Below are 141,079 nucleotides of genomic sequence, written 5' to 3' on the forward strand. Positions count from 1 at the left end.
GTCAAATCAAATCTCTGTATCTCTGATCTGGAGACATCCATGTCTTCATACCCACAAACATGTCACACCTTCAGAATGTAAAGATCCCCATACATGTATCAAAACATACATACAAAAAGTCTGCTTGGAACAACAATGTGTGTCTGATATGTTTTTTCCATAAAAAAGTATAATTTCCACTTTTTAAAAAAAAGGCATCCCTTTCTTCCACCTCATTACATTTCAAAATTTTACCCCTTAAAATCTGAATTTCAGTGAACACAGAGAAACTTTCACTTTCAACAGATTCATGTGAAAACATACTTTTAGTGTCAAACTGCACATACACAATGCTGCACAGTGAAGCTCAAGCATTCAACTTTAGGAACAAGAAGAAAACTATCGGGGGACTTTAAAGGTACCCTGTGGAGTTTTCTTGTAAATAAACAAAAGTTATGTTTACATTCAGTGTTACTCACCAAAATACATTTGTGTGTGTGTGTGTGTGTGTGTGTGTGTGTGTGTGTGTGTATTCTTGAACTCTAACAAACATGTAGAACACATCTCCTTCCTCATGAAACATTTGAAAAGACAAAGGTGCAGGTAGACCATTTATTTTCTAAACTTAAAATGGGCGGGGCTTACGCAAATGTGTGCGGGGCTTAAACTGAACCGGTTGTTAATTTCAGCATGATTTTGATATATGTTGATCAGAAGTTGCTATATTTAATAGAAATGTCTATCTAAAGAACCCTCGGAATTGAGCTACAAAGCAATGTTTTTGATCCCAAGAGAAACATAACTATTTTTTTTAAATAAAGGTTGCTATATTTATGAGAACAGACACTCACACATTTTACTCTGATGATACTCGTACTCGTAAGAGGAATACTATCTGTACCGGAAACTAGTTTCAGTCAAGAACTCGCTCAACCCTTTTAGGTAGTTAGGTGGATTTTTGTTAACATTCGACAGAGTCTAGCCAGCTGCATCTAGTCACGCTAAGCTTTATTTCAAAATATCTTTTTCTTCCTCGAACCTTTCCTATAAGTCTATCCAAAAACACATTTCTTAAAATGGCTGTTTGTTTTAGAATCTTATATTTGGGCCAATATGGCACGAGGCAGAGATGCAAAGTATTTGCTCAAATTAGCATTTAGTATGAAGGTGACTCTGACTCACCTGCCAGGATGCCAGAAACAAGGTTTCACTCTGTGTTTGTGTGTGTTACGTCACCAGTGAGTGAAGGAAAAGGCGAGGCAAGGTGGGCAGCTCATCTAACATGCACAGGTGATGCAAGCCCAGGTAAACATTTACTCTTTGTTGTGTGTGTGTGTGTGTGTGTGTGTGTGTGTGTGTGTGTGTTTGTGTGTGAGAAGGTGATCTCCATAGCAGAAATACCTATTTAAACATGCCAAAAACATTCATAAACACCCGTGCATTCATCCATTTGACAAAATACGTTAATAAGGGTGTGGTGAGCTTTGATAGTTTCGGTGGCACTGAGGTGGGCCTGTGAGCTTTTGTGGGTGACCATGGAAACAGAGTAAACACACAGGCAGATGGTTGGTCAGTGATAATTCACTTAGAGCTCAAATAAAGGACATGCTGGAATTTCCTGGGTGTGGTAGCCTAACGTTTCTTTCCTTCACCTTTACAAGGGAGCAGGTCAGTTGCCAAGGGTAGTACTTTTTTCTGTTTCGGCGAAGTGACACATCTTGACAAGCATATAGTTTTTAGTCATCCATCAACTATTGGCCTACTGGATGGATTGCTGTGACATATTCTACAGACATTCATGATTCATAGAGGATGAATCCTATGGACCCCTGACCTTTCCCCCAACACCACCCTGATGTTCAAATTTGGAATTTTGAATTAAATACATCGACAACTATTGGCTGGATTCCCATCATGTTCTCCTAAGGATGAACCGTAATAACCTTTTCTCTGCCTCATTAATTCAAAATTTCAATTTGTAGTTTATTGCCAAATACTATTGAGGAAATGTTAGCATGGTTGTAGAGTCTCAGTTCTGCGTTTATTATTTAATATTGTAAGTTGTAATAAGCAAAAATCACACCCACTTCTGTTGAGAAGTATGAATACATATGAATTTTTCTTCATTTTTGAGGCAGGCGTTAGGTAGAAAGTAATTAAACATGTTTGACAAGAACTGGAACTATATAGTCCCATTTAATCCTAATATAATCCTATAACCCCGCCTTTTTTAGTGATTAAGGAATGTAAGTTGCTTTACTGATTACTTTATTTTCTCTAAAAAGAGATAATATTATGCAGTGCAATGTGGTACCTAGGGGTCGGGACCCCCACAAAGGGTCACAGGATAAACTTGAAAGCTCGCAAGATGGTCAAGTGGATATGAAAGCATAAAAATCATATTTCTGCTTCACAAACTCATGTTTAAACCTCAGACTTTCCTCAAATCTTCGCTTTTTTTTTAAACTTGTGAATTACTTAACAATTTTACCTCTTAAAACATCTAAAAATAATCCCTCACCAGTCATAATGAATGCAGCCAGTGATGTGGGGTTGCAGTAAAGATTTCTTTGTCTTGGTTTGGACCAAATTCAGTTTGCAGTTTGATAGGTATCTTTTTCACTTGCCTAAACAAACCTACAGTGCAAACACTGGTGTTCAAACACGTGTGCCTTAATTATGTTGAGCCAATTCCCCCAAATGTATCTCTGCAGGTTATTTGCTTCACCCAGACCTTAACATTTTCTCTAGGAAGTGATGGTACAGCATCATGCAGGCCAGTGTTTCCCAACCTGGCGTCACGAAATACACCTCAGGCGTCATAAGATGATAAGGAAGTGGCCACTAGCCAAAAGGATGTGATGATGTGAGCTACAGTAAAAGAAACATTTATTTCCTTTTGTTTTATTCTTATCTTATCCTGATATTGTCTTTCCTGTTTCCTGATTAAGTCATTGCTTTTCGACATGACAGTGAGCTCAATGAGACAAACTATTTTGCATTGATTCCCCTTTAACCTATGTAAATCCACTCAAAAAGACTTGTGTGTCGGGTGAAGGATATAAATTGTCTTCAGGAGGTCAGAGAAGTACTGATACAACCTGTATGTGTGTTTCTCTCCATGATGCATGGATGCTCATCATAAACATCTGTACAGTCTGAAGCTAAAGTAAACATTAGTTTCTTCAATCTAGAACCTGAGTGAAGGATTTCTTCCACACTACGTTTCTGTACTAGTCTTACTGTATGTTTGATGTTACATGTTATGTGTATCATTTTCATTGAATTATTGGACCCCAGGAAGAGCAGATATTCATGCTGTCACAATATCCAATGTAGATCAAAACATTAAACATAGTATTTTATCTATGTCTTATTAACAGAACTTTTTTATTAAAGCCATTTTAAATGTACTTTTAGCTGAGGGGAATCTCCTTTCTGTAAATTTCTGCACCAGAAGCAGAGAGCACCATCTAGTGATGTAGTATGAGAACTGAGTGTCAGTGCCACATTACATAAAGTCCCAGGTCATAAAGACTGGGTGTATACAGTAGATGTAATTAATAGGCTAAGCTGACTTCCGTGCAACACGATAAACCCACAAGAATTTAAAGTGGGGAGTAAATATTGCAGAGAGACAAAAGGGCTCTATCAGCTCACAGGAATGAAGGTGAACAACAGTATTTAAGATAAGGGAGACAAAGGAACTGATGAATAATCCTTCCAAGGGTCAAAGCAAACATTTCCTTTTACTGGAAGTGGACATGTTTGATGTGATTCACTGTTCTAGTCTCCTTCCATTTCTGATTAAAGGCACATATGCAGCATTGCGACATTTTTGCACGTTTCCTGTATGGGGTCTCAAGATACGCCGTGTGAATTTAGCGTTTGTGCTGTGGTTTCAGTAAGTCTCAGTAGGCTACATGATTTGTTTCTCTTTGTGGTTCAGAACTTGGTGTTCTCTGTGTTGATATTACTGTCACAGGCTCACCCATGCAGCATTTTAACATCATCACCAGATGACTTATTGAGGAGGAAGAAAGGAAACACGACAAAATGATGCAACATCAAAGCTTTTTAATTTGAACACTGATCTCACACAACCTGAAACCAGAGAATGGGAACACAAATCTGTGAGGAGCTACTGTTATGAGAATGCACTAGGAGAGACATAGTACAAATAGAAAGAAATAAATATTTATGCCTTAAAGGCAGTATAAAATGTCATTGGCCAATGTCAATTTGAACAGTTGATGCCGGATGTGGTAAATCTGCATGGTTGGCGGGGTGAATAATGTCTCTTTGGTGTTTTGCTTTTATCTGAAAAGAGATAGCTCTTTGGTGTACAGCTTAAAAAAAGATCACGTTTACTGCAGCAGACGAAGTCATCTATAACAACCAGAAGTACTCGTAGCCGTGGGAATACTTCTGACTCAGCAGGTAAGTAAAAACAGAAAATATGATTTGATTTAAAAAATACATTCACATATTTGCAGATGGAATAAAAGCACAAAAACTGAGTTGCTAGTTTTGCTCCTTGGCTTTATACTTTGGTTCGGTTGATACTGTAGTTAATAAGATGGATAGCCCCAACAAATGACTGCGGCTTACATTAGAGCAGTTCAACATCCAAATCCATTTCTTATACTCCTTCGCCATCCAAACAATACAGTATATTTAATTAGGATGAAATAAATGTGAAGCATAACAAAAGTACTTAGATAGACGTGGTTAGAAAAAAGCTTAAGGATTCATAGTAATTAACAGGGAGAGCTCATTATATTTCACTTCTTCATAGTCTTTTTAATCCAGAGGACTTGTTTTTCTGAGAGAAAAGAGTACACACCAGGCTTTTTAATGATACCACACCTCACTCCAAATGAAGTGACTCCGACCAGCGCTCCATTGCACAACAGCGGCCCTCCTGAATCCCCCTAGAGTGAGAATAAATACATGACATGATTTTTGGGCGCATAAATAGCAGTGTAGGTGGTGATAGGTGATAACAGGCTGTTTACTGCCTGCATAAAGTGCACTTACCTGACAGGTGTCGGCCCTGTCATTACCGTTCGAACCAGCGCATATCATGCTGCTAGTGATAACAGGCTTCAGGCCGTAATATTCAGGGGAGTTGCACTTCATTCTGTCGATCACAGTCACATTGACAGACATCAGGACGTCTGACATTTTCTTCACATTGTTTTTTGTTGTCCCCCATCCAGCCACCAGACAGTTGGTGCCAGCTGCTGGTTCTTTGACGGTGTTTCCCAATTTGAGACATTTCACCGTCTTGGTTTGCTTCACCGGTTTGTCAAGCTGAAATTTAGGGGAAAAATCCTTATTTTTTATGCTGATGAAAATGTGAACTTTCTTATCTAGCGTCTGTCTTGGGCAATGATTCTACCCATAAAATCTCAGTAGTATCAAATTATCTGTATAACAAAGGGGGGTTATGGAGGTTTTAATTTGTGTGGTAATGCACTTATTTGACTAAATCTCAAAGCAAAGTTAAAAATCAGCTGAATATACACACTCGAGACAAAGCCCATTGTGGGCCTTAGAAGAGAGATATGCCCGACTTTGGATTGGTAAATATTTGATTTGGATTCAATTTGGTTTGCAGTTTACATGGTATCTTTATCTCCCGCCTAAAAAAAAGCAAATAATGAGTTCAAATAAATAGCTACAAAAATGTTTCCAGAACCACTTTCTGCTGCATCTTTGCTTAATGTAGGTTGTAAGTCACTACTTGGCACCTTACCTTGAGCAACATGAGGTCGTTGACATTATCAGTTGCATCATAGCAGGGATGAGGAAAGGTCTTCACCTTTCGGACCTGTATCATATTTTTTTCCGTCTTACTGATGGAGTGCACCCCCAGAAACACCTTATTAATGCTGCAAGAACAGGAAACACTGTGTTTAACAAAGTTCACTAAAGGTCAACATGCTAGGAGTGCACAAATTTATAAAACTATTACTTTATACAGTTGCTTTATTATATGAGCATTATCACATATGATTTATAGCCTATAATATGGTCAGAATATGGCTTTTATTGAGACTTAGAGAAACATGTACAGCTTTTTCCCCCTAGTGTCAATACATATTGAGATTTCAGTGGTAGTTGACAAATGCTGAATGGAGAGTTTGCCACCTAACAGGGCTGATATGACTGTGTGGTAGTTGTTTGACTCTCATGGGTTGTTTGACTCTCATGGGTGTGGACTGAAACCTGTATATGTTTATCTTCACTGAGTTGAATCTATTCAGGAAATATTTTCATCTATCAATCTGCTTTTGTATCCAGTATTAGGGGAATCTGTCCCTGACAGCTCTGCAGTCTTTGACCTGAAGTACATTTTCTCTTCGATGTCTGCCTCCTTACATTTCTTCTTTGTGGCGTGTGCAACAAACAAGGGTCGGCTAATTCAAATAAGTATTACTGTGTCTATAAAAGCAGCAACGGGACCACAGTGCAGACATGAACAGGTTTAGAAAGTCACATACAGTACACCAGTGCTCATACTTTCTTTTTCTTGTTTTAGCATTGAACTAAAATATGCATACTGTAGTTGATCTTGACTGACATAACATTTTCTAGATCATGAAGTGCATTTCTCTTTTCATGCACTTTTTCTCATTCGACTCTTTTGTGCAAATGGAAAATGCAAGTTAAAGATTGCTCAAGAGGATATCTTGTCTCAAGCCCTGTAACTTTTGTGGTTTCTTGAAGTGAGTGATGACAACCACCTGCTTTTTCTTCTCTGTCAAAAGTCTGTCCATCATATGCTTCAAATGTCATTCTGTCTGAATAAATGTCACTAGCATTGGAGCACTGTTTTTCCTTTACTAATCAGAATCTATAGATGCATCCCTCTACAATACCCCAATGCCCCCCAAGGAGCTGCTGTATGGCATATGTCAGTTGCTGACCTCAAAACATAAATAAATCTGTTTAAAAGTCAAAGTAGTCTCAGCAATGTATCTCTTACGTGCCTGTGTCCCTGATTAGGTTAGTGAGAACTAAGATTTTTACTTTAAAGAGCAAATATTAAATTCAAAATGATATCAGAGCAAAGTATGTGGACTTGTAAGATTATAAGATTTTAAATGACCAGTACACAATATCTTTTATGTAGAAAATTAATATTAGCTTTAGTGTATATTTTGAGATCTGACCATTTTAGGAATGTGTGTTGGCCTATCTTGTTCTTACCCAGCACAGTGGGCAGCAGTCAGGACCCATTTTGGATCGATGAGTATCCCTCCACAGGCTGGTGATTTATTGTTATACAGCAGAGCCATGAAAGGCAGTGAGTGGGGGTCCACTTCCCTCCCACCAATAATCTCGGCGCTATGACCTAAAACAGAACACATTCAGTTCATTAATTTAACAACAAATTAGATTATTTTTTGTAATTACAGCGCAGCTGGTGTATCACTCTGCACCGGCTGTGCTGTAATATTTAAATACATCATTACTTTGCATTCTGCATGTTTACATGAAATTATTGTAGAAATACTCACTTGACTGGACAATGAGGAGGACCACACAATAGATAGAAACGACGGAATCCCTCAGGCAGAACATTTCTTCTTGTTTCTTTCTTTGATGTGATGGTGAATGCACTGAAACCCACCTCGATGCACACTCTTGCCTTTATGTGTTAAGCTCAAAGGATGTGGTTTGACCATGGAAATGCATGAGTCAGCAAAGTGGACGCAAGTATGACATGAGAATTGGTGCGCTAACGCTATATAGGACCCTGTGGTAACAGTTTTTTGCATTTACCAGTAATCATTACCATTTTATTCACAGGCTGTGTGGTGGCGGCTTTTTCTACGTGAAGCTGTTCACATCATCGGGGGCAAATATTAGTATAGGTGGGCCAAGTATGGAACAGCTGCAGCTCGAGGCTGTAGTCAGCCTTTTTAGCTACAGTTATGAGTGTTTCTCATAACGTCATGTCATGAATCACTGGAAAACCTGAGAAAGTGAAACATATTGGCTGATGTGCATGACATCAGGCTGGTGGAGGTGAATGATAAAGAAATTAAAAGGGTTCAATAAAGCAAGGGTTAACTGCTGGAAGATTGTTATGTTACGTTAAAGCAATAGTTCAGCATTCTGGGAAATAGGTTTATTTCCTTTTATAGTTGACAGATGATAAAATTACCACTCTCACATCTGTCCATTAAATACTGTTTAAGCCTACAGCCTACAGCTGGTTAGCTTAGCTTAGCACAAACACTAGAAACAGCTAGCCTGGCTCTGTCCAAAGGTAACAATTTCTACCAGCAACTCTAAAGCTCCCTAATTAACATGTTGTATGCATATATATATACAAAAGGACAAAAAACAAACAAACAAACAAACAATTCAGTTCAGTTTCAGTTCAGTTTTATTTGTATAGTACCAATTCATAACAAAAGTTATCTCAGGACATTTTTCAAATAGAACTTTAAAAAAAAAAAAAGAAACGTAAGAGTGTGAAATATAAATAATAATATATATATAAATAAATATAAATACTTTTGGATTAGCTGTGGCTTAATGATATGACTAATACTACCAGACCTATCTGCCATATATAGTTTCATTGAAATCATGTTTTAGTCAAGGCTTTAGCTAACTCTGGGCCTTTTCACATTTGCTGCCTGTGTTCCCTTTGACATTAACTAACTAATGTGAGGTTCATATATGTAAAATAAATAAAGTCTAAAACAAGTTGTAGTACTTAATACTGTGACATTTCTTGGCGGGTGCAAACTCTGCCACCTCCAGTTCAATGATGAAACTACATTTAGAGAACATGTTTCTAGTTACCTTCTTTGAATATACAGTACATCTTAATATTAAGCCTCACATAAGGAACACAGCTTGTAGTAAACCTTATATGTCAACGCTACATTCATCCATAATAATGATAATGAGTGACGGTTTGTCACTAGCATTATTTCAGAAATGAGAAAAGAAGAAAGTGACGCAGGTTGACGGCAAGCTTTGGTAGGGAAATGGATGGATAAAATGATCAAATATGACACAGAAATGCCCACAAATTTGAAATAACTGCTTGAAAAAACATGGTGGCCATCACAGGCTGTGTAACAAAACATGCTCATCATAACTTGATGAGCATGGCTCCAAAATATATTGAGAAAATCATCATCATGTTGACTTATTCTCTTATTTTAAGGTGTTTCAAACTAATCCACCAGCAAGAAAGCACCCAAAAATATCCAAATTTTGATTTACCAGCTTTCAGCAGGATCATTGAGCAACAAATTAGCCCTCAAACGCTAAAAGGCTTTTACTGTGAAGCAGCTGCCAGAAGTGGCATTGGTTTTCTGCTCCTAAAAAGGAAGGCGAACCAACAAGGCTCTACTTTTGAAGAACAGGGATGTTAAAAGTAAAACAAAATCTAAACAACAGCAACTTGTAACGGACTTTGCTACAAAACCACTGTAATATAAAAATAACAACTCCTCCTGTCGTGTGCCCATGTCTTTGACTATTTGAGTTGATGACGTGACACCATCATGCTTTGGCTCTGCTTGTAGCATGCAGTACAGGTCAGCTCTGGAGACATCAGCAGGGTTAGAGCATATTATGCTGTGCCAGTAGAAATACCGTGATGGGTTATGCAAAATGGAGGAGAGAGGAGCAGTGAAGCAAATGATCTAAAAGGACATAGGGGTCAATCTTAAGTTCTCATCACATCACAGTTGACCATCTCATCAGTTTCTCAAACATTTGTTTTCAATAAACTGACTGATCATTTGTGTCAAAAAAATTATCCCCATTTTGCCTGTTTAGGAACTTGTCTCTTACTATTCCATATGTTCAACTTGTTCAGGATATTTCATGTTTATATCATGAACAAATGCCATCATGCTCAAGGTAAAAGAATTAAATTGCCTTTCCCTGTCATTTGGACCCCAATCTCAGCCATTTTTCTTAATCTGAATCTTAACCGAATCCTCTGTTTTTCTGTGGGATCAGGTAAACAATTGTGTCCTCAGTTGGGAGCTCCACTGATGACTGAGAGATATCATGATCTGACTCCTTGACTTCATCTGGAGAGGGAAAACAAATGGCACATGAAGCACACGTGAAGGATACATATTTGACATGCTTGAATGTTTTGAGGTGTGTTTTAGTATATTAATTTTTCTTACCCAAGGACAGAGACTTGCATTTTCTCAGGATATGGTAAATAATCCAGAGTGAAGGAACCAAAGGCATGAGCTTGAGCGACTTCAAGATTATAATGATGACTTTGTACTGAGCACCAGAGTCCACTAAGGAAGAGAAAGGACAAATATGCATCACACACAAATACAAGACCATTGATTTTTTAAATCACACAAGTTCGAAGAGTAGAAGAACATGATCATTTAGGTAGAGCTGCCTGCAGCTAATGGTTATTGTCTTTATCAATTTATCCATTTATTATTTTATGAATTCATTGTGTTTGACAAATTACATAAAACAAAGAATTGATTATTTGAATTGTTGTTGATAATATTGCATACATCATATATGAAACCCAATGCATGACAAAGCAGACTGCTTCCACACAAAATTAACACCATGTAAATTACATTTAAATCCTTCCTACCTGTTTTGACTTTGAAAGCTGTAGAGTTACTTTTAAGGGTCATGTTTCCACCAGTTACACTGTCAGGTCGAACAACAAAAGTGGAAATCTCTATAAAGTACTCTGTGGCTGAAGTTAAGTCGGAGATGCTGATGTTCATGAAGGCAGAGCCATCAGGGTAGGGGCAGAAGAGTGTATCACATGTGTTGGTGCATGTCGTCACGTTGTAGCTGTGTGGTGTCATCTGCATAAATGCAGAGACGTTCCAGCTGAGAACCACATGATCAGAGCCCACTGAGTCCACTGTCACTGGCTGCGGAGCAACTGGACCTGTGAGGGAGTTTGACAATGAAGAAGTTAGAGAAAAGTTTTAGGTCACTCTACACCTTTGCCACTGGCCCACTTGGTTGGGGTTGGGTCCGAGGTTAGGTTGGTATTGTCAGGCATCTCAGATATAACTGGTTGAGGTTAGGGTATGGCTGGTTGAAGATTTAGTACTGCCAGAAATGAATGGTTAACACTATGTAAGGGAATGAATGTATGTGCCAGCATCCATGTATTTAATGCATGTTTCTGTGTGTATGAACATGTACAGGCTGTAAAAACAAATCTGCCCATGGGACAATAAAGTCAAAGTAAAATTTTTCTATTACATTAATGTCACACAGAAGTTACCATATTTACTAGTCTCTAAATTGTACAACCAAGAAGCATTATTACTCACCCTGACAGAGAAACATGTGTGCCTCATCACAGTAGCGAGCCAGTAGCTTGTTCTCTTTCTTCAACATGGCCTCCAAACTTGCACAGTGGCCTTCATAGTTTCTCCTGTACCAGTGATCATAGCTCAGCTCCTCCCCGTTCACCCACTTCCAGCCACTAAAGGTGGTCAGACGCTGCAGGCCAAGCCAAAAGCTGACTTTGTTTGCAGCAGTGGCATTGAGGAAAGTAAAGTATTGTTCTTCTGTGCTCAGGACAGCAAGGTTGACATAGTGCCTCTGACAGAACTCCTGGGCTTTGAACCAGGACATCGGTCCCTGGACCAGGAGGTCATATGAGATGATCTGGCCCATCGCTAAGTCATGGCACACCACTGAGTCAGGAGATAACAGAGAGAAAAATAGAGTAGTTATTAACAGCTTCCATACACTCTTTTAATATGGATTATCTGCCAACAATCCAATGTTTGTTTTTGTTTATATTTTTCAGCTGCACAGCATACCCGTATACGATAATGTCTAATGAAAATACAGTAAAATTAGAGCAACAGAAACCCCCCAAAATTTCACTAATTATGTTTTCAGGGAGCCCATGTCTTATTAAGAGGAGCCAAGCTCCCCCTGGCTCATCTGTAGTTCGCACTATGAGTATAATATCTGTGCAGAGGAGTCTCAGTGCTCTGCTGTGACTGGAAGCTTTGGGCAGGTGTCAAAAAGGTGGCATTGTATTTTCCTTTATTTAAAAGGTCCCTTTTATGCCAGATCTTCTGAAAACAGCAATAATCTGTAACATATAGTTTTAGTAGTAATAGTAATTTAAGAATAAAAAAAAATTATAAAAAAGTTAAAATTATCTAAATTAGTTGCACTCTCCATTCCATTTTACAGGATTCCTCTAAATAAAATATATAATATATATGAATATAATGACAAAGGACAACAATCTTATAACTAACAAGCTTGACCTAAGTTAAACAATTTTTAGCAACAATTACCCAGGATAGCCAGTCGCTGCAGAATCTGTGTCTCACAGGCAAACATGCAGAAGAATCCGTGATTTTGTTTATGATATATTTATTCGTTCCTTTTCCATCTAACATCTGGCAATCTGCTGTTTTCCAGTTTCTTTCAAGATGCGTAACCTGCTCATTTCTTCCCCTTGTCTGCCTAAAACTCCCTCTGCTTGGAAGCTTTTTAAAGTCGGCTCACACTGAGGGGTGTTGCAAGAGGAAGAGAAAATGGGAGTGGCCATGTTGACTCTCACCTGCTCATTTTAAACAGGAATTTCCGACATTTAAAGAAATGTGTCAATTCACTTACTTTACGCCTGAAAAACTCATCTGCTTGGGTATCACTACCACCTTTGAAAAAATGAATCTTTATTTTATGATTATTGTGTTGAACAGAAAACAACTGATTGTGCAGTATGTGTCTGAACATGTTGAACAACGTAACTGGGCCCCAGGAGGAAGGTGTTGAGCTTTTATAAGGTGCTAAAAATGCTGATATGTAGCTCCGCCCTGAAGTCTATTTTAAGAGCTAGCAGTCTGGATCATGTTACTTTGACTGTACTTCAAGGCTTGGTGGAATTTTAATCTGATAATGAGTTACTGGCGGTGTATGGGTGACCTGGGCAGGTTAAGATGTATGCTTGAAAACTGGTTTGGATTTGAAAGAGAACTGCACAAGAACTAATGAGTGTTATGATCGTGTACCTCTCATTGCAGGTAAATTCTAATTACGATTCTCTCAATCAATCATTGGGCTACTGGGAGGCAGTAGCTCAGTGTGTAGGGACTTGGCTTGGGAAACGGAGGGTTGCCGGTTCAGACCAAAATATGGAGTGTGGACTGGTAGCTGGAGAGGTGCCAGTCCAAGAAACTGCTCATGGGCGCCTCTAACGTGGCGAGCCCGTCACTCCACTATCTCTCTCCCTGTTGCATGTCCACAAGTGTGAACTGTGTGTGTGTAAGAATATAAAAAAAAAGAGTGAAAAGAAGAATTTCCCCAATAGAGGATCAATAAAGTATCTATCTATCTATCTATCTATCTATCTATCTATCTATCTATCTATCTATCTATCTATCTATCTATCTATCTACAGTGTTATCAGTCCAATGTTATATCAGATCAGCTTGCTTGGAACCTTGACCAAGGTGATACAAAAAGCGAGCCAAGCAAGGCTGTACTATGGTGCTTTGAGCTAATTGCTAACTTGCTAATTTGGCCTGATTGTGCTGAAGGAAAAGTCAGAGGCTCACCAAAGCTGTTACAGTTCATCCCGAGGGGGCATGAATGTCTATTTCAAATTTTATGGCAGTCCAGAGACATTTCACTCAAAATCCCAAATGTCAACCTCATGGTGACATTAGAGAAAAAAGTCATCACCATGGTCATTTGAATTTATGTTATGGGGACCATGAATGTACAAAACTGTAAACAGTAGTCAATCCAATAGTTTAATAATTTTATTGTGAACCAAAGCAAACCAAAACCTAGTGTAGTTGTGTCATTTGCAGGGTTCAATCCTGTTTAGTTTAAAATTCACAATTATGAGTTTATTGTTTTAGTTTGGCCCATTGTAGATTTTATATCACATATTAAAGTGTTGCAGGGTTGAATGTGCAAAGTCCCTGACTTGCCAATCAAATGCCCCCATTAGAGACACAGTACTGCAAAGAGAAACGGGTAGCTTACACTAACTAGTTAGCAGTAGAAATGGCTGAGCTTGGAAATACAATTTTTAAATGTAGTTCCAAAAATCACAATATAATATGCCAGCAAGATCAGAAAGGACCTACCAGCTACATACATTTAGTTTTTTTTCTTTTTGGAAAATCAAGTTCATGTCATGACCACTGAATAAAATCATCAGTCTGTATCTATATGAAGAGACTTGTGGTGTAATGTGAGGAACAGACATTGGTGGTGACAAAGTCTAACCTCACATCTCAAACCATCTCCTCACACCTCTGTGTCTGTGCACACTTCCCCCATAAGATATAGCACAGGGGTTATTGGGTTTTTTTCTAGAGCAGTCCTCACCACAGGTGCTTGGTGTTCTTTAAAGTGTTGTCTGGTCATATCCTTGCAAAGTGAGACATGCATCCTTTAACACATGTCTTTGTCACGTAGACTTTACTCTGCTTTGTACTGATGTACAGTATAACTTTAGCGTGAGAAATATAGTCAAATAGACTTAACTGTTCAACATGCCCCATATAACATGTTTATTGAGTTACATATCCCATGAGGTTACATTTAAGGTGTAGGTAAAAAAGAAAGTATAACACACATGAACAAATATAAGGAAATGAATCCCATGTAATTTAACAGTGAGCTTCTTTGTATCAATTCCTTTTGGAATATTTTCTCAAATCTGACTAATAATAATAATGATAATAATAATAATGATAGTAATACATTTATTTTATATAGTGCTTTATAGTGCACTTTATATTGTAACAAAAGACAATAGCATAAACAGCAATGGCAACATCTATAAACAGGAAAAGCAAAGGATTTATAGGAACAGGCACCAAAAACTTTCAATTGCTGACTGTCCAAAAAGGCTGCTTAAATACAGGTTAAAGTCAAGAGAAGATCAAGATTTTGCTGTACTGGTATCACAGCTTTAGCACAGTCATCCAATTAGTATTCATGAAATGGCTTTACACATTACAGTTCAATAGAACCATTCAGTTGTGGTTCATGAAGTTAGGGTGATAATAAATAACTGTGGTAAGCTAGCTTGACATTGTGGTTAGTTCAGGAAATGGGCATCCTCTACAACTTGGCATATCCAAGAAAATGAGCTACTTGTATGTGAACATTTACACAGGTCTGGCCAGATATCAACAACATTTACCGTCCATGTTTGGTGGTGTTGATAATTATATGTCCCAGATGTGAAAGCGCTGGTCCGCTCCAGCAGAGAAGATCTGAGTACTGTCAGAGTTTAAGGCCACATGCAGGACTCGCTGAGAATGACCTGAAAAAACAACAACAAGGTTGAACTTTGACATTTAAACAGCTTCTTTCCTATATTAAACAGAGCTGTCTAAATGTTTACTTTCACCACTATAACGGAGTAACAAAGAAGCACTAACTCTGACAAAGAATTCATATGTTGTCATCTTTAATGGGTTTGGTTTCACTTGCATGTCCCAATTACATTCCATTGAACACGTAATAAATTCAATGCAATGCAAAAAAGTCTAAAAGATTCTAGCGCCATTTTTCTTCTGATGTGAAAAACGTTCTCATAACGTCATACGCCCCTCACTCTGTACTGGTTATTGCAAAAGAGCCCCCCTTCCCAAACAGGAAACAGCCAAGATGAGCACAATGTCAGACTGAATAGTGAAGTGAATGAAAATGAAAACTCATTCAGATTTTCTGGCAAAAAATCACCACCAGAGTAACTGCAATTTGTAAGTAAATGAATAACACAATTGCTGAACATTTAGAAAGTCATGAATGTATTTTCAATTATCTTCTGGATTTGCCCCTGACAAGTCACAATACCTCAGGAAATTGTGACGTCTCATATCAAACGCAGTGACTTTTGATGTGTTTAATTCATAGTTTCGCATTTACTTGAAGCCTGGGACATGAATGAATCAGCACAAAATGACTATTAAATATCAGAGTGATAGATGACAAAACTGCAGCAGTGGTCCAACTGTCACACTGATGCTGCTAGATTCCCATTACTTCAGCATGTACATCATTGTTGAGGGCTGTAGTTGTATTTCTAACCTGTGAACTGGTAGGTTGGACTGAGGGAAGGAAACTCCCCGGTCCAGCAGGTGATGTGGTGCTGAGGAAGGCCGTGACCTGTAACCAGATATCTCTTCTTTTCAGCCCATTGTAGAGAACAGATCTGCAAATGGAGTCATTAGCAATAATCTATCTGATATTTGTACACTATGAAAACACCTCCGCTATAATGTGAATCTTAAGCACCTGTGAATTTGTGTTGGCAGAAGTCACACAAGTCCCTGAATCTGTGTCCCAGATTCTCAGCTCACCATCTTTCCATCCCCCTCCGGTAGCGATCATCTTTCTCTGCCATGGACACCATCCCATTGCCTAAACGCACAAACTCAATCAATACACCAGCATATGCACAATGGTCAGCAGATTGTCTGGTTGTTTAAGCAGAACACCCAATGAATAGCTGCAGGATCAACTAGCAGTATTTTTAACTCCTGTATATTAATAGCTAAACCCTCAAACATAACACCAATAACTACTAACAAACTAGTTCAGTTCACACAAGCCACGGTTAGTCATCAATAAGTCAGAAAACAGAGCTGCTTGCAATATAAGATTGTAGCTGTGTCGATCCTGTGAGTAATGCAGGTGTTCTTTTACAAGCAAGTAAGACACTACAGTACCAACCACCAGCTCATGTTTTTAGTGGTGGGGCTGTACGGATGGCAATGTGGATCGGTAGGTCAAATTTGGTATATACATTCATATTCCCTTCAGGATAAATTGTAATCCCCTGACTTTTCATCAAGCCCTACCCTTCAATTTGTCTCATGCCCAAATACCTGCAAATGTCACCATGCAAACATGCTGATTAAGATGGCAAACATTACCTGCTGAATATTAAATTAAAATCATGAAGCATACACTGACCTTAACAGTGCTGGGCTGTTTCATTGTAGTGATTGGCTGATGTAACCTTGTGAGCCCTGTGATGTCACCATCCCAGATACACAGAAGGCCTTCTGTGGAGCCACTTGCCAGCCAGTCGCCTCCTGGCGACCACTGAAGGCTGCAGATCCCATCCTTCTGGATGGCTGCACCTACCAGAGGTGTTGGAGCCCGAGGGTCAATGTGATGGATACGTCCAAGAACAGAGCCGCTGTAAGATTGTGGAAACTGTCATTCCCCTGAATAACTGCTGCACACCTCATATAGATACTAACCATTTTATAGCAGCTACATATTCTTTTGTTAAAAGCATTAAACCAGTATAGATTTTAATGTGAAACCAATTGGTTTTCTGTGTCATTCCTGATTTAATGAAGTTATAGAGTTAAGAAGTAAGTAAGAAAGGAAGTAGCTTTACTCATACAGGATCTTTCAAGAGAAGAACACCACAAAGTGCTTAACGGAAGAAATAAAGCAACTTACATAAATACAGATTAAACTAGATTATAATACCCATTCAGAGCTCTATAAGTGATAACAAGAACCTTGGAATGGGTTCTTGTAAATGATCCAGGGATAGTTAAGTCAGAATGAGATAAAAGCATAAGAAAAGTCTTTCCTACCTTCATCATGGGTCATTTTTAGTATATTGACACATACCTGCTGAGTAACTGCTGTTTCCATGAAAGAGCTCTTACCACAGACAGGTGTGATGGCAGACATTTCACACTCTGCTGGTGTTCAACATCCCACAACTGAAAAGTCAAAGAGAGAGAATCACCACAAACTGTCGTCCTGCTGATTCAACTAGGTTAGGTTACACTTCCACTTTCACAGGCCCCCCGTACCACCCTTTATATGAATCAGTTTCCACCCTCTAGTCACTTGTTTATTTTAGGCTCCCAATCATTTACCTGTATCTCCCCTCGCCTGGTCCCAATGCAGAGAGATCTGCCATCTCTGCTCCAGCACAGACACGAGATAGACTGACGGTCTGATTGTCGTCCTGGGTCCAAAGATCCCACCAGAGCGTGAGTTTCTGAATTCCAAAGGTAAACAGAAGAGCCCAGTGCTAATGCAATCATACCATTACAACTGCAGTCGAGAAGATTAGTGTCTGTGGGAAAGAGATGGAGAAGAGAGAAGGACTACTACTATTGTCAGGTGCCTGACAAAGTATTAACAGGATGAGTCTAAACTGACAGCATTTCATTGACTAAGTGTTTCACCCCCGACGTTAAGAGGATATATTTGTTGCTGGTTTGCTATGCCACATATAATTATTAATGAAAAGGATTATGTAATAATAATAATAATAATAATAATGAGTGCTTGAGTACTGAATCATTATCTGCTATAACAATGTTATAAATGCCGTTGAATAAGCAAAACCCCCTGTCTGGGCTACTGTAGAAACATGGTGGCCTACATGGAAGGTGACTGTAAATAGAAACAGCTCATTCTAAGGTAATGGAAACATAGCAATTCCTATTTTCAGGAGATTATTATATGAAAACCTATGAATATTCTACTCATACATTTATGCCAGTATATCCTCATAAATGTTTTACACACTGGACCTTTAATGAAGTCTCTCCTGACTGAAATGTATTAATCTTGGCTGAAAATAGTCCCTTGATAAACACACAATTTCCTGTATGGGATTTGTTGACCATAAAAAAACACCAGCTTTGTCATTCAAACACAGGAACAGAAACAGAACACAGGCTCAAAGGTTTTATTCTGTGAGAATAATGGAGGATCAGTATCTTAGCTTACAGTAGTCGTTCAGCAGTGACGGTGCAGCCAACTCCATCGCTGACTTTCCCTGCAGACTCAGAGAAGCTTTGTCCAGAACAGTGAATGGCTGCAACTCATGTCTTCTCTCATCAGAACCTGCATTGGAAACATATTAAATATAAAGCCACAGTGACACAAAACACTTTCACTGATGGTAACTCACATGAAATCACTCTGCTGTGTCAGTTTTTCTCATAACCCCTGACTGAGGGCTGAGGCCAGTAGAGACTTTAGAGACACACACATTAAAGCCCATTTTGGTTACAGAGACTTGACAATGATTTCTATCAAACGTTCCTATCTTGCTGTTCAAATGTCTTGTTCTTTGCATTTAATTTGTCTAGGCATCCATAAACCTTACAAGATGGACATCTAATGACCTCCGCTGGAGATAATGTAGACAATCATATCAGCAAACATACACATAAACATAAACCTCCCGCAGTCCTCAGACAGTTTCGGTTGCTGCAGTTCTGCAGATTGTTCCTGGTATGACATCATGCAGTGTTGGTCTACATATCATTCAGGTAATCAATCATTTCTCTTTGTGTGTGTGTGTGTGTGTGTGTGTGTGTGTGTGTGTGTGTGTGTGTGTGTGTGTGCGTGCGTGCGTGCGTGTGTGTGTGACATTTGTGCCGTACCAGCCTGTTGAGCATTTGCATGTTCTTGAGCTGCCACTCTCCACACCCATCCCTGTAAAACAAATGATTCTTTTTAGATTTTGTATTTTATATCATGTTTATACTCATTTCATCAGAGGTTGGCATTAGCAATGACTGTGCGCAGTTTTTCTGAAAGAGTAAGACCATGTTAGGCCATTTTTAACCTTAAGAAAACAGATCTTTGTTGTGTTTCTCATTTTCTGTCAACATTATTATTGATATGATCACATAACACATGATAAAAATCTTACAAAAGTGCCAAAGCTACAAGTTCCTTAAACAAACCTGTTCTGCTGCATTTTCTGTAAAGCGGGGTGTGTTCAGTGGAGTGACATCGCCACGGTGGGACACCTGTCCAGCCAACGCTGTCTCTGATTGGGACAAAATAATATCATAGAATACATTACATTTACGCTGTGCCACTTCCTTGCCTGTAATCTCTGTGCAATTTAACACGTCTTTCAAGACAATATATTTAATACATATTATTTTAGTAAATTATCTCTGCAATATTCCATCACACATAACTGTATATATAAAAGTTGTATATAGTGTACATATAATAATTATTTTCTGTTCCTATTAGAACTTGTGTTTTACTATTTTATTTTTATTTTATGTGTATTTTCTTATCTGTATCTTGTGCTGTATCTTGAGCTGCTGTAACAAGCAAATTTCCCCAGTGTGGGATCAATGAAGTCTGTCTTGTCTTATCTTATTACATCACAAAATGGTGCTGCAATGGATCTACTGTGTCCACAAGGTGAGACAGCTGGACAATTGTTTAGTAATGTGTAATAATTATTTGTATTATAACACAAAACAAATATAAACAACTCCTACATTGGTTATTTTGGTTATTTTTAGTTAATTTAGTTTTAATTCTGGTGGTGATTTATCAACCTGTGTTCATTTATTCCCATAAAAATGTATTTAGATTTTTAGCAATCAGCCCTCGATTATGGCAGTGTAAGAGTTATGACCAGGATATATATTGGAGGCAGCGTATTTTACAGTTCAACCATAAAGTTACTCTGCAACACCACCCGCTTAGCAATGCAACACTGGTAACCTCACCACTGGTAAGGTTCCCATAGTGGTGTTCAAAGTTAACAGTGCTGCAGGGTGCACAATGTACTGACACACAAATAACCTAAACACTTTTTTGGCACATTATTGCATTTTTCAACCATAAAAATGATGTAATGCAGTTAAACATCAGTCTAGATCTCTCACAAAAGATTGGTACTTAACTACTACTAGTTTAAGTATTACTTTATGCCACATAAAAATGTGATGGTGAAAAACTAAACAATCTGTGTCTTCATACAGTACGACTGTGGCAAAGAACCAAAACATATTTCGAATTGATTCAAATGTGTTTTTTTATGGTGTTTGCATGCAAGTCTGAATTAAAAACATGTTTCCTTTTCTTCCCTGTACTTCTCAAAGTAGCAATGTAATTTAAATTGACCACACAATTAAGCAGAAGTACTTAGATCAAAAGTATCAAAAGTAAAAGTAGGCGTCTTGTTTTGCAGAAAACTGTAACTGATACATTATTTTATGACATATTATTATATGACATTGTTAGATTGTTAATACTGCTGTTGTAGCTGCTGGAGGTGGAGCGACTTTTGTTTGCAGTCACTATAGGCCTACTGTTAGTTTAATGCAGTGGTTTATGTAAACTTTATTGCAAGCTATTTATCTTTAAGTTTGCACATGTACAGTTTAGTTTAGTTATATATATATATTGCATACTGTGTATATATTTTTCATATTCACATTCCCCTGCTGGTGTGTCTAATTTGAATTTCTCCTACGGGGATCAATAAAGGTACATCTTATCTCATCTTATCTTATCTGGTTCCAAATCTAGAGGTTGGGTCCCCCCAAAGGATCATAAGATACAACTGCAAGGTGTTGAGATTACTAATGAGAGAAAAAAAGCTATATTGGATAGTTTGACCTCTTTGGGCCTTGAAGTTATTGAAATAAAACCATGTAAGAGGTCTCTAACAACTCATATATGATATTTGTAAGGGCTCACAAGATAAAAAGGTTGAGAATATCTGGTTTAATCTTAAACAATGTGTTGTCATTTATATGATTAATATTACATTATACATTATTACAAGCATACTCTATAATCTAACATTTTAATCTGAAAGTAACTAGTAAAATAAAGTAATATGGAAGTAGTGTATTATCAGTACCACAGACAGGTACTTTCTTCTATGATATGGTGTGTTGTTTAAATAATACCTTGAAGGTTTCCCTGTCGGACCCTGTGCCCTGGTTCATGGTGTCTCGGTGGGGAGTCCAGCTCCAGTCTCTGGCAGACTGTATCAAACTCAAAGCTGGGCTCACACTGCCGCCCAGTGGCCAGCGGGGTGCTCGCAGCAGGACCCTCACTGCTGCTCCTCTGGATGATCCGCCTCCGCCACCGCTTATAAGACACGTGTTGGACGTCGTTTTGTCCCTGAGAGAATAAAAACAGCAAAGAATTTAAACACAAACTCCAATAGTCTCAAAATGCTGACAACTGTCCACATAAATCCAGTAGTGCCAAGGAAACGACATAAAGACCACAACTTTCGGGCAAAACCTTCAAAGTAAAAGCATTGTAAATGCCTTTTTCCTCACATATTTCCCCTCCAGTTCCAGTTCAAATGGGCTGATAAGCATACTGTACATTGCATGTTAGTACCATGACACTTTTAAACAGTGCAATTAGATTTCATATGCTAATATTAAAACCAGTAGCTAATATGTTGCTATAGTTACTAAGATGCTATTAAGCAGTGGTAGAATGTAACTAAGTAGATACTATTTGAGTATTTACCTTTTATGCAACTTTTTCTATTCCACTACATTAAATACAAAACTAATAAATTATGATATATTATTTATATGTACTGTATGTTACTTTATAATGGACCATTGTGCATAATGAGTACTTTTACTTTAGTAGTTGGGTACAAAATTAATTAAAATTTGAAATGTCTTCGTATTTTGAAGGAACAGTCGTGTAGCTTCCGGTATTGTCGTAGTGATGTCTAACTTCACTCAGTTCCTCTCATCGATCCGCCCCCAGACTTTTGGCAGGAGCCCCCAGTTCTCCGACCGAGGCTCGTTCTTGCCCCTCCAAGATGGAGGCCTTAGGGGGCTACCCTACCAAGTCCTCCAACCCCAAAGCGAAGAAGTTAACGGTCCTGCTGAGCATGACAGTCGGTGTGGGCTGTTTGTTCCTGCTGCAGACACAGCTGGTGAAGCCCAGAAAACCAGAGGATTTTTATTCCTTCGAGGTCAAAGACGCGAAGGGGAGGACGGTCTCTCTGGAGAAGTACCGAGGAAAAGTAAGTCCACATCATCACCAGTAGTTTCAGTGTGAGAAGAAATCTGTGCAAACTTTGTCTAAGTAATCCAGAGTCAGTTGAAGGTCGGTTTCATTACATTAAACTTATTTCTTATAGCGTTTCTTATTGCATGGTTATACCCTGTTTTTCCTCCCCTGTGCAGGCGTCTTTGGTTGTAAACGTGGCGAGTCACAGCGAGCAGACGGAGGCGAACTACATGTTTCTGCAGGAGCTCCACCGGGAGCTGGGCACCTCTCACTTCAACGTCCTGGCCTTCCCCTGCGGCCAGTTCGGGGACACAGAGACCGGGACCAGCCGGGACATCGAGGCTTTCGCAAAGTCCACATACGGCGTCACCTTCCCCTTCTTCAGCAGGATCAAAATAATGGGCTCAGAGGCGGACCCTGCCTTCAAATTCCTCACAGGTTGGCAGAAAGACATGAGACCACATCTGTCTGCTGCGCCATATTTTAGAAATAGACACGACTGCACTGAATATTTGAAGGGACAGTATGCCATCACTATGATTAAAGTCTATATTCACATTATAGCTTGATACATTAGCTTCAAATGATGACTTTATGGCAGCTGTCTGCCAGGACCTGCACCTTTACTACAGGGCTGCAACTAAATGTTATTTGTATGATAAAGTAATCTGTCCAAATAAAAATCTGTTATTATTTTAGCCTATAAATCACTGATTACTTGCTTACTTAGCCTGATCCAGGGTCAGTAGTATTCAGTTTATACTGGAAAACATTTGTTAAGCTTGAACCAGCAGATTTCTTTTATATTTGACTTTTAAAATACAACTAAAAGACTTTAATGAACACTGGCTCTACAGAAAGGACACTGCCATGTCCCATACAACATATCACACAAATGACATAATTATGCTCTCGATTTGTCCCCATATTACACTAACTGGAACAGCCATTCCCATCTGGTTTTTAAATGAACTGTTTCCTAGTGGCTGGGAAATGCACTAAATCTTAATATATATTGATATATTATATATATTTGATCCATATCACCCACTTTTATTAGAGATTAGCAAAAAGTCATCAGCTGCTTTTAGGTTCAGGTTTGATTTTATTTGATTAATCAGTCAGTTTGACATAAGCAAAGAACAATAATCAGCATTAGTGGAAGAAGTATTCAGATCCAATACTCTACTATAAGAAATAGTCCTGCATTCAATCCTTACCTAAGTGACAGTGTATATAATATCAGCAAAATGTGCTTAAAGTATCCAAAGTAAAAACACATGCTCAGCAAATGTCAAGTAAAAAGTACTGAGATGTTTGGAGTAGAAGTATAAAGTTGCATATTGGAAATACTCAAGTGTAACTAAACACCTACATTCTGCTTTTTCTCCCCCTCCCAAAATACTTGAGTAAATGTACTTAGTTACAATCCACCACTCATAATCAGTATTTACAAGCTGATTCATGATAATCTCTGGCAACATGCAGAACGTCATCAGAGTTTCTTGCTAAACGTCGGTTATATTCGGTACCCTTAATGAGTGTCTGGTCATGTGTTGTGTTTCAGATTCTGTGAAGAAAATCCCAAAGTGGAACTTCTGGAAGTTTCTGGTGAATCCTGAGGGGAAAGTGGTCCGGTTCTGGCGGACGGACGAGCCCATGGAGAGTGTTCGTCAGGAGGCCACGGCGCTGGTGCGAGAAATCATCCTCAAGAAACGGGTGGAGCTATGATGGAGCCTGTCGATAGATGCCGGTGGACACGTCCGTGTTACGCCGGTGTTTCCTGTGCTTTGACAGCAGAGGAATGACTGGACTCTGAACTGTCGCAAGCGAGTGTGGTTGGGTGATGTCTCTCGCTCCAGAAACACGTAGGGTGAAAAGATCCACTAGTTTGGGCCACAAAGGCAATGGAAGTCACATTGGAGGCTAGTCAGATTGTATGTGCATTTGTGAGAGTATGTGTTTGTCTGTATGTGTGGGGACCATCCTGTGATTGATACTGACAGTCATAAGGAACATAATGACCACTGCTGCAGCTGAAGGATTGTTTAGCCATTGAAGTGTTGGATTTTTACAAATGTTCAGTTTTTTGGCTTAGTCTGTGCTTTGTACCATCTATTTCTAATGTTTACATTAAAGTCTATTTCTTACGGTGAAGCATATCAATTTGGCCCATTTTGACTGATTTGAATCTTGAATATTTTGAAAACATCCATTCAAGAATAAAATGATTTCATAATTATCTGATTTAGTTAATGAGCTCAGGATCTTTTGTGCAGGTTTTTCACGTTTTGATGGTCCAATGTGTAACATTTAGGAGGATCTGTTAGCAGAAATGGAATATAATAGTCATAGGTATGTTTTCATTAGTGTATAATCCGTGTTTTTGTTACCTTAGAATGAGCTGTTTTATCTACAGAAGAGTGGGTCCTCTTCTACAGACACTGTCATGTTTCTACAGTAGCCCAGAACAGACAAATGAAACACTGGCTCTAGATTGGGCCTTGTGCGTTTTTTTTTTTTTTTTGTGAGTTCTTTCTACTACTCCCGTGTAAGGCTGTGCTGTAATCAAATGGTTGCAACCTACAACTTCACCGCTAGATACCACTAAATCCTACGCGCTGGTCCTTTGTTTAAAAATGAAACCACATCCACATCTTAAATGAAGACTCATAATGTTGATGCCAACTTGCAAGTAATGAAACACAAATGCATATTGGTTAATAGTCTGATGAATGGCCGCAGAAAAACAGCTTCTTTCATCCAAAGTGCAACTGCAGCTCTGAAGCTTAACCTACTGTTTGTAACACATGTTCATTTCAGAAGTCCTCTGGGGCTGCTGATTTAAATGGACAGTTGGAGGGCAGCAGCAGGTAAGCTGGCACACACAGAATCAACCAGCTAACAAGACACTGCCTACCAGCCAACCACGATAAGAGCGGAAAAACAGTTTGTCATACAAAGGCAATATTATCTCTCCAAATAGACCTTTTTCACAGTAACCTTCTCGACTTGAAATAGTAGGGTAAACACAGGTGTTACTAATGATATTTAAGGTTCTGTTGCATTCAGTTCAAACACGGTGCTGTAAACGTGTATGTTGGCTGACTGGAAAGGTTCTATATAGAAAAATCTTCATTAGTGTCATTGGTAACGTGTTTACCCTAATATTTCATGTCAAAATGGCTGCAGCGAAAAAGGTCTGTTGTTCTATTGTAGATCAGACAAGCTGCCAAATTGCTGCATCTATTTCAAAACAAACTTAATTTCTAAACATCTCAATCTTCAAAAATCATCCTGTAGGACGCTCAAATGTAGAGTTTGAGTTAAATGTAACTGTTAAGGTAGCAGAGCAGTGTGAGCTGGCAAAAGAAAACGTCAGCTAACATTACACTGCCTCCCAACCAGTCACAACTCATAGGCCAACTATATGCAAATGCATGGATTTGACTATGTTGAACTGATGCTGAATGTTTGTCATTGAGCTAATGTAGAATTTAAGGTTTTTTTTTGGTTCATTCTCCTCCCAGCTTTATTCAACGGTTCACTTTTTATTCTACAGGTGAGTGACGTGCATGTGGCACTGTCTGCAGGATGTTTGAGGTCAGTTGGTAGCAGCAGTGAGGAGTGCAGCTGACAGCTGTCAATCAGATAACACAGTCTGCAGCAGTACACTGCCACACTGTCACCACCGGCTGCAGGAGACGGAGGGGAGGATGCAGCTGGCAAAAAAAAAACTTAAAGTGTTGATTGTTTTTGATCCAGATTTCCTCTCTTACCTTGAAGAGACAGCGTCTTCTCCTCCCTACGTAATCTCTCAGCATTGTCCTCATATTGTCTGGTTATGAAAACAAAAACACTCATTATCTCATTATCATCAAAAACAACTTTCTCATAGGCTTAACTACAAAATAATAATGAAATCTGCATTTTCACTTAATTATTCAGAGAGTTTGTGGTTATTTTATTAATGTAATGAGTAGCAGCAAATTGGTGTTATTTAATGAACATTTAACAGTAAAACAAACCTGTTTGAGACAGACGTGTTGAAGTGGTTGCCTAGTACAGCAGCAGCAGCAGCAGCAACAGCTCTTAAGTGATACTAAGGAAATACCTATTAGGCTATTTAAAAAATAAATATTGTATAGATTACTTACTCAGTCATTTGAATCTCCACGTTTCAGACGGACCTTCAGTTTCCATTACATGTGTAAAACCTCATCCGCTTCCCTCTGAGACCGCTTTAGGACCCGGTCCTGCCCGGTGCACCTGTTGTCTGCTCTCCTGGACGGACTCCGCTCCTAAATACTGTCCCCGGGCGGACGGCGGAGCGGGAAGCACCGTCCTCTGAGTTGCGATTGGTGGATAGTTTTTTATTAAGTAGGCCCACTCCTGTTCAAGGATTCCCTCCGCGTACTGGTCTCTACTGGAAACAAATAGACACAGTTAAAACACACACACACACACACACACACAAAAAGAGCAACGCGGTAATGTTGTAAAGGTTGAGGCGGCTACATGTAATCAGTTAATAACCCAGTCGAGGACATACTTTTATTCCTTTCACAGGTTTTATTATTAAACCATCAGACTCAGCCCACCATGGCCTTTATCGGTTGGCTGAAGAAAATATAATCTATAAATACTAAGGATGATGATTATCAGGAAAGGCAATCAGGGTAGTCTATATCATACAGCACGTTTCAACACAAGGGATTTAAACCAAAGAGTCATGTTTAAGAACACTTAAAAGGAAATAAATGTAAATATTATTTACTGCACAAAAGAGACAACAACAACAATAACAATAGTAAATATATTTGTTGTTTGTACTACCATAGTAACCGTATATTGTTGTCACATTATGATAGATATGATTAACAAAATGTAGCAATTTGTAGCAGTTTGTAGTTTTACAGTTTATAGGCTAGGCTAAATATTTTGTATTTTATTTTAGTTGTTAATGGAAATATTTTAATTAACAACTGAAGATAAAAATAAGATAAATATTTGAGCTTATGCAAAAATATTTTATTCTATTTTATTTTAGTCATAAAGTAAAATATTACTTAGCAACTAAAATACGATAATATAGCATAATCTACATTTTTTTTTTTTACAACTTTCACAGTAAAGAAAATCAGCAAACACAGCAACATCAACAAAATACAGTTATTTTAAAATGAATAAATCCTATTTAATAAACATTTTGGAGAAACTGCTCCCATCATTCAACGACTCTCTCCAACCATCGCCTCGTTTTGCGGGAAGAGGCCGTGTGTCCGCGGGCCACACCGTTTAATGACGAACTGCTCTGGCGCTAAGTGGGCTGAACGGCGCGAGCAGCGCACGCTCTCGCCACCTGCCACTTCCATATGCGCTCACACCCCGAGCGCGAGCCCGGAACTGGGAGACAGGTGCGTGCTCTCAACGGCACGCAGCATCCCGCCGCGTGCTGACGGAGCAGCTCCATTACAGCTCGTGCAGCAGGAAGCCTGTAGCCCCCAGATTCATAAAGTAAACCCCGTTTATCCACATATCAACAGAGGTCAATACACTGCAGTCTGAGCGGCCACATATATATATATATATATATATATATATATATATATATATATATATATATAATATATATATTATATGTAGATCAGTTATTAACGGTACGGTCTTATCCCTGCATTCACAGTAACAACAACATCGTTTGCTCATGAATACTGCTGTAGGTAATTAAGTTCTGTACGGTAGCCTATTAGGTCATTAAACGTATGTAGGCTATGTTTCATTATTGTGTGTCTGTACGTGTTAATGATCATATTAGCCTATCATTTTATTACTTAATAGTATGTTTTAAGATGCGTAAGAAAAAGTGATATTTCCCAGGAAGCACCTCTGTAATATTCCCCACCGCCTACATCAGCATCCATCCACAGGAATAAGAAATGACTTTATTTCACCAGCCTCTTTCCCGCGGGACTGGGTCTGGTTCGCAGCCTCCCTCCAGGGTTTGGCTTTAGTCACCTTAGAAACTCATTGTGTCTGTGTTTCCCTTTCCCCTCCCGCATTGTCCCCCGCTGTTTGGCGGTAGCTTAACCGGTCAAATGTGTCACAACCAGCTTAAACAAAGCTTGGCCCTGCGTGCCTGCTCTCCACAGCACTGCTGGTCAATGACAAACGGATTTGTTTGCAGTAAAAGTGGTGTCGAGCTAAGCTGACGTGAAGGTCTGCGCTGTTGTATGAGGGGCTGAGGGCTGACAACAAGCGTCCTCTTTTAATTTACGTTGGCAGCTGGAATTTAAATGGTTAACGGTGATCAAACTGGTCAGGGTTAGTCAGGGACCTCCATGTCTAAATGCTGCACAGACATTATGTTTATCCTGTTTTTCCATGATAAAATAGGCCTGTATGATTATTTGATATAAGCAGTGGTGGATATTGACTTAAGTAGTTTTAAGTAGTAGTTTACTTGAGCAGCCCTGTTTCCATTTAATGCAACTTTATACCTTTACTCCACTACATCTCAGAGACAAATGCACTTTCTATGCCACTACATTAGCCAACATTAGACAGTTTCTGACTCCTTAATTAATTGTCCCTTTATGAGTTGAGCAAATTCTACAGCTATTTAAAAACCCTCTTAGATTATTTGTAAAAGTTGAAATCAGGATTGTTTTTCTGAGCTCATAAAAAGTTGATTTTGTTTTTTAGAGTGTCGTTGTTCTACAGGACAGTGACGCAACAAACATAGATGATCTTATATAATTAGAATATGATGCACTGCTGTAGATTAAACTACACAACTGTATAAAAGGTAGTTCAAATATACATCAATAATAGCAAAATGCAACATACACATTAATATTAATCCAAAAGCATCATATAGTAAAATACTGACGAGGACCATTTTACTGCAGAATGGGCTTTTTATTTTTAATAATATATTTTTTTTTTAAGTAAATTTGGCTTATTTTCTTTTTTCACACATCAGGATACACACAGCTCTGCTCTTGGATGTATGACAGCATTGATATAAAATATCACAGCACCATTTCGCTTGTAGAGGCATATAATACATTGTAAGTCTTTTATTTAGGTACCATCACAAAAAATTAAATATTCTTAATTTTGTTGTAAATATGTAAGATGCAACTTAAATTCATTATCCAGATTCCCTGTCAATTGTTTATTAGTGTAATTGTTTACACACACATACCTAACTTCCCTCAGGGATGTAGTTTTTCCACAAGATGAAATGTCAGGCCTGTGTTAATCAGACATCCATCTCACTATCAGCTTCTTCTTATCTTCACTTGTGTTGTCAAAGTCAGCAGCGGTACTGTAAACTGTCTCCAGCTCGTGGGCTGCATTGCTGCCTTCACTGCTCTAAAGTAAACAGGCCCAGGTTTGGGAAGTTTAAACAGGTGTCAGACCTGAGATTTGACATTGTCCCCCTGACCGGTCTACCTCACACAAACCTACTTTTTTTTTTTTAACAGGTCAAGCCCTCAACAGTGAGGTTAGAGGAAGATCACATCACAGATACCCTGAGGTCAGGAGGTCACATCCTCTAAAGATAAGTTCATCTCTTATTCTTTTCATTCTCTAAAAACAGTCAACACTTTATATTGCATCCAGCACATTTGTTCCTACGGTGTAGCGGAAGAATAAATGTTTTTAAATAACTGTATTATTCTTACAGTGTAAGTAAAAGCTTTAAAATTATCGTTTCTAGATTCCTCATTAACATTAAAAAATGTTATGCTATGTTTGATCCACCTACATCGTTACGTTAGTATTGATACATACTGTATTATTATGTTACTTAATTAGGTTAGCGTCTCCTCCTCAGATGACATTGGAGCCCATGTAGTAGCATATTGTAACTGTGAAATCCATTTACCATAACTACGTTATAGCTTCTGCAGAATATTTGTTGTTTTTAAAAACCATTTCCCCCAAACTTCAGTTTTATTGTTCCCCATAGTCTTATTTTCTTCCACTGCACCTACATTTAAGTACCAGTAAGAACCTGTAAGTATCTGATTCATCATCAAAATTACCCTGTAAGTGATCAGTTAGCACTTTATAATAAGTGCTATCGAATTTGGGGGAAGAATTTGATAGTTATGATGTCAGAAGAATGTTTATACTGCTTGAGTGTTACTAGCATGGTTTATGATAGTGGTTCTCAACCTTTTGGTGTCAGGAACCCCCAAATTGATAAATATCAGGCCATAGACCCCTATTTGATAAAATGGAGTGGCAGGGATCCCAGTCTGATAAGACTGAATCATTTCTGTCTATAGTGTAGGTTGGCAGATTAACAGCATCATTCAAGACTAATTCTTACACATTCTCCCATTGGTCTTTGGAACTTCTAACTGGTCATTGAAAAACTTTAATTTTAACGGGTCCTTTAATTTAATTAAAGGACCCCTGGGGGGCCCCCGAACCACTGGTGTGGAAGACCAATAAATCATGAAAAATCAAAAAGAAGGATATAAACAAGGATGTTGGCTGCAATGCATCATGACCGAATGCCCTTCTTCAGACCACACAGTCACTCAGACAGAGACAAAAGGGAAGGAAGTCCCTGCTTCTTAAAGGTCACTGGGTCACATTTGTTTCACTGCTCAAACAAGAAAAGTTCACGTTGAAAACAGTTTCTTTCCATTTGTTTTCATATCACCTCTTTTACAAACAACTCAGCTTTATAAAACATAACTTTTATTTCCAAACTTGTAGAGTCATTTCTATTTCCCAACACAGAACATAATGCGAGATGTATAAATAAACATGACATTGCCCCATTGTTTGGCTAGATCATTACATTTTGAGATGTGTAAACAGAAACACAATGAAAACAAAAGCTTAGGCAGTATTATTTCCTTGGTCAGGCACCACCTCTGACTGATTAGCTTACAAGCTACCTGAGGAAGACATCATTTAATCATTCACAGATATCACTATAGATTATTAGTTAAGCATTAACAGTCCCTGCCCACCCACATTTCCTTCCAGTCTTGAGTAGACGTATGGCACTTTTCAAATCACTGATCAGAAGCACAAATTACTTGAATTTTACATCTGTTAACCCTGATTTCAACTGTGGTCGGGAACCCAGCGAAAGCGGTACCCTCCTTGCTGAGTCCTTGAGGTGAAGGCGCGTCCATGAGGAAACACCTGAGTCCTTATTGTGCAGTGTTCTCGAACAGAGGTTCTGAAAGATGAGACGCTTTCTTCAGGCTCGGCTCCATCCACACTGCAGTCTTTGGAAATAGTCTGTAGGCCTGAGAATGAGCCGTACATGCGAATAGTCTCTGATTCCTGCTGGGGTCTTGTTCCAGTAGCAGCGCTGCCGTGCAGCACAGCATTGCAGCGTGTGCTGATGTCCCTCAGCATGTCCTCCACTGAGTCAGAAGACTCGGTTTCATATCCTTCATCCAGTCGCTGCCGCTTACAAGGACTCAGTGAAGTATTATCACCGCAAGGCATCACCGGCTCTCTTACATGTGGGTCCCTGACTGTCATGAGTTTCTAAAACAAAAAAGTAGAAGAGCAGATCCAACAGAAATAAAGATTAGACATAATTCATGACAATACAGGCATGAGAGGTCATATTGTATCCAGGATGAATGTGTGTGTACGTATTCAGTCATGTACTCACTTCAAGTACCGAGGCCAGGTGCTTTGCACGGCTGGCCAGCTGCCTGAGGTGAAGGTTTCTCTCCTGAAGGGAGCCGATCTCTTCCTGTTTCCTGAATAGAGTCTCATGGAGCTGCAGACACACAGAGACAAAGATGGTCAGTCATGCTGACAGAGGACACGATGCTCAGTCCTTTCCATTACCTGGGCATAACCAATTCATGTACATCTTTGTGTGTGGATAGTGTAGTCCCATGGCAATTCTACTTTTAGTGATGTTTTTTGGCATAAGAATTGCATGCTAATTCACACACTCTCCAGTATACACCTTTTCAAATCAGACTGGGTTGAATAAAATAAAAGATGTTTTCCTGAGAACCATTTTGGGGGGCTATAACTGAGCCAGTAAATTACCAAAGGTCCCCATTAATGTATCTGGTAGTTTTTGTTTAACTCTAATATATCAAAAATAGTACTATTTAGACAAATCACATCACAATCTACATATAAATATTTCCTTATCATGTGCACCACAGCCATCAAGTCCAGATAAAAGAGACCAGACTTTCACACTGTACACTGGTCATAATTCTCCACAATAGGGATTTACCTGATTGTTGACTTCCAAGGAATCTCCCAACGCAGCACCTTGGCACTGGGAAATGCCCCTCCACAGAGCTCTGTCTTGGGCAGATGGGTTGCCTGCTTCTGTGGATGAGTGAACCAGGCTGTCCTCTGAAGAAAAGTACCGCTGAGGGGTGAGGGGAGGTATGATACATCCCTGAAATGGCACCAGTTCAGCTGGAGACAGACTGCTCTCCAGTGTGGCAGGAGAATCTGCCAGAGGACACAAACATGGAGGGGTTTAATCAATGTGTCTTAGTTTTGAGGACTTCCTCAATGATAAAAGAGATGATAATAATGATTATCAGTATTAAAGTAGCAGCCAAAAGATGTAAATGTTGCATGAGTAGAAGAGTTTAGTTTGCTTTACTCACCTGCCATGAAATCCAGCGCATAATCTCCAAAATCTTGGTCATCTGCATCAGATTCATTCACCTGTGGGAAGGTAAAATCGACTATTAAAACACACATATATGTAATTAAAAACTCAGTAAACAAAGAAACCATAACAGTCCCACACCTGAAAATCCCACCACGACCAGGCAGAGTAATGTGGCTTTATGGCAGAACATGTCTCGGTGGTCATTTCAGTGAGTGTGGCGTCGCGTAAGTGTTTTGGGCACACAGTGAGCTTGTGCCAAAAAGAGGCTGCTTGTGGACAAAACTCGTGAGGTCCAGCCAATTAGCTCTAGACTGCGTGTCACGAGCAAACAACAATCTCATTCGTGGAGAATTCCAGCACATCGTGTCAAACATTAACAGCCTGGGAGTAATGAGGATCTGCCACCATCCTATGTCTCTTTGGAAGAGTTGGAAATGCGCGGATTTGAATGGGAAAATTCAGGTGTCACAAAAAAACATGAGATGTCTTAATAAGTTAATGAGTTTTGTTTTCTCCTCACCTGAGAGCCGAGGGAGTCGCTTTCCCGTCTCACCACAGACGCACAGTCATCCAAATCATCCCATGCAATTGTTGAAAAAGCTGTGAGACAAAAAAAGTGTGTCTGCATGATTCAACCCTCGATATTTATTTATTTACACATGCTGTCACGTTGAGATAGCGCATGAAGCTCAGTCATAATACTCGCATACCTTGTTCAATGATGCAGGGAAGCCCCACGTACACAGTGAGTGGACTGCTGCTTCTTGGCACCAACACTTTATCCTGCAGGTAGAAAGTCTGTTAACCCAACTAAACAGAGCTGTGCTGTGTGCATTAATGTAAAGAGAAAGATTTCAAACCTTTTTGCTTACTGCAGCTCTCCTCTCCTCTTGGCCCATTTGGTTGGGGCAGATAGCACCAAACACCTTTCTGTCTCTGTGCATCTTCATCCGCTCGGCTCTGGCTGCAGGACTGAAGGATCATGGTTTGATTTAGAGCTCATATAAACGAAATTCTCCCGGTTTGTGTCTCTCCGTGCCGCGGCCTCATAGTTTTAGCCCAATCAAATGCACTTATTTGGTCTCCAGGGAGGGACAGCGTCCTCGGAGATTAAACTGGTGTAGACTAACGGTTTTTCTGGTCTGAAGTGTAAAGTGGTACCGCGCGTAGCGGCGCCATTACAGCAGGTGCTCTCTGCGTTAGACCTGCCCTCCCTCCGCCTGCGGCCAAATATTCCCTGCGCCATGCCAGAAGGCATGTAAACTCCTTCCAACCTGTCTGTTTTATAAAACTAAAGACCTCAGCTTTTGTCTTCACAGTCTTCATCAAACAGACCAGCTCGTTATTGGCACAGTCGGGAATTTGTACAGAGGGTTCTCTAATTATCAACAATTCTTTGTTTAATATGGCTATATCATTCAGTGCGTAATTTATATCCAACTGTGCGTAAAATATCTATTCAAATTAGGTCAAGACTTGTCTCATTTACAGCGATGTGGAAAAGGAAAGGGGCAATTACAGCAGACAGCTCAGTAAACACTTGTGACAAATGCCTCCATTAGTAAACAAACAAGAGTAAGCCTGGTTGGCCCTTAACGCTGAATGCACCTGTGTGGTCGACACCGTGTCAGCAGGTCGAGATGCCACGCGTAATGGATTACCAGAGAAAGCTGATTGTTGACCAGGCTGAGTTGGCACAGTTCCTGTTTCAAATTGTGACGCAAAGAGATGTGGGTAAACCGACCTGCATGGCAAATAGCTACAATAGTTCATAAGCCTCAGAAAGAATTTATATTATGAGAAAGGTCTTTATTTCTTCTATTATCCCTAAAGAGGGCCTGTAACCTCATATTTTGATTTATGTCAGACTGAAAGGATGGGCTCTTGTGTCAACTTGTCAGCAATATAACAGAGCAATCATTTATTTATGAGTTTAATAAAAAAAAGTCCAAACACTGCAATGCAGGCTTATGCCCAGACTACAAACCCCTGCTATGCTCATTAAATCCAGATACAGCTGCCAACAGAGACAACTTTTAAGTGTAGGTGATGCATTTTGAGGTCAAATTTAATTAATTCTTATTTATGTCATACAGTGTCCATTATATCTGGACAGATTTGTGTGCCTTTAATCAAACAGGTGGGGAGTTTAAATCATGGCTTCACATTGTATTATCCATTCAGAGACCAACACAAATTCATTTTACTGATTATTTATTTCATATTACAAAAGTTATTACAGTACATTTTTCAGGTCCTTCATTGAAGAGGTTGCAACAGTAACAGAACTCATAAACCTGCAGCAAGTCAGTGCAAATACAGTAAATATAATGACTTTGATTTTGAATGAATTAAAATAAACAGAATATATTAATATATTTTACTGATAAACAATAACCGACTGTCAATAAATATAAAACAACTATGCTATGTGTAAAACATTCAATAGCTGCAATCAGCTGGTTGTATGAGGTATACATGAGGTTTAGATTAGATCGATAGATCTGCATAAACACCAAACATCACTTAACCCCAAAAATATAACCCCCATGATTGAGGGGGAATTTGGCATTTTGCTAACATCTGAGTGGTGACAACACTTTCATTCACATAGCAGACATCGCTTGCAATGTCTCCTGGTTTAATGACACCAGCAGCTTCAGGTTGTCTTTGCATTCCTGGGCCAGACTGTGGTTGAAGCTCCCTGGACTCACAGACAGGAAGTGGCCCTTGAGAGAGGACAGAGAGTCTCCCTCAGAAAGCTCAGGGCTCTCGGGTGGTTGGGCAGAAGCTGGTTGGGTACATAGTTCATCCACAAAACTGCCCGTCCTTTTCTCTGACTGGACTGTTGCATGCTCTACAAGCCCCTGTTCAGTTTTCAGTAGCTCACTGGCCAGCGTCAGTGCACAGCTTGCAGTCAGAGATGGTGGGTATTTGTTGAAAGCATAGTCCGCTAGACTCAACTCGCACACCTTTCGTGCAAGGTTGCTGCACCGCCTTGGTCTTTTTGAGTCTGGAATCATTCTTGCAAACCTATCGCCACCTGCGTTCTCAGACACATGTTGGGCAGCCTCGATGGAGTTAGTGTAATAGTCCAGGAAGAAGGCCAGGGTGGGTGCAGCGAGGCGGAAGTTGAGCCGGAGGAGGATGAGACACTCCAGGTTGCAGAGCTGCTCCTTATTGAAAGCATCACAGCAGAACGACAAGAGGTGGCTGATCCGCGGGGAGCACACTTCCACCTTGGCGGACAGAGAAAAAGGGAGTAAGTTATATTGCTTGAGTGAGTTATATTCAGTTCCTCAAGCATTTACCACGCTCAAAAAGACGCACCTGTTTACTGGCTAGAAGCAGTGCAGTGACACCCAGTAGCTGGAAGCAGTCAGCAGCCACCGGCGTGGACGCCAGAAACCTGTCCATGATGTTCACTGCCAGGCAGCAGCACTCAAAGGACAGACGGAAATGTTTGTGTACAGGGATGAGCCAGCTGACGAGTGTACACCGGGCCTCTGCAGTCAACTGCAAGTAAAACACAAAATCCAGTTGTATAAGCAGCAGACTGAAAGCAACACCTATTATTTAATAGAAGACAAAAAGGAGGATTTTACTGACAGTGGCTTGAAGATAGAATGTGTTTTTGTCCTTAAGTGCATAAAACAGTGCATTTGAAATATTGGGTCTAACACCAAAAGGCAATGTTAATAACTCAGAAGTATAACCCATTATGTTAGATGACAAAATCATATTTTTGGATTACATGCTGTTCTCTTATAAAATGGAAAAGTAGGCAAATCTTTGGTAAACAATTATGGCAGATAAATTACTTGTGGTTGGCGTGCCAAGCTTTTGCAGGGATGAAACTGCGCCTCCTTCTCCCTCTGGATCTTGTATCCCATATCGCCGTACTGGAGGTACCAGGTGGACAGCTGTCCTGCAGGAGGCTCGTCTGAACGTAGCGGGGACACATCTATCCGAGCCGGGGACGAAATCGGGGAGGAACCCAAGTCTTCCTCGAAACCGGAGTCACTCAACTTGGACATGAGTGTCTGCTTTCTGTGCCGGACAGTCTGCCGCTGGTGGACCGGTGTGAGCGCGTCTGTTGGAGGAGACGCGCCGGTCGTCCGTCTCCGTTTGTACACAGTCTCGGAGTGACATCCACCGCTCACAAAGGACACCATCTCCGGTACCCTGCGCGCACATCGGCCACCAGTCCACTGGCTGTGTGTTACTGGGGCCAGGTCCACACGGCGGCGGTCTCCTGGATGCGGGCGAGGGGAGTTCCGTCTGGTGACGTCAGTTTTCCCGGGGTCTTCCCCGCTCCTGCAGCGCACCTTTCTCCCGTCGCCCCGGCAACCGAGGCTTAACAATCACTTGTTCCATGTAGAGTTAATTATCCTAAACCTTGAACCATATGTTATACCTTTAGCTGTCTGGACGCCTATTTCATGAGACAAATTATTAGATCTATCCTTACAAAAAGAATGTAAAAAAAATATATGTTTTAAGCCTAATGTTGAAACATTAATGTCACTAGCTTACATTCACAGATGTATACATGCATCATAAGTAAATAAATTGTTTTCACTTTAGATTTATATACATTAAATATGAAACAACTGAAAATGATGATGATGTGATGAATTAAAATGTATTAGAATGCAGGTTATATATAGAACTATAGGAAAATCTGTGTTTTATTGTTATTATTGTGCAAAACTAAGGAACATCTCAAAAACAGTAACACACTGACAATAAAGAGTGGAGATTGGAGCTTATCCAGATTGCTCCAACTTTAGCTTCAAGGAGTTTCCCTCAACTGACATGTCAACTACACGCAGTTAATTACAATATAAAAATATTTCATAACGTTTAAATGATAGTGTTTATTATTAAAGACTGTTGTTCATCGCGGTGGGCGGGACTTTAACGCTGACGACTACAAAACACACAGCCTGTACGTCACCTTTCAAACTCCAGTACGAGACAAGCGATCATGCCTAGTCAGACCTGAGCAGGCTTCAAGTATGCCCTCTGTGCACAAGGTAACTACTTGACTTTAATATTATTCATGGATACTTATCGCTGACGTCTTTACTGGTGGCTGTCTTCACTGTAGCTGCAGGTTGAACCGCTGAACAAAAAGCTGTGAGACACAACAGCAACGCTAGCTGTTGCTAGCTGGGTAGCTAGCTGTTATGTGTCCTAGCTAGTAGGCTAAATAGCCGCAGCTAACAGTAACGTTAGCTGGGATACAGTTATGTGGCAAGTTAGCTAACGTTATGTTTGGTGAGTAACTCTAACTTGTTGCCGGTGTGGCAGCTGCATGCTTAGTGAAGTTATGCGCCGTTAACTCGAGAACGAGGAAGAAGTAACGTTAAAGGCAAACCAGGCTGCAGAAGCTAGTAAGCTAACGTTAGCGTATGCTAACACCATGCCATAACAAGCTGCTGGAGTTAGCTAACGTTAGGTCAGTTGGCTAACGGTGCAGTTAGCCAGGTAACTTGAGTCGTTGCTAACCCTGTGTTACATTTGTTCCTGCACAGTTTACCTAACGGCGATGTTACATTAGTGATAGGTGTGGTAACACGAGAGGCATCAACGTTAGCGTTAGGTTTTCCACAGGGGTCATATTTTCATTTTAGAGCTGTCAACATTTCACAGCCAATAAATGTCTGTTAACGGTTAACAGGAGTTGGTAGAAGTCACGATATGATATAGGACTAAAATTACATAATGTACCATTAGCTAACTGTTCTCTGTTGTCTGGTACTTGATTAAACAGGAATTTAAATTAAATTGCGAATGTCTCTTGTTTGTTTTTTAGCTGCAAAGTTCTGCAACATTGGAGGTCTGAATTACATGATAAGTTGTGAAAGCTGTGAGCAGTTGCAGCCAATTAAAGTTTCTGCACAGGCAACTAAAATGGCATGATGCTGTTACAAAGACAGGACATCTGTCAAAGTCAAAAGTTTGGCAGGAGATCCTGCTGGCATACAGTTTGATGTTTTTTGATTACATAAGGAGTATTTCCATATTAACTGAACATGTTGTCCTGCAGTTTTAGCATAAGTGAACCATGGAAAACTCTGGCAGGCCTTACCGGGCTAGACAAGGTGGCTGGGAGAGGGGAGCAACATCAGACAAGCCAGAAAGCTGGAGGATCCAGGACCAGGGTCGAGGACAGAACTTCAGATCTGAGGGAGGTCAGCAGGGCAAGAACCAGGGTGGGCCCTACAGAGCCAGTCCCAAAAAGGGAGGACTGGGGCCCATGAGCTACTCCCCCGGGGGATTTAGAGGTGGTCACAGCCCCTCGCAGAAGGATGACCTGCGGTGGTTCTCGGGTCCTGAGAACTGTGGTGGGAGTCGGGATGATAACTGGAGAGAGCGCTCGCAGCAGCACTGGAGGAGGAGTTCCCAGGGAGAAGGTCCAAAGGAGGACAGGGAGCAGGGGAGGAGAGAGCCCACTGATGGCAGCGCTCATGCATCAGGTGAGTCTGGTGAGTAAGGTAGCGGTCTCAATTAGCATTCCACTCTGACTCTGATCATAATGATGTAATGTATATTAAAATCTAGCTTGAGTCTAACTGTAAGAACGGTCTGTACTTTATACACATTACCAATTAACAGGATCTCCACAAAAGCCTAGTTAACATATCTTTGACGCATTTCTGCTTTCCGAAGGGAGAAGACGGAGAAACAGGAACAAGAAGAAAACCTTTGCTGAAGAGAACAGGGGCCTTGAAGAATCAACACTCTCAGCCAAAGACCTCCACAGCCTACGGCAGGCAGAGAGGCGTCTTAACAGAGAGGAGATCTACTCTCTGAAGAAGGTACATTTGATTCGTCAATTAATTAGTTATTATTGTTTCAGTCATTTTTTTTAATGTAAAAATTAGCTTGGCTCAGGATTCTCAAATGTGATAAGTTGCTGCTTACATTATAGTAAACTTCTTGTTTGGTCAGACAAAAAAAAAAGACATTTAATGATCAATGATGAGTTGGGCATTTGTCACTGTTTTTGTGTTGTTTCATAGACCAAATGATTAATCGACTAAACAGCCGTCTGATGTCTGTACTTTCCTCCTTTTTGTAAATTGGTTCAGAGGTCCCACAGCAACCCTGCTGCACTTTACACCTGCACTCTGTGTGATCTTCTCCTGGAATCTCTGTCTGACGCTTACAGGCATATCAGAGACAAACGACACAAGAAGAAGGCCAGGGTGAGAAATGATCTTATTATGCAAATAACCATTTACACAATTACACTAAATACTGCAGTATTTTTATGGTGAAGTAAGTTTCTGCATTTAAAAAAAAAAAAAGAGCTTGAATACCTGTTTGCTTGTGTGTTTGTGTTCGTAGGAGAGGCAAGAGCAGGTGATGCTGACTGAGATTCTGCCTCCTGGTCCAGAGCAGATCAGTGCAGTGAGTGCTGCACTAGAGGCTGTTGTCCGGGATCATGGGATGAATGACGAGGATGTTGAGAGGAGACAAAGTGTTGTCTCCATCATGCAAGACCTACTTCTGTCCGTCCTTCCTGGTAAGTCACTTGAGGGGGCGAAATAATAGTTTGGTGACAGCGACATGACCTCAATTCATCCAGCTTATTGTTTTGTAGTGGACAGGCTGTTGTCTCTTATGCTTTGTCTGTGAGTTATGTTTTAATGTGAACATCATTATTCCCTCTCTCTTTCTCTCATCTGTAGAGATCAGGCTCAGGCTCTATGGATCGTCTTGCACTAAGTTTGGATTTAAGGATTCTGATGTTAACATTGACATTCAGTATCCACCTCACGTGAGTAGGCCAGTGTGAGTTCGATGGTGTGAATGTTTTTGTGGGTTTTTTAGTCTTTATTTGGGGTTTTCCCACTTTTACAAAAACACTCAAACACCTCCTTTAGAAAAAATATAATACATAAAAAGATATGCAAGTTATAATGTTACAAGGTGTAAGTTAGAAGACTTTGATCATAGCATAACATATTGGAGGTTTAGGATAACTTATATTGGTGTTAGATATTCAGAATGATATAAAATATTTCTGTTAATACTTTGTATTCATTATTAGATTTAAAGGTCATTTTTTTGTGGATGTTTGTTGGACACACTACATTCATATGTATGTCCTTTTTTATATTGTATTTATGTTGTATGAAGGCTCTGAAATGGAATGTATTCACAGATGCATCAGCCAGACGTCTTGTTGTTGGTCAAGGAGAGCCTCTCTGTGAGCCGTGAGTCACCTCTTATTTAGTAAACTGCAAGATTTTTTTCCTTGTTAAATTCCACCACAGTCATGTGCTAGACTGTCACTGAAGTTTTAAATTTAACATGTCTTTTTATGTCCTCAGCTCTCTTCTTTGACCTGGAAGCTGATTTTCATGCTAGGGTGCCCGTGGTCATCTGCAAAGAGAAACATAGGTGGGTATCTCTGACATTTACTGGATTATTTTATTATTATACTAGAATGGCTTATCTTGCACTCGTACAGAAAAAATAGCTCACATCACGGTTACATTACAGTAAACCACTAATGAAAACTGATTTTCTTTTTTTGTCTACAGTGGCCTCGTCTGCAAAGTCAGTGCAGGAAATGAAAATGCGTTCCAGACCACCTCCTATCTTTCTGCTCTATCCAGCCAGGAACCTCTCCTCCTCCCACTGGTTTTGGGCCTCAGACGATGGGCCCAGGTAGGTTTCCAGCTGAGACCTTGACCTGTAACTCATATTAGCTAGGCAACTAGTAAAAGGGACTCAGTATGTCTATATTTTTTTCTTTAACGTGTTGTTCCTGCTTCCGACTTAGATCTGCGTGATTGACCGTGCAGAGGAAGGTGGACTGCCACCGTATGTCTTCGCCCTCATGGTTATCTACTTCTTACAGCAGCGCAAAGAGTCCGTCTTGCCTACCTACCTGAAACAAGAGGTGTGTGTTTCTTGTCATCCTGAGCCTGTAATAAAACATTCAGTATTAATTTCAGTGTTTGTCAAACTAATCTAATCATCTGATTGTCTTTTAGATTAAGGTGTTTTCACTCAGCAGGCTGTCAGACTTCAATCTCACACATGTTGAGGATGAATATGTACACTGGGCTTACACCCCTTCCTCCAAAGAATCATTACAGCCACCAGAGGGCTCCTGTATTAAAGGAAAGGTAATCATGAACACTCTAATGTAGTTTGTTTTTATCAGAATAGTGTAGTGGTTCCTCATTTTTGGCAGTTTGATTGCTTTCTGTGATGAATGTTCTTCTAGATCAGTGTGTGGTTTAGTAGAGGAGCTAAGGATTGCCTAATATCTATCCCAGTGGTTCTCAAACTGTGGCATAGAGCCACTGCAGGGGGGTGTGGATGACCAGGGGAAAACTATGGAGTGAAAAAAACAGTTTGCTCATGCTATTTCGCTGACCTTTTTTTTTTTTTAAATTAGTTGCTTCCCCCATCATTGGTAATGTTTAACAAATTGTGTTTTAGAGGGGCATGACCTTTTTTTTTTTTTTTTTTTCACTAGTAAAGGTTGGGAACCATTGCACTATCCCCACAACTACTCTGTACTGTGTTTTCTTGCAGGTTCCACTGGTGTTTCAGAGCCCTCACCTACCTGTGGAAGTCGGGCTTCTCTGGGTGGAAATGCTCCGCTTCTACTCGCTGGAGTTCAACATGGCTGACAATGTGATCAGTGTGCGGACCACTACTGTCCTCTCCCGGGAGATGAAAGACTGGCCAAAGAAACGCATCGCTGTGGAAGGTCAGTCAATGTTCAGCTTGAAACAAACATGCAACAACAAAATGAAAGGCCACTTTTGCACTTCCATGCTCAGTTTAATTCTATCCCAGCCAATAAAGGACATGTTAATATTGTTTTTATTTGAACTTGGTTAAGTGGTACTGAAAAGTTCCAAATGTAAGATTAAGGCTACTACACTGAGAGCCTGTACCTAGATTTGTTTGTATACGTCTACTGGCTTTTTCAATTGAACATATCATTTCAGTTGAGTACATAAAGAGACTGATTTCTCTTCCATTGTTCCAGACCCGTTTGCTGTAAAGAGAAATGTGGCCCGCACACTGAACAGCCAGCAAATGTACGAGTACATCCTGCATTGCCTCAAAACCACATACAAGTACTTTGCACTGCCACTCAACACGCCAGCTGCTAGTCACAAGACACAGGCACAGCATGGATCCATCAAAGGGGCAAACGCGAAGGATGTGAATGAGGAGATTCTATCAGGTTTCAGCCACCTCGGCGTTCAGTCACAACATGCAAATCAACCTAAATCTGTAGAAAACGGCCCTGAAGACTCTGATTGCATTATTGAGGAAGAGGAGGAAGTTGAGGAATACAGTGACTCCGATGAAGAGCGAGAGAAGGAAAAAGCGGACTTAGGCAAGAGCAGTCTCTCTGAGGATGAGGAGGATGAGGATGTAGATATTGATGAGGACACGCATAACAGACACCACTTGGATAGCTTCACCACAGAGGATGAGGAGATTTTCCCAGTGGATGAGATCTCAGGGGAGGAGCTTTTGTCTGATGAGGAGGGTCCAGATTTGGACACACCTGGTTCAATGGATGAGGAGGAGGTAGAATTAGCACCTGTGAGTTTTTCACCTCCCCATTTAGAGGATACAATTAAAGATAAGAGTCCAGAAAATAAAACCCCAAAACTGAAGAAAGTGTCTTATGAGTTCAACAGACAAGCTTTCACCAGAGGGAAGGTAAGCATAGCCTCATGTAAGGATTTAAAAATTAAGTCAACATTTTAAAGTTATGTGGTAATCATTTGGGTTGTAGGTGACTGGAAGTCGTTAAGTTAAACTCTTTTCAATCTCTTAGTCACACATGGTCGTGTGCAGCTTGTGCAAGCGTGACGGTCATCTGAAGAAGGATTGTCCAGAAGATTTCAAGAAAGTCCAGTTGGATCCTTTGCCCACATTAACACCAGAGTTTCTCAATGTCCTTAACAAAGTTTGTGAGCAGTGCTACAGTGAGTATTATATGGTTGCATAAGTATTTTGGGTCAGAGGCGATTACGTTAATGGCAATGAAATGTGCTAACAAGTAAAATGGCAGTGTAAGTTGATTGTTAGTGCTGCAAATTCGTTTCAGCCAACCTTGTTAATTGCTCGTTTCAACTTAATTGATGGCATCTTCTCATGACTAGTTGTGCATTTGTGAAATCCAATCAATCAAGCATAAACGACTCCCTCAAATGTCTATATAGGGCTCAGGAAGAAAATCAGCCGTCCACCCGTCAAAAATCAGCAGAGGAAAACAAAACAAATGTGGCAGTGCCTGAAAATGTGATCATATTATTACAGCTGTCAGTAGCTCAGTTGCTTTTGTGCCTGGTCAAATTACTTGAAAGCTTCTTTTTTTTTTTTTTTTTTACTCGCATACACTTTGCGCCAGCACTGTACTGTGTGCATCCACACAGAATAAGTAGTAGTTTTGAATCCTTTTATTTATATGTGCACACATTTTTACCAGTGACATCCTGTCAGTCAGCCTCATGTTGTCCACTGTTGTGGTGAAAGAGGAAAATATACATGCATATTATTAGAGTTTGGTGAAATCATTGAAATTAGATGTACGACTGTGGTCAGGTGTGATGATGGGTCTGTTTCCTTTTCAGCGGACTTCGCCCCAGATGAACTGGAAGTCGGTGTAAGAGAGCACATCCTTCAAGACCTGGAGACCTTTGTCAAACGACAGTTTGCTGGTGAAGTTAACCCCCCCCCCCCTTCACTGTTTAGCATCTTTTAGTTTTTCAAACTTAGATTAGCATTATGATTCATTTTATTGACTTCCCCAATAACCACCACAATGTTAGAATGATGTTTTACCTTTATGATGACATTGACAAAGCCTGCTTGTTGGTGAACAGGAGCTCGGCTACAACTATTTGGATCATCCAAAAATGGCTTTGGCTTCAGGCAGAGTGACCTAGACATCTGTATGGTGCTGGATGGGCAGGACACCATAGATGTAAGTCAGAAACTCTCAATAGTTTAGTTTATTGATTGATGGAAACACAAAAGATTTTATTTGTTGGTCTTTAGTGCAATCATTCGGGAGTAATTTAAATTCTGAGGCCACGGTAGTTGATGGTAATGGTGCTTTGTTGGAGTGATTCTTTGTAATCTCTAATCCATAAAATATAATTCGGTTCATTAATTTCTTCCACAGGATGTTGACTGCATCACTATAATTGAAAGTCTGGCGAGACTGTTGAAGAAACACCCAGGTCAGTAAGAAGTTGAGGCAGTTTTATTTATGTAGCCCAAGATCCCAAATATAGTTAAAATAACTTCTCATCTATGCAGCTTACAAAACCCTCTACCCTTAGACCCTCATCTTAGGAAGCTGATGGTGAACAAAGAATTTGGCATTCATATACTTAGAGTGGCTCACTGGAGGGTCTTAATGTTTATTTAGATAGATAACTTTATTAATCCCACAATGGGGAAATTCACTTGTCACAGCAACATTTGAGTGAAATAAATAGGCTACAGATATAAAAAACAGGAACATTTGCATACAGCAGGTCTTATTGTCTCTGGTGGTGCATGTGACAAACTGGTGGAAGGTTAGGAGTGTGGACGAGAGAAACGTGGTTGAAGTCCCCTGTGATGATGATGAAGGCCTCCGGGTGTTTCGTTTGTAGTCCTGCAGTCACAGTGTGGATGACGTCACACGCTGCTTCTGCTTTCCCAGACGGAGGAATATAGACAGTGATGGCGATAACACTGGAAAATTCCCATGGCAGATAAAATGGACGTAGTTCGACGGTGACAAGCTCGATGTCCGGGCTGCAGACACGCTCTTTCACAGAGACGTGCCCGGGGTTACACCACCTGTTGTTTATGAGCACGGCCAGTCCCCCTCCTTTCTTCATGCCGGTCGCGTGGTGTCCCTGTCGGCTCGAACTGTCTGGAAGCCAGGAATGGTGACGTTGGAGTCCAGTATCTGCTCGTGTAGCCACGTTTGTCTCCAGTGTTGACTGCAGGGATGAAGGGTTTAAACCTCCTCCTCTTCATCCTCCGTTTAACCGCCACTCTGCAGCCTCGCCGTCTCCTCCTCAGCTCCTCTGGTATGGAGGGTCTCTCTCCAGTCAGGATGCTAGGGTACCTCAGGGCGATCATCTGGTTGCGGGTGTATATAATGTGACTCCCCGTCGCCATGGAGACCCATGCAAACAAAAAATAAAGTGCTCAAAAACGCCAAAAAAATATTTAGGCGACGTGAACAAAGTAGTAAGAAAGTAAGAAAACAGTTAAAAATAGAAAAACACACTAAAACTACAACAATGATAGGAGCTGCTATGACAGACTGCCGTTGTCGCCGGCGCCATTCCAGAGGCTTTAACAATATTAGTTGTTTTTTTTAAGCTCATAGCCATTCCATTCGTTTTAATTTTGGAGGTAATGTTAACATGCCAAAAAAGAAAAGCTAATGTTGAAATACTTTTTATTTGACAAATTCCTTGGGAAGCAAGATGTAGAGTAAAAATGTAGAGAACCCAATTAAACAATGTGAATGCATCCCTTATAACCTGTTTCCATATCTGCAGGTCTGAAGAACATCCTTCCCATTACTACTGCTAAAGTACCCATTGTGAAGTTCTACCATGTTCGCACTGGCCTGGAGGGAGACATTAGCCTCTACAACACTTTGGTAGGGCTCTCTCTTTTTTTCATTTCTGCTTCAGTTTGTGTCAAATTTGATATTGAATAACTTACATCGCCATGCTTTAAGACAATTGTATTTCTTTTCAGGCCTTGCACAACACACACCTGCTAGCTTCATATGCTGCCATTGACAGGAGAGTTAAGATCCTCTGTTATGTCATGAAGGTTTTTGCCAAGGTGAGTCTTATTATAGCTAAAGTGTCCTTATATGTCTCCAGTGTCATATTATGCTGTATATTGTATTACATTACTGTATAACCATCATGTTTATTTTTATCCTATTACAGATGTGTGACATTGGGGATGCTTCACGTGGCAGCCTCTCGTCCTATGCTTACACCCTCATGGTGCTGTTCTTTCTTCAGCAGAGAAACCCACCTGTTATCCCTGTGCTGCAAGAGGTGCAAATGACATGTTTGTTAAAAAGATTCAAACTTAAGATTTCTTTTTAATTCAAATTTGAGTTCTGCATAATGCTTACTTCTTGAATGTTACTCATTGCTTGAGTGGCATTGCGTTTCATTAATTATATAGTTCAGTATTATGCTATCCAAGAAACTATATTTTTGTCTCTTGACTAAACACACTTTTAAACGTGTACAAGCGAAGTAAGATTGAACTTACAGAATCTCTTTGTTCAGTTTTTATGCCAATTTTCCTCAGCGATAAAGATTGATTTATTACTCACAGATTTCACTTTGTAGCTATTTTTTTCCCATTCAGATGCTGTTATGTAAGAAAACCTCTCTTTCTAGACAATATTTTCCCAAGCATACGCATACAAATTTGAGCTAAGACCATATGTGAATATTGCCATGAAGTCTGAAAATGTTCAACTTCTCACTTCTCTCTTCAACTGTTTTTGTTGCAGATTTATGATGGAACGAAGAAGCCGGAGGTGCTAGTTGATGGCTGGAACGTCTACTTCTTTCATGATTTAAAAACACTAGTGAGTATTTTGGATTTTCACATTCTGGGTGTGTGCCACTGTAGACAGATTTTAAAATATGAATGTGACACCCTGTCTTACTAACATGTCAATCCACCTGCAGCCCAGTCGCTGGCCACAGTACGGCAAGAACACCGAGACGGTGGGGGAGCTGTGGCTCGGCCTGCTCCGCTTTTATACCGAGGACTTTGACTTCAGAGAGCACGTTGTCTGTATCCGTCAGCACGGCCGCCTCACCACCTTCAACAAGCAGTGGACGTCCAAATACATTGTCATTGAAGGTCAGCTCCTGTGATAAACATAGGATCCCTTGCACCACATAAAGACTGAACACAGAATTAAACACAGAAGCATTATTATAGATGCAGCAGAATGTGTCTTGGAACTGCTTAGCTGTTGAAATGATCCTGTCATTAAACTTGTATCTTTACACTAATTAGTATTTTGAGATTGTTTTCTGAATTGAAATGATTGTCTGCCTGAAAATACTTCAAATTTTTATATTGTGTTGCTTTCTTTTCTGTTCACATTCCAGATCCGTTCGACCTGAATCATAATCTCGGTGCTGGTCTGTCCAGGAAAAGTATGATTATTTGTCTTTATCTGCCATCTGTCTCATTGCCTCTGTCTTGTGGTCTTTCCCTCTTATTTTTGACTTTAAAAATGTATTTTATTGGTTTGTCCGTCTCACATCTTTTTTTTTTTTTTTTGTGTCATGGAAACAGTGACTAACTTCATCATGAAGGCTTTCATCAATGGCAGAACAGTATTTGGCACACCAGTAAAAGCCTTTCCTCCTGTCTACCCCAGTCAGATGGTTAGTATTTGCGGTCTATACACCACATTTGCATATTGTGCTGAAATTGTCTAAGCACTGACATTGTAATTTGTCTTCAACTATCGAAGGAGTATTTCTTCGACCCCGAAGTCCTCACTGAGGGAGAAGTGGCTCCCAATGACCGCTGCTGCCGTATCTGTGGAAAGATTGGCCACTTCATGAAAGACTGCCCCATGCGTAAGAAGTAGGTATAATCACAATACATGTCTGAATTTGTCCCACTGCTAACTTGCAGATGAATGTCTATCTGCACCATGTGTCAAGCTACGTGTTGTATTATATTGTGGATAATTTTGACCCAGGTCCAAGCATAGAAGGGACTCTGAGAGAAGGCCAGAGCACCTGCGAGACAAAATGGATCCAGGTGAGGAGGGCAAGGATCAGGTCCGACACAAGAGTGAGCACTGGAGGAAAAGAGATGCACTGGAGAGAGAGATACGCTGCTGCTTCCTGTGTGGATCAAGTGCCCACATTAAGAAGGACTGTCAGCTGTACAGAAGCCCTGCAGGTTTGGACAAAGTTTCTTATTTTTTAAAATGCATTGTTAAGCCCTTCTAAAATATATTTCCTTGAGCTCCATAGTTTTGTTATTCTATTGCTTCAAAATAATAAAGTACAAGGAGTTCTTATACATTGATGTTACAATAGAAATGGGAATATGTTTCCTTTTTTTAATCTTTAATTGCGATTTGGCAGGTAATGTGAAGATGGAAAGCTTTTCCCCCTCTTCAGCCCACTTGAGGAATTTGAGAGAAAAGGAGAGACAGGTACGAGCACAGTTTTGTGTCAGTCAATTAAAAATATTCTTTAAAGGTCCAGTTGTAAGATTTAGTTGGATCGAACAGTATAGTTGCAGATTGCAACTTCCCAACTTCAACCTCTCCTTCCAAGCACAAAAGAGAAACAATGGTTGCGGGAAATGCACAAAACACAAAAGGCCTCATCTAGTGACAGTGGCAACCCACAGCATCTGTAGATATAAACTGCTCATTCTAAGGTAACAAAGATTGCTATATTCAGCTGATAATACACTAATGCAAACAGAGTTATGTTCCATTTCTGCCAGTAGAGCCCCCTAAATATTACACACTGGACCTGTTAAATGTGTTTGTACTGACACTTGTTAGATTATGTACACTGTTACACCTGTGCCCCCTGTTTATCTTCCTTTTTTCAGGGTTCACCCATTCAAGAAGAGAAGAAGAAGCGAAAGCAACAAAATGTGATATTGAGTCCACAACCAGGTATGGAAATTTACTTTCTTTGCTTTAATGAAAAATCTTTAGGTACTGTCACAATGAAGAGTTATTGCTTTAAGATTGTTAGTCTCACTAGTATAGTTGATTTTATAAATGAATAAAAACATATTGTTTATTTTAAATGACTTCCTCTAATATAGTAAGTGATTTTTAAAGTACTTTCCCCATTAAAGGTGCAGCTCTCCTTTCTTCATACAAAGCCAATGTTTGAATTATTATTCCCCATATGTCCAACCCCAACAACTTTGTTTTGAAATAAATAGTATGACCATTTGGTTCAGTTATTAATGGAGACAAGGTTCCCTGTATACTTTTATATTATTTTTGTTTTAGGCATGGTGGGGAGAGAGAGTGAGAGCAAGAAAGGTTTCGAGCATGTTCAGGTTCATCCATCTGTCTCTGGACTCTGGACAGCACGCTTGCTGATGTTTTGCATGTTGCTCCTGTTTTCATTTGTTTTCTATATAGTCCAAGAACATATTCTGTGACTGATCATACTTGTAACCTGAAATAAAGTAAATAAAGCAGCAAAGGAGTAGTCAGTTTTTCAGGATGAGGAATTCTGCCCTGTTTTGTCATTTAGTCTGATAAAATAAAAAGTGGGCCATGTTTTGGAGTACATTTTTCACAATTGCATTCTGTTTTTGTTTCAGGTAGTTTAGCCTGCCGAAATTTGGGTCGCTCTGGTCACAGGAAGAGCCCAGTGGAGTGAGCAGCAGCTGTGACTACACAAACCATGAGGTTCTACTCTTGTCCAGGCAGACATCATGGCAACCCAAAGTCCAGAAACCCTTAAATTTGAATGGGACTGTTGGGCCAATGGGAGCCTGTTAAAAGCCAAAGCCAGGACGCCTTGACTTGAAGCCAAATAGGGCCTTTTTATGTGTGTTGTTTCCCCCCCCTTAAAGCTCTCCTCCTCAGAGGAGCTTTTTAAAGCTTTTATTTTAACAAGACAAGCCATTATGCATGCACCTCATGTTTTTGTTTACCTACACTGCCAGTCAAGTTGTTTTTAAGCTCATTACATTTCAAGTAATGTCATTGCAGATTTAGTGGGAAATCTCTGAAATTATAAAATGTAAGTAATTGTCTGTTATATGATTAACAGTAAGTGTATTAGGTTTTCACCATGCTGAGGTATCTTTTGCAGACTACATACTTGATGCCAACTTTGTGACACTGTATAGACTCAACAGTCCACAGTCAGGTAAGACCCAGTGTTTGTCAACACTACAGCTCTAAGAATAGACGTGGCGATGGTATGATGTCTGCTAATTACAGTGTCTTGAGGTCTGTTAAGTCATCAAGATGAAGACTTTTAAATTAAACCAAAAAGTCTCATCAGTTCACTTATTCCTTATTTTATAACAAGGTTTTTAGGATGAATTTCCAATTATGTTTGAGATTTTACCAAAAAAATGCAATGTATATTGAAAAAATGTTTGAATGGCAGTGTACCTTTCATAATGGCCAGGATCTTTTTTTTTCTTTTTTTTTTTTTAAATCGTATTCATCTTAAATCCTGTTTAATTTGTCTTCTGCACTGACATGCATCAGTCCGTCTCTCCTTCAGCCTCGAAAGCAGCTCTGCCCACAATATGTGTCTGTATCTGTGTCTCTGTGTTAGAGAAACCACCCTGTAGGTTTTTTTTTTTCAGGATCATGGTTTTATCTTTTGACAATGCTGATCTACCCATATTTCATAGATTTGTACTGCCCCTCCACTGCCTTTCAAGTGTGAACGATAGGACGGTAAAACTGTACTTCCTCTGCTAACCCTGGCCTGTATCTATTTCTACACATGCTAGGAAGTGTTGTAACTATAGTGCAAGAACATATAGTTGAGAATGTTGGGCAAAAAGTTGCTCATGCTTACACCCAGTGGTAAGGTTTGGAAAAATCAAACAACTGGTCCAGCTAATTGCTACATCACTGCAAACACTTAATCTGAAACTAAATTATAGGTAATCTCAGTTAGATCAGTGGAGAGATAAATGTATTTATTTGCCACCAAGGCTTAATTTTGTTGTAATGGTGCCACAGATTGGTAGCTGCACTGTGAGGGTCCACGCCCTTGAATTATGTTGCTGCTAGTTAATGTCTCAAAGACCTGCTTATCATTCAACTTCAAATATGGACTGTCTGGCTTTGTTGTCCTAATATGGCTGAATTTTATAAAAGAATTGTGTTGTTGATGTTACTGTAATCAAATTTCTCATTTTAAAGTAGTTTTGTTTTAATGCCAGCCTAATTGCTTCTCTTTTGTTGGACTCAAATGGGAGGTTTAGTTTATCGGAACCCCGATCCTGCCAGGAAAGGATGGCTTGCGATCCATTTTGTGTCTCAAAGAATTCATTAAACAAATCAAATCCCAGTGTGTAATGTTTCTTTGGATATCTGTTAATGAAAAAAGAGAGTGTATAGCTATCACACTCATTTCAGCCAGTACAATAGCCACTGCCAGTAAATATAGATTAATATAGAGTATTTAGCAAGAAACTGGATTTGCTGTGCATATTAAAAGATTATTCTATGAATTATTCAGTTTGGGAGCATAAAGTTAGTCAACCCTGGTCATCCTAGATGGTGTGGTTTTTAACTAAAATGTAAAAGTAGCATTGACAATAGAAACAAAGCTGAATAATGTGGTTGAAAGTGCCAGAAAAAGCTAGTAAGTGGATTCTTCAGTATAGTATTCTCACAGAAACATAAATTACTTTCTGACAATTCTGGGTAGTTTTGTAATAATACGCAGTTGCATAACAAGTTAATGTAATTTGATATCCGTGAGCTGATTGGCTGTCTCACCCGTCCGTCGTAGTGTTGGCCAATCATCGAATGGGCTGCTTTTTCGGGGGCGGTGCCATTTCCCCTAACGTTACACGCTTGCGCATTTCAATGTTGTGATTTTAACTGTAGCAACATGTCTGCCTCCATGGTGCGAGCGACCGTCCGAGCGGTCAGCAAAAGAAAGATATTGCCTACAAGAGCCGCACTGACACTGGTAAGTTGTAAACTGTGGTTATAAACTCGCGTTTAACACGTTTTTGTCCGTTCAGTGTATGTACGTCAGTCTGTGTGTGGCGTTAGCCTCGGCGGCCGTTAAGTAGCTCATGTCAACGTTACGTGATCCAAAGTTGCTAAGCTAACGTTAGCTGTGACTTCAGCGTTCACGTTACGACTTGTTTTCTACTTTTAAGGTGCTTTCCAGTAACATCGCGTTTTCATCGCATCGACGAGCTTATGTTAGTGGATACACACTCGGTTATAAGGTTGTAACTGTCCTTGAGCTCAACTAACGTTACATGTTAATGTTACTCTCAGGCAAGGCAGGCTGCTTAGCTAAGCTGTTGTTTGGTATTGTGCCATTGACTGTTGTCTAATAATAATAATAATAATAATAATAATAATAATAATAATAATAATAGAGGCAGATAGCTGTAAGTTATATTAGGAATGTGACAGTGTCGAGACGTACAACGTTAACCCTCTGATACAATTTTGAAAAGAATACCGAAGTTGACAAGGAAACGATAACTTGTAGGGTGAGGTAAGAGTTATGCAGGAAGTAAGGGTGATTGTAAGGGTGATTCAGTTTTGTCCTTCCATGAAGTTTAGGGCATCGAGCCATCATCAGGTTTTAAATGTCACTAGTGAGCTCCAAAAATACTGGATCTCACATTTCCCATAATGCAAACAATAACGTTAATATCTTAAAATCTGCATGCCCAGACATCAGACGTAAATATGTCTCTATAAGCAGAGTTGAACTCTGTAACCTTAATGTTTAAAATGGGTGAATTGTCTATTTAATTTACGATTTAAGAAATTATTGTTGCGGTAGCTGTATGGATGTTGCTCTGACTTAAATAACCTTTAATTATATTAACAGTTTACTATGAGATCAAATATACCAGACCAGTATCTCTATGCATGACAGTAGCTCTAAGTTAAAGGAAAAATAAACCATTTTACAAACATACACTGTGGTCTGTTTTGACATCAATATCATAAATAATAATAATAATAATAATAATTGAGGCCTCTGGTGACCCAACACCTTGATAAGATACTTTTGTATGTTGGATTTTGCTTTAATTTGCCACCTGTTTCTATCTGTGATGTCCTCGCTTTGATTATGCATGTTAGATATTTATTATATGATGTCACCCACTTTAGTCTCTCCACAGATGAATGTCACTTTTTACTGTTAGCTCTCTTATAGAGGTAAATATAACAAAAAATAACCTGTAGGTAGTGGAAAAGTAGTCATATGAAAGAAAATGAGACTCTCTGTGAAGCAAGTGCAGAGTCACAGTTTGTTATGGGCGGGTTAAAACTGTTTGGATGTAAAGCCTGTGCCGGCTAACGGTGCTGTTGCAAGATAATAAGAGTGTACGGTGGTCTGAGCTGATAAAGGTAGTGCGCTGAATAAATGTGAAGTAACAGGACGTCCCTCAACACTGAGACAACTGCAATGATGTCATTAAAGGGTTCTGCTGTTGTTGTTTTTACCTGTCAGGTACATAAAAGAACAATGATAAACATAAATATTACCAAATGATGCATTAAACACAACATAACTTAATACCATAATCTAATAATTAATAATAAAGTTCAGATTTTGTACGATTATCCGCCCTATTCTTTAAAAATCGAGATCAAAAGAAATAACAATTTAAAATCCATTATACAAATACTTGTATTTTCATTACCAAAACACTCTACAAGGACCTATAAGTTCAGTATTGGACATGACCATTACACCTGGTTGACAGTATTGTTATGAAACAACTCCAGGCTGTGACACAGTTTGGGATGTACTGTACATTTCGTATCAGTGGCGCAGTTGCACACACAGAGAGGAACACACCGGCTTTAAGGGATTAGCACCATGTGGCTAATGTAGTTCACTTCAGTCTCCCAAATGCCACCACGTGAGAGCCCAAACACTGGGATCCCTCTTTCCTGCACCTACATCCTGCAGGAGCTACAGGATAGATAGATAGATAGATGGATAGATACTTTATTTATCTATCGCAGGTTTTTTCATTATACTGTAGTTCAAGTGTTAGCCCTTGCAACAGAAACCTTTCACAGTGGGGGGAAAGTATCAAAATCAGCCAGACAAACTTAAACCAGCACCAAAGTTCACTTGTCATTCTTCTGCGCAGTATGTACGAAAGTCACAGTTTTGCCAAAATACACTGCTTCCATCTGAATCCACTGTATTGTTGCTGTGCTTAGTAACCGTTTCTGTTGTCTTTTCTTTAGACTCCATCGGCTGTGAACAAGATCAGGATATTGTTGCAGGACAAGCCAGAATATGTGAGTAATTGTTGCGGCCAACATTCACTGAAACATCATATCATCAAGCAGACAGTGCTTCTCGACATCTTTTCTAATGGAAGCAGGGAGCAGGGTGCTGTGTTGTTGTTGTTCTCATCAAAATAATTCATCCTCTTCTGTTTTGTGTTGTAAAAGACTTGTATCAGTATTTAAAGACATTTTATCTTTCCCCAATATGCAGAAAAAAATAAATAAGGCCACAATTGTTTTCCTTCCATTGCTAAAGTCACAAATGATTTTAGGCAACAGATTTCTCAGAAGTGAATTTTAAAGGTGCACAAACACATTTTTGGCCATAACTTAAGAATTCATTATGACAAAATTTCACACTGATGTTTTATTGGATACAACAGTAAAGTGGTGATATTTTTAGTAGGCAAGATTTGGACCATAATTCACAGTTGGTTGGACACTGAATTGACACAAAGGTCAACGGTCATTGTGACCTCAAAATAGGTTTTTAGCCATAATTAAAGAATGGGATGGGCAATCAATTGGTATGACAAATTGAGTAAACAATAATTAGGATAGAATTACTTCCTCGTTCTGAATTTTGAGCATCAGAGCCATGTGACTTACAAACAGCATATTGGAGCGTGCCTAGGTAATCAGCATCCTGTGAGTGAGTTAGAGAGTTTTACCTACAGCTTCTAGAGAGTTGTTGCATCTTAAAATGCCAGGAGAAAACAAAAGTACCACATTTTGGTCAAACATATGTACCATGAATATAGTGATAACTTCTATTTAGCTATCGTACCTTTTATCCAGTCCCTTTCGGGTATCACCCAGATGAGATAATGAAGTGATTTGCAAATGGAAAGTTACATTAAATTGTAATATCTGTCTGGCTCTTCCTAGATCGGTTTGAAGGTCGGAGTGAGAACACGTGGCTGTAATGGACTGACTTACACACTGGACTACACTAAGGAGAGAGAAAAATCTGATGAGGAAGTGCTGCAGGATGGTAAGCTATGTCTGCTTGTTGTGCTTTCCTTTATAGTAAAAAAATACATTGACTGTTTGGCATATAAAGGCATTTATTTTATTTTTTTTTAAGAATTTTTCACAGCATGCATAGCTGTCTGCCACATAACTTTATTTTTGATGCTACCACTAGGGAGTGCCAAATACTCAAACTTGAACTTGTGAGTACTAATGACTACTGTGACTCTTACAGGTGTAAGGGTGTTCATAGAGAAGAAGGCTCAGTTGACCCTTCTGGGCACTGAGATGGACTTTGTGGAGTCAAAGCTGTCCAGTGAATTTGTCTTCAATAATCCCAACATCAAGGGAACATGTGGCTGTGGAGAAAGCTTCAACATTTGAGCATCACAGGACCTTCTATCCTCCCTGCACCCTTATTATTCCAAACCCTGTCCCACCCATAAAGACTGAGAGACTGAATGTTGACGAGGAAGTCGGACATGAGGAAATCTCTGAGATATGGACGTGCCTGCGTTCCTACCACTGCTCTTCCTACAGACCACTTGCATACGCACATTCGTGAAGCCCATGTACGTTTCATGCTTAGAGGAAGGTTTTAATACAGTCGATGTAGTCAAAAACCATCTCAACATATTGATTATAGATTCAGATACCTTTGATCTTGACAACTGCTTTTTTTTATTTGCGGCTCTGCATCTAAAAAACTATAGAAGGACCTCAAAGGCGAAGGTGTTTTTTTTTTTTTTTTTATTCTGTGACTAGCTGCCATCTTACACATATACGCACAATATTTTCAGTCAAATTTCACCATGACTTGTATGCAGGAGGAAATGGTACATGAGCAACAACACTGAAGCTGAGAGTTGATCAGGTTTGCGTTGGTAAAGCTAAGAAGATGAAGCGTGATACTATTAAGTATTCTGTCCTCAAGTTTGAATCTATAGACGTCAAGGTTGACATCAGCCGTTTGATAAACACACTGAGAGATAGTGTGCCATCATCCAGTGTCATGTACCAGTGAAAAGTGGAAGAGTTTGAGTGTCTTGAAACTGCTTTATTAGTTTGTATAAGTATCTATTTATCTCTGTGTGTAAATATAAAGAATGTAAATCTCCCACGAACCACACAAGCGCACAAAAAAACACACACCAAACATGTATCCCTCACATAAGAGTACATGAGGTTTATGTTGGATTATTTTCTTTGCTTGATCTAAGCCAGGACTTTGTATAGACTGTGCTGTTAAGATTTGTAACCTGTGCAATATGTCTGTGTACATATGAAATAATAAATGGCTGAATCCAGTAATATGAAATCATGTGGCCACTTTTTTTTATGTTCAGCAGTTCGACCGTAGGACTTGTAGCAAGATGATTGTTACATCATTACCGAAATAACAAACTTAGACCGGTTGTTATGGAGATGGCTCAGTTGTCATTAGAATCTTCATCTGAGTTGTCATGGCGATGGCTCAGTTAGCAGAACCAGGTGCATTCTGTTCCATCTTAAATCTCTGCATAACCTCTGTAGGTTTGTTTGTATTCAGGCAGAAGGAGAAAGTGGGTACAGTCAATTTTAAAGATTTGTTTTAATCATCCATCTTGTAGTACTTACTGAGGTAATGAGTGGGAGCTTTGCTTGATTTTCTTTAAGGTCCTTCAGGGTCATGGACAATCAAACCAATGATGGAGATTCTGACAGCAGAGAGTGTTATGAGGTTAAGGTAGTGAAAATTATACATAGCCTACAGTATAATTGTTATATTTACTAATAGCTTTTCTAGGGCAAAAAGAAATAACTGGATGTTTTTGAATGTTGTGGGTCTGTAAAGGATATGGCCATGGGATAAAGGAGGGATGCACTGACATAGTTTTAGTTATTCCTGTATTTATAACTAATTTAAAACAAGTAATTAAAAGGAAAGTAAACATAGTCTTTTTGGGACACAGTGGGCCAGCAAAATGAGCTGTAAAAACAACTTTTACACATCATCACCCAAAACAACCACACACTTAAACTGGATTTATATAATGTATATATAAATTACAGTATCAAATTCACTGACAGATGTGTTTTGGCAGATTTCTGAATGTTCCCTCTGCTACTTTTGTCAGACGTCAGAGTTATTAAAGGCTTTGGCTGAGAGGAAATCACCACCTTGCAATACCACACATATTGACCCCCGAAACGTCAGCACCACCCTCTCCATCCTAAAGAACACAGGGACAGGCAATTCTAACACCCATGGGTCCTTTAGATCCCGAGCCGTCCTCCCTGAAAACATCAGCCAGTTTTCCAAGTGTCAATTCAAGAGGCGGGATCACCTGAGTGAAAGTTTATCTGCCTCTGTACCTGTTCCTGCCCCCATCACTGCAGGGGCTTCATCTCAGGGGGCACAACTGCAACCCATTGCACACCTGGTAGAAAAGTCTAAGAAGCTGCCCTCTGACTCGATATCCTGTATTGGAGAAGAGCATGATATACATCCGCAGGTCCTGGATGTGCAGGGTCAGAGCCAATAGCAATCTTGTGAAACACAGTGGACGTAACAGTCTCCCTGAGCTGGTCAATAAATCAATTATTTCTCTCCTTCCAGGCTGGAGAGGCAATTTTTAATGACAATTAGATAAATTCTCTAATAGAATAATTATTCTGAGATGAAGATATTGTACCACTTTTCTTAAGGCATACTTTCAATTAGTTATAGGGTTCACGAGTTGTAACTAATGGCTTTATTAAAGTCTAACCAATGTATTAATGCTTTATAAATCATAAATAAAACATTGCTGTGGATAACCTTTGCATTGTCAGGTTGTGGGGTATATCTTCACATAAAGATGTAATGTCAAGGGTAATAAATGAATTTGCTACAGATCTATAAAGCATTAATAAATGATATCTTAACATTAATAAAACCATTTGTTACAACTTATAAACTACATACGTTTTTGGCACGGATACAAATTATTGCATTTTTTAACAAGAAAGCAAAACATAAAAATTAGTAACACCCATGGCTTCTATGGCTTGCCACAGATTTCATTTGACATCAAACGTTGGCCCTGCTGAAGTGCCCTTTAATGACATCCTCACTGCAGGAGGGCTGTTTCATAACTGACCTCATGCTCTGACATGTAGTGGGCCACAGAGGACATGGGTGAAGGTGATTTTTTTTTTCTTTTTTTTTGAGAAAACTTATTATAATACAATGTGAAAATTATTATTTTTTGCGGAGATTTTAACTTTTTGGTTTCTTCAAAGAAATCTGGAGTCCTGGGGCACTCTCAGACTGCTAGGAAACACACACACACACACACACACACACACACACACACACACACACACACACACATATATATATACATATAAAATGAATCAGAATACACTTATTTACCACCCAGTTGATTAAAGTCAAAGACACAGAAAAGATAAAACCCAACTGTAACCAGCAAAGATAGTTTGCCTGTTGTTGTCTTTACACAGCATTTGTTAGTGACTGAGACTTATATTTATTTATTATTTTTAAATCTAACACACATTCAATAAGAGCACCTTCAATAAACACATTTTCCCTTTTCTTTTTTACTAAAAGAGAAAAGATAGGAGCAGCTGAGATGATGGTCCTGAACAAATCTGCTCAAATTATATTGTATTTGTTGCACACACAAGCATAATTCGTCTAAAATATCAGTTTTCACTTATCTTATCTCAAGCAAAGAAATATCTAATGACTTTGTATGTTTGATTGCGAGGATAATGTGTCAGACAACAGAAAAAACAACAGAAATCAGTGTTTGTAATGTGTGTATGCAAACACGTCTTGGCATCACGCTGTGCAATTGGAAAGGTTTGCTGTTTGCTACTTTGCAGCAGAGGCCATGACGAATGTAATGACAGCTCTAAAAACTGTTTGTTTGTTTGGGAGATCAAGCTGAACTGTCACCATGACCCCCAGCTACCTCCATTATTCATTTATTTTCCTTTTCATTTGCAGCTAAGTACCAGTCATTATGAATTCCCTGTTGTTCTAATGAATCAACTATTTTGATTGTTGATTAGAGCTGAAGCGAACATTCACTACAACGTCTGGATGTTAACATGATGAAAAAATAAAATAACTCCATCTGAATCCAGCTGCAGGTCTTATATGGGGCACCCAGTCCTAAGTAATTACAGGCGATGATGGAGATTTTCTTTAGAAGCTCCTACTACCTCCGTCTCTTGCTTTTCCACTCACATAAATGCTTCCTGATTCCTGTCTCCTCCAAACACCCCCTCCCCTCCCCAGGTATGGTGGTCTATGCCAGCGCTTTCATCTCAGACGAGCAGAACAGCAGCACATCACTGACACTGGACTAAACCTGTTTTTTCAGAGCAGAGAGGGGAACACTGCAGACGCAAAAAAGTCACAACAACGGTAAGAAAAGCTTATTATACAGAAAAAAGCTTATTCAGTATGCTTAAATTTTAAGTTTGGCTTCAAGAACAATAATAAATTGTGCTCATATTCAAAATGAAATATCAAATTCTGTATACTTGGATATTGACATTGTTTGTGTTGCTTTTGCACGGTGTTCTTAGAGAAACAGACACTGACATGTTACTCAAAGAGCAGTAACATTTGCTGAGAAACCACCAAATTCAACGTGTGCCATAGAAATATTGCTGGCTTCCAGTTGTGAAGACGATGGTGGAATCAGCAGCCAATCGCGGTCCAGACTGTGGGTCCATCTGCAACGAGTCCGCAGCTCTGGAGGGCCAAGGGCCACCGGTTTTGGTTGACGCTTGGCTGGTCCCCACCTTCTTCGGTCTAATCATGCTGGTCGGCCTGGTCGGGAACTCGCTGGTCATCCATGTGGTCACCAAGCACCAGCAGATGAAGACGGTCACCAATTTTTACATAGGTCTGACTCTTTTTTTGTTATCCTTTCAGTGTGTTCAGCGGAAGAAAAGTTTTTTGAAGCTGGACAGCTTGATAATATAGAAAGTGGGATGCCCCATAGATGAGATAATAGGGTACAAAAAGGAAAGTCCTAAGGAAATTGTGACTTTCCAAAGTAAGACCAACAGGTGCATGCTGGGTCTGGTTAAGATGCAAAAAGAAAATATCCAACTTTCTCTGTTTACTTAGGAACTTTTATGTACAGTGAGGTGTGTGAGGACTTTCTGCTGTTTTTGACAAAAATCTCTGTCACAGTGACAGTGGTATTGACACAGTTATTCAGTATAGTAGTTTTGCCTCTTTAAATATATCTTACCTAGACGTGTCTTGAATAACATTGTGTTTAGGAATCACTGTTCTTGTTCCCTTCCAGTAAACCTGGCTACTACTGATATCTTGTTTCTGGTCTGCTGCGTGCCCTTCACTGCCACACTGTACCCACTGCCCAGCTGGATCTTTGGAGAGTTTATGTGCCGACTGGTGAACTATCTTCAGCAAGTGAGATACACACACATAAACACACATAAACACATAAACAAACAGACCTGGAAGTGCTGGGGGAAATTACAGTGGTTTAAAAATGACACTGTAACCATGCTACACAGTCACTGCTAAGATTGTAATTGTTACCTTACCAAAATACCACACTATACTACTGCAATTCAAGCAATTTTTAAGAGCTACTCTGATTTTCATTTAAACATTTGCCATATTATCAGTTTCTATAAGGCACAAAACATAAAAAAAACAACTTCAAAAAAGGAACCAGAGCAGGCGGAATATTTTCTTTGCGCAGTAAATATAATTTATCATACATAAACAAACATATCTTGTGTGTGTGTGTGTGTGTGTGTGTGTGTGTGTGTGTGTGTGTGTGTGTTTCAGGTGACGGCTCAAGCTACATGTATCACTCTGTCAGCTATGAGTGTGGACCGCTGCTATGTGACTGTCTATCCTCTGCAGTCTCTGCGACACCGAACCCCACGCATGGCTCTGGCCATCTCTGTGTCCATCTGGATAGGTATCACAAAAAAACACCACCCACACACACACAAACACACACAACCCTATACACACACACTGATAAAGAGACAGTGGTAACAACTTGTTGCTTCTGTTTCAATAGCCCTCCCTGTGATGTTGATTATCTATTGCTTTAAACTAAAGTCAGAAAACTTGAAGCACCTGACCATAAAACTATTAATTAATTTAGATCAAACTTGCAATTATTGTTTCTTTTAATTAATAAGCCAACACACATGTTTTGAAATAAACAATAAAGAATGAAAAAAAGAGTCTTTTTTCCTTTCTTTTTAGAGTTTTTGGGGGCTTTTTAGACTTATCTTTATGTAGAAACTGTAGAGAAAATGGACGTAATGTCGTAGCTTCTAAAAGGATGCTTTGATTTGGGCCTTATTATTATTAGAGCTAATATCTTCTTAATAGAACAACAAATCAACACCAAATCACCCATTAAAAAAATAAAAATAAATATTGATGCTGACTTTGTAGCCAGCATCTAGTGGCAGTAAGTGAACCTTATGATGAACATCATTCTCTGAGTCTCACAGTCATGTCCCCTGTCCTCTCCAGGCTCTTTGCTTCTGTCCATCCCTGTGGCCGTCTACCAGCGTCTGGAGGCAGGATACTGGTTTGGTCCTCAGACATACTGCAGTGAGGTCTTCCCCTCGGCCCGACTCCAGAGAGCCTTCATCATCTACAGCTTCCTGGCCGTCTACCTGCTGCCCCTGCTCACCATCACCGCCTGTTACGCCTTCATGCTCAAGCGCATGGGGCAGCCCAGCGTGAATCCCATCGACAGCAGCTACCAAGTAAGAGAAGGAAATACTTTCACTTGCTTTGTTCTGTTCGTTGTTCTGATCATAGCAAACACTTTACAAAACCTCTCCAACTCCAGCTTCAGGCTCAGGCAGAGAGAGCAGCAGCAGTGCGGGCGCGGGTCTCCCGGATGGTGGTGGTGATGGTGGCTCTGTTCCTCATCTGCTGGGGCCCCATCCAGGTCTGCATCCTCCTGCAGGCTTTTGGCCTACGCAGTTACGTTCTATATAAGGTGACTTACTCTGCATGATATGTGATTAAATGAGCCTCACTGTGCCGTAGGTAGTAGGGGTGTAATCGAATACAAATACATTATTTGGATATGCACAGATAGTCCGTATTTTGGTAGTAATATTTGACCCCTGCCACGCTCCTGACAGTTTACCACAAACACTGCATTTTGTCACATTTAAACACAGAAATCATATTAAAATGACGCTCCTTATTAACCTCAATTCTTGTGTCTTGTCTAATCAACAGATTTAGTTTAGTTTAGTTTTCTTTTGTTTTCTTTGTAACCCTGGAGACTTTTTAAGAGATGAGGTTGTGTGGCTCTACAATCTCCCAGCAGTGACAGTGGATGACAGGACTGTAGTGGCAGAAATCAATGCACTTGCTTGAAAAACCGCGACATCGATTCCTTACATCTGAGTCTGTCTTAATTTTGCATCCACAGCTGAAGATTTGGGGTCACTGCATGTCTTACTCCAACTCCTCCGTCAACCCACTGGTTTATGCCTTCATGGGAAACAACTTCAGAAAGGCCTTCAAGCACGCCTTCCCTGCCATATTTCTGTGGCGCACGAGGAGAAGAGTGAGGGTGGGAAACATGGATGCAGAGGAAGGGGGAGAGATGGATCGCCAGGCACCCAAAGGAGAGGCAGAGATGCACTTTCTTTCATCTGGATCCTAAAGGCCACGCTGGGCATTCGGACACTGTGCACTCATTGTTTATTTATTGTTTGTTCTGGAGATGATAGCAGCCGGCACACACACACACACACACACAATGTGGGCTCCATCTAGAAAGTATTGGCAACACCAGTAAGTGACAGGTTTAAAACACACACACACACACACACACACACACACACACACACACACACACACACACACACACACACATACATGCAGAGGAGCGTGCCATGTGATCTCTTAAAAAGGACAAACTAGTCAGACGCCTCTCGTGATCTTCACGAGCTGCTGAAATACAATTATCGTTGTCACATTTTTCTAGCTCAGCTGGACTTATGCAACCAATTCCCTGGATGTCAAAATGTTTGAGCTGCTGGTTTTATCTTCTTCACAATTTCTCAAGGAGGGGAAGAAAATGGTGTTGGACAACAACTGTTATTGACTGCATCGTTTATGGACAGAAGCCCTGTTGAATACATTTAAACGTGCTACTGTAAGGAGCCTGGTTAAACACTTGCACAAATTCTGCATGATCTTTTTTGTTACTGTTAACTTTTATTTTCGGTAATGTTCTTTTTCCAGTGTGTCCTGTTGTTTTGTTGGAGTTCTTCAGTGTATAGTTTATTTGGGGATTGGTGGTGCTTTATCTTTGTACAGCATTATAACAGATACTAGCTCTTCTAGTCAGTCAAGGGAATTCAATCTATATAGCCAGTAGCACAAATGTAGACTACAGCATACACCCTTTTCATTCGGCTAAGGAAAGGTCTTAAATACTTCCTCCACCACTGTATTTAGGATACCCAGAAATCCTTTCTCTCCTCCCTAAGACACAACCTGAAACTTTACAGAAACACTTGTAACAACACTTGTTGTAGCTTTAATGTGCTGACCAGAACTGGTTTTGAAATGTCCAAAGCCATTCATTTATTGGTGATATTTTGAAAGAGCAGCCAAAGGTTATTGCTGCTGTTTATAACCTCAGAAAGCAAGTTTTATTTTTTACACAAAGGGAGACTATAAACAAGCGAACTCATGGACATAATATTTTAAAGTTATATCCCTTCACTTCAGTTGTTTTAACACAGTGACATAAGGGTTGCAGTATATTAAACTGGGGATTTCACTGTTTACTGTGTATATTAATAACTGAAAATAAAAGCTGTTCGGCACTGAAGTTTTCTCACAGCAGAGCCCATCAGTCCAGATCTGACTTGATATTCACCAATGATATCTGTTTGCCAAACAGACATGTGACACCAGCCAATGAAATGGCTGGTTGAGAATGAGATGCCTTCAGGTGACGCTGAAAATGTTTGTATTTCCACAGAGTGCATATGAACAGATAAACCCCAGACCCCAGTTCATTTTTGTAAATTCTTCTTTGGTTTCTGAATTGTCTAAATCATCTTGAGGCCCTCCCTGTTCTGCAAAGGGGTTGTAAAAAAATGTAGTTTAGTTTTAGACTTTATATATATTGTGTTCACATGGTGCATATTCCTAAAGTTGTGATAAATCAAATTACCACAAACTAAATGACATACAGAAAACCCTGGAGTCAGGGAGTGTAATTTAAGCACAGGAGTACTGATAAAGGATTGATTCACATTTTCCAAGTCTGTATATTAACTTCACATACATTTTTCACAGAACAAGGACTTTGGATGTTATACCCATCATTTACATACACCAACAAGTTGGCTAAGGATCTTTTAAAGGCCAGTATGAACAGGAGGAATATTTACACCACAGAAAATTCTGTTTTAGTGTTCATATGGGCACTTCAATATCATTTTAAGACAGGCTTGAAAAATTGTGAACCTGTCCTTTAAGACACAACATCAGCAATGCATGCAGCCAAACAGGTTAATGCAGCTGTTATGAAACTGTCTGGCAAGCCACTAGAAACAGGGAGGAATTCCACTTCACTGTAAGTGGAAACACGATGCTGTCTATGGGACATGGGACCTGTAAGGACTCTAATTTGTTGTTATTGATGTACTTTTAATAAAATAGGTTAAACGTATGTTACAGTTCTAGCTCTGTTTACTTTCATATTTGTGGTCACATGACATGCATTTTCAAATATGTACAAACTTATCAAACCAGTAATAATTAAATTGAACATTATTAACACTAACAAGCTTAAATGTGTTTGTGTATGTAATACTGCTGTCACTAATTAGAATAATAAACTTTACTAACTATTTACAAAACAAAAGTTACAAAGTGCTTTGCATGGTTGTACAGGATTAAAGGAATTTAAATAATACAAAATAAAATATCCAACAATAATATAAGATGATAACAATCATATGAAACATTCTTTCCTTTATTTTCTTATAACCTAAACTATTCACTGTCCACGTCCTACGCACACACAGTTTGCAAAGTAAACTTTCTTCTGTTAGTCGACCGTACGAGTTTACGTGTAGCACCTGAACGCAGCACGTTACATACAGCTAGATAAGTGGCATCCACGCCGACGAGTGCAGGAGGAGAGGCAGAATCATCCACATCGCTGAGTCAAACAGAGGAAAAAACCCATTAGTTGGACACAGGAACTCATTTTACATCATGGAGCAGAAACAAACCATCAACTTCGGCGCCGGACCCGCAAAACTCCCCCAATCCGTAAGTTTAGATCCTCATGTTGCTTGTGTGACGTTAAAAATCTGAGAAAAAAAAGCTGTAAGAGACTCGAAAACTGTGTTGCGTAAACTACCAGAGAGAGGAATGTGATTTATATGAAGGGATTTCTGCAGATGCACGCTGCAGACTCTTCTTCATGTGGTTGATTCGAGCAACATTCCAATCTCTCGCATTTTTGCACATTCACGGTGGATCTGCTGGCCCCATTTCCCTCTCACAACGACAGAGAGTGGCAAGCAGTTATGTGGGGATAATGAATGTTGGTTTCAGGGCTGCTGTCGGCTTGGCGTTTGTCAGCAGCTCCAACAGGCTGTAAACGGTGTGCTGAGTTGCATCAGCCTTCATTCATTCATGTGGAAACCTGCTCCTTTGTGCGCCAATGGCAGCAGCAGATACAGCCTCTAGATGGCAGAAAAATGACCTTCTTAGAAAAATAAATCACAGCTTTTATGGTCAGTTTTAATAGTTAAAAAGAGCAGACTCGGTGTTAGACCACTGCTAAATTCAGTTGCATTCAGGTTTTAACAGGATGCTGATTCATTTGTGTTTTTGGTCCTTTGCACAAAACTTATTATTTGAAGATAATATAAATGTATATTTGTGCTGCTGAGGTCTGGTACATTCTCTTTTTACCACCATTAATCAAATGTTACACATCTCTAAACAAATCCCATTAAAACCTGGATAATCTTAATCTGGATAAGACAGAATCCAGATAAAGAGCACAATGCATGGTAACACATCAGCCTCTGTAGTTTGGACTTCATTGATTTTACATCTGGCTTCTTGTTTCTGCTCACACTTTATCTTTTAAAGCACCTAAAAACCTGCCAGACTGTTGTTGTTGTTGTTGTTGTTATTATTATTATTATTATTATTATTATTATTATTATTATTATTTCTGATGCTGTTTGCAGTCTGTGAAGAAATACTTCTATTTGTTCCAGGTGCTGCTTCAGGCACAGAAGGAGCTCCTCGACTACAACGGCACTGGCATCAGTGTTCTCGGTGAGTAGAACTGCAGATCGACTCCTCTGGATCAGCACATATACACGTGTCTTTCAGCTGACGTCCTGTTGACTGACTTCAACTCCTAGAAGATTTATTGATTATATTACATTGTAGTGATTTCTCAAAGTTTTTCTTTACTACTACTACTACAGGTTCCCAGGTTTTAAGCCTGTCTTCAAACATTAGTACGGTGCCTATAGATACATTGAAACAGCTTTCTCTTGCTGTCATTACTGGCTTTGTGTGTTCAGTTTTATTAGAAGCTATTGTGAGGCTCCAGACAAATCAAGTAGATATCTTTATAAGTTAGTGTTTAGTACAATATTAGAAAAAGAGGGGATTTTGTAGTAAAACACAAACTTTTTAAGATATCTCAGATAAACTTTTGAATATATTTTTGTCCTCTGTCACTTAAATTAGCTTTAGTGAGGTTTCTGTCCAAATGCCGTGTAAACTTTGACCAAATGTTTAGAAAATTGGGAAGAAAATGCAAATGTGTGTTTATTTACACCCATTATTGATATGAAAATATTGGGATTTGATTCATCGAGATGAGCAGTGGGTCACGCTAAATCTCCAGTCAGGGGCTATTACACAGTACATTACAGTGTAGAAGAAGAAGGTGCAACAAGCGAGCGCCAGTCAAACCTCAAGTGGTGGAAAAAAATTAGAAATACAGAATATTTGTTTGTTTCATACACTAATTTGAGGAAGGTTACAATCTCTTCCACTAAGGTTTCTTTAATGCACAGATAATGGCTGATTCCTGCTTCCTCAATCTGTTGTTGAATGATCCCTAAATATAACATTGATTATGCTAAAAGGTGAGTCAGTGACGATGAGATCGGATTGTTTTTGATTCTGTTCAAACCAGAGATGAGTCACCGATCATCAGACTTCAACAAGATCCTCAACAAAACAGAGATTCTCCTGCGAGAGTTGCTGTAAGTTTCTTTTTGTTGTTTCACTTTATTTCAACTGTATTATCCTCCATCTTTACTCCTCTTTACTTAAAGAAAGGAACAGTGGTGTTGCAGTACAGTATGACTCTGCACACTTGCAAACTAGGCTGTTAATTCATATTATCTTGCCTGTTTCACAATATGTATTATACGTGGAAACAGATAACACAACCGTACCCAGTCATTCTGGGGTGACTTTTTATATTTCATCTTAAGTTTTAACATTATACCACATACATTGGTAAACTTAACTTAACAAAACATGCATACCCAGAAAAACGGAATAACAGAGTAAAACATGATTAACTGACAAGTAGAATAATGTGAATGATAATATTCCCACATTAATTTCCTGTACTTTTTCTCCTTTTGTTAACATCGTCTGTGTGTCCTCAGGCTCTCTTGTGGCCACATGTCGGGCCAAATGCCAAAAAAGGTTTAGGGTTAGGTTGTGCAAAGGTAGTGTTTGTCAGTCTAGTAGGTGTGTTTCTCTACAGTTATTAATGTAAGATTAGTCAGGAAGAATCCTTGCTGTACTTTGCATTGTTAAGGTTGTTTTATGAATGGATTTAATGCTCTCTTAATCTAACAGAAGCTATTGTAGTTGCAAAATGGACTGAAAGCAACTCAGTCAATGCCATTACAGCAAATGTTTCTCAGGAAATTGCCTTGGTAAGCTTGTATAGTGCAGGAAAGACGGGAAAATAACTACAAAATAACCTGCAGGCTGAAAACAAAATGTACATTGTATTATTCTTTTATACATTTTTAAAATGATTTCTTTCATGTTAACAACAAAGGTTGCTTTTCCCCTTCACAATTGGTCAAAATGGAGCAGAAATTGTGAGCTGTGAGTTAAGAAATCCCATCTGTAATCTTAAAGAAACTGATAATGATTTTAATGCATCACAATGGTGATGGCATGCAAACTGGTAGAACCAGATGCGTCAGTTTTAAAAGTTTTAGTTGTAACATACAACCATAGTGTTAAGAGTTAACATCAGTGTCAAGGTCTGTCTGCACATTGATGAATATGATGATTTTTGTCTTCACAGAAACATCCCAGAGAACTATAAGGTGATGTTTCTGCAGGGCGGCGGGTCTGGACAGTTCAGCGCTGTTCCCCTCAACCTGATTGGCCTCAAAGAGGACGGGTGTGCCGATTACCTTGTGACCGGCACATGGTCGGCAAAAGCAGCAAAAGAAGCGGAGAAATACGGCAAAGTCAACATTGTCCACCCGAAGCTGGATTGTTACACGAGTAAGTCCGTGTGCATAGGGAAATGTCTTAATGCTGTTTATGTGAATATAGAGGCAGAATAAAAATCATCAGAAAACTACCACAATCATAATTTTCTAACAGCATGCATGTTTTCAGTTGCATTCAATCGCATCAAAAACCAGTTTCAGCTCTTATGAGTTGGTCATTGACATTCACGCTGCATTAGGATGGTCCTTCTGCAAAGTCCGGCTGTGTGTTCAGGCTGTTGCATAATAAACAATAGAGCCGACTACCAATGAAAGACTCTGGTATGCGAGCAGCCCTTTCCACATGGTTGTGTCTGATAGGAGGTTTTTTCACAGTCGGCCATCACCAGAAAGACGAGTCACACTTTCAATGTGTGTGTTTTTACAGACAGAAAGTCATCTGGGACATCTGGTGTTTGCCATGTTTACCAAATGGTCACTGGCCAGTGGAACCAAAATATAGAAAGATCCAGAAAGAGGGCAGATTCTCCCTTTTGGCACCTTTTTTTTATTTTTACAAGTCACTGGTTTTTGAAGTGAAAAATTGAAAAGCCAGTACGGCTTTTCAAAGTAACCAAACTAGTAAGTGGCAGGGGGTATGAGGTGTAGTTGCATAAGCAGAGAGGCAAAGTAATGTAAGACTATATACACAGTTTTTAGCAACCTAGCTCTGGTGATTGCAATGTCAGGCCACCACTTTGGTCCAGATTTTAACTGTGTTAATTGGCATGAGATTGTGTAAAGACATTTGTGGTCCCTGCAGGATAAATTGCTCTGATTTTGGAGATCCTGTAGTACCATTGACAGGTTGACATTTAGTGACATCTTGATGCCCAGAGGATGAATCCTGTCTCAGCTGTTCTTTGTGTTAATAGCTAATTAGCAAACGTTAAACTAAACTATGCTGAACTAAGATTGCGAACATGTTAAGCACTATACCTGCTAAATGTCAGTCTCACAGAGCTACCAGCATGGCTGCAGACTCTTCAGTCTGGTTTAACTATGTTTTATTGTTGCTCCCTCCAGAAATCCCAGACTCCAGCACCTGGACCCTGAACCCCTCAGCCTCCTACGTGTACTACTGCTGCAACGAGACAGTCCACGGCGTGGAATACAACTTCATACCTGAAACAAACGGGGTGGTCCTTGTCAGCGACATGTCCTCCAACTTCCTGTCACGACCTGTGGATGTGACGAAGGTGAGGACAAGAAAGATACAACAACAGCACCCATGTAAAAGCTATGACAAGACACAAGAAATACTGATGCTAAAAGTATATATAAGATCAAATAATTAAAATAATAATAAGATAAAGTAATAAGATATTAGGAGTGATTCAATTATAAAAAAATCATAGAACAATAAAAGAATAAGACAAATGAAGACCTGTGAGTCACATTGTTAGCATCCTGAGACGCTGAATGTTACATGCTAAACAGCATGAGAGCTGAGCCTGAGATGTCCTGAAATTTCCACCATATAGAGATTAAACCCTTTAAACTCTGCCTTCTTTATTTTATTGTGTCCTCTCACATTGTGTAGTTTGGTCTGATTTTTGCCGGGGCCCAGAAGAATGTGGGCTGCGCCGGGGTAACTGTGGTCATCGTGCGAGAGGACTTGATAGGCCACACTCTGAAAGAGTGTCCCATTGTCCTGGACTACAAGGTGCAGGCTGAAATGAACTCCCTCTACAACACACCGCCATGTTTCAGGTACTGAATGAGCTGTTTTCACCATTAGACACACTTTCCTACAGATAACTGATGATTAGAAATTTAAAATATATTACGAGCTAAATACACTTGTACATATACATGTTAACATTTTAAATGTTAATACATTTTAAAATCTCCTGGAATTACTGGTTGCATTTTCCAAGTTTTAAAGGAATAGTTCAGAATTTTTGGGAAATGTATTATTTGCTGAGACCACTCCTGAGTCCATCTTGTGTCATTTTTATAAGAAGGTACAGCTAGCAGCTGGTTAGCTTAGCTTAGCATAAAGTCTGGAAGCAGCTTGCCTGTCTCTGAAGCAAATACAAACAGTAGTAATAGTGTTTTTTTCTTTGATTATGTGTGTGACCGTTTTGTTTGTCCAGCATCTACATCATGGGTCTGGTTCTGGAGTGGATTAAGAACAACGGCGGCAGCGCTGCCATGGAGACGCTCAACAAGCAGAAGTCCTCCATGATTTATGACATCATCGATGCTTCGAATGGTTTCTATGTGTAAGTATCACTTAGTATCATCGGTAACTGTGATTACCCTACTACTGCATACTAAAATGGCTGCTGTGAAAATGTCTATGAAGATTCAAATTGAAACTATTGCTGTGTCCACCTGTCCACCTGTCCAGGTGTCCCGTAGACGAGGGTTGTCGAAGCCGCATGAATGTACCATTTCGTGTGGGGAAGAAAGAGGGAGATGAAGCCTTGGAAAAGAAGTTTTTGGAGGGCGCATCCAAGCGTGGAATGATATCGCTGAAAGGACACAGGTAAGCACGTACCTCCTGTTGTTGTTGTTGTTAATAATAATAATAATAATAATAATAATAGATACCTGCTTACTCCCGAATTCTTATAGAAGTAAGCTAATGTTAAGTTACACTTAAACACCAGCAGTTGGATGTCCTGTGACTTAGTTTTTCGTGCCACTTCTCCATTTGTTGACCTCAAACATGACTCTGTCTCCCCCTGCAGGTCAGTTGGAGGGATTCGTGCCTCTCTGTACAACGCTGTGACCCTGGAGGACGCTGAAGCCCTGGCTGCCTATATGAAAGAATTCCAGAAAGAGCACCAATAAGACCGGGTCACGCTTAAAGGCAGCTGATGTCTCTCAGTGGCTTTCATTACTTCAGTACGGTTTAAAAAGCCCTCTGGTATACCTCTAGTTGAGATCCATGTTGGATCTGGAAGGTGCACCTTTAGACACATGTTTTGTAACACCCACTGTTCCTAGTAAGCTTTAACCACTACTGTTGCCAGTAATGTCTTAATTACATCTGTATTTCATAGAATTACTATTTTAACGAACTTGTTGACTAACAGTGCTTTGATGTACATACTGTAGGCGATTCTTGTTACTCGTTTAACATATTTACATTCCAGTAAATTTAACTTGGCAATACTTACACGTTTTGCAGTGTCATTCCTCGTCTTGAGTGCTGTTCTACGATGTACCCCATTTTGTAATTTGAAACATTTATCCCAGCCGGTATCCGTGAGTAAAAATTTCTCTCTTCTGTGAACAGAGAAGCTGTGCTAAACAACCAAACTTTCCATTAAATGAGGAGTTTTGTTAAGAATATTAACATTACAGATATTTTTTTTGAAAACCGACTCATTGTTGTATAAATTCACCCTCACAGATCTTACTGGCTTAAAGGTTCACCAAACTTAAGAAAAACATGTTTTCTTACTTGTTGGGGCTTGAATGGAACAATGTTACAACCAAGCAAGTAATGACATAATGAAGCACAACGATGAAGCCAAGAGGAGGTGCCATATTCCAGACAATAATCACTAATAAATGTCAAGGAGCTTGCAACAACAAAACAAATCTTGCTGACCATAATTGGACAAAACATCACATCTGCTCACAAGGTTGTGTCAATAGGAAAAAACTTGTATTTCTTGAGATGGTGATAAAACGTAATTGCACTGGGTTGGAGGGATACAATTTCAAATGGATATCTCAAAACCTGGGCAAATAAAGTAAGTAAACCAAACCTTTACAAAAAAGTTGGTAACACAAAGTCAAAGTTACTTGTTTTACTACTTGGAATGCTACGTCAGAGAAACTTAGAGGATCGTGAACAAGAAACTGAACACCAGCAACAAACATCAGCTGTCAGTGAACACCAACAAAACTGGTCAAAACATCGACTGGGATGGGATCAAGGAATGTCATCTGTGCCATAAATATACACCTGTTATCATGTGTACAAGTGTAATAGCACGCTTGACCACATGCTGCGTGTGTGGTGCAACAGCCGTTCAACAAGAGAGGGCAGTGAGAACCGTCTTTTTAACCTGGTGTTTCTCTTAAATAAAAATATGTAGCACGTCTACTTTAAAAGCACAGTTAGTCTTTTGCCTGTGAGGTTAAGCATTCACCTTCTACTACTCCACTGACAGCAGAAACAGCTCAGTATGAAGGAGTGAACAGGTCTACATAATATCAGCAGGGCAGCAGGATGGCTTCATGGTGAGAAAGTCCGTCTTCCATCTTGATGTCCAGAGGCTAGTTCCCTGCTGCATTCACCCTGCTGAGGCAGCAAGACACTGTAGCTGTACCAGCTCCAGGAGCACTGAGGGTATCTGACCCTGACCTTTCACCTCCCTCGAAGGGAAGCAATAGAGGAAAACCATTACAGCGATCAATGACGTAACATATCCTTACAGGTATCTAAAAATATTTTTTTCCCTGTAGGTTTGCCTTACAATGACCGAAAATATTTTCTGAAAAGAAACTGTCTATTGTGAGGGGATTGTGTGAGCTGGGGTGAGTGTGTGTGAGCTTTATTTATCCACCGACTGGACAATGTTAAACAAAAGCAGGCTAACTAACTAAAAACAAGGTTGATTAAAACATGGTAAACATTGAAAGGCGTTGCGTGCTCCCATGTCTTTCCACCTTCAAGTTCATATGGTGGAAGAAAACTGGAAGTTAGTAAGTGGGAGACATATCTCACAGTACGGTTCAATTCTATCCTTCATAGCGGCTCAGTGGGCTTGTCCTGTTTCAGTAAGAATTTTGTCCTCTCCTTGCACTGGTACTTCTGTTTGTGTTTATCTGTACAGAAGGTAGAGACATAGGATGATGTTACATAAATCAAAGGGGACATAAAGAAGACATTTTCTGGTGGCGGGATCCATCAACCAGATTGTTTGTATAGGTATATATTCAAAATGCATGCAAGTCTGTTTTAACTGAAAATATCCTATAGCAGGAATTTATCAGAAAAATTATAACAATAAATAAACATTATATTTTTTTGTTTATAGAGCAAAACCCAGGTTACAAAGTGTTTCACACAAGGCAGACAATAAAAGTCACAACTCATAAGTAACAAAAAAGCTCTACATAAGCTTTCAAATTAAAAAAAGAATACTGACATATAATAACCAATACCATGCCTAAATATTTAGTCTCAGCCACGTGTGCTAACAACCTTGAGCCCAAAATGAAACTAGATGTTTTTACTCCAAATGACCTCTAGGTGGAAGTGTTCATCAAGAAACTTGAGGGGTCTGACTCCTTTCAAAATGCAGTCTGGTGTTGCCCACCCTGTTCTATGAGACTTTATTGATATTATATTTTGATGAAATCATGTTGCCAAAGCTTATATAAAATGATTGAAAGCATATGGTAAATAATATATAATAAAAGAAAAATACATCCAATAATAGATAATGAAGTCAACAATGCACAAAAACAATGAACAAAACATAGATTTAAACAACTAATAACCCAAAGAAAGACAGGAAATTAACTGTATTTTATTCTCACTCTTATGCCTGCCTGCATGCACACACAAATACATACACCCACACACATAAATACGCACACACTGATTTGTGTGGCTTCTTCTGATAAGGTCAACTCACCGCCACAGGCGAAGGGTCCTCAACTAAAGAACCAAATCAATAATACACATCTCTGCTTCATAATGCTTCGACAGAAAAACATTCTCCAAATGTTTAGAGCTCAGCATAATTGCATTTCACTTTCCATCAATCCTTAGCATTTATTCCACTGAAAATATATCCATATTAGAGACAGAAAAGCATGTTGTTTACATGATATAATTCACTTTCCAGAAGCTGGACATTTTATGTGATCAACAGGAGTAACTCCCCTCCAGATGACATCCTGGTGTAGACATGTGTAAAAAGGCTATTAGTGTGGAGTGGGCATGATGTTAATAGAACATGAGATGCACCGTTTTGTCAGTGCTCTTATCTTTCATGCTTTACAATTCTATCACTTCATGAATGGTTGAATGGGTGGAATAAATGGGAATTGAACTTGTAACCTGGTAGCCTCTCAAAATATTTTCATGCTTAGCGTCTGTATTGTGTTGCAGCCAACCTTTGTAGGAGAAAAGTCCTTTACATGATATTTGTAATTAACTTCTTTTTTCCTCATAAATTTAATATACCTCTTGAAAATGCAGAATGGTGCAACCTCTGAAACTGACTCTTTTTGAGTCAGTCAACCAGCTATTTTTCTTACTTTCATTTTGAAATGTAATGAAACACAAGGTAAAGTTGATCCAGGAGTTATTATTTTATATAACATCCCAGATGATTCTTTCCAAAAAGTAATTTTGGCTGTTAGCAAATATCAATACCAAGAGCAGGGGAGAAAGTCTGAATGCTGGTGTTGACTGTGGATCCCCAGGGTGGGAGATGTTGGACCTGCTGCGAAAGTTTGTGTGCTGAAAGGTAAAAATGTTCTGCCAGACAAGAGTGAGGTATTGCTTTAGGCCAGATGAGTTTTGTGTCGACGCAGCCTCGTCGTTGTCTTTACATTTACATCTGCAGCCTTCTAAAGGTCAAGCAAAAGCTTCATGGTCATCTTCAGCACTGACCTTGAAAGCCTTGATGCTCCCATCAGCTGCAGGGTCGTTGGCATCATTTAGTCTGGTCTTCAATGAACCTCCTATTGGAGCCATCATCAACCATCCTCATTGTAAGACTCTCTGCATATTCAGCAACTGCCTCTCTACAGATGCTCACATGCTCACAGTGACAACATGTTGATTTTTACCAGTGTTTACTATGTTCATCATCTTAAGTACAGCTGAGGCTGATGGGAAGGGCATTCATTTAGCTGGTATAAACCAAAGTATCTGACACTTTTTGACCTTATGATGGCGCTAGATGGGAAGTCAGGATCACCTTTACCAGAGTGACTACAATTAATCCTGAGGGGGACATTAATTTCTGTACAACAAATGTATAGAAACCCACCCAACATTTTGACTCAAAGCCATTCTCTGCACACCACAAATGTCTGTATACAATTTTACAGCAATCCATCCCATAGTTGAAATATTTCACCCTGAACACTTGGACTGCAGGAGCAACATTTCCATCCATAGAGCCAGAATGCTAACGGGGCTAAAAATGTGCTCAGATGTGAATTTGAGAAACAACAAAAGAGAAACAACTAAGTTGTAAGTGAATCAGGATTCTAGCAACCATGAGGAAAGGGAGGATAAACGAAGTACAAGACATTCCTGCTGATTTAGCTCAGAAAGAGAAACCTGGGAGTCTTACGCAAGCTTCCGGTGATAAATCTTAAAGTCCATGTGGTTGGGTGGGGACCTCCAGTTCAGGCTGAAGTACAATAAGATCCACTGTTGCCTGAGGCAAGTGAGGTACAATGATGCAAAAGGATTCGTGTGAGGTCGTTCCTCTCAATATCTCTGTTTCCATATCACAAGGTCTGTTTTAGGAATGAAAAATTGAACAGGTCTCTTATTGCAAACCAAGAGACTTTTAAATCCCCTAAAGCCCACTGAACTAAAACTAGAGAAAAGACTGGAACAAATCAGGAGATGCAATACAAGAAGGGATGGGAAGAAACATCCCTCTGACAAGCACACATTTAAGATTGCTCATTAAAAGTGTTGATGATGAAGCTGTAGAACTTTTTAAAAAATCAGCTGCTGTGGGCTACATCGGCCACTGGAGGGCACAATAATTGATAGCAGTCATGCATTAATTGGAACAAGCCTGTCAACAATTTGTGCATGTTTGCAAGTGCATGACTGTGTTGAACAAACCTTGCTGTTTGTGCTTGTGGTTGTGAAATGGACTGTGAGGTGTCAGTTGATGACAGTCAAGAAATAAATGAAAAAAAGACTGGGGGAAGAATCGTTGTTAGAATAAATTAAAAAAATCAAAGCAACTCCTCTATATTTAAAAAAGAGGGATATTTGTGAAGGAGAATAGCATATAGTTTATGCATTGTATTATCAGTCCTTCCAATGGAGATTTTGCTCTTGTGTCTCTATCGTGTGTACAATGACAAATTCTTTATACTCTGCTCTCTGCCTAAATGCAATTTGTATTCTGAAACTGCCGAACCTCTCAACAATTTTCCCAAAGATATTGTCCGCGACCCTGCTGCAGATCCACCTCAAAGCAGAAAAAAAAGGAAGTGAAAGAAAAAAGGAAGTGAAAGAAAAGAAGAGGCAGAGGGGCTTTGAAATGTGAGTAGGGTTACAGCAGAGATGGGAGGTTGTGACAGGATTGTGTGGTGATTCTCGTCCTGTCAAGCCCACTAATGTCGAGGTAATGCCACTGGCAGGCTGCAGTAAGACGGTGATAATGAAAAACACCGGGGAAGACAATATCAAATGGCTCCTCTACATCCTACAGTGGAGATTAGTCGACACAAAAGTAGGGTGGCAGAGGCAGAGGAGGCAGAGGCAGGCTTTAGTGCTGCTGATTGAGTCTCTTGTCAAGAGCTCCATGCTTGCAGCATGAAAAGTTACTGTGACTGACATCCTTTATACAGTCTATTTCAGACACACACACACACACACACACACACACACACAGACACACACACACACTCAGTTTGCATTGCCTCAGAATCTGTTTTCTATAGATACTGTATATACTGTCTGCTTAAAGAAGATCACTAAATTGTGAATTTATCCTTGAACTAGTTTATTCCTGTTCCCTGGAACTGCTCAGCGTGGATTACAGAGCATTTAGTGCACTTTTCTAGGCAAAAAGCAAAAAGAATGATTGTGTTTCTCCAAAACATAGTTTCCACACTGTATAAAGTCACTCAATAGAAAAATACGAAAGAGTTTTAAAGGTACCATATGTAAGATTCTGAAGAGTTTTATGTATTATTTTCATGTATTAATCACTTTTTATTGCCAGTGTCTGAACGAGTTGTAACGTAGCTTAAAAAATGAGACCTTCCCACTTTCTCCTTGCCTGTAGACTGATTTCTATGTGAATGACGGATTTTCCATGAAAATCCAAAGGATGTGATGTTTATGCGTACTCCCGATTGTCTTTTCGCTTCCCTTTAGTTTCAACAGTGTGCAACACAGAGTCAAAGTCCAAATTCAAAGCTAATGTGGGGCTGTGGACTTTTGCATGTTTTATAAATTTAACAACCTATTGAATTGAATTCTGTATGTAGTTGTTGTGAATTTGTTCAGGCCACAGTACTCAGTGAAATTGGGCACATCTGTGCAGGTAATGAAGGGGATGGAGCCAAGGAGTAAAAAGGCAGGAAGAAGAGCGAAGAGGAGAGAGAAGCAAGCAACAGGACCAGAAACAGGTCGGCGGCCACGTCCCGGGAGAGGGGTGACGACGCACGTGAGCAGTGGAGCAGCCTTACGCCTGCTGCAGGTGAGCACCATGTGTTATGTGTCAGCTCTTGTTACGGCACTCCAGCAATGTTTTTCGGAAACTTCTTGTGCCTTTTTCAAAACTACCTACTAGTTTCACCCACATCCTCTAACGCCACCCAACTTAACTCCTCTTTCCAGGATAATTAAAATGTTCGCCTGTGCTTTACCCACCATTTTCTAGCAAGTGGAGTGCCTGATCAGTCTTAACATAGATGAGATGGAAGAGCGATGGCTTACTTCTTCTACTTTCTACAACACGTTTAATTGTTTTTTACCACTAGCTCGATCCGGCAAGTTAGTTGCTAGATTTACTAGCCTGACGTGGCATTTTTCTTACAAGCAGGCAATCCTTATTGTTGAGCCCTGCAATTGTCATCATGCTTTTAGACTTAAACTGCAGTTTTGGAGTAGTTTAAGGGTAAGTGCACCCAAAAAATATATTTTTGCACTTGGTTTAGTTTGCCACCACTCAGGTGCTGTGTACACTCATGGAATTCCATGTGGTCCATTGTATCAGCATGTATTTTCAATGCCGTGGACACTCACTTCTTGTTGGTAAACTGCCAAACAACAGTTTTATCCTCCTTCAAATCTCTCAGTTTATCCTATTACTTAATTTAGCAGTCAAGTAACTCCTTGAAGCCTGCTTTAAACCACATTCATGTAACTCACTATAGTGGTGATCTAATTCTATGTACTGATAGTACCTATATGTAGTAAATTGGAGCCCGAGTGTAAACATGACCTACATACAGCACTTTTTTTTGAACATCCATTTATTACCTCTATAATCTCTCTCAAACAGGCTCAAGTATTGTTGGTAATTAAGCGCTGTCACGCTCAGAGGTGCACAGTCTCTTCCCAGCCTCTGTTATTACTCAGCTAGCTCATGAAACTAAATGTCCTTTATGCAACAGCCCATTTAAAGGCCACTCTGGTGATTCATGCAGGAAAATGGGGAAAAGAGGGTTCTGTTTGAATCAGACGCACACTTATTTTTTTTTTTGTACCTCCCTTCCTCGTCCTTTTCTTCCTCATTTAGGCCTAAATTGATTTGTCTTTTCCTCACTACTACCTCTTTTCTTTCCTCCTTGTCTCATTTTACTCTATTTGAAACCCTTACATCCACGCAATCTCTCTCCTTCCAACACCTTCTAATATCTTTCTCTCTCAATCTCTTTCCCAGCTTTACCTTTCTGTGTGTGAGTGTGTGTGTGTGTCTGTTTCTCTCGTAAACTCATTGCTCCATGAGGCTAATCTTGTTAGCACCAAATGCACCATGTTCCGCTAGCTCCTTTTAATTGCTGTTGTGTTATTAATGAGTGGGGAGCGGGGAAATCACTCTTAATTAGCTTGTCTCATTCGGCAGGCATCTCAAGTGAAGCGGTGGCGACGGCGCTCAGGCACAAACACACTGGGGATAATTAAAGCACTTCACTTGTCGGAGTATTTATCTAAACCAAAGAGCAACAAGCCGTTCCCGCAATTAGCCTTGTCATTCATTAGCAGCAGAGTGCCATTGATTTGAGTGTTACGTTGTCATTTTGCCACCGCTGACACTCATTCATTCAGCCCTGCATATGAGTGTGCTTAACTTATTCATGTGGTAAAGTCGTGGCATGGAATCACTACACATTTTTTTTTTTTTTTTATGGTTTTGCTGAGTCACTGACTACGTTTACAAACCAGATTAGTGTGATAAATCAGGTTATAGGAATGCAAGAAACCAGGTAAGGCGTGTATGTGTTGCACTTATTACTCTAAAACATCATGTTTCCCTTGCTGTTACAGAGAAACATTTTCTGTCCTGGGTTTTGTCATGTAAATGCACACCTGGTTAATGTGAGATGTCCTCCAGCGAAATTATGTCTAGAAAAGTACCTGGCCAGAGTGTTTACATGGCCAAATAATTGTGTTTGTTGAACAAATACACCTTTGGTAACCAGGTTTCTCTAAACCCTGAATGGATTAGACTCCATTTGATGTTGTGATGGACTCTAATCGCAAAAGATTCCTCACATACAAAGACTCTAACATTTTTTATTTTGCACAGTATATCAAACAAATACTTTTCTTAATAACTACAAAAATATCTCTGTCCAGTGAAAGACTATCTTCATGCCATTGCTGCTTCCAACTCAATCAGCTGAACGAGGGCATCTTTGACTTCAGCCAGCCAATCAAATTTAACCACACCCTGTTGGAGCCAATCATCTCATTGTTTTCAAATTATAGAAAAAAGGTCTCTTTCTCTGCTGTTGTCAGCTATCACTGTAGAAAAGCAAACTTTTTTCTTACTATTTTATGACATTGTATAGGTCTGTTTAATGCCAATCCTCTTGCAAAGGTGGGTGCGAATTGCACGAAAAATGCAAACGCCCCTATCTAGAGCCAGTGTTTTGTTTGTCTCTTCTGGGCTACTGTAGAAACATGGTGGTTCAACATGGTGAACTCCATGGAAGGTGACCGATGGCATCTGTACATAAAAATGTCTCATAAGGTAGCAATGTATTAGGGTGACTATACACTAATGAAATTAATTCCATTTCTAACAATAGATCCTCCTAAATGTTACTGGGAGCTTGTAAACTGTGATCAGATGCTGTCTATGTGGGTTTAGTCACGGTGGAAGGAAAAAATTCTTTATGAATTTAGAATCAGTTCCACACTTTATTTTACAGTAATTTTCAAGTAGTTTCTTGTAAAGACCAATGTAATTTGTCAATAAATTATAGGGGGAATAGGGATTGTGGTTAATTGACACTCTTGCAGTTAATTAAATTAGTTGCTTGTGTAACCTAAGTCTTTCACTCAGTGCCCAACAGGTTAGCTGAACATGCAAATTGTTAAATTTATCTGTATGCAACAATACAGTGCAACATTTATGAGAACAAAATTACCAATAATAACTTCACAATTCAATTAATTAAAATGTATTCTGGTTTAAATTGAGCAGTTCTTCAATTCCTGTTTTTCTTATGATTAATAGCAAATTACAGAACAAAAATAAAAACGGTCTCTCTGAAATTATGAGGAAATTACAGATCTGTAAAGTACTGTACCCCAAAGATACAAAGTATTAACAACAATAAATAATAAGTATAGTATAATTTATTTCTTCTACCCTTTAAAATACCCAATTGTGACTCCCTTGATCCCTATAGTCTCATCTTCTTCATCTGCCCCTACATTTGAGGAACAACCAGTAAGTATGTTTACCTAATTCATGAAACAATTACACTGTAAATCTTGTGCTGTATTATAAAGTGTTACCCCATTTTTGCTTTTGCCTGAAAAGACATTTTATCTTGTCTAACTTTATCTTGCAATCTAAGTTGCTTTTATCTTGAAGAGACATTTACATTGTGCTACTTAACATTAACATATCCTGCATGTCTATAACTATGAATGGGCTGTCTACATTGGTTGGGAAATTGCTCAAAATTCCTCTTTACAGATAGTAGCTTCACTATAAGATTAGCCGTGTGATTAATCTGACACTGTTTGTCAGCAATCAACACACAGATACTGTATTAAAACTCTTCTCCTTAAGATTCTACCTTTCACAGCAGGAAATAAAAAAATCCAGCTGTGAGTGAGCGCACCTGTCTTCGCCTCTGTGTGACCCTGACAGGTTCATGTATGATGAGAGACCTGTGTCGGTGCATTAAGACAAATTTAATTTGCACCTACAGCTGAGTGAGATGAGGGAGGAGACACTTATGGGGCAGGACTAATTGCTGCCTGGGGATCTGTGTTCATGTGTGTGCGATTGTGTGTGTTTTGTGTGTGGCTTGGCTGTCTTTATGCCAAAATAAACACTTTAGTGAATATTTAATGCACGTGTTTATCTGCGTGTGTCTGTCAGCATGTGATAACAGAATGTCAGCAAAGACACAGGAGTTAATGAGGCCTTTTTTTGCCACCAGGACTGGATTGAGCAAGGTACACACTACACGCTCTGTGGGCATTATTTCTGTGTATAATCATGACTGTCATGAGTAATCTGTGCAGCCATAGTGCAGAGTATCAGTACAGGTACGTGAATTCATCATCAGTGCAGTAAACTATCAATCCACTCGCCAGACAATTCTGCAATCCCAGATACATCATTCTTCAGAGCACGGACAGCAGTAGTGTGGGATCATGGGAGTCATTTTCTTCATTGTTAATCAACCACAATTGCTATTGAAAATCTATCTGACATGACTCAGGAGGAAATTGTTCTTGGCCCAGTTAATTTAAGTTTTATTCATGTTACGTTTAGTCACATTCGCCAACTTCCTTCCTTGTATCTGACATATCACACCTTTCCCCCTGAAGTTATAGCAACTAGAAACGCAACCATTACCTGTACAGAATTACAAGTTTCTTCGGGTTTGAACATTGTTGGAAACATTTGGGATCATCTAAGTACTACAACTCGACAAAATATATAACACAGGTCTAGCGTTTTTAGACATTTTAATGTGGAAATGTGATACATTACTATCTTTAATTGTTGGCTGTGTAGTTTTATAACCATTTATATTTTCTAACTAACTATCCATAAATCTGATTCTCAATTTATGTAAAACATGTTTCCAACACTTAACATCATAACTGGATTAAACAAATGATAATAATGTAGTCACATTGACACATTAATCTTATTACTTCCATAAAAGCATATTAAAATGCCTTAATAAAACCTTGAATATTGAGTGTTTCCACGAATGTATGTTGATAGAAATGTCTTTCAGTTAGCCAGCTGATCCAACTCCTTCACTTCTTCTAACAACAATCTAACACAATGTCTTGTGTTTGCATTTCTGAATAAAGCGAGAGAAAAAGTGCTGTCAGGGGTAAAACTTTTTGTTCTGTGTAATCTCATCTGATGTAGTGCTGCAGTGTTTCCTCTGTCTCTGCACGCTCATGTCCTCAGCAGGCAGGCTCATAAATTGGACAGCTAAGCCTTTCATAAAGTTTAATAAAGCGCTGTTTCGTGGCTCAGGGGAGCTGGTATTAGTGACGAGAGCCGCTGCTGCCATTCCAGCAAATCACATCATCATAATGAGGCTGTACTATGGGAGTAAGACACCTCCCTTACCACCCACACATCCAACCACCTCCCCTCCACCCCCTTTGTTTTCTTTATCACTCCTCTGACACAATACGATGTCTTCACTTCACAGCATTTTTCCAATGGGAATTTGGGGATAGCGTTGTTTAAACGTCGTGGCTAGCTTGGACAGGCTAGGGTTATTTCTCATTTAGTAAAGATCACAGGAGCTGTAAATGCTCCGGCGGCATGCCGTGAATGCCAACACAGGCGTGATTGGCAGCTTGACGGCAGCAGCAGCATTTGCATGGCATTTAGCTGGGCGGGCGATGGCCACCCCTAACACCAAGGTGGGTAAATAAGATGACTTCTCTGTTCACACAATGTACACATGCACAAACACACACACACACACACTTATGCACTCACGCATGCAATCTCACTCCTCAACAACCCCCAACCATCTTGGCCTGCCAAACCCGGAGCCACTCATAATTGTGTGGCATTTAGGCAGAGGAAAGGGACATCTAGTTGTGTGGGGACGTACGGACCACTGAAAAGTCTGAGCCTCCCAGTTCCACATTTTAGAATATTATTATTATTTGAGAATGATTAGGCACAGTTGAAATTTCCGACCTTAAAAAGGTGAATTATATTAATACAAGCTTTATAGAGTTTTTATATTTTGAGATTAATACAATGCTTTTTTTGAATGTTTTGTTAAATGGAAAGAAGGTATTTGAGATAAGCCAAAAATAGGATTCGACACAGTTAGATACTAGCTGGTTAACATAATAGAGCATTTAGCAGCTAAAGGGCCAGAAATTCCCCTGAAGAGTTGGTGGAGACAAAACAGAGCCAATAATACATGACTTCAATTCACCAGGTAGCCAGAAACTAGGGGTTTTCCTAGTTGACTAGTAGTCATTTGATAAAGCCAACAGTCGACTAGTCATCACACAAAATTTAGATTTTAACAGCTGCTTGTAAGAAGATAACAAAAAAAAATTAAAAATTTCAGCACAGTATAACAAAAAATGTTGTTCAAAACACGGAATAAATGACTATCCGACTAATGAAAAGTGAGTCGATGAAGACTCTTCTCAGCGACTAGAGATTAGGTCGACTATTAGGGGCAGCCCTACCAGAAACACAAATCCAAATGAATGCTAATGTTCCTCCATGTCATTCTCATTAACTTCTGTATTATTTTCTAAATTATGAAAATTTCTAAAAGGCTTTTAGCTTGTTTGGCTTGCCCAAAAAGATAAAGAAATAAATGCCGCTTTAATTGCTTTTTTGACAGAGATTCATAGGTTAGCTGCAAAAAACAATTTTTGTGCATGTGATTCCTTCCGTGTACTGCAGCTGCTGTTTTTCTCATTGACATGGGTGAATGAAGGATTTATTGTGAACAAACCACTGTGATTGTTGGAACAGTGAAAAGACTAACAAAGGCAGTTTTGGTGAGTTATTTTGTTTTCTGTCCATTTTGAATGAAGTTACGATGTCTATGGAGTCTGGTGGCGAGTATTACAGCTGTTAAACAAAAGTTATATCTCTGTAGGGATCCTTTTCATAATGTTATGAGACAGTGACAGTGTCAGTGGCAAAAAGAAGCACTTTTAGTGGACATACTTCTCATCTAACTCATTGAATTAAGGCTTTATTTCCAGCGTATTTAAACCAGTGTTAGCAATTGTTGGAAAGACTAGGTGATAGGTTTGGTAAATGGTATTTTATTTCTGTCCAGTGTGAGCTGTGTTTTACGATGATCTGCTTGGTAAAATTGCAAATTTTATCAATGGAGGCTGGTTGGCCGCAGTGCTCATTGTTTTTGTCTTGAGATACTGGTGCTCTACTGTGACATGTAGTGGCAAGTCAGTTTCGTATATATACCCTTCAAGTTTGACATTGATAGATGTGAACATTGAAAGATGCGTTTTAGAATTTGTTCAACGCCTCTAATTTAAGTTACAAACCACAGTACATTTTTATCACAAACGGTTGGTTTGGCTAGTGTGACAACCCTGAACTACCACAAGTTCACTCTATCCTACATTTTTGTGGAATCATTCTTGATAGTCGTATCATCTGTTCTCGGTTTAAAAAGAAAATTATGGTTTCAGCCCACAAGACTGTAAAGATAGGGGTCCTTTATCCAGACAATAAAATCTGACAGACACGTTGGAGGATACTGCGGTCACTGCAGAGATGGACTTCTTTTATCAATATAAAACATTGCACAAGAAGCAGCTCTGCCTCTGGTGGAATCAGTCAAATTTATTTATTTCCAGTTCTTTGTATTATTAGGCTCTGATAACAACCTTTACAATCCAGTCATACAAGTGCTGTTTAGACAGTTGCTTTCCCTGGACAGGATGAGCAAAGCAGACAAACAGCTGGTTGCATAAGCACAAAGCTGGCTGGGGGCAGAGTGCACAGAGCCTCTGTTCAGTGGAGGCAAAAGTATGGAGGGAAAAGAGCTTCTCGGTCAGGAGACAGGTACCAACTGAAGTGCAAAGTGACCTTAAACCCTGCAGTGCACAATGAGAGTGATGAATTAAAACTACATACACACATGAACTGTTTATTCTTCTTGCCGATGAGAGAGCTTTATTGTAGATATACTGCATAGAAAGCATAATAAAGCATGAAAACAACTTACTAGATTTAAGACATTTTGTATCTGTATGTTATTTTCATTTCTTATATTTTAGACTTTCAGTTTCTTATTAAGGGTCTGCCTGAAAAACACAATTTACAATACAAAATTGTATCACAATTCAAGAGACCTAACATTTTTTCATTTCAATGTTTCTGAAATGTGATGTCGTTATGTTTAGTTCAGTGGCTTTTGTGTTCAGTCTCATTGCCACATGAGCAATGACTTTGGCATTTAAGTTAAAAGTCAAACAACATAAGTAGCTCTCAAACTTAAGACAGGATCATTTCTTTTTATATAAATGTCTTTTTGACAGACAGTATACATTTTCTAAATTATCTTAGTATGTATTGTAATACAACAAACTTGTTGTTGCCATACAATTATAGCCCAAAGACATGACTTCATTTTTAGCATCCCGACACAACTCTGCATTTCTTGTAATATTTAAAGCTGCATTAACAGATTTTTTGACCACTTGGGTGCAGCAGAAACAAGCTGCAAACACAACACTGACACATATATAAGTACACATGGCAGTCTTGTTAGCCCACAGTTATCTATTTACACATCAAGCAGATACGTAGCAACATTAGCATTGATTTGGAGTCGTGTGTCTGCCCACCCGATAAATTGACGAGTCTATTGTCTCTCCATTAGCTCTATTTTTGCTTCTATCAGCTCCTGATGGAAATATCTTGCTCTTTATCTGCTAACTGTGTCTGTGTTTAGTGCTGAGCAGGTAGTGTAAAGTTGCTTTGCAGAGCTTTATCATCTACTGTGGCTAAAAATGACCAGACAATAGTGAACGTCAATCAAAACAGCAAATATGCTGACTGTAAAACAATTAAAGGATGCTGAAATGCTGAGGAAACATTATTAGTGACCCTTTTCACATTACACATGGCCATTTGATCCATTGTTAATAAGAAATATTGATTAAAGCAGCTTTAAGAAAAGCCACTGTATATTTGTCTTGCATTTATACAAAAAAAAATTTATTAGCAGGATTGGTATCACTAAATTATCAACAGCACAATAAGCTGTAATCCATGTTGTTTACTATATTGATAGTTAAATACATTTTTACTCATGTTTTACAGATCAGTTATAAGCTTATATAATACAAATCTTTGGGTTTGCCAGGTTGTGAGTTGACATTTAAGTGAATAATATCTTTGGTTTGTGTATATCTCCTGCCAATGTAGCTTACTTTAGTTTGGTAACCTTCTGAGGTTTTAATTAACGAGGAAGGACACCTGCACGGACTGTTTGACCACCTACTGAAGAGCATCTGGGCCAAAAACCACTTTACCCTCAGTAACATTTACTTATGCAGTAAAACTGTAAACAACTTATAAAAGTCTAGGCTGCTCGGTTAGGTTTCTCACTTTTAGATCTTTATTTCTTTATGAAAGTAGTTTTATGATAAAAGTTTTTATGGCATGATTTATTTATCGTACTTGTGTACAGGGTGTATTGGTAGCAGTAGAAGCAGAGCAATGTTTGACTGGTGGCAATAATGTAGGTAAAACTATGTAATTAAAACTCCATTTCATTTTTCACTCCCTTGCCTTTTCTGAATCCTATTCTGGATTCCTATAAATTAAAATCTTTGCATATGCTCACATATATTTTCCTATTCCCCCAGCAGGATATCTGCTTATGTGTCAAAAGTCATATTAACCTCTCCAAGTCGTCTTATTTTCTAATATTTTATCTAGCTGTGGAGCAATCACGCGCTCACATTTACACACCGTCCCTCAACTTTTATTCACCTGAAATGATTCTGAAATGACATTACCGGTGACAGCCAGGCAATAACAAAAGTACAAAAACTTCTTTGAAAAACAATAAATCAATAAGCCTCGCCAACATATCCTGTTACATCCCCGACTCCTTGACACCTGAAGCTCATTAAACACAGCCTAACGTCAACTTAGAAGAAGGAGAGTACACAGAGGCTCGCCTTTTCACAGCCTATCACAATAAGAGCTACTGAGCAACCTTGATATATTGTATATACTAGAAATAAATATGATTGTCCTTTAATCTGATTTTATTATACTGGGGACTCCCGCTGGCAAATCTACTGAGGGCTGATAGCCTGTAATCTTATTGCAGGGAGCGCAGTGTGTTTCATATCCCCTTCTTGATGGTGTTTTATCATGTCAGGACTATTATTGTTCCTATTGGTATATGTGTTTCTGCATTTATATGCGGTGGTGTATATAACCTAATAAATTGAGTTATTGCACATTCTTGTGTCTGTTTGCATATGTACGTGTGCATGTTTGCGTGCACCCTTCAGTCCCTCCAGCTCAGATGTGGGTGCTAATTTTGCCCCTCAGCGTGCCGGGCTGCTTCGAAGGTTCTGCTCTGTTTATGAACCAGGCATATTGACCCAATTTGTGGCCTCGGTGCTTTCTCTCTCTCTCTTCTCTTTCTCCCTCCGTCTCTCTCTTTGTCCACCTGCCGGGGCATATTGTGAGCCTGCATGGCTGGAGAAACGGGCGCGCTCAGACTGAACTAAACGCCCTATGCATCATTGAGCAGCATTACCAACCTCTCCCCACTCATCACTCTCTCTGGATGCTGCAGGTGTGTGTGTACAGTATGTGCCTGTGTAGAGGGCTCAGTTAACTAGAAGGTCTAATAAATCAACCTGTCTGTCCACAACCTCCTCCCTTCCTTCACTCTTACCTATTCCCCCATTACTCCTCCCTCCTCCTTTCGTCCCCACTCATCTTTTTCTTCCCTCCTCCTTCCTTTCTTCCTCCATCGCTCTGTCCATCTCTCTCCTTTATGTCCTGTAATTCTTCTTTTAAAGCTCAGGGGGTGGTGTTGGAGGCATTATGTGCCTCCTGATAAATCACTGTCTGGGAGCAGGTCAGAGTAACATGGCCATCTGCAGATCAACTTACTGTCGTGAGTGTGCGCGTGTGGATTTTCTGCCTATGCATAGGGTTGTCCCAGTGATTGTACACTTTTATAACAGTGTGTATTTGTGTGCATGCATGCGTACATGTGTCTCAGGTATTTGTGATTGTATATTATGTGTGTGCATGAATGCACTACAAAAAGTGAATGCAGTTTCTGGCTAGTACTGATCTCTCTGTCCTGCTGAATGGTGGCTGATTGAGACACATGGACTGCCTTTGTGCCCTGATCTAGTTGCCATTGATTACCTATCAGGGTTTTTGATTGCATCCTGGAAGTAATTTTTTTAAATAGGCCCTAATGGCCTCCAATCTGGGCTGATGACGACCTCAGAGGGTCCAATCGCAGATCCATTTAGGCCCTTTCAGACCCCTCCATGTACACTCTGAAACTCTCCCTCATTGCTCACCCCCCCCCCCCACCTCCCTCCACTGCCACCTTCTCTCCCACTGCTTTGCCTTGTGTCGTGTCAGCGTCGCATCTCTGCGCTCTGTTACTCTCGTGCAAAAGTACAGTGACAATGTAAATCTTCCTCAAACTTAGATATAGAGATCTTGCACATCCTTTATAACATGGACCAGATCCTGGTAAAGGTAAGAGAAGCTGATGATGGCAGGAGGTGAGCAAAGTTATTGAGAATGACAGTGAGAAAGATAGAGTAAGGCTGAGGGAGACACAAATAGAGCTTAATCCTGCTTTTAACTGAAAAAGACAAAGTAAGGGAGAAAGTCCAGGTTTCAGATCTGTGAAAAGAGAAGGAAAATGAAGCCAGGGAGAAAGAAGAGGTATGACAGATCTGTTAGGGATAAGGGAGAGGGGGGAGGAGGGGGGTGCTGGTCGTCAGTATGTCAGGCTGTGTTATTATAGTCTGAGGGTTGGATGGAGGCATGAGAAGGGGGAAGAAGGGGGAGGGTTGCAGCAGACAGGAAGAGGGCTCGCCGTCTAATCCTCCAATTTTCTTACATTACTGCTCCCCCTCCTTCTATCCACCTCCGTCCTTCTCTCCTCCACCAGCCCCCCCTCCCCCTCCCCCCCGCCTTCTCCCTGCTCCCTCCATCCCTCCCTCCCTCCCTCCCTGCTGCCAGACCTGTCGACAAATGAAACTCGAGATAGCGGCAGCTTCACAGAGATTGACTTGAAGGAGTAAAACACACACAGAAAAGAGAGAGCGAGACAGAGACCTCCTGCACCTCTAACAACATAAATGTACCCAGAAAACCCCAGTGGCTCTGTCATCTATTGTTTTATGCTGGACAAAAAATAAATAAATTAATAAAAAACACTGTGGTGGTTCTTACATGTGCTATATGCCGTTTTTTTTTTAAACTTCCACCACTTCAGTCAAACAATAATTTACAGCTATACAAGCAGAACAATGTAAATGAGGCAACTGATTTGAATGGCTCGCGGATAAAATGCAGCTGTCTTGTTGTGGAAGCTGCCCTGAGCGTGATCAATAACTTCCTGCTGATGAGGAGAAAAACCTGATGACAGAATATTAAATTAAAGAGATTGTTTTACGCCGGGAATGTATTAACGGCTCACTTAGCAGAATTACGAAGCAATGATGACAAACAAGGTTCCTTTGCCAGGCAATGCTGCTTGTTAATATGCTGAACCTTGTTTATTTATCTATAGATTTTTTTCCTAGAATTGGTTCTTTTTATTTAATTCAGAGACATACTGTACCTGGCTGGCCTGGCACTGATTTGATGAATGGCTGCTGTTGATTGAATCTAGGCTTTGGTATTGGGAATGAAGCTGGGCTTTTAGGGGAATTAAACTCACAAATTCAGAGTAATGTTCCTACAATTTACAGTCGATTTCCTCGGACTAACAATAATCGCATGCAACAGTGCAAGGCATCGCCCTTGAATGAATTGTCTCTCATGCGCAGGCAGCTGATACTGGCCAAAAACTCTTCTTCTGCTCTTAACAAACCCATCCCAAATTGCCTCAATCTTGACCTTTTCTACTTTGTGTCTAATTTCCAGGAAACAATCAGACATAATTTTTTCTATCATCTCCAAAATAAAAGTTTACACAATATTCTCATCCTCCCCTCTTCACCACAATTTAGTGATTTCCATTTCCCCGCCCTCTTGATTGATTTGCATTCCAATCACTTCTCATTGGGCGAGGCAGAACCCTGACTGAGTGGGACTAATTTGCCATGCTAATGAGATGGCTCCGACAAACAGAGCCAGCTGGAGACCAGAGTAAATGATCCTGTCATCAGTCAAGAACACAAACATGGCTAACAGCTAATTAGCTCGCGGCAGTTTGTAGAGGTGACATTCTGTTTGATCTGTGCTGCGGTGGAAAAGAAGAAGGAAAAAAAAGGAGGGGAAGACAATAAAGGGAAGAGGAAAGGGGAGGAGGGAGGTTTGGCTTGCTGATGAATTTGTTTTTTTGTCTTCCCAAACAGATGTAAAACACACACACACACGTGCAGACACACACAGGGACATCTATAACGTCCCCGTTTCCTTTGCATTATGCCGTGCAATAAGAATAAGAGCGAGTATGTGCCATCAGAATCGGGGAGAAAATATGCTAAGCAGACAATCAGAGGTGTACCCCCTGGTGCTAAACAGCCAATCATGGCTGTCCCAGTGTGTGTCACCAGCCAGCAGGAGGCAGAATTAGTCCTGGTTAGCAGCCAGAGCCCCGCCGAGTGGCTGATTAGTCTTTTAGACTGAAGAGGAGACAGAATGTTAAAAGTCCAACTGCCTATCTGACACTCTTCTGCACAAAAGACAAAGGCCTTTTTATTTTGAAAAGAAAAGTTAGCAGCCTCATTGTTGCATTGTAAATGTGATACACCAAACTGAACAATAATTACATTTAACAGTGTTACACACACAATTTATTCGCAACACTGGAGCAAACATGAGTGAGTTGAGGTGGAGTAATGCCTTTTAGTCCAGATATAAGATGTATTTATTAATTAAAATGTCCTTATATCTGCTCATGACTACATTTTGGTATGATGTAAAGCATTTATTTAATGTTTATATACTGCTTATAAATAGGGGGACTTGAGATAAATGTTACCCCCTTCTTCTACAATGTCTGTCTAACCTAGTGTAATGTAAGTTTTTGGATGTTGTAGCTCTGATCATTATTTAGACCCTAAGGATTTCTTTTTTTTTTTTCAGCTGTTCTCGATGTCACCACTTCCCTGGTAATTAATAGTTCTTCATCTAGGTCTGTCTCCTTTTTTCTGCTTTCAGCGTCTCGGTCTGTTTGTCATCTGGTTGCTCCATGCTATTTCGGTTTTTATCAGCGCAAACACTTCGCATCCATCCATTTGTAATCTAATAAAGAAATGGCAGCAATCTGTATGTTCCTTTTGGGGGACTGGATGACTTTGAGCACCAGATGCTGATGTTCCCCCAGAGTCGTTACTGTGATGGAGCCGATCCTTAACTGTCTCCAATAAAGACACACACTTCCTCACACACACACACACACACACACACACACACACACACACACACACACACACACACACACACACACACACACACCACCTCCCCTCGCTCACTCAGTGTGGAGGCAGGATTAACCTGCTGGTAGCGGAGTAAATCCTGCCTCCGCCTCTCTGTCTCTGTGTCTGAGGAGGCCTGGTTATCCCTTCACACAAGCTCCCTGTTCAAAGGGGTGGCCGCCAGGGATTAATGACGTGTTAAAGGGGCGAGCAGGGGGGATTTAGACGCTGCTTGCTGTAAGGACAGGAGATTTAAGAACACGGACCAGTGGTTAGTGCTCATTGAAGTATGATTAGTTAGACACTGTACCCCCAACACACACACACACACACACACACACACACAGACAGCGACAATGACAGACAGGTGCTATATTATTATTCTATATACCCAGAGGATGGAGTGATGGTGAAAGGACAATACAATTGTCTAATAGTAAATATACCTCTGTAACTCTGCTGACCTGTGGGACAGAAACCTGCAGGATCATTGTGCACAGCAAGAAGAGCGTCCTCACCTTGAAGTCAGTTGTAAATGTATGACATTTATTTCTCTGTTTTTATCTTCTTAATTTCTTTTGAAATTATATCTGTTCTTTTCTATCCTGTGTTTTAATGGAGCAGTGTGTAGGACTTATTAGAATTTTGCAGGGAAGTTGCAGATTGCAACCAACTGAATACTGCTTCCCTTCCAAACGTGTAGAAACCTACAGCAGCCATGAAACTTGAAAGCGAAATGCCGTTATCTTGATTCAGTGTTTGGTGTGTCCATTCTGTGCTACAGTAGAAAGATGGCAGACTCTGTAGAAAACGGCTCATAAGGTAACAAAAACACAATGGTTCTTATTTTCAGGTGATTATACACTAATGAAAACATACTTATATAACAATATTATATTCCATTTTTGGCAACAGGTCCTCGTACACACTGGATCTTTAAGTCTAACGCTATATCTCTTGTATATGTATTACACCTTGATATGTGTCTGTGAATAGGTTTGTAAAGGAGACAGCATATGTAGCCTACTTGTTCATTAAAACTGCAGTGTGCATGCAGTTTGTGGTCATACATGCTAACATGCACATGTTATATAGCATAATGGATAAGATGGTGTAAGATGTCATTATTCAAACCAGTAGAAACTCAAGGAGGCAAGAAGAAAAGCTAGCTGACTTGTGAAAAATAAATGTGACGCAAGGAGCGATGCAGGCAATTCATTTGTTTTAATTAATTCGCTTTTTTTTTTTTTTTTTTTTTTTTTTTTGAAAATGAACAATCTAAAGACCCATGCATGTTAGGCTTTCCTATGGAAAAAAGTGGGAACATTCATGATGTTAAAGCAAGAATGTGTAGGATTGGAACATTGCTGTAAAGATGACGAGTTTCCCTGCAGCTGAGAGCAACATGTAGACTACACCAATATTTACCAGGATTTTTTATTTATTTACAAATAGAAACAAATGTCATGAGATCATTTCAATTATGTTATAAACATTATACACAATTAAAGGTCAGGGAAACCAAAAAGCCTTATCAAGTTACCTAATTAAAGGAAGAGTTGAGTCATTTATTTGTCAAAATGTTAATACAAGCAATGTAATGTAATTCAATGAAAAGGTCTATCTGTACTGTTTTATGTCTGTATTGGAAAATTCTGCTTCTCACTATGTACGTCCAATGCCAATGTTCAGTGCCAATGCAGGAAGTCTTTTGGGGTTTTTTTGCAGAATCGTCCAATATTGACGTTTTTGTCTAGTAATAGAGTCGCCTCTATCTGTTTATGAGAAGAATCCTGCCTCGAATTTGGAGCTAATCACCATGCTGAAGAGAATTTCCACAGACCTCCAAGTGTCTTGTGGAACAATAAGTAGCTGCTAGAAGCTAATACTGTATCCTCTGTTACAACTAATGCTGCATTCACAGGCGGTAGACGGAAGACAGAAAGCACTTTCTGGACGGCACGAGAAAAACAAACTATCGGACGGAATTGCAGGATGGCAAAACAAAACACACATCAATATGTTATTATGCATTAGCCACTACTAGCATACCACACTGTAATATCGCATTAAATTTCAGCAGTCCAGTTGCATTGTGGGTAATGTAGTTGCTGTTGCTTCTTCTGCTGCATTGATTTTTATCCTAAAATAAAAACAAAAACAAAACTATCCCAGTTTTGAGAAACCTTGATAAAGCAGGATTCTGTGCTGGTACAGAAGAACATAGTGGCAGAGATGGTGAGACATCAAAACACAACTGCACACAGATGCTCAGAAAAGTAGATACTACTATGATCATGTATACAAGGACATGAACAACCAGTTTTCCCATTTTCCATGTAAACACCATAATGCCAAGTATGATCAAAAAGACTCAAAACCAGTAGGCTATAGCGGTGTGCATGTAAACACACTCACCGTTATAGGAGGGCAATGCTAAATCGGTGGAGTACTCTTTTACTCTGACAGAGATTTAATACTGCGACCATTGGGTTGTGTGTGTAAGAGTGCATTAAGTCAAAGTTAGCAACAGTGAGGGAGTATAATATTAGAGATAAGCAGATACTGCAGGAAGCCGTGTGTGTTTGTGTGTGTGTGTGTGTGTGTGTGTGTGTGTGTGTGTGAGAGAGAGAGAGAGAGAGAGAAAGGATGGAGGACTGGAAAGAGATTAAGAGACATATGTACAGGTGCTGATAGCTAGTCGGGATCAGTGCACTGAGCATGATGTTAAGGCCGGGGTTTCTCGCCACCTACTCCCCACCTCAACCCCAGTCAAGCCTACCCCCGCCTCCCTTAATCCCCCCTCCCTCTATAAACCACTCGCCACCCCCCACCCCCAACATACACACACACACACACACACACATTCAGCCTGCTACCCATCTACCCTCAAAATCCGCTCCTGTGCAATCTCCCGCGCATCAGCTGCCAAATGAAGTTCCTCTTTAGAAAAAAAAAAAACTTGGCTGTCGAATCGTCTGAGGCATCGTGGCTGGCGGCAAAGGCAGCCCTTGTGTTGAAGCCAATAATCCGGCGTCAGGGCTTCAGGTGCGCAGAGGGATGTGATTGACAGGGCTCGATATGAGGCCCTCGCCTCACTTGACATTTGGGTTTCATAAGGTCTGGAACAAAAGGCAGGGGCAAAATAATCAGAGAGGGGCGCAGGCAAATAAATCTGTTTATTCCTCCTCACCTGCCCCCCTCCCTCACCTCTGCACCTCCACATCACGGCTCAACCCTTGGAGGGGAAAGAGGGAGGGCACGATATTACCTTTTCTGAGCCTTAGTGGATTCACGCACCACGACAGCAGGTCACTTTAGGCCCTGTGCTTACCTGAGATATTAGTTTGTATGTGTGGTAGATGGAGATGTGTATTTGAATGGCTGAGGCGGTGTGTATGTGTGCACAACCCTGTGTATGTATGAGGGAGAGGCAGAGACAACAGGAAAGAAAGAGAGACAGAGACAGAGGCAGACAGACAAGAGAGAGAGAGGACTGATGTGGTGTCATATTGTGGATAACCATTGGTACGCCTGTGTGTGTGTGTGTGCGTGTGTGTGTGTGTGTGTGTGTGTGTATGTGTGTGTGTTTGTGTGTGTGTGTGTGGTGTGTGTGTGTGTGTGTGTTTGAGCAGGAAAAAAATAAAAGAATATATAACGATGATAGAGCTCCTCTTTTATCATGTTAAGACACAATTAGACACACATATTATAACAGGTCCTAAATGTAGCTATAAGAGGTGATAACGAATTCAGAGAGATAGAAGAAAAATGAAATGCAATGCAGCAGAAGATGATTAAGATTTTCGACACAGTCAGTTAGTGCAGCTAAATGACTGAACGCAGTGGTTAAGCGAGCTGCTGACCCAGCAACAGCGTGTTTCATCTACCCACACTGAACATCTACTCACAGCAGCAAATGTAGACTTACTGTATAAACAGAGAGAGAGAGAGAGAAAGGGGTAGAGAGTCCTAGTCAGTGACTGTATTTCAGTTTATTCAGCAATAGGTGCCTTAATTATGGAGGGGGGGGGGACAAATAATGCAAAAATGTCATGCAAGTTGATTCTGCTCCTTTAAGTAGCTGTGTATGATTTGAAGTGGCTGTGATGTTAAATAATGTGACAGTGTGAAAGGGGTCATTTGTAGCGATGAACCTACAGAGAATTAACACCCGACACTGCAGCTCTACTTGGTTTTATGCTTTATAGTGAGTTTAGAGATCATTGGTTAGCTCTCCGGCCCACAGCTTTACTGTTTTTGGTTCTTCCGATTTTGACTCGTACTTCACTTGTACATTTCCATTTTCTGCTACTTTATCTGCTCCGCTACAATTCAACGTTGTAGTTTTTACATGTATTTGATAACTTAAGTTTATTAAGGAATAAATGATGATGGTATGTATATAGGTTAATATATTGGTCAATCACCTAGAGGGGAAAGTATATAAAGTAAATACAGTTAGCCCCACCTTTAGCAGTGGCAACATTAAAGTGATGTACAAATTAATAATTAATCAATAATCCAACAATATATGTATATTATCCTGAGATGCATGCAATAAGTATTTTTGGTACTCATAGTGGCCTATATTTTATATATTTTTACATAATACTATTAACTCATAAGAATTTTTAATGCATAGTATCGCTGTCAGTGGTGTTCCTACTTTTACTTAAGTAAAACTTCTTCTTCTACTTCTTCCACCACTTACAAACTACAAATGCATCACTCAAATGGATTTTATGTAAAGCGGAACAAAATAAAAAACCTTGAAAATATGTTCCAACACATGAATTCAAGACAGAATAAAGTGATTTGAGAAAGTGCTAATGAGACTGCAGCCTAATATACCCAAACCTAGTAATAGTAATAATGAGTGTTTACAATATTTTGTCTACCCCAATATGATTTACATCCTATACAAACAGGCAGATGTATGTACAGTGTGCTCAATGAGAATTTAATTGCAGGGTTGTAAGTGCAATCTGTGGACAGAACAGCAGTCTCTTTTAATGGGCGATTCAATTAAAAAACAGGAAAAACACGAGACACCTCGGGGCCATATGTTCTCTTCAGCCTGGAAGTCTCTATAAAAAAACCACATAAGTCAACAGATAGTTTCCAGATTAATCCCTGTGACATCTTTTAGTACCAGACCGAGCCCCCACGTGGGGCAGCCTGGCTAAATCTCATCATGTTGGAGGTGATTGGACAGTTTATCGATGATTGACAGGAGAATGAAGCGCGGTATGTGCGCTTCTCTGTCGCTATTGGCTGTCTTTAATGGCCGCTCCTCCCTCAGACCACACACCATTGGCTTTGGGGGGCTTCGCGGAGGAACCGGGAAATTGTAGTTCTTTACAGCGGACGCACATCTGTAGTGCTTATTATCGACTAATATGAATTAAACTACACGTCCCGACGTCATGGTGCGGGCTCTTATAATTGTTGTGAATATGTAATTGCGCTCGTGCGACTGGTTGCTTCTAAATTTGGCTTGGCAGGGGCGGGCTGCTACAGTCTGTGAGGTGGTCGCTCCGCCGGTGCTGTGAGAGGATGTGAGCATTAACGGAGGCTGTAGGAAATTAACCGATAAATGCGTGACGACGGGACGCCGTGGAGAAGCTCAGTCGCGGACAAGCAGGGTCATGATGTGCCAGAAGTCGATTGTTTGTAGGGAAAACCAGAGGAAATAGAGGACTCGTTGTTAGTTAATAGGGACAATATTCAGCTCCGTGCGCATAGAATAACGCGCTGGAGCTTTTTTTTTTTTGGAGAAGACTGAGACAACTCCTGCTTTGGTTATCACACTGAATGGACTTTTGAAATATTGTCTAAAAGAATGACGATCGACCACAGGTCCGAGGATGTTTCCACTCTTCACGGAACCTGCACATAGCCCAAGAGCCGGCCACTGACTGACCTTTTACGCACGGGGAAAGATCCGTGCTCAATCATTTTGTTTTCGCGTTTATGTGGATGAACTTTGCAATACATTTTTAATGATTCGAGATCTGAGCAAGATGTACCCCCCGGCTCGGCATCCGGTAAGTGGAGAGCAGTAGCAGCCAAGGCAGTATGTCAAAACAGCGCAGATTAACAGCCGCGCGCCTGATGCGTAATCAGTTTAGATCAAGTTTCCGTGCCACTGCGCGCTCACACGGACAATTGCGCTCATTGTCAAACTGCTGCAGCTGCATGTGTGAGTCTGTGAGTGTGCGTGGGTTAACGTGTAAGGAGTCTGAGTGAAACCAAAAGGCCAAATCACAGAGGCCTATTGTCATATACAATCTTGTGTGTGTGTGTGTGTGTGGGTGTGTGTGTGTGTGTGTGTGTGTGTGTCGTGACACTGAACTTTGGTGGCTCAGTTCTTCCTCTCTCCCCCCCCACGCTGTTTGGTTTGGGTTGAGGTCCCCCACCAGCCGGGACAGCCGTTAAAGTTCACCGTCACCGAGTCCTGCGACCGGATCAAGGAGGAGTTCCACTTCCTGCAAGCCCAGTATCACAGGTAAGAATTTGGATGGAGCGCGAGGTTAACGCTGAAAAAGGGTCTGCTCATCAGCAAAACAGTGACCAAAAATACTAATGAAACTTAACGCATTTGACTGAAGAATGATTGTAGATTGAATCGGTGTTATTCTGGGTCCATAGTCGAGCTGCAACGATTAATTAATTATTGTAATGAGTTTTTTTCACAATTTGCTGACCTTATACATTCCAAACCATTAATAATCAGTAGATTAATCAATACTGAACATAACTGCTGCAGCCCTAGTCTCTATTATAAACTGACCCCCCCCGGCAGATTATGTGAGAAAAAGGGTCATTTCTATGATGTTGACCTTCCCTGCACCAGTCATGCATGAATCATACAGTATGACCAACATTTTACGGGAAGTGCATGACGCAATGACATGAAAGACAAGACACAAAGTGGATTTTTGTTTTCAGGATTTGATTGAGAAACATCAGATTCTTAGTTTGAGGTAAATATCCATCTGGAGATCCCATAAAATTATTTTCCTCAGTACCTCCGTAGAACTGCTGGTACAGTTGTCTCAGGCCCATCTATCACTGGTGACTAACCACAGGTAAAGCCCATCAACCTTGGTATGCACGTCTCTCTCGGCAAGCTCAAGTGGTGTGAAATACTTTTTTACCCGACATGATGAAGTGTGAAATACATTGCTTGGGGGGCAGAACCATAAGCACGATACCAATGCATAATAATCGCCCACCTCCGGCCACCTCGTAATTATTGCCCAATCACCTGGTGAGATGAACCAGCGGTCCAGTTTGCTGGCCAGACCTGGACCTGAATGACCTGAACCGTGGATAGAGTCTGCTGCATGTGTAACACTGTGATCAAACTGCTACATATGTGTGAAATCCTCACTGCAGGGAGACACTGATTTGGTAAAAAAGGGTTGGTCAGATCTAAACGCTGAATATACATCATCATTTTCTTTGGGGTTTTTTTTTGTATTTAAAAGAAAGTGAAATGAAACTTTTTTTTTTAACATTTAGCAAAGTAATTATCTTTTCAACTTTAATGATTTTGCATAGTTTCACTACTGGCTAAGTAAATTCTCTAACCTTCTGGGGTGATGAAACCATCTGTCAAATATGCATCATCATCAAGCTCAAATTAGGGCTTTTGTTAAGGCTGACAGTATTAAAGATTCAAAGTTTTAATCTGCCAAAATTATTCAGCTGATTCTATAATTCACATTTCAGTAACATGCAGTCTTTTGTTTGTAATTGGCATGTCAGTGTCCTAACCTGCAACACTGTATACCTGCCAGTTCTCTCATAAAATACATGTACAAAAGCTGTCTTGATATGTGGAGGCTTTCCAGTAACAACATTTTGAAAGAGTTAAGCTTTTGTGTAACCACAGTTGTAAAATGGATCCTCATTATATGGTTGCTTTTTTGTTGATGGTGCAGTTTGGGCCTCCACTCACACTGTAAGAATATATGATGAGGTTTGTGTGGTCGTCTATTGATCCATTAATTACTGCTCCGTACCTGCTGAGTAAGTGTCTGTAGGGGAAACTGGTGTGATCTAAGCAACCTTTTTTTTCTTTCTGTTCTTTGTTGCACTTAAATTTAGAAATGCAAATTTAAAGTAACAGGATGTAGTCACTTAGAGACTCAGCATTCTGCAAGTGGCGTCTCCGATTTAAAATTTTCAAAGTCGTGTATTGTGAATTTGTTTCACGTGATAAAACATGTAAGATATCCTGTATAGTATCAGAATTTGAGGTTGCAAATGATTTCAATGTATTTTTTTATTTCAAATGTGTGTGTTATAAAGAAACATCAATATACAATATATAATATATACAAAATACAGCGTTGGTTGCTGTGTGTTTGATCATGACATACACATACATAACATTTTTCTTGTGCCTCACAGTCTGAAATTGGAGTGTGAGAAACTGGCCAGTGAGAAAACTGAGATGCAGAGACACTATGTCATGGTGAGTCTCATTGATTACGTTTGTGTGTGTGTGTGTGTGTGGTGTGTGTGTTTGTGTGGTGTGTGTGTTTGTGTGTGCATGAATGCATTAGTAGTTTTTGGTGTGTGCAAAAAGAGGAACAGAGAAGGCCGTTTATAACCTTGCTTTGATCTTTGTTTTTTTCAGTACTATGAAATGTCATACGGGCTGAACATCGAGATGCACAAGCAGGTAGGAAATGCTTTTTTTTCTCAAGTGTTAAAAAGAGGACGAACTGATTCAAACCACATTGTAGTATTGTCAGGGGGATGCATATGGTAAATAAGATAAACATGAGATTCATATTTATGCTGGCCAAAGTCCTGTTGAATTGGAGGTCATTTATTTATCACCAACAGAATTTTAAAACCGAAATATCTCAGGTTTCAAAATGTTCCACCATGGTTTTTTCCATGCCCCTCCTTCACAAACAGGTGTTGATAGTTCTGCTAAATTTCTGCAAGAATTATATATTTATATAAACATACATTTTAATTGTTGCTACCTGCGTATAAAGATCTTGTCACCTTTCTTTGGTCAACAAATTCCCTGCCAATGATATTCTACTACTGTTATGTATTACCATCACATTCGAGCTACAGAGCTAATATTTAGAAGGTTTCCCCAAAAATATCTACCAGGTGATCTTCGTAATAACCCTAAAGATCATTTAACTCTTCTAAACATGTTGACGAACAAATATTCTCTTCATGCAGCAAACCACAACAAACGTGAACCAAAATTAAAATGTTTTGGTTGGTATATATATATATATATATATATATATATAGGTATATATTGATGTTTCTTTATAATATGCTTCATACACAATAATACGTTCATATTTTGCTGGTGTTTTACCAGAAGAGTCTTTTCTTGCCACGTATATCAGGAAATACAGTCGCAACTTGAGAAACGGGTTAAAAGTGCAACATATAAAATATTTTTTGTCCAGATGATTAGAAGAGTCTTTGAAGATTCTGGAAATACAGCACAGCACAGCGGGAAGTTTTATTAAACAACCTTTTGGGTTTTTCAAAGTTCGCCGGGTAATTATTTTAAGGAAAATTGGATGCTTAGCTGTGACTTGAATGTAACGGTAAAACATGAGAGGCACAAACTGGTGCTAGTGTTAAAAGGAAATCATCCCAGAATATATATTAAAGGTGTTACATTTCATTACGGACGAATGTGATATATTTAGAGGCAAAAAAAAAGCAGCAGTTTGGTTGTCTTGTGAGGTTGAGTAGTAATTCCATGAGTGAATAATGATTTCATCAGTTTAATTGAACGAGAAAATGGGCTGAAAAATGACTGGAATGAACAAGGATTTGGCCTTTAACGAGGCTTTACATTACTGCTGCCTTTTTTTAAACATGGAGGGTCATTAGCATAAATGGCTGTGTTAACCACACATCAGCTGCCAGGATAAATGGGCCACAGCTAACCAGCTACACATTCATTTCCACAAAATGGTGTGTGTGTGTGTGTGTGTGTGTGTGTGTGTGTGTGTGTGTGTGTGTGTGTGTGTGAGTATGAGAGGAAGTAATAAATGCTTGGCCTTTGTCTTGCTGTGTTTATGATCTTCTGTTTGTGTGTATCTATACTGTGTGTTTACTTTGCTGTGTGTGTGCACATATGTGTGTGCGTGGTGTCTGTATAACAGCCCGTATAGTGTACATGTTTGCTTAGTATGTGTGTATTTGTCTGTATGCACACTGTAGTTGTTTATTTACTTTTGTGTGTACTATTCATGCGTTTGTGCACATGTTTGTGTCTGTGTGTATATGTTCATATATTGTAGACTTTCTTGTGGGTGGGGTGGGGGGGTCTTTGTGTGTGTTTCTGTGTGTGAATGTTGCACACACGTGCAGCTTTTAACTGGCACACTAATCAGACTAGTTGGATGAAATACGGGGTGTCTACAATAAATCCTGCTGTCTGTTGCTGCTGCTGTGTGTGTGTGTGTGTGTGTGTGTGTGTGTGTGTGTGTGTGTTTACTGGGGGAAAGGGAAGAATAAATAAAAAGAGGCAAAATGTGTCTGTGACTCTGTGTGGTGCCCAATGATTTCTGTCAGGAATCAGTTTTGGAGAGTGAATCCCTAATTTTTGCCAGTAGCCTGTGTGTGTGTGTGTGTGTGTGTGTGTGTGTGTGTGTATGTGCGCGTGTGTGTGTGTGTGTGTGTGTGTGTGTGTGTGTGTGTGTGTGTGTGTGTGTGTGTGTGTGTGTGTGAGAGACGTTTGGAAGCAAATGATTTTGATGTGCAGGCTGTGTTTGTGTGCACTTGTCCACCAGTGTGCATTGGCGTTAATGTGTGTGTTTTCTATCAACGGCATTCAATATGACGATACAACGTGTGTGGCTCGTTGAGTGGATGCCGAGATTGAAGAGAGATGGGGGGTGCGGTGGTGGTGATGTTTTCAGGGAGAGGGGCTCAGTCCCATTAAGGCAGTTGGCCTCCGCTACCAAGCGAATTGCTAATATTGCTTGTTTAGCATTTTCTGAGGGTAATAAGCCCATTGATTTCTGGCTCTGCTCTCTGTTTTATTTACACAGAAGGGCTCTGGTGCCCTCGTTAAAGAGAAATTGACTCGTAGATGGAGGAGAGGACGGGCGGGGAGGCGGAAAGGAGTGGGGGGGGGGATCAGGAGGAAGGAGGCTACGAGCGGTGTAGAGCATGGGACTGAGCTGCGAGAGGACAGCTAATCAATTGCAAATTAGTGAGGCTGAAAGAGAAATAAAGCAAGCGAAGGATGGGGAGAAAAGGGAAGAAGGAGGGAGGAGGAAGTGGTGAAAGAAGGAAGTAATAAGACATTTTGATACTGAAGACTGGCAGCATTTTCAACAAGGTCTGACAACTCATTTTACTGCAGCCGATAGGGAGCCATTTGTTTCATTTCGAGGATTTTGGTCACGTAAGGTTTTATCCGACATTTTAATATTCATTTTGGCCAGGTTCAGTGACTTCCTGGAGTCCCTGATTGTCTTTTCCAGCTGTTAATTACAGGTAATTTCTAAAACATTTTCAAATATTCTGCGCCAGGGCTCAGTTTCACAAAGGCTGTTTACAAAAAATTTACTAGACCTTTTTCAGAGCAGCCATTTAACATTAAATAGTAGGGTAATCCCAGGTGTTACCAATGATACTAATTAATATTCAGTTAATTATTCAGAGAATTTCTAGTGAGCCAAAATGCACAATAGCAGCAGCCTGACTCTGTTTGACGTCACGTGAATGGTACGTTTCACATATGACTGTTGCTCACAAATTGCAAATGATCGCTTGCTCATGCATGGTTAGTAAAACGAGACAAAATGAAGGGGATAGGAAATGATGATGATGATGCAGCTTGCTAGTTGTACATGTGGTGAAACGGGCCCCTAGTTGTAACTTCTAGACATATGCAATTGTGACATTTGGCAACACATAGACAATGCTTCACCTTTTAAAGGGATTAGAAGCCAAAAAGAAACATCTGCTGTATTTATTTGTATTTTCATATATGTAAATATGTCAAGACTGAATGTACTCTTATTTATAGTGGATCAAGATGGTGTATCACCACTTCTTAACCTGTCTGGAGTAAGAGAGGGTTTACTGTAAACTTTATTAAGGTGCGAAAAATACTAAAGAGCTGCGTTATATTTAGAAAAAATACAGTCTTTACATTAAGCACACATTTTGCACATGTTCTTTTTAGCTTGTGTGTAGAGCACCCTTTGTTTTTTCGTCTCTGTTGGTCCCTACCTATCTAACTGTCTCTTTCACACACCCACTCACACACACACACACACACACACACACACACACACACACACACACACACACACACACATGCAGTCACGAGGGAATACAGCCTTTCTATGGTGGGGTCCATTAGGTGTATTAGCTGGTGGTGAAAAGTGGTGCTGATGTGGTGCTTACAAAGCTCCACAGGGGAGATGGACATTTGATCTTCTATCTGACCCAATCTGACTCCAGGGCTCCTGCCTGATCTAATTTCTTTGTTGTTAGGAGTGAAAGTGGGAGTATTTGAGCTTTTTTTTTTCATTCTTTGGCTATAAGTGGTTATTGCTGGAGTGTTTTTGTGCTACGCTAGCTTGCCATCCTGTTATAACAAAGACAGTACTGTAATCCAAGTAGGCACTCTCAGGTAAATACTGAAAGCATATTCAGTGGCATATTCTGCAGTAGCTCTTTTTCAGATATAACATTTCAAAGTGCCAGAAGTTCTTAAAAGTCAATGGCTCAGGAAGATCACACCATTTATCGCATGTTGTTGATCTGATCACCAAGGGGCAAACCATAAAAAAAAAAAGAAGTTTGATGTTCTTCAGCTACTGCTCACTGACATTTCTCTTTTTTAACTGGAGAAACATTTCTCCAGAGACTCACATGGAGGGTCAGAGATAAATTCAGCGCACACATGATCTCGCCTCTGAGGTTACTGGGCTCTATGTAACCACAGGGTCCTCTAATCTCGCAATAAGCTCCATGGATCGACCTGGTTTGAGTCCTAACCTTAGAGGACTCTCTGGCCAGCCATTTCATATTATTCATTCACTGTCAAGACAGTGACAGGTCCGGGTCGAAGTCAAGGCCTGCTCCCTGCAGAAACAAATTCTCCAGGTTTGCACAAACCACGGGACACTTTTCAAGAAAAAAAGGAGCCTTGCTTTTTTGCTCTGGTCTCTGCAGTGTGAACAGACACGTTGGCCAAACAGGCTGACATCCCTGCACTCTGGCCGACAGTCACGATTGTCTGCCATTGATGTAAAATGTCACCTGAAATTGGTTGTGTTGCCTTGTGGAAAAGCATCTCCATTTCCTTTTCTGCTCCAGTGCTTTTGTTTCCATTTCTGTGCATCTCAGGGTCACCTTTTCAAAATGAATCGATTGGAGGTTCAGGTTATAGAGTTGTTAGCGGAGATCTGCATCTTTACAACTGTTTCGATAGTTTTAGATACTAAAGCTACTAGATCAATTGTAAAAACAAATTCTAAAGTTTGGAATCCTTATTTTTACGCTACTGTGTTTGTTTGACAGGCTTTCAAAATTAAACCATTGTTGTTTTAAAGTAATATATTAATGGTTTTTCACACGGGACTTTGCAAAACATCACTATTGTCATTATTGATTAATCTGCTCAATATTTTTGTCAATGTAGTGTCAGTGTCTTAGAGGACTAAGAAAAATACAAATACTCACATTGGAGCAGCTGGAGCCTGTAAATTCCTTTTGCCTTCTTGCTTAAAAAATGACTTAAAGGACCAGATTGCAACCAACTGAATACTACTCGCCTTCCAATCATGTAGGAGAATCTATGCTGGCTGAAAAAAACATGAAAGCTCCTATCTAGCTTGTTCTGGGCTACTGTAAAACATGGTGGTTCAACAAGGACCTGCTCCCTCTGTAGATAAAAACGTCTCAATCTAAGGTAATAAAAACAAAACAATTCTTATTTTCAGGTGATTATACACTCATGAAAAAAATCCTATTATATTAAATTTTTGCCAATAGATCCATCTCAATGTTACACACCGGAGCTTTAAACAATTAATTGATTATCAAAGTAGTTGCCAATTAATCTTGCAACCTCCATAGTTCGGTCATTCCCCATTCCTACTGTCATCTCTCTAATAGAGGTATAAAATGGTCCCAAATACTTCAATAATAAATCAATAATAATACTTGTAGAGCTCAAACTTTCATAAACTTTTGGCATGTTTTTGGCCAACTTTGCAAGGTTCATAGGTGATGTTCTAATGTTGGAGGTGCTTGGCAGTCATCTTTTGTCCAAACAGATGTGGCAATATCTCATACAGCTCCTCACTGCTTTAGCTGTCTGCCATCCATTCTCCGTCTCCTTAAACACCCACCAGAGGAAGCAGTTATTTTACTAATTCTCTCCTTAAGCTACAGCTAGGGTTGGTAGAATCACCAACTGGTTCCCCTGCTGTGAAATGCCCTCAACACCTAACACGTAGCACTTAAACGCCAACCAACTAATACAGTGCAGTTTTTCAGAGGCTAATATGTATTGGGCAGCTCCCCAGTGTGTATTAATGTGAAGCAGAACCGAGCTGAAAAAGGGCATGTGTGCATAGCAAGTGTTCCCTTGATAAACGTCGAATATAAAATGAAAATATCAGTGTTTTAGGTTGTCTGTGGGAGTTAATCACAGGTAAGTTGAACTACAACCTACCCTCGAGTTCCCCATCTGCTTAATGGCTCCCTAACTCTACTGATAGTTGGTGCTCAGACATCTTGAAAAAAACATATTAAGCTCTACATCCATGGCCTCTGAAGTCTTAAAAGCACAACACTCAGCACCATTTAATAAAACACACCATCAGAAAGAATGAGAGCCCTTGGATGTCAGAGATATTTTAAGGTCTTTTCTAGCATAGTGAGACAGTTGTCAGTAAGTAAATCTGTGGGAATGACTGCAACTGTCTGAAGAGTGAACAAGCCTCAGCTTGAAGTCATGCTTCTGCCCTTTTGTTTGGTTTTCTGTCATTTTTTGACAACATGGCTGCTTTTTCTAGCTACACCTTTATTCTGCAGCTTCAACTCTTAACTGGCAAAACATTATCCTCTACCTGGTGCTGCTTCTTTGGCAGATGTATGTAACCGATACTTCGGTACCGTGCTGATGCCAAATGATCATATTTCACTGCTGGTCGGTCACTGAATTGGTGACACTTGTAACTCAAAGGTCAAAGGTCATTGTGACTCCCAAATAGGATTTTAGCTATAATCTCATTTAGTATTTAATGTGCTTGTTGAGCTCTGGGCATGTTACGCACAAACACGGCCAAAGACTCTCCACAGTCACAGCCTGGGTAGGGACAAAGGAGCACCGCTCTAAAGGAAAGTGGTGTGAGGCACAATGAACTTTATCTTGATTATCTTGTGTTTATAATCGTTGGAAGCCATAAATCCTACTTGAAAATAAAAATTGATTAATTGCCCTATCTTTAAGTCAAATTATTTGTAAAATCTGGACGCTACTACTGTCTTGTGACCATTCTGCTTGCAGGTCATGTGATCTCTCTCTCAAAAGACGTTTTGTTATATAGTTGTAGTTTAGTTTTACAAATAAAAGACGTGATGTGTATCCCTGTGTGTCATTTAGTGTGGGGATTTTGTGAGTCTGCGTCTTGTCTATGTTTGTGTTTGGATTTGAGTTGCACTACTAGCACTCCCTTTGGGACGGTGGATCAGGCAATTTCCTGTTGAAAAAAAATCCTACCTGATGTGGAGAGAGCGAGAGAGAGTGCTGTATAATCTTTAAAAGCCAACCCTTGGGTTCAGTAAAAACATCTGATGAATACAGAGAGGGCTGTGCAGGTGTGTGTCTGTGTGCACACGGTTGTGTTTATGTGTACCATCCTGCCGCAGTTTTGCTTCTGCTTCTTTTCTCTCATGGCCTCTGGGGGCTTCTGTTACCACTGATACCAGAGCAAAGTTCACCTCTATCAAGGTTACATACAAACAAACAAACCCTTGACAAGGTTGTAGCTTCTTCTGCATTTATGTTGGACTTGGAGGAATTTTCTCTGTGCATGATGCCTTTTTTCAGTTGTTGGCTCTTAACTTAGCAGATTAAGTCGACAAAAATCTCACATCTCTTATGTTTTCCTTCAGCTTTCTGCTCAAGTGGACTTCTCTCTCCACGCTCCTTCACATTCTCAAGAGGGCCAAATCAGGGGTTTATATTTACAAATCATCCATTAGGCTGATGTTGATTGATGTTCAGAGAGTGCAGCAGTAGAATAACCTTCCAGAGATGCTGAAGGATAAGTGGTATATCCCAGATGATGCTGGATTTTTGAGGCTCATAGTGATGTTGATATTTGTGAGTTTAAAATTAGCCATTTTGTAAAAACATAAAAAATAGATTGATACAGTGTTTTTTTTTCAAAGAATTATGACCAAGATGCATACTGAGTGGGATATTTTATAGTTAAAATATACCTTGTTTGGCATTTCTGTATTGTAATTTCTTGTTCTTGTGACTGATGTAGGTGCAATAAGCTGATATTGACCATGAAGGTTTACCTCAGGTGTAGCTCTAATAATTGGCCTTGTCACTGGAAGTGGGAAGTGTAACTGTCAAAATGTCTCAAATAATTTAAAAAAGACGCAGATCTTGCCGTTACAATGGTTCTTACTCCGCTTACTAAATATTTAGACGAACATTTTATTGAAATTTGCTAACGTGAGCGCTGTGGCTTTGGCGGGGATGAAGATAACAAGTTTGGAGTGATCTTACCAGACCTCTGTAGACCACTCCTCATCTCTGGCTAGCAGTTCAAGACTTCATTAGACGCTACTAGCCTAACACACCTGAATCTCCCACAAAACTGTCGCCTTTCAGATTGCATTGTGGGTAAAGTAGACGGCAGGTTTTGACAGGGAAGAAGAAAACGTTGAATAAAAAACACAATTTCTCTCGACGCTCTCTGTGCTGAAAATCACCCCATTGTTCTGTTTCTGGCTTTTTCTGGACAGACTGACAGTTATTTTTATTCCATTATTCTCTCATGAATGGTTTAGACAGCAGGGAGCACAGTAAGTCTATGGCTTCTTGGCAGAAATTACACTGAAGAAAACATGACATTTATTGCATACAGCAGTGTTTATTTAGTAAATTAACAAAATGACGTTTGCTTGTATTAAATGGGACAGTTTTTTAAACAGCTAATTATCTGATGAAGCATGTGTTTGATGTAAGTAAAATAAGATGGTCAAGGTTGTTAAAAGTCTCTCTTACAAAGTTGGAGTTGATTGATTTCACTTGATGTGTGCATATACATTGATCAATAGAAAAGATGCAATGCTCTACATCAAGAATGATGAAGATGGTGTGTGTTTTGAATACATTAATGTGTAGATTGTCACATTGTCAATGTAAATGTTTGTCTAAAGAAGTGTGTGTGTGTGTGTGTGTGTGTGTGTGTGTGTGTGTGTGTGTGTGTGTGTGTGTGACTGAATAGGTTTTCAGAGAGCAGTCTCTCTGTCAGGTTAGTTTTGGTGATAGTGATGCAAAGTGCTCATTCCTGTGCTACCTGTGCATTACAGAGATCCTTTTTAAATGTGTAGGTGGCACTTTACTCTTTTTTCTTGCATTTGTCTGCAGATGAAGTTTGAGTTTCTCATAGTTTCGATCTTTTCAAGTTAAGTTCCTTAACTTAAAGGGGCCCTGTGGAGTTTTCTTGTAAACAAGCAAAGGTCAAGTTTACAAACCGAAACGTATTGTATGTATCCTTGAGGTCCAACAACCTTTTGAGGGCCTCATAAAACATTTGCAAAGCCGAATGTTAAAGCATTGTTTACATCAATGTTTACTAGCTTGCTGTCTTCTTCCTCCCTGGCTTTGCTGGTGCATTGCAGCATGTCTTGGTCTGTTACAGCTGCCTGTTGATTAGAATAGGATTGTTAGGACAGTGTATTGCGTCACCAGCGTGACCGTGCCTGCATGTGCATTATTGTGTGTGTACATGGGCTAAAAGGGGGGACCCACACGTAGAAAAACAGCTCTATAGCACTGCTTGAGGTCTCCAAAGGAAACTTTTTATGCTATATGTAAAAATGCCTGACATGAAAAACCCACCAGACTTGAAACCACACAGCATTTTTATCCCTTGTCCCACGTTCCACATATTGAGACAGTGTCCCACATTTTGATTGGCTCTAGTTTTTATACGTCAAACCACTGCAGGGCAGGGTCTTTTTTAAAATCATGTTTCAATTTTTAAAATCATGTTCAATGCCTGTGAAGACAGCACAGAGCTTTATTTCAATCAAACCACAAACGTGGGTCCAATGCAGGTTAACCTGTCACCGTCTTTGCCACGCTACGCCCAACAGGGGAAATTATGAGTCATCACAAAGTCACAGGTTATGCAGATTTAAGTACCACAACGAAAATTATGAGTCATCACAAAGTCACAGGTTATGCAGATTTAAGTACCACAACGAAAAGCAGAATGCAGCTACAACATTAAACAGGACATTAAAAATAAAGATAAAGACATAAAGTTTTTAGACTCACAGCACTGGTAACATGTCCCACATTGTCCCACTCAAACATACTGGTTTGTTAGGATCAGGTCATACTATTTCTAGTAAAAAATGTTTCTAACAACTGAGTGTACATAAATTACTGTTGTTTAATCTGAACTGGCCCTTGTGTGACAGTAATATAGGTTATTACTTGAATTTAACATACATTAAAACTGACTTGATGTGAGCATTTGTAGGTTGTGTGAAGAAGACGACACCTTCTCATCCAGTGGTGAATCTGAAGATGATTGTGTTTCCTGCGCCTACCTCTCTGTCTTGCAGGCGGAGATTGTCAAACGGCTGAACGCAATCTGCGCCCAAGTCATCCCCTTCCTCTCTCAAGAGGTAAGACTCAAAAATGCCTGTCAGTGTGAGTTAAGATGAAGGTGGGTGAGAGAGAGAGACAGAGACAGAGAGGGAGGAAGACTGATAGGACCCATAGAAGGAGGAAAAGTGTGTGGTGGATTGTGAGGGCACACATGCATGCATACTGCCGTGTATACACACACACACACACACACACACACACACACACACACACACATACACAGATTATCCTGGGCTAATCCTCCCTGCTCGGGATAGGCAGATATGCTCTGAACTTATTAAATGTCTCCCACTAACATATGCAGGAGCCAGTGGCTGAGTGTGTGTGAGAAAATTCTTTTGTTTGAGTATATTTTGTGTGTGTTTGTATATTTGTTAACCTGCATAAACATACAATACACTGTAAATGTGCGCACATGCAGTAGTGGGAGTGTTTTATACAGTACCTTTATTATGGAATCTTTAAGTGTGTGTGTGTATGTGTGTGTATGTGTGTGTGTGTGTGTGTGTGTGTGTGTGTGTGTGTGTGTGTGTGTGTGTTGATAAATCCTTCCTCTGTAGGAGTTGAAAGTGTGTGCATGTGTGTGTGTGTTTGTGTGTGTGTTAAGGGGTGGGAACAGCAGGAGGGAGTGAGTGTGGACTCCAAAGCTCTCCTCCAGATTAGCCATGGATTAGGAGGGTTTAGGGTGGATTAGGAATAATGGCATTAGACTGTGGTGCTGCTACACAGCCCTGAGGCCCGCAGAGAGGGGAGGCAGGGAGTGGAAACGGCTTTTACTGCTTTGTTTGGATGCACAGCCTCGTTTACTGGCTGTGCATATGAAATGAAACACAATCATATTATTATTGTGCAGCAAATCACATCGACTGTGTACGCATGTGTTCGGGAGACCTCTTTGTTTTTATTTTTTATTTCATGTCATTTTCTGATATTGTTCCTTCTCGCAGTTTGGAAATTTCTTTGACAGCATCATTGTTGTCACTAATGGGATGATATATGAGTCGACCCACTGTGTCGGGCAGTAATTGTTCAGAAATATTTTACCTGTATAAGGACCAAGATCAGAATTATGGCTAATACATGTAACTGTGCATATATTGATATAATTGGGTTAGGGTAAGTAATGTAAATTTAGAAAGTAATGTTTTGGTATTGATGCCAGAACAAAAAGTTACCGCAGTGGCAACAATATTTTAATATTTTTTAACAAACCCAGCCTTAAGTACAGCATCTCTAGCCAATTATTGAATGGAATGAAATAAAAGGGAGCTTTTGGCATTTCCAGTCATGTTTTCCCTTGCAATAATATAAAAGTGTGTCAGTCTGTACTTACTTTCAGCATTCTGCATTCTGTTTTTTTTTTTGCATTTGCATTGAAGTAATTTGTGCTTGTCTCCTTTATCTATAGCAGACAATTGGAAATAGTGTTTTAATAGATCCAGGCAGCTAACAAACAAAGCAGTGTTTCAGATGTTTTGTTTCTGTATCACAGTATAACAGGTAAACTCTGAGGACATTGTGATGAAAAGAAAAGGATTTGACTGAGATGACAAAGTAAATTCTTGGTTATTGATTTTCTGGTGTCCATCTCAGGTTAATAATCTTTGAAGAATTATTGATAGTAATGGTACAAAAAGCTGTTTGCCAACGTTCATCAGACCGATGGATCTTTTCGTGTGTGAGTCACGTTCAGGCAGGTTAGACTCAGTCTGCAGAGGTGTAGCTGAACTCGATGGTCAGGTTCATTTCCACACCGGATAAGCTCTTTCATCTGTGCCCTACTTTGATGTTTTGCGCTCCTGGATGAATCTTGCTGCTCTCTCTCACCGTCTGGATCTGCCTTTCTCACTCTGTACCCTTTGGATGACTTTGCCCTGTTAGCTGTCTGTCTCTCTGTATATCTGTCTCTTTCTCTTTATCTCTTGTGAAGCTACATTTTGATGTGTGTGGGCAGAAAATGTATCATCACATTTATGGTTATAGCTGTTGTGCAGGAGCTCTTAAGCCCAGTTCAGACCGAAGACACGTGACGCGATGAAACAGTTTCAGAACGTTGCAGGGAAAAGTTGCAGTGGTGTAAACGGGCCCGTCTCGACCGTTTGGTGGCATCACCTGCGACTCAGCTTCTCAAAACTCCAGTGGCTGGTTTTAGAATGCAAGGCATGTAGGAAAGTCAGCTCATCAAGTCTGTAACTGTAAGCTGGTCGAAATGTTTTGGAGGGAAGAAAGAGAGGATCACCTTATGAGCTTGTCTAAGAAACAGCCATGTCTGTATGACACAGGCCTTAAAATGTACTCTAAAGAGCACGGCTCCAAATGCTCGACCCTCTGGGTTTTTTTGCAGGTTTTTTTATCGTTTCTAGAAAGACAACTATAGCAAGTAGCTCACTATTATTATCCTCATTCATATTTTAAGACAAATGACGATATGATACACCATCTCATCTAGTTGCGATGTAAATTGGCAGGTTTTGAGAATGTTGCAGACTGGCGCATTGCAAATTTGAACTCATCTTGTCGCAATTCTTTGGTCTGAACTGTATATCTTTGACTTATTAGCAACCATGGGATCTTCAACCATCCCCCCTTTGGACCACCACACGTTTGGTTTTCAAATGCTGCTCCCCAAAGAAGAGGGAATTAACTGACCTGTGCAAGTTACACTTGACCAACTAGTACGGCCTAATTAGCGGCTCATGTTTCCTATCCGGTGAGTTTTAATGAACACACTGGTCAGTGTCAAACTGCGAGGAGGGGGGACTCTCTTTCCAAATAAAGAGCAAACAGCAGCAGTGACTCAGAGGTGTCTCAGGTTCTTATCTGATGTCATTTAAACTGGATCTGGTCAGAGCCTTAACATGATGGATGCTTTTGTCCAGAAACTGCTGAGAAAAAACATATCTAGTTCAAGGAACAGTAAAATACTGTAGCTCAGTCTATTTCTGCACATTTATGGCTGGTTTAATGAGACAGTTTGTCAAGTTTTATGATCAGTGCATTACTGATTTCTACTGAAGTGTTTGTCAATCACTGTGAAATGTGCAACTAACTGACAGCTGACAAATCACTTGTGATTTAAGAAAAAAAATCCTGAACAGATGTGAAGTTGTAGCTGATTCACAAGTGTTTGATATACTATATTATCATCCTTATTTATACCAGAGAGTTGTGTAGGAGGAATACATTGGTAATACTGTTGTTGTAGTTCCTTCAGTTTGTCCATAGAGGTCATAATCTTCATAATCCTGTTTTAAAATTCAAATGTCTGAATTGATCAGGTCTTCTTTTCTCTGCTGTCTCAGTTGGTGTTTCAATATCTGATTGCTTCTGTCTGTCTGTCTGTCTCTCTCCCAGCATCAGCAGCAGGTGGTGCAGGCAGTGGAGAGGGCCAAGCAGGTCACCATGGCTGAACTCAACGCCATCATAGGAGTGGGTGTATTACACAGATGCATACACATACGCACACAAAGTAATAGAAGATGCTGAAAGATAGATCTGACAGAGACTAAAAAAAAAAGTGGTGCAGGGAGAGTTCTGGAAAAATAGATTTTGTGCAGCTAAACACTTATTGCTAATGCTAACTGAGTGCAAGAGAAAGTGATGTTTTTTAACTTGTTTTTACCTTATTCATTCACCTAAGTAATAATAAAATTGCATAACTATTGAGATTAGCAGTATGAAAATCGACTTTTCATTACTTGTTCATCACGGCAGAATGTTTTTATATTTCCAAACACTTCAGTGTGTTTAGAGTCGTGGATTCTGTCTGAGTCGTGGCCAATGAGTAATAAGAAATTGCAGTGCAGAAGTGCTAAATATACTTTATGTTCAAGGTCACTCAGACACAGTCTCCCAGGTTTGTCCACCAGAGAGCGCTGACTAGATTTTCAACTGCAAAATGTCCTGCTTCATACAAATCTTGTGTTACGCTTTAATAACTACATTTCCAAGCAACAACCACAAAGAGGGCAAACAAGAATATTGGCTGGTAACAAATGTAAATAAAAAAAACTTTAATAAAAGTCACTGCTGGTATATTTATTTGCAAGGTTTTGGTTTGCTCGGGGCACGTGGAAACATTTAAAATAAATAAATATTTAGTTTAATAAAGAAACTGTATTTGTGATTTCACACACCTGTTACATATTCAGGTATCCAGAGATTTTTGCAATTTGAGGATACTTAGATTTTTAAAACTTTACAATATCAGCATCACCACCATATTTTGTCTCTCCATCTCCTCAGTTCTCCTTCCTGTCTGTCTCTCTATCTCAGTTTCTTATTTGCTTCTAGCATGCAGAGTCAAAATGTAGCATTACAGTAATTATTGTTTCGGTGTGTGGTTCAGCAGCAGCAGCTTCAGGCTCAACAACTCTCCCACGGCCACGCCATCCCCATCCCACTCACACCACACCCAGCGGGCCTCCAGCCCCCCCTGCCCCCGGGGGCTGGTACTGCCAGCCTGCTGGCTCTGTCCTCCGCCCTGAGCCACCAGCTGCCGCTCAAAGACGAGAGGAAACACCACGACAACAACAGTGAGCACCCAAGAGGTAAGGCCTGCTCTGCATATGTGTGTGGGTTCAGAAGGTGTTGATGGGTTTATGTTTGTGTGTGTGCAGGTGTTTTTTCATGTCTGCGTTAAGTCTAAGCATGCACTACTGGTTGTCAAACAGTTACGCATGCTAAACATTCAGTTTGTTTGGTTACTTCCTCCTCCATTTTTATTTTAAAAACACAAATTGATTTTAATTCCACTTTACAGCCACATTTAGGAATGATACGAACACATGAGACGGAAATACATAAATCTTCATCAGTTGTTGCGTCTCACTTCTGAAATTTCTATTATGTCACATTCTTGCATCATATTAAATAAAAGCTTTATTAGATTGCTGTAAATCTTTGCATTTGTAGTCTACTTTTCATTTTCACTTCCACTGACAGATTATTTATCAAGATAAAGGTTACATAATCGGCTAAAATATCATTTTGTTCATGTGAGATACAGACAACCCTATATAATTGCGCAAACTTATGCTGTTTTATGTCATTCATAAGCAGATGCCAAATGCGTTTAACAGACATAAATACTGAATCTTTTATCTTTTGTTTAGCTAATGATCCCAAACTAATGTTACATGTCTGGAATATTCAGTCAAAGTTATGAATTATACTAACTGATGCTGATTCTTAATTGTTAGTACTCTGAATGAACAGCAGTTAAAGCAATTAAAAACTGATTTGTCATTATGCTGTTTTAATTGGCCTAATAAGGAGCGATACACAGCCACCATGATGCCTCTTTTCTCTTGTACATGCAGAACGCCTCTATTTCTTCACCAAGATGACTTTGAGCTAAAGCATTTAATTACAGTACATAGAGACTCTTGTTGTGTGTGTGTGTGTGTGTGTGTGTGTGTGTGTGTGTGTGTGTGTGTGTGTGTGTGTGTGTGTGTGTGTGTGTGCGTGTGATAGAAACAGTGTGTGCAAGCTCTTAATTACTCTGTTTCAGCATGGCTGTGAGGGTTTGTACAGTGCAGTAGAGCAGTTAACCTTGCCCTGTAGCTGCAGTAAAGCTAACTCAGGTAATACTTACCCCCATTAGGAACAAAATCAATAACAATCCAATTCCATCTACAGCCGAGTTCCTGTGAATGGGTGTGCATGTAGGGAATAACAGGGTTCTTTGTTTGCCTTTTTAGTCTTTTTAAATGTATTTATTTGTTCTAATGCAGGCTGTTGCCCCTAAGCTCCTTAATTTACTAATACAGCAACTTTTTACAGCAACCCAGTATTCCCATTTTCGGTGTTAATCTGTTGGCCTTCAATGCATTTGGCAATACATCCCAACAGCTGATGGGTACATAGTCTGTATATTTAGTTTACTCACTTGTCTAATCTAAACCGGCCTGATCATCACAACACTTCCAATGGAAACCTACAGTTTCTTTCTCTGCTAAGAAAAGAGAACTGTAGCATATGTGACCTAATGTCATCCAGTAGTCTCTTGCAGGTTTTGAGCAGCCTTAAGCTAAATTCCCTGGAACAGAGTTCAACCACGTTTAAATAGTCTAAATCCTTGTTGTTGCAACCGCTGCAGTACTCCTTGTGTCTTTCTCTATGGAAACAGGGTGTTAGCACTCTGAATGACTTCACTAATGGAAGGTCACTGTACTGGCCTGTGCATAATCATATATTTCTGCTATTGTTTCCCATCATAATATTTCACTTAACATGTTAGAGGCTAGCTGGTAAAATAAAGAGGAAAATAATTTACTTTTGGTCTTAGCTGACATTGATGTTACCTTATCATCTCTCTCTTTCTCTCTCTCTCTCTCTCTGTGTGTGTGTGTGTGTGTGTGTATGTCTTTTGCATTATATCTTTGCAGTTTTGTAAGTTTTGTAATGACATTAAATGCCTTAATCAGTCTTTTTTCTCTCTCTCTTGCCGTCTGCCTCCTCAGACAGAGACTCAGTCAAGGTAAGGCCTTCCTTTACCTTCTCACTTACAGACTGGTGTGTTTGCTCTATAGACTAATTTCTTCTCAACTTAGCGGGATAGAGTTTTTGTTTAATAATATCTAAATTTCTTTATCAGGTGACACAACTTGCAATTCAGATAAACGGAACAAAAGTGACTGATGAAAAACTGATTTTGCAGAAAGATATTTTTTCTCCTACTATCAACACCCCCCATGAGATTTCTTTATTCATTCTCATTCCTTACACACCTGCCAGTGGCTGAAGACTGAAATTTGATATCATATGCAAAGAATATGAGGAGACTGATATATAATACCTGCCTTCCTCATTCAAAACTGTGTCAACCGTGAAGGAACAAATTAACATAAAATCCATTTCAAGTCCAAACAAGTTATGATAAATATGATATGGTCATAAATCTTGGAATATGCTTTGCCTTTCTAATGTAATTATGTAATAATTACAGCTTGTTCAGGTAAACCATATAATTATAGAGCAGTATTATCTGGAAAACAGTTCTTTAAAGAATCTTTAAAACTATCTTTAAAGAAGCTTTAGGTGTTAAATAACATAATATATGTAAATTATGTACCCAGATATAAAACCATTTGATGCTCACTGCTCATTTTATTTTAACACAAATTATCACATAAGAAATCTCATTTAATAATATGCTCTGATCCACTAGTCATTGATGTATTCCACACTCACTGTAATAAATGTACTTTTTGGATTTGTGGAAATGGAAGCAAAGAGCAAGAAAGAGGAAGTAGGTGAAATAGAAACCCAGGGATGAGCAAAGAAAAAAAAGCACACGTCTCACTAGTGAAGGAAGGAGCAAAAAGAGGCAACAGAGCAACATTACATCCAGCACTTGTAGTAATTAGTCCCTTAAGCAAAGCTTTTTTTCCCAAGGCAAACATTTGGTTTGTTGAATACTCAATGAGCAGATTTGCATTTCTTTATTCCGGCAGCCTGAGCTCTCTCTCTCTCTCTCTCTCTCTCTCTCTCTCTCTCTCTCTCTCTCTCTCTCTCTCTCTCTCTCACACACACACACACACACACACACACACACGCATGATTTGAGCATGTTGTGTGCTTTCTCTGGTAAGTTGGAGAAGGTGGAGACAGGAGGAATGTTTAATATGTTATCTCCTGCCCCCCATGTAGTTTATCCTCCTCCACACACACACACACACACACATTCAGAGCTGTAGGCACCACGATGGGAGCGATTAGCAGTGTGCATGCCTCTGTGTGTGTGTGTGTGTGTGTGTGTGTGTGTGTGTGTGTGTGTGTGTGTGAGGTCGTCAGAAATCAGTAAAGATGGAGAGACCAGAATGATGAATGCCTTTCATTAGCGCCCTGTGAGACAGACACACACACACACACACACACACACACACACACACACACACACACACACACACACACACACACACGGCCAACAGTCACTTCATGAAACCAATAAGCCCCTTGTCAGTGGTCTACAGTTGCCTTGGCAACAGTTCACAGGGTACAGTGTGTGTGTGAATTGCTTGAACATCTGTGCCTTAATGTCCTTGGTGTTACAACCTCACACACTGCTAAAGGTATGTGGGTGTAGACGTACGTGTGTGCCCGCATACTTACTGTTGCCCATGTAGACAGTAAGTTATAGTCGTGATGTGTTCAAGGACTGACGGCTCCTGCTCAAGCAGGTCAGTGTACTTACCAAATGATTGTTGGTTCAGTTGTCAATGCCATTGATTTTTGCCATTGTGTTTGTAATCTTCCCTTTTCAGTACACTGTGTGATAGACGGGGAGACACAGTTTGGGGTAGTTGCAATTTAAGGATAAACGATCGATTTATTTGAAAATGCAGCAATCTTAAATATAATCACACAAGCGAAAATCACACTCTCAAAGTCTACATCCATGATTATGTACTGTATGTTTAGAAAAATGGTGGAAAATGAATTCCTAATGAGGTGGCTTTCAGCTTTAGACTGACCTTTAGAATGAATCACCTGTTGAAACATGCTGCAGCTTGCTGTTAGCGTGGTCGCTGCAGAGGCCTTCAGACTTCTTTTTGCTCTTTTTGTCTTGTTTTTGTCACTGGAAAACGAGGTTTAAAGCTGCAGCTGGTCTCTTTGTTAATGTTGGGATGCTCCTTTTTAAAGGTCTGTTTACAGTGGACAATCTGGACTTCCATGCTGTGTTGGCCACAGGATAAGAAAGAAACTGAGTCCAACAGAAGGATCAGAGGGGATAGATTAGACCGACTGACTTAAACCAAGTGTAAAACATTGTTTTTGGTGTTAACAGAGCCATCGTTTTTATGGGTTAGTGAGCTAAAGAAGCTGAGAGGCAAAGGGATGAACACACAGGATTTCAAACTAGTAGACATCTCTTCCTCACTCACCGCTGCAAGAAGAAAACTATTGTCTTGGTTAAGGGAGGGGAAAAGGAAACAGGGAAGGTGGAAGAGCAACAGTAAAGGTTTAATATTCAATATGCATTGTTAATAATTAGTGGCTGAATTTGCATACAATAGTATTTTTGTGCTGCCCTGCTGATATGGAAATGTAGATATTAGCATTTGAGCACTTTAAGCACTTGGCAAGAGTTAGAGTTAATTCAGTCATATTATATGATGTTATATCACATTCTGTATCACATTTCATTTGTATTTTTAGTGTTGTTACGATGGGCGTTTGAGAAATGATGATTATATTAAAAAAACATTTGAAGACATGTTGGGGGCTGTGATCGCCAGAAGGGTAGAAAAGTGAGCTTGTGACTGGAGAGTTGCTGGTTCAGTCCTCAGACCAGGTTCAATCTGTGTAAAAGTGAATTCTCTCTGAACCAGGACCGAGGTGCCTTTAAGCAAGGTCCTTACCCCCAACTACCCCTGTGGAGCTTCTTAAACATCCATCACATCAGACGTCTTCTAGATATGAACTATGTGAGTGTAAGTGGGGACTTTCTGGAACAGGAGAGCCTTACTATCAGTGATCAGGACCCTGAGGTGACTCCGGACAGAAATCCTCTGAAACACCCCCCCTCTGGCAGGAGGCTGCGGTCCATCGAGACCAAAACCTCACACCACAAGAACAGTTTATTCTTGACTGCAGCCAGGAAGCTCCTCAGACACAGACCCTTATACTCCCCCCGCAGACACTACATGTTCCCTCAACGTACACGTCTGTGTATTACATTAACGCATATACATCTACATACAATACACATATTCTTTATACTTTATACTGTGAACATTTGAACATTCATTGGTCAGTGTTTTTGTCAGTATTCCCTCCTCTTTGTTTCAAACACTGTTTAGCTATTTTCATTTTAAAAACAGATATATTTTCCATATTTTTCAAATAGAATTTTCATACTTTTTATCTACTAAATATTTCTATTTTACCTTTATGATTTTTGACTTTTGCAGTACTTTTTTTCTTTTTTCTTATCTCTTATCTTATGTTTATGTTTTTATTCCTTGGCAATAAACTTGATTCGGATATTTCCCTGGATAGATCAAGCACAAACAATACTTTATATACTATATAATATAGAAATAACACAAAACTACACAGTAAAAGTACAGAGTGTTATTTAGATGATGTTGAAAACATCTATAATGGCTGCAGCCAATTACAATTGGATTTTAATGACTTTATGCCCCTCTAATTAGTTTTTAATCTGTAATGCAACCCAAACATCCACCTTGAGGATTGCAGGCCTTGACTTCATTTAGCAACATTAATATATACACGAGAAACGTGGTCATTCTGGGCCTCTCATTACTAGAGAATCTGAATGTTTGCCAAAATGAAATCGAATCAATTTGAAATTGGGAGGCAAATATAATTATGATATGCTGCTAAATGAATACTTTCACCCAGACACACCACACGCTTCCTCACACTCACAATGCTCGTACTGCCTGGCGGAGCCTTCATTTGTCTCTGCAGCAAAATTAATTTGCCTTGATGTTTTTGAAAGAGCTAATTTGCAGGCTAATTAACCTAATCAGTCTGAAGAGAGACAGAGAGAGAGGGGCCCAACCTGCTCTGTCTCACTCAAGAAGAGAAACACACCTGTAAAACACACTGACATCTCAACATTGTTTGCACATACGGAGTACTAAAGTGTAAACAGGTACAAGTGCTGCCAGACCACACACACACACACAGACACAGACACTCACACACCAACCTCACTCCTCCCCCTCAGAATCTTTGTCATCAACACTTGCAGCACGGCAAAGGGCAGTGGAAAGGTTACAAGCGTGAGTTAGTGGAAAGGTCGAGTTAAAGGTCCTGCTTTATTTTTCTTCTCTCTGTCCATCCTCTGCCGGGTAAGGAGCGCCTCCCAATGAGAGAGAGAGAGAGAGAGAGAGAGAGGGAGATCAGCAGGGACAGGCGGAGCAATAGGGGAAATGTTTAGTTGACCTTATTTTGATCTTTGCTTCTCAAAGAGGATTAATCCTTCAGTAATGGTATTTAAAGGATGCCATATTTGATTAAGGAAAGAGAGACATCAATGGACCAACCCCCCCCCTTTCCTCCCAATCTCAAAATAATGCTGCTGAGTTCAAGCCGTGATGGTGTAGTCAGTTGACCAACTGTCAAGGATGCAGCGCATGCTTTGGTATTTTATGATACAGTAAAAATAAAACGACAGGAGGAGTTTTTGAAGTGATGTGTAAATCCAGCCATGGAGTGGAGCACAGTCGCTTTGTGTTTGCAGTGTTTGAATTGCCGCCTGGCTGCTCGCTTATTGCCAGATTTATGCTAATTTAGCTCAAAGTGGAAGTCTTGACACATTTAAAAGATTTGTAGCATTTAAGTTGTAGCTTACTTGTGCTTTTCCCTCTGTCCTGGGCATTAGATGTCAGTATTTACTCAACCTATCATGGTTTATAGAAAGGAAAGGAAAAGTCTGTCTCCCTCAGCTCAGTCTCCACTACTTCATTTCTTCACTTGTATCTTTCTGTAGAGTTCCTCATTAGATAAGCTGTGAAGTGGAGCCAGTATGTATCAGTGCCAGCTGAAATTAATTATTATTTTGCCTAAGAGCCCCTGCACCCAGTTTCCTTTGATTGGCAGTACTAAATGCAATTACATGTTTGGTATTAAAGGGTTGTTTTACTCAAATCACATCTCTTCTGGTTGTAGTCATGCAGATGGTTTTTGTTTCATTTACCCAGGTTTTGGGAGATATCTGCGTTCACCCAATGCAAAAGAGGTGAATGGATTTTTGTTCATGGATTTTGCTGTTTGCTCAAAATAAAATACTCAACGGCAAAATATCAGTGTCCCCATCACCCTGAATAATTCTCTGAACATGCTGTCAACATTTTGTTCCAAGAAAAACTAATTAAAGAACTACTTCCTCAGCTGCTTCTAAGTCATAAAGATAGAGATAGTTACAGTGTATTCAAATGTACATACATACAATATGATTGTGTAATAATTTCTGCAGTTAAAGAGACTCCTCAGTTCTGGGGCATTTTTTCGACATGTCCTTTAAAATGAAGAATAAAGTTTATTTTAATCTCCTTTTAAATATGTAGTTCTTGTTTCTTCCAGAGCTCATCTGTATCTCCCTCGGCCAGTTTTCGGGCCGGAGAGAAGCACAGGAGTTCAAGTGATTATTCCTCCGACAGCAAGAAACAGAAGACAGATGATAAGGAGTCTACACGCTATGTGGGTGAACATAATTTTTTACCTTACCTAATAAGAAAGGGCAATATTTCTTCATGTGATCATATGGCTTTTGTACAATAATAATTACATTAGCTACACTTTGGATGAAATATTCACCATTTTGGAGAAAAAAGAGGAGTGCCAACTGTCTAATATGAAATCCACAACAAAACAAAGGCCTTCTGACTGACAGTATGTGAAGTTATCGCACATGAGCCACATTCAAACCCCACACTTTCTTTATTTTTGTTGGCAGTTGGCAAAAGAAACACAGCAAGAGAGAGACCTGACATGGTAAAGTTCGTAGCTCAGATTCGAGCTCAGTATGTTGCCGTTTAGGGCTTGTATCCCGGCCAAATGAGCCATCTGGAGTGTACACAATGGATCCATTTTGACCACTTTATCTGATAATTAAAACATGCAAAAATCAAAAAGGAAAAATGCCAGAGGAATGTTAAAATAGCTTTTATGGTCTTCTCTCAGAGCATTAATTAAATCATGGATTTTTATAATGACCCTTTTTAGAACTTTATGTTATTTTACTATCAGATAAATGGGATATTAAATGTGATGAAAGCACCTCCTAAAGACACCTCAGCAAGTAGACATACTGCCGATGTTTTCATCCATATATATTAAAACAAAATGCTTATTACATGAAATGCACTCAATTTCTATACGAATATAACTCAAGTGTATGTATTCTATGTGTTCGTCCCAGGAAAGTGATGGAGAGAAGAGCGATGACAACCTGGTAGTGGACGTCTCCAATGAGGTACAACACAGTTTAGCAACATGGAGTTGTTTTGTGTAAGCTGATTACTAAACTAACTGCATTTGACTTTCTAATCTCTGTCTGTGCTCACCCACCACAGGACCCAGTGTCTCCTCGAGGAAGTCCTGCCCACTCACCTCGGGAGAATGGGTTGGACAAGCGTCGTCTGTTGAAGAAGGATGCTCCGCTGAGTCCTTCCTCCATCGCCTCCTCCAGCAGTACACCTTCATCCAAATCCAAAGAGATTAATTTGGTGAGTCATTTGGGTAATTATAGCCTTCTGATCTTCTTTTTCATCATTTCTCTGGGTAGTTTTCTATTTTTAGGCATTCATAAAAATGTAATCATTGTAAGGTATAGGAGAGAATAAAGGTTTGGTTTTAATTAAACTCTTAAATCTGTATCTGAAAGCATGTAACAACACGTAATACATTATAATAGAATATTCATTTTATGAGTCATAAACTCAGTCAAAGCATGAACAGTTCCAGTATTATTTAAATGATTCTGCTCTGCTATTAAATTTCCAAATGGTTATGTGTTTCTTTTAGCTCCTTGTGTGATTAAGATTACTTTACTTTTTTGTGCTGTAGAATGAGAAGTCCACCACGCCCGTGTCCAAGTCCAGCACCCCGACATCCCGCTCTGATGCCCCGACACCCAGCAGCACCTCAACCCCGGGCCTCAGGACTGCACCCAGTAAACCCTCAGGAGTCGAGACGCTGGGTGAGTGTTACAAACAGGACATATAACTTCTCAGCATGCATCAGTGAGATAGTGGATATGAATCAGTAAGAGGCTTGACAAAAGTAGAAACTTGTTTAGCCCATTTTGAGCCAGAACATCACAAAGTTTGACATTTGATTGCTGTTCAGCCAAATACAAGATACAGAAACTGTATAAGCTCAATCTCTACACTAATACCTGGGATGTTTGAAGATTTTAGACCCAAATTTAATGAAAGCAGTGAAAACCAAAAACATTGCTAACCTCAGAATCAAATCTCCCAACTTGTATCAGACAGTGTTTTGTGTCTCGTAGCTCCTGGTCTCCGTACGCCATTGGCGGTGCCCTGCTCGTACCCCAGTCCATTTGGGATGGTTCCCCACCCGGGTATAAACGGAGAGCTGAGCGGAGCAGGAGCAGCCTACACCGGCCTGCATAACATTTCTCCACAGATGAGCGCAGTGGCTGCTGCTGCGGTGGCAGCTTATGGACGCACACAAGTGGTAACCAAACATATGCACATTGTATACTTATAAATGCTTTTAAAACAACATTTATTACTTAGATGTCTATACAAACCCTGCTGTGTTTCAACCAAATTTAGCCTGGCACTATCCTAAACACCCAGACATCTTTTCCCTTGCTTACAGCATGGGGGCTTTGAAGTTTATGGTGCATTTAATGCAGAAATTGCAGCATTCAGGACATACAGTATGCAAGCTGCAAAAGCTAGTTCATGTCTTCTTTTAAAAAGATTAATTCTAATTCAAAGATGCTGCCTGCTACCAAATTGTGGAAAACGTCTCTACTACACAGACAAATATAATCATCTTTAAACCAGCTACCAACAGCTCTATGTGTTGTATAATTTGTTTATTGTCTCTAAACTCTCTTTCTTCGATCCTCTAGGTGGGATTTGATCCTCACCACCACATACGTGTCCCTGGCCTTCCTCCCAACCTGTCAGGCATTCCTGGTGGAAAACCGTATGTTTCCTCTCTTACTTCTCAAAGAGCATAATTACGCCAACAATGTCACATTTGCATTTACCTTTCCCCTCACTTCTCTCAGCATCCGTTATTACTCCACATGACCCTTTTCTTTCCTCTAGAGCCTACTCCTTTCATGTGAGCGCTGATGGACAAATGCAGCCTGTGCCTTTTCCTCCGGATTCACTGATCGGTCCTGGCATTCCCCGCCACGCACGACAGATCAATACTCTCAGCCACGGGGAGGTGGTGTGTGCTGTCACCATCAGTAACCCGACGCGTCATGTCTACACCGGCGGCAAGGGTTGCGTTAAGGTGTGGGACATCAGTCACCCGGGCAACAAGACCCCTGTATCCCAGCTAGACTGCCTTGTGAGTGCACTGCGATGACCCTTACCTAGATGACCCTCACTTCATATAGCAACTAGCTTACAGTTTGCATTGATACTTTAATGCCAGTAACAAAGTACTCCTGTGCGTCTGTCACATCAGAACAGAGATAACTACATCCGCTCCTGTCGGCTACTTCCGGATGGGCGCACTCTCATTGTCGGGGGCGAGGCGAGTACTCTGTCAATCTGGGATTTGGCTACACCAACTCCACGAATCAAGGCTGAACTGACTTCATCAGCACCTGCGTGTTATGCTCTGGCCATCAGCCCCGACTCCAAGGTCTGCTTTTCCTGCTGCTCCGACGGAAACATAGCCGTCTGGGATCTTCACAATCAGACTCTGGTTAGGTATGGAACTGGGGAGGGTAATTTGTGAGGGTTTTGATTAGTTCCATACTAATGAACGAATACCATGCCAACTTAAAACCAGTTGTCAGAGCCAGTTAAACTGACAATAGCTACAATAACTAATGACATATAACCATAAGTTTAGCCAGCGTCACAGTCCATCCCAGAAGTTCTTAAATTATTGGTCTTCCGTGGTTTTACAGAAGATACTGTATATAATTCACTTTTTAAAAGAAACTGCACCCAGTTTCCAAAAGAAAAAATACTTCTGAAATTATTTTTCAAAAAGCACTGCATTATTAAGTGTAAGACTTTTTTTTGACATTGTGAATATTGTTTTATAATATTTAAGTAATGAATAGGGGATTTTCTTCCCCTTTTTTTTCTCCCAAATCTTGACTTTATTCTCGCTGTCACTGAGAATTTGAGTTTTAAAAAAGAATTACTCTTACTTACCAAAATGCCCACTTTTTACAGTTATATTGGAAGTTAGGTTACATTGAGGCATTGATGGCGATGTGATTGATCTTAAAATGAACTGCAATCACAGTCAGTGTCACTCCATTGGTCCTTGCATACGCAGACCAGTGTTTCTCACCAACGTGTAATGAATGCCAGACAGTGATTTAGATAAAGTTGGTCACTTTATCATCTCATAGCATCAATGATAAGTTCTCAGGGCACTGGCAGAAGGTGTGTTAATCACTTAATTGCTGTTAATCAGCCCGTGGTTTGTACTCAGAATGTACTTTTGTTCTTCTTTGTGCCTCCTGCAAGTTCACCTTCAAACTGAGATTGAGGGCTGACATACTGAAACTTTCTTATTGCTATTTTAGGAGTGTCTTTTCTCTTCAAGGGGAGATGCAAATATTTGTATGTGTTCACTGATTTGAAGAAAACTCTGCTGTTGTGTATGGGTTTGTCTGACTCTGTGTTTTGTTTCTGCAGACAGTTCCAGGGCCACACTGACGGAGCCAGCTGTATAGACATCTCTAATGATGGGACCAAGCTGTGGACTGGAGGCCTGGATAACACCGTGCGATCCTGGGACCTCAGGGAGGGACGGCAGCTGCAGCAGCACGACTTCACCTCCCAGGTACACTAGATGCTTCTTACACACAAACAAACCCTTTCCATTATTGCAGAAACTACTGTATGTCCTGTTTTAGGTGCTGTTGGGATATGGTATGGATCATAGTTTGTGTAGCAATAGAGTGGTTTGTCGTTTGTTCAGTCCCTCCAGCAGTTTGCCAGTGTAAGCTGCAAACAGGCTTGGTTTTTGTTATTATCTGGTGTTTAAAGTAAAAGGCACAGATTGTTGAAAATTGTCCATCTCGGGACAAGTCACAGCCATTTACAGTTGCGTGATTACACTCTCGGGCTTTGCCTTATTGCAGTAATTTACAAGCTCAGTTCAGAACATTTAACCCATAGTAAAGGCTGGACTGAGCACTGGTTTTCTGCCCTGTGCTCAACTAATAATACTGGCGGTTAGAATTGAGTTTTTTTTCAGGTTAGGAGAAGAGCAGCAATAATAGACCATTACTGCAATTTTTCCTGAAAAGACCCATTTCACAGTCTCAGTGTGCATAGGAGGGGGTGAGTGTGCATTAAAGAGAGCTCAGAGAGGGCAGGGCAGACAGGGGGAGACATGGCCAATAGAGTGCTATGCTATCCAATAATATCTGTTCTAACCTCCACCTGCCAAAAAAAACAGCTTCAGCAAATTTTAAATTTAAAGCGATTTGGCAGAGAAAAAATACTTTTGTGTCATAGAGGCATCAGGTGTATTCCCTGTGCGCTATTTTGGTCTTCATCATCTGGAAAAATATTGTTGAGTTTTGTTTCAAAAATGAGAATTGACTAAATCATTCACCCACCTTATTTCATGATGTATAATTGCTTTTTTCCGGCAGGACTGTTGCATACTTAACACGATTTTAGAAACTGAAACAGCCATCTGTTTCAACAGATTAGTACGTCAGGGACTGAAATGTTTATGATGGTGTAGAAAAGCATACAGTGGACTTTTGCCAGCATTCATAGAAATGTTAATATCAGCGCACACCCACACAGACAAACACAATCTTCATGTACTGAAAAAAATCTAGAGTGGACTAATATAAAAGAGGATTATACATTATATTTATATAAACTATTAGAGCTATAACTACTGTAATTTCTGGGTTTCGTTGCAGATCTTCTCACTGGGATACTGTCCAACGGGGGAGTGGCTGGCAGTGGGGATGGAGAACAATAATGTGGAGGTCCTGCATGTCACCAAACCGGACAAGTACCAGCTCCACCTGCATGAAAGCTGTGTGCTCTCACTCAGATTTGCTCATTGTGGTAAGAATCCACAAACATGTTCCTACCAGCATTTTTGAAAAGGTCTTAAATTAATGTATGTACCACATCTTGGGGAAATTGTCTTGTTCATCAAATTAGGTGTGAGCTGGTGGGAACTGCTAATGTCTCACTTCAGTATTATAATGATATTATGCACTAGAGAAAAGGACAGTTTGTAATGAACACAAATGTGATTACATAATTTAGAATGTAAATTAAGGTGTTTTTCAGGTGAAGAAATCCAAACCAATAATGATTTTTTAGAAGTTTAATTAAAGATTAAGACTCCTGGATAAGATGGAATCAGCCGGCAAAGTCTTAGCATGGAGCACCAATAGGCATTATCTGCATAGATTATTTTGATGTTTGCATTGCCATCACTTAATACAGGCCAGTGTCCCAAAATCTGATAACTAACTGTTGTTTTATTTGCAAGTGATCAGTTCTAATGTAGGAGCATAGTAATGCCTAAAAAATATCTCTACATTATATCAAAATGATTATAATGTAGAGATGTACTGTATTTGAGCATTATATGCTAGTATCATACTGTATATATTTCACAAAGTTTGGATCAATTCGCCCTCCAGTGGTTAAAATAAGAAGGTAGTGTTCAGTTAGACATGCAGCACTGTTCAAGGACCCACAGTGTAATGGTAGATTTGAAGCCCTTTTCCTCTTGGTTCACCCCAGACCCCTCCCTTTCTCTCATTTGAACACACTTTTCAGGACAACATTTTTTTTTTTTTTTTTTTTTTTAATCAGTTACAACTTTCACTCTGCACTGAATCTATCAGTGTGTGACAAAGAGTTATCTACATTATTTCTGATGCATCCTAGAGAGGAGAGTTGTTAAACTATGAGTCATTATTGCTCACTACATGTATGAACGGGCTTATCAAATAAATGGATACCACTGATATTGTTGAATGCTCCTATTTGTTAAGAAGGAGTCAAGAAGCAAATCAAGAAAAGATTTGTTTGACCCAGTTGTCGTGCCAATTGATTAACTGTCAGGTGAATTAGCAGCTGAACCCTCGGAGCAGATAATAATATACATTCTGCTTTAATATGTCAGTGTCCATTAACGTCAGTGTCCATTAGCTTCACTCATGTTTTGGCAAAAGCTTTTATTTTGGGGATTTTTTAAATCTGATAGCAGAATGAGTTTGAATGAGAATGCATAGATTAATTTTAAGTGCCGTTTACAGTAAGTGTTGAGACAAGTTTAAAATTCTGGCCAAGTATTTTGTCTTGATGTGGCCTAATGAAGTTTGCCATTCTCCACAGGGAAGTGGTTTGTGAGCACAGGAAAAGACAATCTGCTCAACGCATGGAGAACCCCGTATGGAGCCAGCATATTCCAGGTAAGTGTGGAAGAATGAAGCACAAGAACACAAACATGAATGACAGCTGAGAGGCCGAATACAGTTCAGTCTGACAGCCAGGAGGTTACAGATTTAATTGACATCAAGACATCCAAAACTTTTCTGCCCCCCTTTTGGAGGAATAGTCAGTTATAGACACGTTGCCACAAACTCAGCTCTCCTTCTGGGATATCATTGTATATCAAGGACACAAACATTTGAATGAAAAGCCTTCATGAGACTTTCGAAAAGAAAAGTTGTAGTGGGAGCTAAGTTTGTGACTGCACTTTACTTTTTATAGATAAGGTGGACTGGATGGAGAAATAAATCATATCAAGTCCTCTGTTGAACACCTGTCTATCACACATGGCCTTCATGCCTCTCAAACACACTTTTTACATCTTTTACAGTCAAAGGAGTCGTCCTCAGTGCTGAGCTGCGACATCTCTATAGATGATAAGTACATTGTGACTGGCTCGGGAGATAAGAAGGCAACTGTCTACGAGGTGAACTACTAGGAGGTCTGTGGCCATTCAACGACAAGGCCACCCTTCCACCCAGGCACTCTGCGATGTCTCCATCACCCTATACAATGTTTAATGTGTATAAAATGGATTTGAATGGAACTAACCAAACAGACCGAGTCTTTCTTAGACAGTGACCTTTTGACCTTCTAGCCTGTCGTGGCTCAAAACGAACAAGCAGAACCAAGCACAGAGATTTATTATTTTTTTTACTGAAGTTGAGTGAGTGTGAATGTCCATGTATGTGCACTGAATCTGCAGGATGTTGTTTTAGCATTGGCCAGATAACATTCCTTTACACTTTTAGGCCTGTACTTGTTTTTATAGTTTTTTTTTACTGACATGAGCGCCATTGTTCACCTACTCCCTTCTTTGTGAGTACCTGAAGGCTTACAAACAATCATACTGAATCATTCCTGGCTGATACCAGAATATCTTCTCCTCTGAGAACTTCCAATTTTGGCATACTTAACTAAAAATGGCAACAGAGAGAGAGAGTTACCAGTGGATTAATGTTAGTATCACGGGAAAAAAAGCCACAAGCTTTAGAAGTTTCTCTGCCACTTTTGTTGTCGTCTGCTCAGAGTCATACTGCTACTACACTGGGAAGGAACACAGCATACACAGGGTAGCCATCATGCACACGTTAACATGTGGTTGACGTACATCCACTGCTTTATTCAACTTCCTGTGGATGTTGGCATAAAATTGATGGTTTTCTCTATTTTGATCGAGCTCAACAGCTTTTATTAATGTGAGCTCTAAAGGCAGTAATGTTTTTCTATATTTTGGTTCTGTCCCATTCTCTGTGTTAATTCCTCATACCAAATTTGCCTTTTTTTAATGTCGACATTTCTTTATGTAAGCAAAATCAGCCTTTCATATTCGAAAACCTTCTTTAGTTTACTTTAGTATCTCTGTGCTATTAAGTTTTACAAGACAGTGGACTGGTTACACATAGGTCCTACTATAGACTAACCAATGGGACTAACACAGAGAACCTACATTATAAAACTAGTGGCTTTGTCCTTAAAGTAGTAGTTTAAAACACGCTAATTAGCTTTCTTTCAGAGTTAGACAAGAAGATTGATACCACTCTCATGTCTGGACACCAAATATGAAGCTACAGCCAGGATGGGTTTGCTTAGCTTAGCATAAAGACTGGAAACAGGAGGAAACGAAATATGCCTACTAGCAGCTTGTCATTTAGTCGTCCCTGAGGTTGGCAAGTAGGCAACCAGTAGTGATTCCACACAGGCACTGATCGCAGCCAAGAAGTAGTCTGGCACATAACTCTCCATAAAACAACAACTTATTGTCTTAATGCTTGGGGTTTTATACAGATTAAACAAACAATATATAACATATTAATCAGTGAGCTCTAAAGGGGCTGGTAAGTAGATTTATTTTACCTCTGGAAAAGCCAGGCTGGCTATTTCCCTTTTATTTTCAGATTTTATGCGAAGCTAAGATAACCAGCTGCTGGCTGTATATTAACCGCTCAGACATGAAAGTTGTATATGCTCATCTTACTTTCAACAAGAAAGCAAATAATCATCTTTCCCAAAATGGCTTTGATCATTGATTCATATGATTGCAGCTTGTGTTTCTTGTCTACCTGCTGTATGTGTTAATTAAATATTTGTATTTATTTTCTCTCTTAAATCTCATAATTCTGAGTGAGGTGTGAGCTCAGTCTTTGTGTGTGTGTGTGTGTGTGTGTGTGTGTGTGTGTGTGTGTGTGTGTGTGTGTGTTTTGACCCTGTGGGCGTTGAACAAACAAACAAACTAACAAGGTTGCCCTCACTGTAGTCTGACCTTTGCACTTGGTTCTGCTCCCTCAGTTCAGACTCCTCTGGATGCTCACTGGATTCTGTCTGACAGATTTCGGTAAAAAACTGTTTGTCTGGTGTTTGGAGGTCAACCAGCCCTCCATTTCCTGCCTGGATTTTTATTTGTTTGGAACATTGGCCACTTCTCTGAAAATAAGTGGCGATATGCTCGTGATTTCTCTTGGATTTACTTCTGTTGGCTTGTAGAAATAACACAGTGCCTTTATGCTGCTACGCTTCTGACTCCATTTTGTCCTGCTGAGTGTTCAACTACACAGAAGAGAGAACATCATGGACTCTTCTGTTGGAGTGCTTTTTAAAAATTTACAGTTTTTGAGTGTATATCTCGCGACATTTAAGGATGGATTTTAGTAAAAAAAAAAGATCAGCAAAGTAACACAAACAGCAACCCAGATTTCCCCCTCTGGTTGGTATCAGTTGTCTGTGGTCCACTTGGAAGTAATCAGGACAATACGTCTCTCTAATTCTGCCTTTTTTGCTGAACACATGTTCATGTTCTGATTGTTTGAAGCATGGTGCCATTGACCAGATGCTTTTGAAGTTTCTCCACTTTACTTTTCTTTCCGCTTCAAAGCTTTGTTCTTGTTGCTCATCGACAGGAAGACACCCTAAACACACAGCGCATCAGTAGTTACTGGCAGAGAGGTCAGTCTCTGCTATATTCAACAAAAACAACCTTTCCTAATCTCAACCATTTCCGCCTTTACAACTACACTTAATTATCTGGAGGCTCCTTCTTTAAACATAATAATTAAAATGTTGTACTTAAACCCAACCTCCTGGTTTAGCAACTACCTAGAACCCTTGTGAGATCCATCATTTTACATCACCGAAAGGATATTTTGAGACCAGCTGAGTGATTTAGAAATGTACAAACAGAGGTTTGAACAGAGGGTTGATTATTGGAGGAACTGATTATTGTATAAAACTCACCTGTTTTGTTACTTTTAATCCCAGAAGTTGCATATTATAGCTTTAATTTCCATTTCTTGACCCTGAGTGCAGAACGACATTCTCAACCCGCAACTCAAGAAGGAAGCAGTGAACAGAGAGGTTTCCATTTTTTTTTTTTGGTTTTCTACTGTTTATGGGATTAAAATAATAAGAAAGCTCATCTCATATGTGCATGTTATTGTCATGTTATTATCACTGATGTGATGTAGCCTAAAACCAATTTCTCTGGCTCAATAAGGGCAATGACTGCTTTATAAAAGATGGGCAAACATGACCGGATTCAAATGTGGTTCATGGTTTACTTTTCAAACAGACAGAGAGAGCAGTGCTCATGCTCAGTATTAATCTGCCTGAGACCTACCTATACCTGTCTTATTTTACTATGAGGTTTTAATATTTAAATATAAATATTAAAATCTGAGAAAGATCAGTTTGTGTCAGCCTGGGACACTCCCATGCACATCTGAACTCATCTCCAACTCTCTAAATGTTTCAGTTAAATGCCAAGGAAAAGCAAATTTGAAGATGGTCAGGTGGTTTTCCTTATAATATTAATTGTTTTTTGTGACACAGACATATCTGTATTCCCACTGGTGTGAATTTAAATGGAGATTTTGTAGTGAAGCCACCTTGAATAGGAACGAAAGAAATGTCATTGTTACGGCTGGTATTTTTGTAATTTCTTTGACAGGCACACACTGACACTGTATATCCTGAAGGACTGGCCATGATATTGGTTTGGGTTTCACTGTGTTTGCCTTATTCTGTGCTTTCTTTCTGAATCTGAAACATTTCTGTGATTGCTGCAGTCAGCTATGCTTTCAAATTAAAATGACAATTCACTCACCTTGCTGTCATCGACCCCACAGCTGCATTTTCTGCTTTTGAATGACTCATAAAATCTGTACCTTCTGTACTAAACAGCTACTGTGCAACTTTCATCCCCATAAATAATGGAAAATATAACATACACTTTGGTTACACCTGTGCTAATGTCAAGAGTCAAACCTCAATGTTACTCATCTCATCTGAGTGCTACAAGTTAACATGACCTGATACGGAAATGGTGTTATGTACAATGATGATGTGTAGAGCATTTAGCTTGACTGAACTCATGAAGGTAATATACATATACTGTAAACATGTAATAACTCAAGCTTACAGTGGAAAGAAACTTCCTGTTGCTAGTTGAGCTTTTTTTGCCCTCTTCAATACAAAATGCCTTTGCTCTCTTTTTTCTAGTCTGTGGTTGATTTTATTAAATTATTGTGTGGAGTATTTTGTCTGAGACTCAGTCACTGTTCCAATTCATCTGTTTGGATGTTCATTATTTTGTATTTATTATAAGTAACAAACAAGGCAATTAATTACTTAATTATTTCAGAGAAAGTGCACAGATTCATTGCTGCATGTGACAACAATAAGTTATGCAGCACTGACTCTGAGTCCAGATATTGAAGACACTTAGATCTGCATTACTATGGGACAGGCAGCTTGTGCCCCACCTTCAACTGAAAAACATTTTGTTTCAAAGTATCTTTTGACTCCTGTACTTGCCCAGCTGAAGAAAATAACCTTGTTTTTCCCTCTATGGTGTTAGAAGGTACATCATAGACGGATTTTTTGTATCTTTGAAGAGTATCTGTAGAATTTGATCGTATAGCTTTAGCAGAAATGAAAAATGTGAGTGTGGGTGTGATGGATGCAGGTTAACCATACAGTCAGGGACAGCAGATTGCTTCCCTCCTACTTAAAGATTAACGCTTGTGACATCTTTCATTCCTCAGTTCACAAATGTGTGAATGGAAACCTGTTAATAGGCTCATTATCAACCTTAAACCTGCCTCTTTTCTGTCAATTCCCAGACCATTAATATTATAATGGCATGTACACTGGCTACAGCCTGTCAGCTACAGCACAAGATCATTTTGCATTGAAGGTTTTTCCATTCTTGAGCTCTGGCTCTCTGCCCTTGAAATAAACTTAAAGCACTGTCTTGTGGCAAAACAACCAGAACAACAGCTTCTAGCTTGTCCTTTGATTTCTTTACTTTTCAGCTCTGGACTTACCACTCTACTCTACTGAAACCCCTTTCTTCTATAGCTGCCTATAACTTACTTTTGAACTTCGAAACCTGCCTCTAATACATTTTATTTAAAGGCACCTCTCTGGGCACTCAAGGAAAACCGTACAATACATAAAAATAAAAACAGTCAAAAATAAGAAACAGACAGGAAAAAGACAATGTGGAGAGTTAAGTGGGGTATGCAGTTCTGAATAGGTGAGATTTTAGTCTTGATTTGAAGAGGGGGAGAGAGTCCAGGTTCCTGATGTCCGGTGGAAGTGAGTTCCAGAGTAGGGGGGCAGAGCGGCTGAAAGCCCTGCTCCCCATGGTGACGAGGCGGGCGGGGGGGGACAGAGAAGTGGACAGAGGAGGCAGATCTGAGGGAACGGGAAGGGGTGGCGATGTGGAGGAGTTCGGACAGATAAGGAGGGGAAAGGTTGTGGATGGCCTTGAACGTAAACAGGAGGATTTTGAAGTCTATGCAGAGTTTGACCGGGAGCCAGTGGAGTTGACAGGGGAGGCAGGCTTTCACCAGAACTGTGGGGAGGGGATCTAACTGACAGGTGGAGGGCTTGGACTTTAGGATGAGGTCTGAGATATCTGAGTCAGAATCCTCTAAGCTGAAAGTAGATACAATGCTGAATAAACTGGCCACATAAAGTATCCACATTTTATCTGCTAGGCTATTGGGTTTATTCCAATGACTTGACTGGCAGTTTGAAACCATTTTTTTTATCACTCATTCACTACAAAATACCACGACTCTGTGAGGAACCCAAACGTCTGTATAAAGAAAGTGATTAAATAGAACAAGTAGTACCAGTAGTGGATGATGATGGCCACACTAATATCACAATAATAATCACAATGAATCTTCTGTGTCCTCTTTAAAGCATAGTATGATAAACTTTTTAGCCAAAAAAGCCAAAAAAAGCTTTGGGTTTTGACTCTTTAGTGTGCAGCAGGCATAGTCCAACATCCATATTAAGTGAGCTGGTTTCAAGTGTTTTAGTGTGGCATTTTAGCACAAGCTGACAGGTCAACGCTAGTTTCTGTCTAACCTCCCATTGTGAACGTGCTGTGTTCACGCAGAGCACAGCGCTGGACTGTTGAAGTGGATTAAGTGATCTAAGTGAGGGCTGTGGAGGAGGACGCTCCACCATTACAGTGAATGATACTCCTGTTACAGCTCTCCAACTGGCACTTCAAACAGCCAAAAGTGGGAGAGAAGGAGGAAAGGTGGGGATGCAATGTGGGAACAAGCCACCCTACTTCAACATTTTATATTAAGAGCACTTGCAGCTTGCAAATTGCCCACTTTCCTGACAGACATAGAAGCTGGATTAAACAAACAGGCCACACAATAGCAAGATGGCTTTAGCTTGCATGTGTTGCATCACGTTGCTGGTAGATTTGGCTCATAAAATTGCAAAGATTAGCATTCATTTACTTCATGACAAGGCTGCACACTTGGATGTGAAAGGTTTGTATATTTGTGACCACCACTATCACATTTACTGTCCTTCTAAAAACCTTAATGACCATGTTAGCGACCTCACAGTCGGCTGGTATAATGTTTTCAAAGTGGCACTTTACAGAACCATTACAATACTCTACTAATTTCAGAGCACTTTCAAAATCACTCCTAATTAATTCACTTTTAGAGCACTGACAACACACTTTGGAGTCTATATAGACACAACAGAGTGAATATTTGCTGCAGTTCAAAACAAAGTATGTGAAGCTCAATACTAAAGCATTGAATAAGAGTCTACTGCCATGCTTGCAGCTCTGTGAGGCTGCACATAGACACAACAGTGCTTTGAGCTAAATGCTAATGTCAGCATGTTAATATGTTGGGAATGACAATGCTATCATGCTGATGCTTAGTAGGTTTACCAACTTAGTTTAGTGTGTTAGAATGCTAACATTTGAGAATAACCACTAAACACAAAGTAGGCTACTGCATGAGGCTGATGGGCATGTTTTTTGTAGTTTTTGCAGGTATTTTATCATCAAACAAAATACTGGACAGAATAAAAATTAATACCTGATGATGTTGCAATATGGGATACCAAACTTCATGGCAATCCACCCAATTAATGATGAAACATTCGGCCTCTACGGACAGATTAAACTGTTCTATAAAAGTGATCTTTCTCTTGGCACACCAGTCGTGGTTGCTAGGAGATTAAAAAAAAACAAAAAACTCAACACCTTAAAACAGGAATGGGGAGGTTAGTGAACAACATCCACTACTGTGCTTTGATCATAAAACCTCAGCTGAACTCAAAATCATGGGTCATTCTTGTGATGGGATACACAAAAGCCCGGGAAACAGTGGTGGATATGCTGCTTTGTGTCTTTAGTTTTTTATTCCCTAAACACATTCTGCACAAAAGGAGCAATTACCTTAGGAAATGCCAGGATTTTTTCACTTAAATAATGATGAATAGGTTTAACATCTGACCACCAATAATGGGTGGCTTTTATACTCCTTTAATGCTTTAGTATTCGCTCTGAACAAGAGCACACTGCAGGCAACTTAATAACTCCTGCCAAGTACAAGATATTACCTTTTAACCCAGGATCAGAGAAGCTCTGCTCTCAGATAGTAATGAAGTAATAGAAACCTGATGTTAATATGCACCAACAGGATTTTTACACATAGAGGAGCAGCAAATAAAATGTCTATGTCTATGAAAGAACGTGGATGTGAATAGAGATTTGTTCCTTTGGTATTCAGAGGGACAGGTCATGCTATGTATTCAGGATGTACTTTATTTTATCTTTAACGGTATATATCACTGCTCCCGTACAAGGCTCACAATCTTCTCTTTTACAGCCTTGTATTGCATTTGAACTCATACAAATCTGGCCTTGTCATATGTGACTCACTAATTTCTCCCATTTTTCACCTTTCCAATGCTATCACATCTGTGAAAGAGATTGGATGAGGGTACACGATGGAGCACGTTCATCAGCATATCTGGTAGAGTAAATTTGATGAGATGAAAGATTTGTAAAAAGCTTTATACTTCCGAGCGATTCAAAGGGACATTTCTCACAACAACTGATGCTGCTAACAATTTCTTGCCCTATTACAGGGTGGACTGATGATTAATTCATGTCTCCGCCATCTTAACGAGGTTGTGCCCATTCGTGGGCGGGAGGGGGTTGCACTCTGTGGAGCTTTGATATCCTACATTCAAGGCTGTGTCACACATTAATGACTTCTTTGAGCTGAGAAACGAGCATCATTATCTCTTTTCAAAAAGGGAAGGATGAGAGATTTCAGCTCAGCTTGTATAAAGACAGGGGAGGATTCAGTCACTGTGTGTGTGTGTGTGTGTGTGTGTGTGTGTGTGTGTGTGTGTGTGTGTGTGTGTGTGTGTGCGTGTGTGATAGACTGAGTGACACTTAAGTATTGCCTTGCATTGCAACCCGCATCTGAGGGAAAGGATGGAAGAAGTTGCTTCTCTGTGTACAGTTCAGTGTAAAGTTAAATGAGTACCTTCAGTAAAACTAAAAGAATTCATATTCCTGTAAAGACTTTCCAAAAAAAATTTATGGTAGCTGAGGCTGACTTTTAGTTGGTCGTTTTGTCTAAGAAAAGCTGGATGCGGGCGCCCGGTTCGCTCACTTGGTAGAGCTGGCGACCACGGACCGAGTCCTGCAGCGGCCCAGGGTTCGAATCTGACCTGTGGCCCTTTGCTGTGTGTCATCCCCTCTCTCTACCCCCCCTTTCCTGTCTATCTCCAGCTGTCACTGTCAAATAAAGGCAATAACAGGCCAAAAAACAAAAACAAAGAAAAGCTGGATGCTACATTTCCCATCATACAAGTCAGTGTCGTTATACCCTTCCTGCCTGGTAAATGTCTTTCAGATTCCAGACCCCTTGTTTTCAGAGAATGACTTGTACTCCCTATAATGAGTACAATTACCATACATTGAATGCATCTTAAGACTAAGGCTGGGAATTGTTTTAATATTTTCCATACCAGTGGAGATACAATACCCGACCAATACTAAAACATAACTTTTTAGATACTTTACTTTGAGAAATATAAACATATTTTTCTATACACCCTT

General features: G+C 39.9%; 11 protein-coding genes across 19 annotated transcripts; 6 read left to right on the forward strand and 5 right to left on the reverse strand.

The window, feature by feature from the left end:
* Nucleotides 1-4,041: 4,041 nt before the first annotated feature.
* Nucleotides 4,042-7,689, reverse strand: LOC127376061 (granzyme K). Its single transcript, XM_051422587.1, has 5 exons — nt 7,509-7,689; nt 7,198-7,342; nt 5,741-5,876; nt 5,020-5,295; nt 4,042-4,913 (listed from the first exon to the last, which is right to left on the reverse strand). The coding sequence occupies exons 1-5, from the start codon at nt 7,570-7,572 to the stop codon at nt 4,764-4,766; spliced, it is 771 nt and encodes a 256-aa protein (XP_051278547.1). The 5' UTR covers nt 7,573-7,689; the 3' UTR covers nt 4,042-4,763.
* A 676-nt stretch (nt 7,690-8,365) lies between these two features.
* Nucleotides 8,366-15,269, reverse strand: LOC127376060 (uncharacterized). 2 transcript variants are annotated; one of them, XM_051422586.1, is made up of 5 exons: nt 15,170-15,269; nt 11,307-11,675; nt 10,604-10,912; nt 10,161-10,283; nt 8,366-10,058 (listed from the first exon to the last, which is right to left on the reverse strand). In XM_051422586.1, exons 1-5 carry the CDS (start codon nt 15,174-15,176, stop codon nt 9,952-9,954), a joined length of 915 nt encoding a protein of 304 aa, XP_051278546.1. In that variant the 5' UTR covers nt 15,177-15,269; the 3' UTR covers nt 8,366-9,951. The 2 variants fall into 2 exon arrangements, with proteins under 2 accessions (XP_051278546.1, XP_051278544.1); XM_051422584.1 differs by lacking the exon at nt 15,170-15,269 and adding an exon at nt 12,297-12,590.
* LOC127376059 (cell division cycle protein 20 homolog B-like) lies at nt 14,508-27,107 on the reverse strand. Of its 2 annotated transcripts, none has more exons than XM_051422582.1 (12): nt 26,937-27,107; nt 26,559-26,617; nt 21,699-21,915; nt 19,716-19,801; nt 19,410-19,461; nt 18,748-18,864; nt 17,883-18,085; nt 17,629-17,723; nt 16,951-17,179; nt 16,270-16,395; nt 16,063-16,186; nt 14,508-15,292 (listed from the first exon to the last, which is right to left on the reverse strand). In XM_051422582.1, exons 2-12 carry the CDS (start codon nt 26,610-26,612, stop codon nt 15,195-15,197), a joined length of 1,401 nt encoding a protein of 466 aa, XP_051278542.1. In that variant the 5' UTR covers nt 26,613-26,617; nt 26,937-27,107; the 3' UTR covers nt 14,508-15,194. The 2 variants fall into 2 exon arrangements, with proteins under 2 accessions (XP_051278542.1, XP_051278543.1); XM_051422583.1 differs by lacking the exon at nt 26,937-27,107 and adding an exon at nt 26,808-26,826.
* Nucleotides 18,947-25,021, forward strand: gpx8 (glutathione peroxidase 8 (putative)). Its single transcript, XM_051422588.1, has 4 exons — nt 18,947-19,295; nt 22,531-22,792; nt 22,956-23,217; nt 24,347-25,021. The coding sequence occupies exons 2-4, from the start codon at nt 22,586-22,588 to the stop codon at nt 24,508-24,510; spliced, it is 633 nt and encodes a 210-aa protein (XP_051278548.1). The 5' UTR covers nt 18,947-19,295; nt 22,531-22,585; the 3' UTR covers nt 24,511-25,021.
* Nucleotides 27,108-31,486: 4,379 nt separating the features above from the next.
* On the reverse strand, nt 31,487-34,411 carry LOC127375867 (multicilin). The gene is made up of 7 exons (XM_051422216.1): nt 34,288-34,411; nt 34,138-34,210; nt 33,948-34,027; nt 33,420-33,480; nt 33,032-33,258; nt 32,444-32,554; nt 31,487-32,313 (listed from the first exon to the last, which is right to left on the reverse strand). Exons 1-7 carry the CDS (start codon nt 34,375-34,377, stop codon nt 31,879-31,881), a joined length of 1,077 nt encoding a protein of 358 aa, XP_051278176.1. The 5' UTR covers nt 34,378-34,411; the 3' UTR covers nt 31,487-31,878.
* Nucleotides 34,412-35,624: 1,213 nt separating this feature from the next.
* Nucleotides 35,625-38,259, reverse strand: LOC127375985 (cyclin-O). Its single transcript, XM_051422442.1, has 3 exons — nt 37,249-38,259; nt 36,758-36,943; nt 35,625-36,666 (listed from the first exon to the last, which is right to left on the reverse strand). Exons 1-3 carry the CDS (start codon nt 37,600-37,602, stop codon nt 36,034-36,036), a joined length of 1,173 nt encoding a protein of 390 aa, XP_051278402.1. The 5' UTR covers nt 37,603-38,259; the 3' UTR covers nt 35,625-36,033.
* A 93-nt stretch (nt 38,260-38,352) lies between these two features.
* On the forward strand, nt 38,353-52,539 carry tut7 (terminal uridylyl transferase 7). Of its 2 annotated transcripts, none has more exons than XM_051422440.1 (29): nt 38,353-38,466; nt 39,483-39,921; nt 40,106-40,254; nt 40,528-40,644; nt 40,787-40,964; nt 41,131-41,219; nt 41,607-41,658; nt 41,776-41,845; nt 41,989-42,115; nt 42,231-42,350; nt 42,445-42,579; nt 42,995-43,172; nt 43,458-44,146; nt 44,265-44,415; nt 45,064-45,150; nt 45,316-45,416; nt 45,618-45,675; nt 47,002-47,105; nt 47,207-47,296; nt 47,407-47,520; nt 47,991-48,068; nt 48,172-48,349; nt 48,604-48,651; nt 48,794-48,885; nt 48,975-49,090; nt 49,209-49,414; nt 49,603-49,673; nt 50,084-50,150; nt 50,819-52,539. In XM_051422440.1, the coding sequence occupies exons 2-29, from the start codon at nt 39,501-39,503 to the stop codon at nt 50,875-50,877; spliced, it is 3,945 nt and encodes a 1,314-aa protein (XP_051278400.1). In that variant the 5' UTR covers nt 38,353-38,466; nt 39,483-39,500; the 3' UTR covers nt 50,878-52,539. The 2 variants fall into 2 exon arrangements, with proteins under 2 accessions (XP_051278400.1, XP_051278401.1); XM_051422441.1 differs by having other exon boundaries at nt 39,483-39,912.
* A 511-nt stretch (nt 52,540-53,050) lies between these two features.
* On the forward strand, nt 53,051-57,774 carry isca1 (iron-sulfur cluster assembly 1). Its single transcript, XM_051423188.1, has 4 exons — nt 53,051-53,169; nt 55,440-55,493; nt 56,373-56,478; nt 56,692-57,774. Exons 1-4 carry the CDS (start codon nt 53,089-53,091, stop codon nt 56,838-56,840), a joined length of 390 nt encoding a protein of 129 aa, XP_051279148.1. The 5' UTR covers nt 53,051-53,088; the 3' UTR covers nt 56,841-57,774.
* Nucleotides 57,775-60,800: 3,026 nt separating this feature from the next.
* On the forward strand, nt 60,801-65,543 carry kiss1rb (KISS1 receptor b). The gene is made up of 7 exons (XM_051423186.1): nt 60,801-60,876; nt 61,117-61,363; nt 61,775-61,899; nt 62,287-62,422; nt 62,995-63,233; nt 63,320-63,472; nt 63,917-65,543. The coding sequence occupies exons 2-7, from the start codon at nt 61,147-61,149 to the stop codon at nt 64,151-64,153; spliced, it is 1,107 nt and encodes a 368-aa protein (XP_051279146.1). The 5' UTR covers nt 60,801-60,876; nt 61,117-61,146; the 3' UTR covers nt 64,154-65,543.
* A 1,065-nt stretch (nt 65,544-66,608) lies between these two features.
* psat1 (phosphoserine aminotransferase 1) lies at nt 66,609-73,154 on the forward strand. The gene is made up of 9 exons (XM_051423185.1): nt 66,609-66,789; nt 67,755-67,815; nt 68,693-68,762; nt 69,836-70,041; nt 71,055-71,227; nt 71,572-71,741; nt 72,128-72,256; nt 72,385-72,522; nt 72,728-73,154. Exons 1-9 carry the CDS (start codon nt 66,733-66,735, stop codon nt 72,828-72,830), a joined length of 1,107 nt encoding a protein of 368 aa, XP_051279145.1. The 5' UTR covers nt 66,609-66,732; the 3' UTR covers nt 72,831-73,154.
* Nucleotides 73,155-98,919: 25,765 nt separating this feature from the next.
* Nucleotides 98,920-136,200, forward strand: LOC127376336 (transducin-like enhancer protein 4). Of its 6 annotated transcripts, none has more exons than XM_051423107.1 (20): nt 98,920-99,608; nt 99,972-100,069; nt 101,983-102,046; nt 102,212-102,256; nt 112,420-112,482; nt 115,820-115,894; nt 116,817-117,015; nt 118,930-118,946; nt 124,529-124,645; nt 125,367-125,420; nt 125,521-125,673; nt 126,014-126,146; nt 126,462-126,649; nt 127,056-127,132; nt 127,258-127,507; nt 127,628-127,875; nt 128,824-128,971; nt 130,074-130,224; nt 131,515-131,591; nt 132,002-136,200. In XM_051423107.1, exons 1-20 carry the CDS (start codon nt 99,564-99,566, stop codon nt 132,107-132,109), a joined length of 2,310 nt encoding a protein of 769 aa, XP_051279067.1. In that variant the 5' UTR covers nt 98,920-99,563; the 3' UTR covers nt 132,110-136,200. The 6 variants fall into 6 exon arrangements, with proteins under 6 accessions (XP_051279067.1, XP_051279066.1, XP_051279069.1 ...); XM_051423106.1 differs by having other exon boundaries at nt 98,921-99,608; nt 116,814-117,015; XM_051423108.1 differs by having other exon boundaries at nt 98,923-99,608; nt 99,984-100,069; nt 116,814-117,015.
* Nucleotides 136,201-141,079: the final 4,879 nt, after the last annotated feature.

This window comes from Dicentrarchus labrax, unplaced genomic scaffold (genome assembly GCF_905237075.1).
Source record: "Dicentrarchus labrax unplaced genomic scaffold, dlabrax2021, whole genome shotgun sequence".
In the NCBI taxonomy this organism is placed as follows: domain Eukaryota; kingdom Metazoa; phylum Chordata; class Actinopteri; family Moronidae; genus Dicentrarchus; species Dicentrarchus labrax.

Excerpts from the sequence above, each read along its gene's own strand:
- kiss1rb (XM_051423186.1), top strand. The coding sequence starts at position 61,147 with ATGGTGGAATCAGCAGCCAATCGCGGTCCAGACTGTGGGTCCATCTGC. Across the intron at positions 61,364-61,774 it reads GGTCACCAATTTTTACATAG|TAAACCTGGCTACTACTGAT; the intron begins GTCTGACTCTTT and ends GTTCCCTTCCAG. Across the intron at positions 62,423-62,994 it reads CTCTGTGTCCATCTGGATAG|GCTCTTTGCTTCTGTCCATC; the intron begins GTATCACAAAAA and ends TGTCCTCTCCAG.
- LOC127376060 (XM_051422584.1), bottom strand. The coding sequence starts at position 12,342 with ATGTTTGCCTGTGAGACACAGATTCTGCAGCGACTGGCTATCCTGG. Across the intron at positions 10,913-11,306 it reads ACACATGTTTCTCTGTCAGG|GTCCAGTTGCTCCGCAGCCA; the intron begins GTGAGTAATAAT and ends ACTCCCTCACAG. Across the intron at positions 10,059-10,160 it reads ATGCAAGTCTCTGTCCTTGG|ATGAAGTCAAGGAGTCAGAT; the intron begins GTAAGAAAAATT and ends TTCCCTCTCCAG.
- tut7 (XM_051422440.1), top strand. The coding sequence starts at position 39,501 with ATGGAAAACTCTGGCAGGCCTTACCGGGCTAGACAAGGTGGCTGGGAG. Across the intron at positions 48,652-48,793 it reads TGCTGGTCTGTCCAGGAAAA|TGACTAACTTCATCATGAAG; the intron begins GTATGATTATTT and ends TCATGGAAACAG. Across the intron at positions 48,886-48,974 it reads CTGTCTACCCCAGTCAGATG|GAGTATTTCTTCGACCCCGA; the intron begins GTTAGTATTTGC and ends CAACTATCGAAG.
- LOC127376061 (XM_051422587.1), bottom strand. The coding sequence starts at position 7,572 with ATGTTCTGCCTGAGGGATTCCGTCGTTTCTATCTATTGTGTGGTCCTC. Across the intron at positions 7,343-7,508 it reads CCTCCTCATTGTCCAGTCAA|GTCATAGCGCCGAGATTATT; the intron begins GTGAGTATTTCT and ends GTTCTGTTTTAG. Across the intron at positions 5,877-7,197 it reads ACTGCTGCCCACTGTGCTGG|CATTAATAAGGTGTTTCTGG; the intron begins GTAAGAACAAGA and ends CTGTTCTTGCAG.
- gpx8 (XM_051422588.1), top strand. The coding sequence starts at position 22,586 with ATGGAGGCCTTAGGGGGCTACCCTACCAAGTCCTCCAACCCCAAAGCG. Across the intron at positions 22,793-22,955 it reads TGGAGAAGTACCGAGGAAAA|GCGTCTTTGGTTGTAAACGT; the intron begins GTAAGTCCACAT and ends TCCCCTGTGCAG. Across the intron at positions 23,218-24,346 it reads TGCCTTCAAATTCCTCACAG|ATTCTGTGAAGAAAATCCCA; the intron begins GTTGGCAGAAAG and ends GTTGTGTTTCAG.
- LOC127375867 (XM_051422216.1), bottom strand. The coding sequence starts at position 34,377 with ATGAAGATGCACAGAGACAGAAAGGTGTTTGGTGCTATCTGCCCCAAC. Across the intron at positions 33,259-33,419 it reads TGCGCTGGATTTCATGGCAG|ATTCTCCTGCCACACTGGAG; the intron begins GTGAGTAAAGCA and ends GTCCTCTGGCAG. Across the intron at positions 32,314-32,443 it reads ACCTGGCCTCGGTACTTGAA|AAACTCATGACAGTCAGGGA; the intron begins GTGAGTACATGA and ends TTTTTGTTTTAG.
- isca1 (XM_051423188.1), top strand. The coding sequence starts at position 53,089 with ATGTCTGCCTCCATGGTGCGAGCGACCGTCCGAGCGGTCAGCAAAAGA. Across the intron at positions 53,170-55,439 it reads CAAGAGCCGCACTGACACTG|ACTCCATCGGCTGTGAACAA; the intron begins GTAAGTTGTAAA and ends TCTTTTCTTTAG. Across the intron at positions 55,494-56,372 it reads TGCAGGACAAGCCAGAATAT|ATCGGTTTGAAGGTCGGAGT; the intron begins GTGAGTAATTGT and ends GGCTCTTCCTAG.
- LOC127375985 (XM_051422442.1), bottom strand. The coding sequence starts at position 37,602 with ATGGTGTCCTTTGTGAGCGGTGGATGTCACTCCGAGACTGTGTACAAA. Across the intron at positions 36,944-37,248 it reads GCTTGGCACGCCAACCACAA|TTGACTGCAGAGGCCCGGTG; the intron begins GTAATTTATCTG and ends TTTTACTTGCAG. Across the intron at positions 36,667-36,757 it reads TGCTTCTAGCCAGTAAACAG|GTGGAAGTGTGCTCCCCGCG; the intron begins GTGCGTCTTTTT and ends CTGTCCGCCAAG.
- psat1 (XM_051423185.1), top strand. The coding sequence starts at position 66,733 with ATGGAGCAGAAACAAACCATCAACTTCGGCGCCGGACCCGCAAAACTC. Across the intron at positions 68,763-69,835 it reads ATTCTCCTGCGAGAGTTGCT|AAACATCCCAGAGAACTATA; the intron begins GTAAGTTTCTTT and ends TTGTCTTCACAG. Across the intron at positions 71,228-71,571 it reads GACCTGTGGATGTGACGAAG|TTTGGTCTGATTTTTGCCGG; the intron begins GTGAGGACAAGA and ends CACATTGTGTAG.
- LOC127376059 (XM_051422582.1), bottom strand. The coding sequence starts at position 26,612 with ATGAGGACAATGCTGAGAGATTACGTAGGGAGGAGAAGACGCTGTCTC. Across the intron at positions 19,462-19,715 it reads CAGAAAATGCAGCAGAACAG|GGATGGGTGTGGAGAGTGGC; the intron begins GTTTGTTTAAGG and ends TTTGTTTTACAG. Across the intron at positions 17,724-17,882 it reads CCAGGCGAGGGGAGATACAG|TTGTGGGATGTTGAACACCA; the intron begins GTAAATGATTGG and ends TTGACTTTTCAG.
- LOC127376336 (XM_051423106.1), top strand. The coding sequence starts at position 99,564 with ATGATTCGAGATCTGAGCAAGATGTACCCCCCGGCTCGGCATCCG. Across the intron at positions 126,650-127,055 it reads CTTATGGACGCACACAAGTG|GTGGGATTTGATCCTCACCA; the intron begins GTAACCAAACAT and ends TCGATCCTCTAG. Across the intron at positions 130,225-131,514 it reads ACTCAGATTTGCTCATTGTG|GGAAGTGGTTTGTGAGCACA; the intron begins GTAAGAATCCAC and ends CATTCTCCACAG.